General features: G+C 52.1%; 2 protein-coding genes across 5 annotated transcripts; both read left to right on the forward strand.

Annotated features, from left to right (window-relative positions):
- Positions 1-30,250: 30,250 nt before the first annotated feature.
- On the forward strand, positions 30,251-87,599 carry PMEPA1 (prostate transmembrane protein, androgen induced 1). 2 transcript variants are annotated; one of them, XM_043480471.1, is made up of 4 exons: positions 30,251-30,846; positions 79,799-79,953; positions 82,867-82,920; positions 83,413-87,599. In XM_043480471.1, the coding sequence occupies exons 1-4, from the start codon at positions 30,753-30,755 to the stop codon at positions 83,959-83,961; spliced, it is 852 nt and encodes a 283-aa protein (XP_043336406.1). In that variant the 5' UTR covers positions 30,251-30,752; the 3' UTR covers positions 83,962-87,599. The 2 variants fall into 2 exon arrangements, with proteins under 2 accessions (XP_043336406.1, XP_043336405.1); XM_043480470.1 differs by having other exon boundaries at positions 30,252-30,806.
- Positions 87,600-106,074: 18,475 nt separating this feature from the next.
- ZBP1 (Z-DNA binding protein 1) lies at positions 106,075-115,864 on the forward strand. 3 transcript variants are annotated; one of them, XM_043480443.1, is made up of 8 exons: positions 106,075-106,296; positions 108,591-108,800; positions 109,555-109,620; positions 110,024-110,197; positions 111,355-111,513; positions 112,652-112,855; positions 113,875-114,087; positions 115,388-115,864. In XM_043480443.1, exons 1-8 carry the CDS (start codon positions 106,263-106,265, stop codon positions 115,537-115,539), a joined length of 1,212 nt encoding a protein of 403 aa, XP_043336378.1. In that variant the 5' UTR covers positions 106,075-106,262; the 3' UTR covers positions 115,540-115,864. The 3 variants fall into 3 exon arrangements, with proteins under 3 accessions (XP_043336378.1, XP_043336377.1, XP_043336379.1); XM_043480442.1 differs by having other exon boundaries at positions 106,077-106,296; positions 111,352-111,513; XM_043480444.1 differs by lacking the exon at positions 106,075-106,296 and adding an exon at positions 107,908-108,188 and having other exon boundaries at positions 111,352-111,513.
- Positions 115,865-141,691: the final 25,827 nt, after the last annotated feature.

Here is a 141,691-nt window from a genome sequence, read left to right on the forward strand (position 1 = left end):
AATTGAAAATAAAGGAATAAGTTGGACAAGCACTGCTGTGGAAAGATGCCAAGGCATTGTTTTGAAATTCACTTGTTTTGCTTCATATGCATAGTACAATCACATTTATAGACAAAACAAAAGGATACACATATACACACTTACAATCACCCTCATGAAGGTCAGGAAAGCACGTATGAAACTGGAAGGAGAGACATAGGATTAGGTGGGGGTAAGACTGCCTCTTTTTACTCCCTTTGCTTCTGGATTTCTTTTATCTTTTATAATAAGAATGTTTGAAAACTATTTATGAAGATGTTCTAAGTAAAGTTGACAACTTTAGACAAGAGACATCACCATACAGCATGATATATGTGGAGAAGGGAGCCAAGAACAGTAGAAGGATACAGGAGGGCAGCTAAAAGGATCTGGCAGTCAGGGAAGGCTTCCTGGAGAAGGAGGCATCTGAGCTCTCAGAGCCTATTGTCTCTCCCTGAGTCAATGGAGGAACAGTCCCTAGAGAGAGCCCCTCTTCTTGGTCTCAGCTGCTTCTTGGTCTCACCTTCTTCTTGGTTTCTTCTTGGTCTCACCTGCTTAATCCAAGAGGAATAAGTCCTGGTAGGACCTGCCTCACCCTCCTCTGTTCAATGCCATGAGCATGTGCTGGTCCAAGACAGAATAACTACAAGTGTGGGAGCCCCTGCTTCTCTTTTCTCTCTTTTCCCTAAATTTTAAACTCAGATCAATTAATTAATAATCACCACTTTGAGCCAGTTATTGCTGAAACACTTTGTCTTAACTTAGAGAGGAGTACTATTATGATCAGTGTTCCAATTTTACAGATAGGAAAATGGAGGCACAGAGGGGTTAAGTGACTTGCCCAAGGTCACACAGCTGGAAAGTGGCAGAACTGGGATTCTGAACTTTCAAAGTCTGGCTCCTCAGTCCAGACCCTTATCCTCTCACTGGGCTGCCTGGCTTTTCGGGTGCTCTCTCTGCCCCCCAGTAGCCCCCAAGTCCCTCTTCATCCAGTAGGTTTCTCCCTCTCTCCTTTCCTCTGCCCCCATCTCCCCTTCCTCATTTCTGCAGCCAGGGTGGCCTTGAGGAAGGTCAGCTTCCTTCACAGACACAGTGCATTTCAGCCAGCTCAGGTTGCTGAAGACACCTTCTAAACTCTTTAAAATTTATTTATCTAATTAAAAACCTCTCAGCAGCCCAACACACTGGAAGATTTCATATTTAACCAACACACACAGTTAACCCAACCTGTCTGGGCAGGGCAGTCCCATCCCAGGAGCATCACCCTCGCTGGGCCTTGGGAGACCGGGGTGGCCAGAACAGCCATCCCCGCCCACAGAGTCAGCGCCAGCAGCTGCGTTTCCGGCCAGTGAACCTGCCACTCAAAGCCCCCTTTTTAATTAGCTCCATATCTCAGGCGGCCGGAGCACGTGGGCAAACTTCTGTCTGACTTCACTGCGAAGCCCAAGCACATCCCAGTTTGCTTTCTAAGAATAGAAGCGGGGCTGGGGGAGGGAGGAGGCTGGGATCTAAAAATGAATTTGCAACCCAGAGCAAAACAACCCAGCCGAGGAGAGGGGAGAGAAAGCAACACACAAGCCCGCAGCCCGTCCCGGTGGGGGCTGTCTGCTGCCATCCCGGGTGTGAATCGCGGGCCTGGCAGTCTGCCCAACTGTCTGGCAGGGACGGGGGTGGGGGGCGGTGCGGCTCATGCCAGGAGCAGGCAGCTGGGGACACCCATGGGAGTCTGGATGTTTTCTGGGCTGCTTGGTTTTCCCCAGTAGACAGCAGTGACTCACAGGCTTGCAGGCTGGGCTCGGGGGTTCAGGAGAGCCCCAGATGTCGCATGAGGTTTCGGGCACTCAGGAGCCAGATGCCTGGGGGGCAAGGGGTGAGATTCCACCATCAGGGATACCCTCACCCTGGTTGGGCTCAACTTAGGAATTGATGGGGGTGGCAAACTTACCTGCTAAATATAACAAAATCAGTAACAAGAATAATAATAACAGCTCCTGTTTATTGAGATTTCACCCTGCCCATCACTGTTCTAAACACTTAGCCTGAAATATCTGATCTGAGCCTTGTGACAACCTTGTGGGGAGATGAGCTACTCCTGACCCCCTTCTCCTGATGAAGAAACTGAGGCCTGGGAGTTTGTCCCATGTCCAAAGTCGGTCACACACTCAGGAAAAGGTACCCAAGGATTGGAACCCAGGTGAGCCTCAGGCGTGGCCCAGGCCCTTCACGTCTCAGCAGCAGCATCTCACTCCTACCCTGAGTGATGCAGCCCCAGCCCAGAGGGCACTGCTGTAGGCCAAGGACCACCAGAGGCTGACGACTGTCCAGGAGATGCTGCTGCTGAGACGTGAAGGGCCTGGGCCACGCCTGAGCCTCACCTGAGTTCCAATCCTTGCGTACCTTTTCCCAAACGTGTGACCTTGGACATGGGACAAACCCCCAGGCCTCAGTTTCTTCATTAGTAGAAGGGGGTCAAGAGTAGCTCATCCCCAGTGAGGCTGTCAGGGGTCCCCGGACCCAGCATCAAGTAAAAGGCTACACAGACAGAGCTCTTCCCTTTCCATCGTCTCTCATCTTTTCTAGTGAGATCTGTCACGGAACAGGCTCCGTGGAGTGTTAGTTTGTGGCTTGTCCTGAATACCACCCCCACCCAGCCCTTACTAGGCTCCCTCCGGGACCAAGAGAGCAGGCTAGCACCCCCGAGATGTTTATGACACTTTGTTTTCTTTGGGTTTCTTTTTCCATCTTTACAGAGAGAGACCCAAAATTTCCTCTTAAGGTCTTGATACTAAAGTTCGCTTTTAAGATAAACTCAGTTTTGAAAGCAAGTCCAGTGTTTTAGAGACAGATACTGAAATATTTATGGATCAAATGACATGATGTCTGGGATTCGCTTCAAAATAACTGGGCGTGAGGGTAGACTCTGAGTAAAGGTACATAAAGATTGGCCATGAGCTGAAGTTTTGTGACGCTAAGCTAATGGGTAGGATAGTATATTAACTATAATTCTAAATATGTTTTATATATAATTTTAGATAAAATTTATTAAAAAGTTAATATGCTATCTTAGGCTTCCCTGATAGCTCAGTTAGTAAAGAAACTGCCAGCAATGCAGGAGACCCCGGTTGGATTCCTGGGTTGGGAAGATCGCCTGGAGAAGGGATAGACAACTCACTCCAGCATTTATAGTAATATAATATAATATTTATAGTATGCTAATATATTTATTATAACATATAAAATTATGTAATATATACTAATATAGTACATTATAAATTATATATAAAGCATTGAGTTATTTTATTGATTATATAATTAATAATTGTATTATATAACTGTACCAAGTCACTTCAGTTACATCAGACTCTTTGTGATCCCATGGACTACAGCCTGCCAGGCTCCTCTGTTCATGAGATTCTCCAGGCAAGAATACTGGACTGCATAGCCATTTCATTTTCCAGGTATATAACTGTATTCATTCTATATAATATGTTATGTTACATATAGTTTATGTTTTATGCATTATATATTATGGGTATCTTATACAATGTTATTCAGGCTCCTTTTATAAGTATTTAAAATTTTCCACAAATACAAATGATTTTTTAATACTATATAAAAAATGTTTTTAACTAAGTTGTTTTAAAGAAGAAGTTAAATAACAGGTACCCAGAGATGGGACTTCCTAGGTGGCAGTAGTGGTAAAGAACACCCCTGCCAGTTCAGGAGACTTGAGACGTGGGTTCAATCCCTGGGTGGGAAAGACCCCCTGGAGGAGGGCATGGCAACCCACTCCAGTATTGCCTGGAGAATCCCATGGACAGAGGAGCCTGGTGGGCTACAGTCTGTAAGGTTGCAAAGAGTAGGACACAACTGAAGCAATTTGGCATGCACTCAGTACTCCTGCCTGGAAAATCCCATGGATGGATGAGCCTGGTAGGCTACAGTCCATGGGGTCACGAAGCGACACGACTGAGAGACTTCACTTTCACGCACTGGAGAAGGAAATGGCAACCCACTCCAGTATTCTTGCCTGGAGAATCCCAGGGACAGAGGAGCCTGGTGGGCTGCCGTCTGTGGGGTCGCACAGAGTCGGACTTAGCAGCAGCAGCACTAAGAAATGACGAAAACTATGACCAGGAAGAGCAAATGAGCAAGGCGTGCAGAACACTGGCACGTGACTTGTTTCTAATGTGTACAAGTTTATTTTCCTTCCCAGGAAATGGGGACAGGGGGTGTACTCCTCCCCCTCTCCCAGGACTTTCTCCTTCTGGCTGCAGACTCCTGGGCTCCTGGTGAGGCTGGTGGTCTAATGTCATCTGCAGATCTTGAGAGAAAGGGCAGGAAGCAAAGCACTGCCTTTTTTTTATCTTTCCCTTTCAACAATATAAAAGTGCAATATTGCTAAAATGATCCCATCTGGAAATCCAAACGCATTAGAAGCAAACAGGCCTGGCCCAGGGACGGGGCGTGTGGCGGGGCTCTGTGCCGAGGGCATTCACAGGCCACGCTGCAGGCCCCACCCAGAGGACCTCGGCTCAAAGCTCGAGGGGAACAGGCTGTCTGGGCCACCCAGAGCCTTGCCCCGGGGAGGGTACACCCCCTCAGCAGAGCCAGCCAGACCCTGAGCAGCTCTGGGCTCTGCAAGTCAGCCCAGAAGGATCTCACAGAGCAGAGACCATGAGCCCAACAGACAAAAGCAGGAGAGGCCATCCAGCCAACTTGTGGGTCACTCCTTGGAAGTGTGTAAATGGAAAGTGTTTGTCGTGCAGTTGTGTTCAACATTTTGTGACCCTCATGAACTGTAGCCCACCAGGCTCCTCTGTCTGAGGAATTCTCCAGGCAAGAATACTGGAGTGGGCTGTTATTCCGTTTTCCAGGGGATCTTCCCAACCCAGATATTGAACCTGGGTCTCCTGCATTGCAGGTAGATTTTTCACTGTCTGAGCCACCAGGGAAACCTGCTCATTCCTTGGTTAAAGGGAAATGAAGAGGCTTAATTGGGAGCAGTTTATGATAGGCAGGAAGATTATTCAGGCACTTAAGAGGTTATTAACACCTTTTATGAACCTCATTGTTTAAAACCCTGCCATGCTTAATCATTTTAGCACCGTTAAATCAGTATTAACAACAACCCCACGACTTGCTCTCCGAAATATCACCGTTTGATAACACTCCTGAAACACAATGCCGTGGGAAATCTGGGCAGAATAGGTGAGTGCTCGGCTTGCCTGTGAACTGCATCTTCAGCTTGGTAGGCCCCAAGCTAAACGGGGGTGCCCTTGCTACTCAGGCACTTAGAATCGGTCCCCAGCCCATCTGCTTCCCAGTCTTTCCCCCCAGCTCGCGAGCAGGCCTGGGATCCTTCCCAGAGACCTCTCCGGCAGTCATCCGTGAGCCCCACTCAGAAGAACACCCTGGGAGCTATGAGAGAGCCTGAGATGCAGAGGGTACCTGATAGGAATCGTGTGAATTAAGTCACATTTTTTTATCTTTTCCCTGCTTGCAAAAGTGTTTGTCCTTCTCCCCCACACTTGAATCCCAGCTCTGCTACTCAAGTGCCTGATGGCCAGTGGTAAAGGAACCACCTGCAATGCAGGAAACAAGGGTTTAATCCCTGGGTCAGGAAGATCCCCTGGAGGAGGAAATGGCAACCCATTCCAGTATTCCTGCCTGGGAAGTCCCACGGACAGAGGACCCTGGTGGGCTACAGTCCATGGAGTCACAAAGAGTTGGACACGACTGAGCGACTAAGCATGCTACTCGAGAGCTCTGTGACCTTGGGCAAGCAACTTCACCTCTCTGTGCCTTCATTTTCTCACCTGTAAAAAGGGCATCAGGATAGCCCCTACCTCCAAGTCTTGTTGTAAGATTAAGTGAGAGACTCTATGCCTTCAGTATAGTGCTTAGCACCTAGTTAACACTCAATAAAGTACACAACCTCTTAAGTTCCAGAGGTAACATTGTCAGTAGATTGGGATCTCTCCTTTCAGACTTTTGTGCACCTTATGCATGCCCTGCCCTGTGCTCTGCTCAGTCGTCTCCAACTCTCTGCGACCCCAAGGACTGTAGCCCGCCAGGCTCCTCTGTCCATGGGGATTCTCCAGGCAAGAATACTGGAGTGGGTTGCCATGCCCTCCTCCAGGGGATCTTCCCAACCCAGGGATTGAACCCAGGTCTCCCACATTGCAGGTCGATTATTTACCGTCTGAGCCACCAGGGAAGCCCACATATGCATGCATGTTTCTATAAGTTTTGTTGTTTCATTGTTCTTTCACTCTTCTTTACAGAACTAAAATCATTCTATTTATGCTGTGGTGCATCTCAGTTCAGGGCTTCCCAGGTGGTCCTAGTGGCAAAGAACCCACCTGCCAAAGCAGGAGATATAAGAGATGCGGGTTCCATCCTTGGGTCAGGACGATCCCCTGGAGGAGGGCATGGCAATCCACTCCAATATTCTTGCCTGGAGAATCCTATAGACAGAGGAGCCTGGAGGGCTACAGTCCATAGAGTCACAAAGAGTAGGGTATGACTGAAGTGACTTAGCATGCACAAATGCATACATCTCAGTTTAGGTATTTTTCTCACATGATAGTAAGTCCTGGAGAGACTTCCACCCTCTTTTTGTTTTGTTTTGTTTTTTATCTAGCAAAGTTTTTCTGAAAAATGGTCAAATAGTAAATATCGTAGGTTTTGCAGGCCATGTGGTCTCCATGGCAACTACTCAACTCCACTATTACAGCTTGAAAGCTGTCATAGACAATATGTAAATAAATGGTGTGTTCCAATAAAACTTTATTTACAACAACAGGAAGTTCACCACCCTTGACCCTAGGGCTGTAATGAGCAGAGCCTGGCTTCTGCCCCACCCTTGATGATAGCTCCCCACAGTATCCAGGTATCCCAGAGTGGCTGTACTGTTACCTACTCAGTTTCCTTTTATAGGGAATTTAGGTCATTTCCAAGTCTGACGTTTCAAACGATGCTCCAAGTCTCACTCCCAGATCCCTGGGGCACCCTTAGCTGGAGGCTGCCTTCCTCCCACTGGGAATTCTGGGTGATGCAGGAGGCGTTCCTTGAATGTTACCAAGTACAGGTAGCATTTTAAATGCATGAAGCACACCCTTGGACTGCAAGCACAACAAGGGATCAATTGTTCCCATTCTATTGTTTTCTGAACAAAACTAGGGCTATTCTAAAAACATGGCTTCTTCAAGGTCACCAAGCAAGATGATGGGGAGTTAGATGATAGGAACCACCTTTCGTGAGAGGGAATGGCCTGGGCTGCTACACACAGCCCCCTTCTGGAGCTCTCACTCAGATAATTATGACTGACCTCTAAGAATCCTGCAAGGTAGGAACTGGTGTCGTCTGCTAAGAGCATGTGTTTCCTCCCTCCTATTGCTCCAGAGCAGCCCTCTCCAGTTTCTCAAACTCACCAAGGTCTTGTCTTTACATGGGCCCGAGGGTTCCTGGTAACCCCAGCCTCTTTCCAAAGGGAACTCCTTCTTATCTGGTCTTTCTGACCTCAGCACAGAGGTCTCATCCCCAGGGAGGCCCTCCCAGACCTGCAGATCCAAAGCAGGCCCCTGGCTCCTCCTGCTCCCTTCTCATTCCCCCAGGAGCACCGGAATCTGCCATCATTCAGGGTCATTCACTTGTTTGCCCCTTTACTCCCTGTCTCCTCCCATGTCCCCCACCCTTTGGATGAACGCTCATTCAGCCACTCAGCACAGAGTTGGGATTTGAACACAGGTTCTGCCTACCACAGCAGTTCTCCTTTCTAATCCCAAGCACGCCCCTCCAGCATCAGGGTAGTGATGGAGGCTCCAGAACCACGCCACTGTGGAGTCCTAGTTAGTTCATCTTCCCCCGGCTGTCAATGGATGCTGGCACCCAGGTCCTGGGCTCCTCTGGGCATGAGATGAGTTCGTAAGGAGGTTCGAACAGTGAGCTGTGCAGGGAACACCCACAGTGTCAGCTGTCACTATCGCACTATGATTCTCCACTTCTAGGAAGGTGCCAACGTCCCCAGAGCACCTTTCCAAGGGCAAATCCAAGGTGGTCCTGGCTTCCCCGAGGGGCCAGCCAACACAAGTCCTCAGTACTCTCCAACTCATGGACCCCCCAGCAGCTCCAGCAGCTTCAGCTGTTATTCAGTCATGCCTCTTTGCTACTCCATTGCCTGCAGCATGCCAGACTTCCCTGTCTTTCACTATATCCCAGACTTTGCTCAAATTCATGTCCATTGAGTCGGTGATGCCATCCAACAATCTCATCCTCTGTCACTGCCTTCCCCTCCCACTCTCAATCTTTCCCAGCATCAGGGTCTTTTCCTATGAGTCGGCTCTTCACATCAGGTGGCCAAAGTATTGGAGCTTCAGCTTCAGCATCAGTCCTTCCAATGAATATTCAGGGTTGATTTCCTTTAAAATTGACTGGTTTGATTTCCTTGCAGTCCAAGGGACTCTCAAGAGTCTTCTCCAGCATCACAGTTTGAAAGTTATAACATTCAGTTATAATTCCCATTTTAGAGATGAGGAGACAGAGGCACCGAGAGGTTAAGGAACATGATCCAGATAAAATGGTTGGTGAGGGAAAGAGTGCAGATTTACCCATATGCCCTCGATTCCAGGACCCATTGTTATAATCATACATACACAAGGCACTCCCTCTCCTGAATACAAACACCCTCTTTCAACAACACAAGAGAAGACTCTACACATGGACATCACCAGATGGTCAAAACTGAAATCAGACTGATTTTATTTTTTGCAGCCAAAGATGGAGAAGCTCTATATAGTCAGCAAAAACAAGACCAGGAGCTGTCTGTGGCTCAGAACATGAACTCCTTATTGCCAAATTCAGACTTAAATTGAAGAAAGTAGGGAAAACCACTAGACCATTCAGGTAGGACCTAAATCAAATCCTTTATGATTATACAGTGGAAGTGAGAAATAGATTCAAGAGATTAGATCTGATAGACAGAGTACCTGAAGAACTATGGGTGAAGGTTCATGACATTGTACAGGAGGCAGTGATCAAGACCATCCCCAAGAAAAGGAAATGCAAAAAGGCAAAATGGTTGTCTGAGGAGGCCTTACAAATAGCGGAGAAAAGAAGAGAAGCGAAAGGCAAAGGAGAAAAGGAAAGCTACACCCATCTGAATGCAGAGTTCCAGAGAATAGCAAGGAGAGATAAGAAAGACTTCCTCAGTGACCAATGCAAAGAAATAGAGGAAAACAATAGGACGGGAAAGACTAGGGATCTCTTCAAGAAAATTAGAGATACCAAGGGAACATTTCATGCAAAGATGGGCACAATAAAGGACAGAAATGGTATGGACCTAACAGAAGCAGAAGATATTAAGAAGAGGTGGCAAGAATACACAGAAGAACTATACAAAAAAGATCTTCTTGACCCAGATAACCACGATGGTATGATCATTCACCTAGAACCAGACATCCTGGAATGCAAAGTCAAGTAGGCCTTAGGAAGCATCACTATGGACAAAGCTAGTAGAGGTGATGGAATTCTAGTTGAGCTATTTCAAATCCTAAAAGATGATGCTGTGAAAGTGCTGCACTCAATATGCCAGCAATTTTTGGAAAACTCATCAGTGGACACAGGACTAGAAAAGATCAGTTTTCATTCCAATCCCAAAGAAAGACAATGCCAAAGAATGCTCAAACTACCACACAGTGGCACTCATCTCACACGCTAGCAAAGTAATGCTCAAAATTCTCCAAGCCAGACTTCAACAGTATGTGGACCATGAACTTTCAGATGTTCAAGCTCGATTTAGAAAAGGCAGAGGAACCAGAGATCAAATTGTCAACATCTGTTGGATCATCGAAAATGCTAGAGAGTTCCAGAAAAACATCTACTTCTGCTTTATTGACTATGCCAAAGCCTTTGACTGTGTGGATCACAACAAACTGTGGAAAATTCTTAAAGAGATGGGAATACCAGACCACCTGACCTGCCTCCTGAGAAATCTGTATGCAGGTCAAGAAGCAACAGTTAGAACTCAACATGGAAAAACAGACTCGTTCCAAATCAGAAAAGGAGTATGTCAAGGCTGTATATTGTTACCCTACTTATTTAACTTATATGCAGAGTACATCATGAGAAATGCTGGACTGGATGAAACACAAGCTGGAATCAAGATTGCCAGGAGAAATATCAATAACCTCAGATATGCAGATGACACCACACTTATGGCAGAAAGCAAAGAAGAACTAAAGAGCCTCTTGATAAAAGTGAAAGAGGAGTGTGAAAAATTTGCTTAAAACTCAACATTGAGAAAACTAAGATCATGGCATCTGGTCCCATCACTTCATGGCAAATAGATGGGGAAACAATGAAAGCAGTGACAGGCTTTATTTTTAGGGGCTCCAAGATCACTGCAGATGGTGATTGCAGCCATGAAATTAAAAGATGCTTGCTCCTTGGAGGAAAAGTTATGACCAAGCTAGATATCCTCTTAAAAAGCAGAGACATTACTTTGCCAACAAAGGTCCTTCTAGTCAAAGCTATGGTTTTTTCCAGTAGTCATGTATGGATGTGCGAGTTGGACTATAAAGAGGGCTGAGCGCCGAAGAATTGATGCTTTTGAACTGTGGTGTTGGAGAAGACTCTTGAGAGTCCCTTGGACTGCAAGGAGATCCAACCAGTCCATCCTAAAGGAGATCAGTCCTGAATATTCATTGGAAGGACTGATGCAGAAACTGAAACTCCAATACTTTGGCCACCTGATGCGAAGAATTGATTCATTTGAAAAGACCCTGATGCTGGGAAAGATTGAAGGCTGGAGGAGAACAGGATGAAAGAGGATGAGTTGGTCGGATGGCATCACCAACTCAATGGACATGAGTTTGAATAAACTCCAGGAGTTGGTGATGGACAGGGAAGCCTGGCGTACTACAGTCCATGGGGTCACAAAGAGTCGGACACGACTGAGCAGCTGAACTGAACTGAACTGAATTTCTCAATACTCTTTGAGGCAGCAATTTCATGGGTGGGGAGTTATCCTGAGACAAGAATCAGATAACTACACAGAGGACAGTGTTTTCTGCAGCATCAGGTACACAGTAATAAAAAAAAAACAAAAACAAAAAACAGAAGCAACTTAAATGTCCATCCACTGGGGATTGCTCAAATCACATATAATGCACCCAAGCCTGGATGCTCTGCTGCCATGAAAGATGATGAGAAATCTATGTTCATTAGCATGGAAAGCTGTGACAGCTAAGTAGAAAAAAGCAAGCCACTCAAGAGCACTCGTAGTGTGAGTCTATTTTTGCTTCAATATATATTTAAGTATATATTAAATATATATATATATACATATATATCTGTGTGTGCAAATATGCATAGAAATGAGATTGGAAGAAAATGTATCAAAACGTTCAAAGTAGTGTTTCTGGGCAGTAAGATTCTGGACTCTTTCCACTTTCTTTCTCCTTATAATTTTCTGTTTTCTCTATTTTCTGCCATGAGCATGTATTGCTTTTATAATTGGGGGCGGGCGGAGATGTAAAACCTGATTTAGCTCTTTTTCATTTGGAAAAATGTACAACTTGCTTTCTGTACTTCAAGAGAAATCGTGTGGGCACCTCTCTGGACCCACAGATAGAAATGAAAGTCTTCTTTATGATTGCTGCATTTGCTCTGGAGTATGGAGGGACTGCTACTTACTCAACCCTTCCCATAGGGACAGTCAGTGGATGGGGTGTCAGCCCTGTGATGGTACATGGCAAAGCTGAGAGCGTGTTGCTGCCATGCTTACATGGTGCTCTGAGCACAGTCTTGCTATAATACCAGACTCCCTCCTAATGCTTGGTTCCCTCACTGTCTCTGAAGAAGCAAACAGCTCTGGGTACCACAGTCACAAGGGAATCGGTTCCACCAATAGCCTGAAGGAGCCCCGAGGCTGATTCTTTCCCAGTCTCAACCCTTGATTTCAGGTGAGACCACAGCCCCAGTCAATACCTTGATCTCAGTCAGGTGAGATCCTGACAGAGTCCTGCTAAACCATACCCGACTGCTGACCCAGAGAAACTGTGAGATGATGAATGAGGATTGTTTTTTAAAGTATAGCTGATTTACAATAGTTTATTAATTAGTTTCAGGTGTACAACATTGCGCTTCAGTATTTTTACAGATTATACTCCAGTAAACATTCTTGCAAGATGATGGCTGTCATTCCCTGTGCTGGACAGTGTATCCTTGTTATGTGTCTATTTTATACATGGTAGTGTGAATGTGAATTGTTCTGTGCTGCTGTTTATGGCGAAATGTTATGCGGTAAAAGAGAACTAAAACAAACCGGGTAATTCATTCACCCCACTCAGCTCTGCTAGACAGGGTTGTCTGATTTTAGCAAACAAAACATGGGATGCCCAGTCAAATTTGGATTTCAGTTAAACAATGAAGAATTTTGTGCTATGAGTTTCTCTTCTGTCATGCTGGGGGTAGATGTACACTAATAAATTATTCACTGTTGAACTGAAATGCAGATTTGCTGAATGTCCTTTCTTTTATCTGGCGCACCTACCACAGACCCCAGCAGTGGAGAGCTGTGTGTATACTCTTATCTTCTGGAAAGGTCTGCACAGCAAACCCAGAACACTCTGAGAACAGCCCTGAAAGGTCAGACAGGTAAAGACAAGGACCTAACCCCAAGCTCCTCTTTTGTAACCCCAGATGTTCAACATCACATCGCTGTTCCTAAAGTGAAGCACCCCTGTGTGTCTGCATGTCAGTTCGCTCCAGCCAGAACATACCTGGAACATACCTCCAGGGCTCCCAGCCACAACCATGAGGGCTGGTGTTTCACATGCAATGCCCTCCCGGGCAGTGGGGATAGCCCGACCCCCCATGTAACGTGACTGAGGGTTTGTTACAAAGGTAAGTAAGATATAGTCCTACCCCTCAAGGGGGTTGTGGCCTAAGAGGCAGAGAGGAAGAGAGAAAAAAGGAGGCAGGGAAAGAGAGGAGGAAGGGGGCAGGAAGGGAAGGAGGGAGGAAAGGGATTCACATAAGCAAAGCTGGACGCAGATGTATCGTTCATAATGGCTGATTGCTGGAAACAGCCCAGCGTGCTTCACAAGAGATGGGACACACACTGCGGTGTATTCACACGCTGGAGGGCTACTCAGCAACAGAAGGAGCAAACTGCTGACACAAGACAAGGACGGAGGCTTTGATCACAATGTCGACTGAGAAAGCCAGAGACACAGAAAAGAACATCTTGTCGGATCCATTCACATGAAGCTCCAGGAACTTCAGCTTATCTCTGTGTCAGGAACAGGCTGGGACCCCCTGGGTGGGGGGCAGGGGTCTTCCAGGCTGCTGCTCCTCTCCTGCTTCTCCATCTGGGTGTTAGCTGCACAGGCGTGTTCACTGTGAAAATTCACTCATCTGGTCAAGTAGGATGTGTACACTTTTCTGTATGTATTTTGTGCTGTGCTGTGCTGGGTCACTTCAGTGGTGTCTGACTCTTTGCGACCTATGGACCACAGCCTGCTAGGTTCCTCTGTCCATGGGATTCTCCAGGCAAGAATAGTGGAGTGGGTTGCTGTGCCTCCTCCAGGGGATCTTCCCAACCCAGGAATTGAACCCGTATCTCTGGCATCTCCTACATTGCAGGCAGGTTCTTTACCCACTGAAACATCTGAGAAGCCCCATATATATGTTATATGTCCATAAATAATCACATTGTAAGAAAAGACATAGGTTGATCAGCAGGTGAATGGAGCTCAGTCTGTCCACATGATGGAATACATACCCAGAAAGCAAAAGCAGTGAACTATCGCTCCACACAGCGACATGCCTGAATCTCAGGCTAATTCTGTTGAGTGAAAAAAGCCAGACCCAAAAAAGCACATACTGTATGATTCCATTTATATAAAACTCTAGAAAAATGCAAAGTAATCTATGGTGGTAGAAGCAGATCAGTGGCTGCAGAGCAGGAAGGGCGTGAGAGAGATGACCAAGAACTTCTCAGGGGGACAGAGATGTCTGGTCTCATGACTGTGATGATGGTATCACCAGGGGGGGGTCCCTGGGTCAAAATGGGTCACGCTGCACATTTCAAATACTTGGGGTGTATTGTTTGTCAACAACGACTCAGTAAAATTACTTTTTAGAATAGAGGTAAAAACCCAGGATTTCCCATAGTCTGGATATGGGGATAAGGGACGAGAAGGAGGTATCAGAGTGACCCCAGACTCGTGGATCTGGAATGGGGGAGGTGAAGCTCCCCAGGACAAACAGTTTTCTGGCCCCAAATGTCAACAGTGACAGACCCCAGTCTAGAGGTAGACTTCTGTGTGTGTGTGTGTGACTGCTAAGTCACTTCAGTCATGTCTGACTCTTTGCGACCCCATGGACTGTAGCCCGCCAGGCTCCTCTCTCCATGGGATTCTCCAGGCAAGAATACTGGAGTGGGTTTCCATGCCCTCCTCCAGGGGATCTTCCTGACCCTGGGATCAAACCCATGTCTTTTATGTCTCATGCATTGGCAGGCAGGTTCTTTACCACCAGCGCCACCTGGGGAGTCCCCTGGGGGTTGAAATTCTGAATCTGCCCCTTTGGGGTGAGAAGAGACAGCAGAGGGAGACCTGGGTCAGCGCGTGCCTCTCCTGGGAAGCTCACAAGCCAGGAAAAGAGCACACCTGCCCCCTCAACCCCAAAAGAACAGGCACATTGTCACGTGCCCTGAACGTGTGTGTCTGCCGGTCAAGCTTGTCAGGAGGGTGTGTAACATGATACACAGGGGTCTAAAAATAAATAAATAACTGGAGAGGCCAGAATTAGCCATCTGATGGTTTTAGCATGGAGATTTGGTACAGCTTGCTCCAAGCATCCTGGTTTCCTTGGATACGTTGGCCACGCATTAGCTGTCTCAGGCCAAAAATAAAAGATTTGCGAGAAAGAAGCCACGGGACATTGTCACTGCCCCTGCTGCTGTCAGGATCACTCGTCATCTTAAAAGACATGACACCCCAGGCTCCCGGGACAGACAAGTGCCTCATTCTCTCTTTGTTCTGATGGCAGGACAGTGCAGCAGCTAACGAGGCTGGACGGGTCGGAATTCCAATCCTGACCCCAGGACAGTTTTTAAGTGCACTATCTGACCTCCCTGAGCCCCTGAGAAGTTACCTTCTCTGCTCAGCAAAAGGGAAGATGCCTCATAAGGTGGCATGGGGCGTTGGCACAGAGGGAGGCCCCAAATCTAGAAACTGCTTGCATCATCTCCAGGGTATTCAGGCATTGGCGGCCAGCACACAGATTGGGCACCATTAGACATGCTGTTGGCCAGCCAAGGAGACACATCCTGAGCCAGCACACCCCCATGCCCACCCTGGCTGGAGCCAAGGGAGCTGCCCCTTAGATGGGCCTGCCCTCCCCTGCTGCCCCAGGGCCCAGACTCTCCTGGGCAGCTGGTGCTGGTCACAATTATTTGTGCAATAACTCAGGTAGAGACCTGAGAATAGTGCTCAGCACATAGCAGGAACACAGACTGAATTCACAGTTGATATTGTTGTGACTATAAGCCAGCCTGTCCAACTGCAGACCCCACACTCTTTCCACGATGCCATCTGCCCTTCTCTCTCCCTCCCTCCCAAGTCCATGTGACCAAAGGATGTCAGGACCCACAGGCCGGAGCCATAGGCTGTCCTTGGCCATGAACCAAGGAGCACTGACTGGCTCTGTGGGCAGACACAGTACAGCTTCTACACTGACCAACTGAGACCTTCCCCAAAAGGAACCAGACCCTCCAGGAAAAGGAAGCCCCGGCCACCTGCCTGTGCAGAACCAAAGGAAAAAAAAAGCCCCCAGTTGTCAAACCAAGAAGCAGTTTGTCTGCTGGTTGGATTCTAGACTCAGAAGCCTTCCAGGACTAATGGGCAAGGCTGGTTCCTTGCTGACCTCAGACAGGTGTTTCCCATCCCCCTACACAATCCTCCCCGGTCACTTTGAACCCTGAGACCTCACCAAAGTGGCCACAGCAAATGGCATTCCAAACAGGATGACCCATCCCCATGGGAGAAGGCGGCAGGCTTCAGACATCCTCTCCGAGGCCAGTTTGCCTCCTCCCAAGTTCAGCTGACACACAGTCATTTGGCAGCTCTTCTGGGCCTTCTCCGTGCCCGGCAGGAAGTTGGGATCATGCAGCAAACAAGTCTGACAGGTCCCTTACAGTGGGCTAATGGTGTGAGGTAAAGATATGAACAGCAAACAAATACACACACCAACACTCAGGGGTTCTTGCTGGTGGCCCAAGGGAAACAGGGTGATGGGGTAGGACATAACAGGAGGCCGGGGGAAGGCTTCCAAGAGGAGGTGATGTTTGAGCTGAACCCCTGAATGACAGGAAGGGGCTGGCCATGAGAAGGCCATGCTCATCAAAGGGAACACAAGAGCCAACACCTTGGGTTGGGGTGGGCGTTTGGGGGTCATGTCCAAGGTCATGTAGCTTTGGATACTCAGCAAGAAGCAGCAGGAGGAAACCAGACAGGGCAGGTCACGGGCAGCTCAAGTGCCCAGCTCCGGATGCAGACTTTGTAGAAATGCAAGAGGAAGTGTCTAAACACTGCAGCGGCCTCTCCCAGGTGACTCCTCACCTGGTGCTCCTGGAGGCCCCTGGTGGACAGGAGGCTGCATCTGTCTCCAAGATTCAACCTGGGGTGGGAGAAAGGTGATCTTCTCATCCACAGGCAATGCGTTTGGAATCTGATTGCATTGTCAGGCTTTGGGTGAGGAGGAAAGGGTGTAAGATTTGAAATCTGGTCCAGAACAGGCATTTGTGTTTCTGTCTGTTTCCCTGACAACATCTGCTCTTGGAGGCATGAGCAGAGTTGGGGGAACTCAGGAGTCCTTTCTGATCGCTGGACCATAGGTTGCATGAGGTCAGAGACTGCATCTGCTCCATTCAGAACCAAATCAGCAGAGACCTGAACACGGATGAACAAACGAATGGAGGAAGAGTGGATTCTGGTGTCTGCTGTGGCCGTGCGGGTGGTCTTCAAAACAAACTCACAGAGGCTTTCCCAGGGAGCGAGCTACACGCCATGGATCCAAGAACACCTTCTCCAGGAAAGGGAGCCCTGTGTGACAGTGCATAGCCACTGCAACTTGTGTTCCATTCCAGAAACCGAGGGCTGGATCTCTTAAGAGAACTGGGTGGTATTGGGTTGAATGGTGGCCCCAAGTTCATGTCCACCTACAATCTCAGAATGTGACCATATTTGGAAATATGGTCTTTTCAGATCTTATTAGCTAAGATGAAGTCCTACTGGATTAGGAAAGATTATGAGCTGAGTTGTGTCCGACTCTTTGTGACCCCATGTACTGTAGCCCGCCAGGCTTCTCTGCCCACGGGATTCTCCAGGCAAGAATACTGGAGTGGGTTGCCATTACCTCCTCCAGGGGATCTTCCCAACCCAGGTTAGGGTGAGTCCTAAATCAGATGACAGGTGTCCTTATAAGGTCACTTTGGGACTTCCCTTGTGGTCCAGTGGTTAAGGCTCCCCACATCCACTGCAGTGGGCACAGGTTTGATCCCTGACCAGCAAATAAATAAATACTCAGACAACATTTTTTAAAATTCTTAAAAAAAAAAAAAAGAAGAAGGCCACCTAAAGACAGCAGAGATTGGCATGGCAAAACAAACAAAAAAAAAAGGCCACCTGAAGACAGCAGAGATTGGCATATTTTAATCATTCATACCCTGGGTCAGGAAGATCCCCTGGAGGAGGAAATGGCAACTCGCTCCAGTGTTCTTGCCTGGGAAATCCCATGGACAGTGGAGCCTGGCGGGCTACAGTCCAGCGTGTGGCAAAGAGTAGGACACAAGTGAGCAACTGGGCACACACACAATCATTCACACATTTGGCTGCAACCTACAATCACTGTGTCCATTTAACATCTGATCTGAATCCCACCACCCCCTCAAAGATGTTCTTCAATAGTTTGTGTGACTTTAAAAAGATCCAATACCTTCCTGTGCAAGATGTGGAAATGAAGATCATGTTGGGAGAGATCAAGGACTTAAAACCCAGTTGGGGAGAGGAGTGCCCAGGAAGAAGCTGGGGTTTTCCCTGCTCTGAGATCTGTCCTATTCCGAGTCTCAACAGTCACTCAGATGAAGTTCATGCTTGTGAAATCTGCAAGTGATCCCAAGGGGGAGGGGAGCTCTGAGGCAGGTGTGTGAACGTCCAGGGTTCAATGTCAGTGGTCAGAAAGGAACAGCAACTGTGAGCTCTGGCACTCAACTTCCTTAGGTCAGTTCCAAAAGTCAAGGGTGACGTCACTAGGAGAGTGCAATTAAAACAGGGGCAATGTGGAGTGTCGGCAAGACTCACGTGACTGCTGCTGGGAGTACACATTGGTACAACCAGCTCAGGAGACTGTTTGGCAATAAACACAGGCCCACCTCTGACCCACATCCCCAGTCCTGGCAATGACCCCAGGTTAATGAGTGCACGTGTGCAGTGAGCACACCAAGACAGTTCCAGTTCCCCACAGCAGCCCTGCCTGTAATGCCAACAGCTGAAAACAAGCAAAATGAACAGGAGAATCAACGTGAGAACTGTGGTGTGTTAAAACTGCTACAGAGCAATGAAAAGGAACAAACCATGATTACACCAATGAGGATGAGGCTCCCAGACTTAATGGTGAGTGAAAAGGTCAGACACAAAAGAGTGTGTACTGTAGGATCCTGTTTATATGATGTCTGAAAACAACTGAAGCATATCTTCAGAGGAAGAAGGCAGATTGACCGCTACCTCTGCAACCGGGGGTGGTGGCTGGGAACCGGGATGGGACTGAAGGGAACTTTCTGGACTGGTGGATGGTGGTTACATGAGTGTGCATGATCAGCCTCTAAGTCCAGTCCAACTCCTTGTGACCCCTTGGATTGTAGCCCACCAGGCTCTTCCGTCCACGGAATTTCCCAGGCAAAAATACTAGAGTGGGTTGCCATGCATGGGTTGCCATGCCCTCCTCCAAGGGATCATCTCAGATCAGGGGTTGAACTCCAATCTCACAGATTCTTGGCCACTGGGCCACTGGGGAAGCCAACATAAAAGGTCATTCAACTATAGACTTTGGATCTGTGCACTTTGCTCTAGCTATATGTTCTATCATAACATACAAAAAGTCAAGTGTGGAGAGCCAGCAGATAGATGTAGGGCAGGTAGCTGGGTAGGATCTGTGAACCAGGACTTCCAAGGAAATATAGACCATGCCTGTGGGTGCCTTCCTCTGGGCACAGCTGGAAACTCTCCTCACTCTGCCCTGGTCCAGGCAGACCTCCTATTGCAATATGCAGATCTGCAGGACATTACAGGACTGGGGACCACCCATGGGAGCAGGGCCCACTCCATGGGGTGTGAAGGAGTGCAGTGAGAAGGAGTTTTTGAACTCTGTAGTCATCCCTTTGACATTCTTACTAATTTTTGAACCAGGGGCCCTACATTTTTAGTTTTCACTGGGCTCCACAAATTATGTAGCACATCTTGAATGGGAAGCTGTGATGTGTATCTGGGTCCTTGATTTCTGAAAGCCTGTTCCATGGCAAGAGAAGCACACATTTGGTGTCAGGAGCATGAAGTCAAGGAAGTTATAGAGCAACTGAGACTCAGCTTGATGTAAGGAAGAACCTCCTGCCAGTGCCAGTGTCTCCTACAGAAAGATCAGCAGCCTGTTTGATGAGCACCTAGTGAGTGCCAAGCATCTTCCCTGCATCATCTGACTCTTCACAATAACCTGTGACCAGGGACTGTTGTTATCCCCATTTTGCAGAAGAGGAAACAGAAGCAGGTTGTTATGGCCGAGCATCACTCAGCTGGCTGGCAGTGAAGCTGGGATTCAAATCCAGGGTTAACTAAGCCAGCATTGGCATCCACCGCCAGAGTTTTCAGAAATTCCAGCTGAGGGCTGCACAACCTCAGGAGCCAGTGGAGGGCCTTTTAGCTTTGGGAGGTGCAGAACTTCAGGGCTCAAGGTGGAAATTCTCACCTGAGTGCCAGCCCAAGGAGGCTGGTCTTCAGGTGCCAGGCCTCACCTGGGGCCTGCCTTCACGGTTAAACAAGGGGCGAGAGATACTCAGGTGCTGGTAGGGACATGTTAGAAAAGGCAGACATGTGTGACACAATAAAGAGGGGTGGACACCATGGCAATTTAGAAAATTTTAGAAAAATTGTAACAAACATTAGGCAGGCAAAACCTAAAGCACTTCTGCAGGCTGTCCACAGGTCACCAGTGAGTGGTTGCTGGTTTAGACTACCAGCCCCATGAGGGTCTGTCATGTTCATCAATGTACCCCTGGCCCAGCCCAGCACAGGGCCTGACATGCCCCAAAGGCAGCCTCTCTGTTCACCCCTCTCTGACCTCTGCTACACAGCAAAGCTGGGCAATTCTGTGCATGGCAGGATGCCAGCTCACCTGCCTATGCCATGCCCACAGGATTCCTACTTCCTCCCTTTTCTCTGGATTCCCAGGAGCACAGGGATGATTTATGAGAATTTTCTTAGGAAAGAAAGACAAGTACTGGATAAATATTGGGATGGCACAGTGGTTAAGATCAGGGCCTCTTGAATCTAACCCTATCACCTCCTAGCTATAGGATCTTAGAAAATACCTGGCCTCCCACTGCTTTGGTTTTCCATATCTGTAAAATGGGAATAATAATAGTACTTAACCTACTTTTTTGTGACTATTAAGTTACATAAGACATGTCATTTTGTAACCATTAAATGAAGTAATACACAGCTAATGCCCAGAATGCATTTAATAGTCATTTAATCAATGCTAAAATCAATTGTTCTTTATTCCACAAATAGCTACCATTTGTCAAACCTACTATGTGGCAAGCACTGTGCTAAAAACTGGTCTTTGAACTAATTACTCCACAAGTACATATTGAACATGAACGTGGGGCGGACCCTTCACAAGATCTCCTCTTATCACTCACTGTCCCGTGAAGCTCACATCTTAGAGGAGCAGAGTAAACGCTATGGAGAAGAGCAGCATGGAGGTAGCGATAAACCACTTGCTGGAAGTTACACAGAAGCGTGGATTCTCTGGGTGTCTCTCATGGGCCCTGCCTGGCAACACGGTAGATGGTAGCAAACATCAGCCCACTGAACGAACGCCACTGGATACTCACAAGATCCTATAAGGTACCTGCTGATACAAACAGCTGCGGTGAGGCTGAGCACCTGGCCCACTTCGCAGGAGGCGTGGAGGGTGGCACCCATGCACACCCTCCAGGGTAGAGAGCTCTCTCCCCTAAGGCGCAGTCGCCGCCACCGCCCTTCCCTTCTGCCACCACGTGGATTTAAAACCCATGCGGCCACCCGGCTCCTGCCCCTCTTCCGCCATTGGGCAAGGCTGCGCGCACTTGTGTCCAATCGAATAGCTGCTCCCAGAATGCAAACTTGGGATTGGCTCGTCCGCTGTGTCATTTCGGGTTGTTTCTGACGTCAGCGGTGTCTGGCGCCCCCGCCTCTTCCGCGTCTTAACTGGAGTTAAAGGAGCCGCACGGGAGAAGACGTGCAAGTTGCTTCAGAAGCACTTACAAGTAATCTTTAAATGTTTTTTAAAAAATAATGTTCATTGTAAAAAACACAGCAAACCATATAGGAGAAATGTTAATTTCACTTAATCCATTACATAAAACTAGCTGCTGTTAATATTTTGGCATGTATCATGTAGTCTTTTTTTCTAAAAATATAATTTTATTTGTACAAAACTGGGATCAGTTCTGAAGCCCATTTTAAAATTTATTTTATGAAGGACTTCTTTCTATATTGTCAAATAATCTTTGAAAACATGTTTTAAACAGTTGTGTTATATTTGACCTTCCTGAGTCAACCAATCCCGTATATTTTTTTCTTAATTTCATTGAATTTTGCTTTTCCAAATGAAAATAAATAGAATCAAGTTCTCTGATTATTTCCTTAAAATATGTTGTAGAAATCGAACTAGAGGGTGAGGACATTCATCCTTGAAGGCCTGATGCATATTGCAAAATTGTCTTGCATATACATTCAGCAGGTATGTACTGAGCCATTATACCTGCCAGTTCCTGCTGTGGATACAGCAAAGAACAAGACATGTGTAACCCACACCTCTTTCAAAAGTACTGTGCCAGTTTCATCACCTCTGAAGCCAGCACTGTGTTTGTAAACCATGTGTCTGAGCCTAGGGCTCCCTGTGCAGAGGGGAAGAGGTTCTGTCTCCAGCTCCAGCATAGTGTCTGCAAATGGAAGGCTTAGAGCATTTTCTGGGTGCCACATCCTTGGGTGGTGGAGGGCTGTTGGGGTATCATGATGCCCCATTCCTCTGTATTCCAACAGTTCCTATCCTATCAGGTGTTCCGGAGGTCTTAGGGACCTCTGAGCATCCCTTCCTGGGACCAAACCTGGGGGACATGCAGGGACAGTCCAGCGAGAGACACTGAACAAAGCAACTCACAAATTCATTTAAAAATTACAACTTGGGCTAACTTCTCCAAAGGGAAGGAGGGTGTTATAGGGTTCACTGGGGTTTTGTATGGAACAGGGAGTTCCTGCAGCACAGAGCATGAAGTAATAACAACGATTAACTTTGGGGGACTTCCCTGGCAGTCCAGAGGTTGACTTTGCCTTCCAATGCAAGGGGTATGGGTATGATTCCTGGTTGGGGAGCTAAGATCCCACATGCCTCGTGGCCAATCCCCCCCCAAATCATAAAACAGAAGCAGTATTGTAAGAAATTCTCAATAAAGACAAAAAAATGGTCTACATTAAAAAAATAATAATAATTAAATTTTTTCAAGAGCCTCTTCCCAGCCAAGCCTGGGAGTTTTCGTATTTAATCCTCCCGATAGTGCTATAAGTTCCTTGATGGTCTCCGTTTTAAAGGTGAGGAAACTGAGGCCTGGATGCATTAAGTAATGTTCCCAATCAAGGCCTTGCAGTTAGCAGTGGTGGCCTATACTTAATGTGACCCCAGTTTTGGGCATGCAGAGTCCAGTCCTTGGGGAATGAATCACTGAATGATTGAGCCCCCAGAGGGTAAACTCTGCCCAGGCAGAGCCTGGCTTGCCATGGGCACCTTGTGGCATGGTCCCTGTGTGCCAGGTAGGGTGCCCATCATCAGCCCAGCCCAGCCAGGCAGACACAGTCTTCCCGGCACCCTCTGCAACTAGCCTGGCCGATACCCTCATACCTGCTTCCTTCTTCACCAGCCCCCACCCCCCAAACCCAGCAGCAGAGTGCCACCACCCAACCTGGCACAAAGGCCTTTTATGCCACCAGGCATCACAGGTTTACATTATTAATCACTCCTGACAACAGTAAAATGTATCGCTCTTGAGAACAGAGACACAGAACATTTCTGCTCCGGTATTTCTGGCCCATGAAATCAACTTGAATGACAAACAGTTCTTTCTGGAAGTGTTTCAGACATGAGTTGAACATCTGGAATCTTCCAAACCCCTCTCAGGCACAGCCTGCGGCAGGGAAGTCTGTATACTAAGCTATTTAAGGTAACCAAAGGTTCTGCAGGGCCGGGAGCTGGGAGCAGGATGCTGGCTCAACCTGGCCTTGCTCCAATAGCTTGCCCTTAGCCAAGTCATGTCCCTGCCTGGGCCTCAGTTTACCCACCTATCAGAAGACACAACTTAACTCAAATGTTTCCTTCTGTCCTTTCCTTCAAGACCACACCTCATCTCCTTGCCTTGGCCCCAAAGCCCTGCCTTCTCTATGGAAACTAGTTCCCTGTGGGAAATGAGAAACTGGACAGGAGAGAAAGAAGTGACCCCTCTAGTTGCATTGGTGACCAATTTTGCAGGGCTCCTTTGGCTTGTTGTTTGAGAGCTCAATGATGTGACATCTGTCCAGGAGCTGAACTCCTGTATCAGCAGCTAAGCACGTAAACCACAACCAACAAAACATACAACACACACATACGCCTCCTAGCACGAGTATGCACAGGGATGCACCCCTGTGTGACATGTGCAACAAATACAAACACACACACCACACACACCACACAGACACACACACTTGCTCCTCACATCTTTTTTTTTTTTAATCTTTATTTTTTTATTTGACTGTATCAAGTCTTAGTTGTGGCATGCAGGATCTTCGTTGAGACCTGGTGCTTGTCTCTAGTTGTAGTGCAAAGGCTCCAGAGCATGCAGACTCAGTTGTTATGACACTCAGGCTTAGTTACCTTGTGGAGTGTGGGGTCTTAGTTTCCCAACCAGGGATCAAACCCGTGCCCCTTTAACCGCTGGACCACCAAGGAAGTCCCTTCACATCTTTCTGGTTACCACATCTGGCTCTGGTACCAGGCAAGCACTCTTTCTTGGTAGACACAGACCAGGTTTCCGGCTTCCGTATACTAAGTTAGAAGCTTGTCAGTAGGTGGGCAAAAGGAGACTGGGAGTAGAGCATGTGAGCAAGCTGAGGAGACAGCCTGTCAGGAAGGGGGCCTCAAGTGTGACTTATCTGTTTACATACGCAGGTGCATGCATGCGAGCTAAGTCGATTCAGTCATGTCCGACTCTTTGTCACCCTATGGACTGTGGCCCTCCAAGCTCCTCTGTCCCATGGGATTCTCCAGGCAAAAATACCGGAGTGGGATGCCATGCCTTCCTCCGGGGGACCTTCCTGACTCGGGGATCAAACCCGAGTCTAGTCTCCTGCATTGGCAAGTGGATTCTTTACCTAGTGCCACCTGGGAAGCCCCACAGGTGTAGATACTGCTCGTTTACTCTGCAGAGGTTTGCCAGCTGCCCACTGCATGCCAGATCCTGACCGATGGACTCACCGGAGTCACATGGGGGACAAGCCACAGTCCGGCCCGTGTGGCATTGCAGGGAACAGTGAACAGTGGACAGTTGCCAGACAGTGAACATGCAAACACGTGTTCAATGCTGCTGGTCACTGTGCTGAGGCCTTGAAACACTCCCTGGACCCCTATCCTATGAAATCCTGTTCCTTCCCCGCTTAGGGGCAGATGAAATGTGCCTTCAGTGAGGAGATGTGGGCTGCAAAGTTCATCCAAGTGGTATTTCGGCAGCAGGCAAAGGAAGCCTATATGAAGCCCAGGGAACCGTAGTGACCCAGTCCAGTGGGAAAGGCAGGGCAGACCCAAGCAGAGATAATGAGGATGGGGCAGGGGAGCAGAAACACCACCTGCTGAGGTCAGTCCCCAGGCTCTGGGGCCAAAGTCCCTGAATTCACATTTCACTCCACCTTCCTCCTGAGTCCACAAGCCTCAGTGTCCCCACCCGCCCAATGGGAATGCCATTAGCTTATACTTCACGGGACTGCTGTGGGGATCCAGAGAACTGAGCCCTGGCTCCCTGTAGGATCCTGATGCATATTTGTAGAGTGATTAAATGGACAAATATGAAGTGGCCAGAAGAGGTCCTGGCACACAGGCAGTGTCCAATAAATGCTCTTATTAGTGTTTAAAAGCAAAACAAGACCAAAAAAAAAATCATAAAAATACAAAGTCCCAAAATGCTAACTTGGGAACATCAACAGGCCCCTTAAACCACCAGCAGGACTAGGGGGTAGGGAGATAGGGGAAAAAGTGACTCAGCCTGGAAGGGGTTTCCAAAGGTGGTGAGTTGGGAGTAGAAGTGGTTAAACCACTTCAGGCTGTCAGAGACTGCTTCTGAAAAGCAGCTCTGTCCCACAGGCCTGGGGGTGGCAGGAGGTGAGAGGGCAGAGCTGGACCGCAGAGGCTGAGATCTGCCTTGTCCCCTCTGTCCGCTGTCAAAGCAGGCCCCGGCAGGCACAGTCAGGACACAGCCAGCCACCCTCAGCCACAGCCAAAACCCACGCTGGCTTCCTTGGTCCCCGACTGGCTGCCAACCAGGGCCTGGCACCTAAGCAGGACGTCTGCAGGATTTGCCGGGCCCTTTGTTCAAAAATGATCAATTATGAAGAATTTCAAGATGGTGACAATAAAACATCAAACCAAGCACGGGGCCCTTCTGAGCATGAGATGCTGGCACCTGGCTGGGTTGCACACCCGCGAAGCTGTGTGCATGGAGCCCAGCCCTGCAGTGAGAGCGAGGCCTCCTTACTGGCCTGGACCACACAGTTTCTATCTGAAAACCTCCTTGTGGTGGATCCAGCCCCTTCTCAGGGCAGATAGCAGCATGTGCTGTTTGGAGGCCCTGAAACACCTGTGCCCAGCGGCTGTCTGGAGACACACACCCATTTCACAATCCCACCACCTGTAACTCAGTTGGGAAATGTGTTCTAAGTCCCAGATTTCCTTTAGTTCCTCTTCCACTAAGGACTTTGGCCTGGGCACCTGCTGCCCCCAGCCTGGGACTCCTTCCCTGCTATCCCATTCTGCAGAGGGGCCACCTAACCCCATGGGATCCAGCTGCATCCAGGCTGAGTCCCTTTGTTCCTTTCCAACTCTTGTCCCTCTGAAACCATCGCCTGGACTTACATGTTTACAAATCTGTTGTCTGCCTCACCTGCAAGCATCTGAGCCTCAGAAGGCCCCTAGGAAGATGCTCCATAAAGATGAGTTGAATGAAACTCCACCTCCTCTGAGTGGACTACCCTGATTACTAACTCAACCTCTATCTCAATGTTACCATGTCTGATGTAACTTAGTTTAGCTATGGGTTTGCATGCCTGTCTAGTCTGTCTTGCCCACCCCCCAGGATGTCACATGAGGGTGGGGAGTTTGTTTTTCTATTTATTTATTTATGGCTGTACTGGGTCTTTGTTGCTGTGTGGGCTTTTCTCTAGTTGCGGCAAGCGGGTTGCGGTGTGCAGGCTTCTCATTGCGGTGGCTTCTCTTGTTATGGAGCACAGCCTCAAGGGTAAGTGGGCTCAATAGTTTTGGCTCCCAGGCTTTAGAGCACAGGCTCAATAATTGTGGTGCTCGGGCTCAGTTGCTCCATGGCATGTGGAATCTTCCCAGACCAGGGACTGAACCAGAGTCCCTTGCATTGCAAGGTGGAGTCTTTACCCACAAGTCACCTGGGAAGCCCCAGGAGTTTGTTTGGGTTGCTGCCTTATGTCTACTAGACCCAGCACAGTGCCTGGCACTGAAGAGGGGCACAAAGGTAGGAAATTCTTTCCCCAGCTTTCAGTCTCCTTCCCGCGGACTCAGGCTGGTCCCACAGAGGTGGGCCACCTCCTGCTTCCAAGAGGGCGAATTCTCCCACCCCGCCCACATCACCTCATTCCCTGCCTGGTCCGGCAGTGGGCTCTGCCCTTCCTCATCACTGAATTCCCAGCATCACATAGGGCTGTGCCTGGCACACATAGGGTTGCCAGATTTAGCAAATAAAACACAAGCCATCCAGTTAAATTTAAATTTCAGATAAGCAACACATAAATGTTTAGTGTAAGTATGTCCCAAATACTGCACAAGATACACTTATACAACAAGCTGTTCATGGTTTGTCTGACATTCACATTGATCTGGCAGCCCCACGCACTCATGAACTTCCATGAGTCTGGGTAGTCAGGTGCATGCTTCTTCCAGAGCACCTCTGTCTTTTCCTGCTTCTGACTCAGCCAGGGGCCCTGTCATCGTGGGAAGACTTTCCAGTTGTCAATGCCCTCATCTGTAAAAGAGAAAATAATATCATACCAGTTCCTCCGCTCCCAAGACTCTATGAGGATTAACTAGCCTAACTGCTAATATATAGATTGCTGGCGGCTCAGACAGTAAAGAATCTGCCTGCAATGCAGGAGACCTGGGTTCAATTCATGGATTGGAAAGACCCCCTGGAGAAGGAAATGGCTACCCACTCTAGTATTCTTGCCTGTAGAATCCCATGGACAGAGGAGCCTGGTGGGCTACAGTCCATGGGGTTGCAAACAGTCGGACACGACTGAAGTGACTGAGCATGCATGCACGCTAATATATATTCAACCTTCTTCTTACCTACTTCCAAGCCACTTCCTCCTTCACCTCTTTGGATCACCCCAGGCAAAGGCACTATTAGCATTCCCATTTTAAAGAGAAGGAAACTGAGGTCGGAGAGATGAAGGTACTCACTGAAGTCACATGACTGTGTCCCGCTCATCTTTGGAGGTGCAGTTGCCACCACCACACTGACACCCTGCATTAGGCCTCCAGGCAAAACTCACTTTGGAGCCAGGGTGGAAACCAATAACTCATCCCCGGTGACACCATCAAAACAGTGTGATCACAGTGTAGGTGCTCATTAAATGTTCCCGTGCTGTTGCCCCAGACAGATCAACCAGAGGTTGATATTGTGGGTTTGTTTTTTTCATCCACTGAATTAACTGGTTATTTTTGCCGGCCAGTGGTTTAACCTGGATTGTATAAAATGCTGCCCCATTTCCAAGACAATCAACCTGTGTGATTCTTGTGGCCAGACAGGCCAGATCAGCTGCAAGAGACTTCAGGAGGGTAGAGACAGCCGCTCCTGGCCTCAGCCAATTCCTGGCACTCAGGGCTCCCTACAGCTCAGGGAATGTCTGTTGTTTGAATGACTGGAGGAATGGCTGAAAGGAGGGGAAATGCTGGTGATCCCCTGTGGCCTGACACGTGAATGGGGCTCAAGGTCATTCCCAGGCCCCGACACCATTCTCACTCCACCCCCGCACCCCCAGCCCTGTCCTCAAGGAATGCTCAAGACTCTCCTGCTTTTCCTCCAAGCTGCTGAAGTTAAACTGCAGCAAGACCTTCCCCCTCCTTCCGTAGGCATGTTGGTGAGACCTGCCTCTTCTTTAAGGGAGGGGCTGAGACTGCCTTGAGTCTGTGACAGGGGTCCCCTCCATGGTAGGTCCTGAGCAGGCCCTCCCTTCCCAGGCCCTGGGCTTGGCTTCCTCACCAGCAAGTCACCCTGAGCTTGAACCCTCCAGAAAAAGCTTCCGGCTTGTGCTAAGAAAGCAAGAGGCATCACTGTGCCCAGTTGCAGAAGAGACCTCACCACTTCCTGGGCTGGCTTTCTCTGAGTTCTGCCAGATACAGCTATGGTTCCATAACTTTTAAGCCTCCCCCCACCACCGCTGCCCGCCCCCTCCCCACCCGCCCCCGCCCCCCCCCCCATGCAAAAGTTGTCTCTGCCTATTAAGAAAATTCCAGGCAGTTCAGGGATGTGCAGAGGATATTTCAAGAACTAAAAATATTTGGGGCAGGGGGTCTGACCTGGGTTCAGCTTAGAACTCCTCCATTGTGTGACACCCCCACCCCGCCAGTTTCCGTGTCTGTAAAATGGGAATAATAATATACCTGCCCCCCCAGAGTAGGTGTCAGATGGCCTTCTAGTTTGGTAAGTTTCTGGCACAAGGCAGTAAGTACTTGTTAAATAAAGATTCAGGGCAGGGTCTAGGAGAGGACACACCGAATTGTTGAGAGGATGGAGATGTGCCAGGGAGGGGGGCCTCTTACATAATATTTTAATATCTTTTTAATTCCAGGAGAATGTGTTCTTGTAGCACTTGTGTAATTAAAACTTGAAATAAAAGTACACCCCCGCACTTCCTCCCGCGTCTTTAGAACTCCGGAGCCGCTTCTCCCCACCTCGCCCACCGCAGGCCAGTGGCCCTTTGGGCAGCAGACCTAGGGTGTGGATTCGCCCCGAGCCTCGCTGGCCGGGACTGTACAAGTCCCCGACACGTATTTACATGACAAGGGTTCCTGGGCGTTTCTCGGAGCAGTCCGGGGTTGTCTACAGGAGTTCTAGTTTTCCCCAGTCGACCTCCTCTAGGTCGAGACAAATTGCGCGGGGGACGCAGTGGGCTTGGGGCCTCTTGGAGCTGCAGATCTGGAATCGGGGAGTTGACTGCGAAATCAGGTAACGGATGACCTGAAGGACTCTCCGCTTTTCCCTAATTTCCCCTGCCCCGAGTCCGAGGGACCTCGTGCTTCTTTGAAGGGGGACAAGCTTCCCCCCAAAGCCTCGGTCAAGGATCCCGGGTTGGGGGGAACGCACCCACAAAGGCTGGGACCCAATCCCGCTCTCCCGGGCCTGGCCTGTGCGGGGCAGAGCTCCCAAACTGACCGCCGTTTGGGAGGGGACGCTGCACCCTTCTTTCGCCGCGCGGGTCCCGGGTCTACGCGGACCGCTTTGCTCTGGCCCTTTAAGAGCCCGCCCCCTTCCCCGTCACCCCGCCCCGCGGCCCGGGGAGGGGGTGCGGGAGAACCTCGGCGGGGATTGGCGCAGCGCGCGCCCCCTCCCCGGCCCCCGCGCGGTGGGAACCGGCAGCCCCGTCTAGCGCTGACGTCAGACCGTCTGCCTGCCTCCGACCGCGGTCTCGGAGCGAAACCCGATCTCCTTGGACTTGAATGAGGAGGAGGAGGCGGCGGCGGCGGAGGCGCTCGGCTGGGGGAAGCTAGCAGCAGAGGCTCAGCCCCGCCGGCAGCGCGCGCGCCCCGGCTGCCAGCCCATTTCCCGGACGCCACCCGCGGGCACTGCGGACGCCCCCGGGGCTGCGGAGGGGCAGCCGGGGGGGCGCAGAGGAGCGCGGCCCCGAGCACTCAGTCCCGCTGCGCCCCGGTAACTTGGCAGCGCCCGGAGCCCGGCGAGCCGGGGCGCGCCTTCCCCGCCGCGCGCCTCCTGCATGCGGGGCCCGAGCGCCGGGCGCCGGCCGGAGCCCCCCCCGGCCGCCCCCGAGCCCCCTGCGCCCCGCGCCGCGCCGCCGCGCCGTCCATGCACCGCTTGATGGGGGTCAACAGCACCGCCGCCGCCGCCGCCGCCGCCGGGCAGCCCAATGTCTCCTGCACGTGCAACTGCAAACGCTCTTTGTTCCAGAGCATGGAGATCAGTGAGTGACCCCGCGCCCCCCTCCCCGGAGGCCCCGTCAGGTTCGGACCCCGAATCGAGATGCAGATGCGGGCGGGGGCCCGGGCCGTGCGCGCCCCCTCGGGCTGTGCGCCCTGCGCCCCGGCTGCGCCCGCCGCGCCCCGGGCGCGCCCTCCCGGCTCGCGGCAGCTGGCGGCCGGCCCGGCTTTGTCCCGCGGCGCTGAGAGCCTGGCACGGCCCCCGCTGCCCGCGCCCCGCCCGCCGGGACTCGGACCCGGGGCCGAGCGGCGCAGAGGGCGGCAGGGCGCAGTGCGCGGGAGGGCTGGGGCGGGTGGATCCGTGAAGTTTCCATTTTATTTCCCTAAGGGGCAGTCGCAACGGAGCAATTAGGCCGGCTCTTTATCAACTTTGGCTTGGGGGCGGGGGGGGGGAGTCGGGCGTGTGAGACACTGTCTGGCCTGCGCGGTGTCTGGAGCTCCGGGTGTGTGTCTGGAGTGTGCGTGGCGCTGTGGGTCTCGGTCTATGTGAGTGGGTTTCCGTGCCGTCCGTGGAGTGTGCTGTGACTGTGTGTCTCTGTCTGGGTCTCGGCTTCCCTCTCTGTGTCTGGCTGCCCCAGAAGTGTGTGCCCGAGCCTTCTTGGTCTCTGGGTCCCTCGGTGTCCGGGTCTGGGTACCTCTTTTGAGTGTGTGCGTCTCTCTGAGGGTCTGGGGACCATTTGTGTCCAGGTTTCTGAGTCCAGGGCTCAGCGCTGGCGAGACGTGGATCCTGAGTGTGTGTCATTGTGTGAGTGTCTGTGTCCCCGACGCACCTATAAATAGCCTCTGTCTGGACAGCTTGGCTCAGTCTGGCTGGGACGGTGGTTACAAATGAGTCAAAGTTTGGGGCTGTCTGTATTTGGGACTGCCTTGCTCCGAAAGGGGGAGGTAGACTTAGGGTGGGGAGGGGAGTGTTTGAAGCTTGGTGTTGACTCGCCCTGCACTCGGAGAAGTTGAGCGGGGAATAAGCCTGGAGTCCCAACATCCGTAGCCCACCTAGGTGGGCTTTGGTCTAGGTGATGAATTGACTGCCACCCCCCAGGGGACTGCCTTCTAGCCTATGCCCCCTTCGTCCGCCCATCCTTTTGGGGACCTCTTGCCTCTCTGAGCTTCACATTCCCAGTCTTTGCTCCCAGTCACCCCAGGCGGGGGTGGCACACAGCCCTTCCCCGCAAGGGCCAGCCTTCCAGCTGGGACCAGGAGTCCAGAGGCAGCCGCCACCAAGGCGAGGGCAGTCACTGGGTGACTCATAAGCCAGTTTCCGCAGGCGGCTGCCACAGTTTTCGGCCCCTGAGCCTGTACAGTGAAGCGCAAGAGGTAAAAATAACCCGTGACCGGCCAGGCTGGGGCAGGCTGGCTGGCTTTGGTGGTGGGTCCTTCCATCTGCCGGTTCCCCCCCCCCCCCCCCCCCACCTTCCCCGCCCTCCAGTCCAGGAATTGAAAGCCTTGCTCCCCCCCACCCCACCCCTCCCAGCTGCCCCGCGCCAGGCCAGTGAGATGCCAGGAGAACCTGCCCAGAGCCAGCGTTTGCAGAATTGAGTTGCACTATACCAGATTGCTTCCAAAGGCCCTTTGTGAACTCAGGAGGCTAATGAAATGCACGAGGATATTATTAAAATATGTTTGCACACGTTTGGAGAACCTCGTCCCTCAGTGGTGCCTTATTTCTCCCCCTCCTGTAAAGCTGCCTTAGGGAGCTCCCCCTGCCCCACCAGAGGTCGGCATTGGCAGCCAGAACTTATCCATTATGAGGGCTGGGCACAGTCAGACATTCCATTCTTCTTCCTTTGTGTTCAGGACTTTTTAGAAAATTCATTTTTATTTCTGTGCCTTCTTGGGCTAACTAGCCCTGACGGTATCTTGGCTGACATGGAAGGGCTGTTAAGTCTGTTGCCTGTTGTGCCTTCTGCTCGTCGGCATCCGAGAGGGACCCTTGAGGTTAGCGCCTGGAGCCCAGGCCTGCTCCAGCTGGCCCCGAGGTGGCCCATTAGTCACCATGTTCCGTGTATTTTTTACACACGGCCCCTGCTTCCTGGAAGAAAGCCCAGGGCAGGGAGGGAAGCGGTCTGTAAGGCACAGGTATAATATAACAGTTTGTTGCAAGTGCTAATCAGGTTTCCCGGAAATGGTCTGATGAGGAAGCCTTTAAGGCCTGGAGTTTCTTTATACAAAAAGGAGGAAGGAAGGATGAAAGGAAGGAAAGAAATGGACAGTGGCCACTGTGCATTTCCCGTGGTCTCAGTTGGGGGTTCAAGTAGGTCAGAGTTGGATTTGGAGGTGGGCTGAAGGGCAGTGTCCAGGTGGCTCCGCTTCTAGAGAAGAAGAGATGGCCCTTAAGTCCTCTGAGCCTCAGCTCTCTCATCGGAAAAAGGACACCGTGATGGTTGAAAAAAAAAAAAACAAACTCTACCATCTTTCATGATGAGACCTCTCCGCTCCAAAGTCTGGCTTGAATAGTGCTGGGCCCTGGTGTGGACTTCAGTGGCACCAGATTTCACACTCAGGGTTCATACCCTCAATTCAGAGATGCAGGGAAGTGACAATGAGAAAAACTTTGCCCAGGCCCGCAGTCAATGCTTAGACGTAGGTACTCGTGGAATGCACACTCCATCTTGAATATGGAATGGGGGCCCCAGAGTAGCAGCCCACCCACCTTCACCTTGCGGGCTGGAGATCAGCAGCATCTCCTTTGCCTCTGGGAGACTGGGAACTGGGTGGGCTCTGAGGATCATCTTGACTTTGACAAGACACTGCCCAGACTCTCCAGGGGCCCACATCTTTTCTGAGCCTCAAGGAGGGCTGCAGTCTGATGGGAATTCACTGTTCCCAGAACACACCCCTTGAAAAAATACACCCGTTTTGTAAAGGAGCCAGGGGTCTTGGAATCAGACACAGTCAGCTCGAGTGACAGCCCACTAGAGGTGATCGCTGAGGAGTCAGATGCACTGACTTTTGAGGAAAGTATTCCTCCTGGCACACGTTTGCATTTTTCTTGGCATTCTTTGACCTTTTTTTAGTTCTTCTGTGTCTGTTAGAAATCACCCCCTTTCTCCTCCAGCTTCTGCTTGAGACTTTTGGGGGCAGACAGGTGCTCACTCTGCTTTCTGGACAGGCTGAATTGTGGGGCCAGACAATAACCAGCTGTTGGTTCTGGTGGCAGTATTTCAGGAGGATCCTGGGAGGTGCCCCTGCCCTGGCTGTGCCCTACACCTCTGCAGCAGTGTCTAATGTGGGAGCTTTTATTTTTTAAACACTGGCATCATGAGCCTCTGATTCCTCTTCTCTGACCTTTCCTCCGATCCCGAAAATCTTCTTGGGCACTAGAGACTCAGAAACTCATAGGACAACCCAGTTTTCTGGCAGTTTGTGTGGCACGTGTGCTGTGCATGTGTAACACTTGAATCCCGGGGAATGTTAACCCGGGCTCTAGGATGCCTGGGCCAGACAGTTCCTTGCTGGGACGAAAGGGATGGTTGTCTTGGGTGTTGGCGTGTCACCCAGCATCCTAGCCTATACCCTCTAGAGATCAGGAATAGGATTGTCCTCCCCCCACCAAGTTGTAACAACCAAGAATGTCTCCAGACTTTGGCAGGTGCCCTCTGAGAGGCACATTATCCCTGGCTGACGATCACTGTTTTAATCAGTTACTGGCTTTTCCAAGGGGACTGGGTTGGGGAGGAGGGCAGAGATGATCATCAATTTCCTTCCGAAACCAGTCCCCATGAAGCCCAAGTTGGCATTTGCCCCTCATCCACGTAGCCTTTATTGAGGGCTTGTTGTGTGCCACACGGGGAAGATTGGGGCTCCTTCTTGATGAAATTTCCGGTTTTCACCTTGAATTTGCTTTTACCACCAGGAAAGACGCAGGCAGCCGTGAAAACAGATATTTCAGGTTTCAGGTTAAACTATTGATTCAACACCAGCTTTTATACCCATGGGTCCTCTCAGTTGGGACTTTTAACCCACATGTTTTCTGTCTGGGTTTTAGGCTGAGGTGCTGTAAGAGGCTGAATTTTGACTGGATCTCAGGTCAGGCCCTGGGCCGTGGCTTCCCAGGAGGCCTGGGTCAAGCCAGCTACGTTGCCCAGGGTGACCTGAGGTCAGGGGTGAGCTTAGTGTTTGTCAAAACACAGAATAACTAGTGGCTTTTGTGCACACATGCTTACACAGGCACACACGTGCATGTGCACACACACCCCTCGGCATGCAAACACACACACACACATATGGGTTCACATAGTCAGCTGCTACCCCTTTCTGCCTTTCCTGCCAGCTTCTCTTGGGGTTGGGAATGGTTACAGCTTCTTCTGGGCATGTGAGAAAAATAAAAAGGAAAAAAGTGCACACACACTTCCTCCCCGATGAGTTGTGCAAATATATGCACTCTCCCTTCAAAAGAGAAGGGAGACGGAACTGTGGGTGAGGCTGCAGGGGAGAGGAGGCTGGCAGCAGGGAGTGGGGGGGCACTTCTTATGTTTGGGACTGCAAGATGTGAAAGATCCATGTGCACCGCAGTAATCCCAGAGCAACCAGCTCAGGTGTGCCTAGGTACCCGCCTTCATGTACCTGCCCCACCTCATCTAGCCCAGGGCCAGGGTTTTTAAATGCTTATGGCTCCGGCAATTGTCAAATCATAGGAAAATGTTGGAGAGGAGGGTGCTGGTGGTGGACCCCCACCAGGAGGGCCCGCGTGGCATTGTCTCCTCCCGTGTTATCACCCAGAGAGAAGTTGGCAGGCAGCTGGGCACCTGGGATCCTGAACAAAGAGGAGCTCTGACAGGTTGAGTGTTGCAGGCTGTATTCCTGCCGGCCTTGGGCTCTTGTGTGGCGCATGTGCTGAGTAGCAGATCAAGGCTGAGGACCCATTCTGTGCTTTTTAAAAGGTGTTGTATGCACGTGTGCCTGTGTGTGCATGTGAGGCACCCTTGGTTGGGGTAGGGCTGGGTGCTGTGTGTGCTGCATGCCCCTTCGTCTTTGTGTGCCTGTGGAGCAGAAAGGATGTACCTGCTGCTTGGAGGCTTCCCGAGGCCCGAAGAGGACGGCTCAGGGTGACAAACTTGTTCTCGGGGCAGGGGAGGGGGAGCTGCAGAGAACCAAGGACAGAAGTGCCGCCGAAAGGGACATGGACCCCGTGAGGCCAGATCTCCCAGTTTCAGGGGACTGAGCTAGATTTTGTTGTGAAACTCCTGGATTTTAAGTACAAGCAATTCCTTGTTTTCTCACCTGCTCGCAGACCCTTTCCAGCCAGAGGACTGCAGTGGGTTCAGAGCCAGAGGGATGGAAGCTCCGCCCCCGTATCAGCATGCTGGCTATGTCCCTTGTCCCTCGGCCCATCTGTCAGGCTAGGTGACAACAGCTCCCATGTGCTGGGGTGTTGTGAGAATTCTCGAGGAGTCTGGCCTGCTGTTTGCATCCTGTGTTCCTGGGGGTCGGCAGTGACAGTGGTGGACTTGGCCCAATGACCTACTCGTCCTGTCCCCAGCGGTCACACTCTGGCCCTTCACCTGTTGAGAAGACCTTCAGAAGAGGGTTTCCCCACTCTGAGCCTGGGGTGCCAGAATTGGCTGGGAATGTTGGAATGAACAGGCTCTCGCGGGACCATGACCTTGAGAGTGGAGGTGACTGAATATTTGTGTGTGTCATAGTCCCTGGCTGGCAAACCCCCAGCACATCCGCCCTTGGTCTAGAAGCTCCAGACATCTCTTAGGGTCCCCTGCTGGGTTCGTGGAGCCCACAGCCCACTTTGGAGGCAGAAGCTGGCCTCTGGGGCTGTGTGAGGCCCTGAAGTCAGCACCACCCTGACCTCAAATACCCACTGGATCCATTCTTTAAGATGGGAGCTCACAGCCCAGAGACTCAAAATGATGTGAGGCTCTTGTTTTGAAAATTCATTTCCACTTTTAGCAAGTGACTGTACGGGGGCCGGGGGGTGTCCATCATAAAGATACTCCAATCTTCTTTTCGGGGCGGGGGGGCAGATCCTCACGTCTCAGCCTCTGAGCCACCTGTGTCTGAAGTCGCGTCAACTTCTCTTTCTTTTGGGTGACAGCACGAAACCAAACCCTGACACCGTGGGATCTCGCCAGGGCCTCCTCAGGCACCCGTGAGGTGTCTGTCGGCAAGCTGGGAATTGGCCTGGAGTGGCTGGCCAACAGGAGCTGGGGCTTCAGCACCCCGGGAGAGGCTGAGAAAGGTTTGGGGCATCCCCAGACTTTCCCAGAGCCACAGAGCAGCTTCTGTCTTCTGTTTCCAGGGTGACTGATGGATTTTTGTTTCCACTCCCTTTCCTAGCTGGATATGGAGAGCTTATTATGTGCCAGGCACTAGTGACGCATTTTTCTCCATCTTCAAAACAACTCTGTGAGAGCTGTTGCTGTCACCAATTTGCAGATGCAAATAGTGGGGATCAGAGAGGGTAAGACACTTGCTCCAAGTCACACAGCCAGGAACTGATGTTTTGCTGGGATTCACATCTCAGTTCCCTGTCCCTGGAGCCCATGCTCCCGTGATTTCTTCCCCATGACACCACACCAACTCCCATTCATTAGGGAGAAGCACCAACAAATCTCAGGGCACATAGTTGTGTCCTTTTCACTCTTAACAGTGCCCTGGCTGACTGTTCATTGGAAAGGTCTGCATGAAACACGTGTCTTGCATCAAGCTGTCGCTGTCTCCAGCTCCTTCCCCCACCTCCAAACTACCACCATCCGATCTGGTGTCAGGGGCTTGGAAAGTCACCCAGGACTGTCCCTGGAGGGGCCATATCTACTTTTCCAGGATTTCCAGGTCGTCCGGGGTCTGGGCATGCCAGCCTTCTGGCCAGGGTGAAATGATGAGTATCTAGACTTTACAGGGGACCTGCGTGGAGCAGGGCATCCCAGACTAGTCATTCCTGTTTGGGCTCCGTGGATCTCTCCTTCCAGACCTGTCCGTATTGTTGAATGTTGTGTAATGAGTTGTGTCATCTCTCTCTCTTCTGGCTACCAAGTGCCAAGAGGTTGGAGATAGTATCGGTTTTGTTCATTATATCCTGAACAGGTTGGTACTTTGTGTATGAGGGTGGATGGAAGGGAGTGGGGCCGGACAGGCAGACTCCTAAAAGATTCCAGGCAGGACAGGATGTGGTCAGGATGTTGACCTGCAAGACCATCCTCTTGGGGTTCCATCCTGGGCCTCCACTTGCCCCTCTGCAGAACAGAAGGCAGGTTAACACCCACTTCAGAAATTGTCAAGACAGTCGCCCAGCAATCAAAAGTACCTCTGGCACAAAATGCCGTTTTGAATACTAGAGAGATTTCCACTGTTTGGGGCAGGAAGCTGTGCCCCCTCCCATCCTCCTCCCACCATCTCTCCTGAAGACCTCAGAGCCGCACGTGGGGGCAGGTGCAGAAGCCTACGCAGACACGCCCCTGCCCAGGGAGGTTGGGGGTCTCCCGGTGTCACTTTAGTGCTACTAGGCTTCCCAGGTGGTGCAGTGGTAAAGAATCCTCCTGCCAGTGCAGGAGACTCAAGTTCAATCCTTGGGTCAGGAAGATCCCCTGGAGAAGGAAATGGCAACCCACTCCAGTATTCTTGCCTGGGAGAATCCCATGAACAGAGGAGCCTGGCGGGCTACAGTTCATGGGGTCACAAAAGAATTGGACACGACTGAGCACACACGCAAGAGCTTAGAAGTGACAAAGGCACATCACCAGGACCTGCCCCACATCCCCAGAAGGAGGATTTCCAGGGCAACTCTTTTCTGCACACACTTGCTTCAGACTTGGGGTGTTTTTCGGTTGCCCTTTCCGTTTGGCGTTGGCTCCAACGTGACTGTGAGACCCGTAGATTGGAAGGGGGGAGGCAGCTACTGTGAGGTTCCAGGTAGTGACTGGATCTTCCTAATTTTCCCGCAGAGTCTGATAATGTATTTGTTTTTCATTGGGGTAGGGGTGGAAGGAAGAAGGGATAAGTCTCCATCTTATTGTCGGAGCCTCTGCAGTACACTTGCTCCGATGTTGAAAGCATCGGGAAATGTGGAGTCTGATCTTCTCTTCTTTCCCTTCAGATGTATTTATGGAAAGAAAAAGTGAAAGTGTTTGTCACTCGGTTGTGTCTGACTCTTTTGTGACCCCATGCACTGTAGCCCACCATGCTCCTCTGTCCATGGGATTCTCCAGGCAAGAATGCTGAAGTAGGTTACCATTCCCTTCTCCAGGATGTCTTCCTGACCCAGGGATCAAATCTGGGTCTCCTGCACTGCAGGCAGATTTTTTACCATCTAAGCCGCTAGGGAAGCCCTCAGATATATTCATAATACATAGTACATAGTCAATGTACTGTTGTATCAGTGGGCTTGGGAAACGGCTCTCCTGGCAGAAAAGAGAGCTTTACTTATTTGGTAATGAGTGTAAAATCTGAGTGACTCTGACCTCCACAATCCAGCTCTTAATGTCCCACTGTCCACCGTCCTCTAGAAACACCTCCTGGTGCTCCACGCGTGGCAGCAGTGCTCGGCTCCCCAGGGCTGGACAGGTACAACTGAACCATGAAGCAGCCATGTGGATTTGAGGCACCAGCCTCCCTTCGATGTTTGGAGAAGTGGTCCCGTATCTTTTGTCCCTGATACGGACTTTGGTGGTGATGGGGGCTGGCAGCAGTGCCACATTCTACTTGGGATGGATACCACTTCTGCATGATATTGGCACAGAGTAGATGTTCAATAAATAGTGAAACAGTGGGGTGAAAGAGTAGATTATGGTGTTCCTTCATTTGCCCCAGGGCCACTGGGAGCCCACAGTGAGGTTCTGTAAACTCCTGGCCCTTGACCTGCCTGCCAACCTTGACCATACAGATGGGGGAACACGTGCAGGTCACGTCAGGCTTTAGGAACAGGAGAGTCTCTGTTGGTCCTTAAGGTCTACAGGAGCTGGTGTTTCCATTCCTGGCTTTGCAGGTGGGGACCGAAGTGACACATTCAGCCATGAATCTGTTTGGGTGTCTGTGGTTAAGGATACAGAAATACATGCTTTAATATATAAAACCATGTTTATGCATGTTTGCTCAGTTGCTTCAGTTGTTTCCGATGCTTTTTGGCCCTGTGGACAGTAGCCATCCAGGCTCCTCTGTCCGTGGGATTCTCCAGGCAAGAATACTGGAGTTGGTTGCCATGCCCTCCTCCAGGGAATTTTCCTGATCCAGGGATCGAACCCACATCTCCTATGTCTCTCTCATTGTAGGCGGATTCTTTACCAATGAGCCACCAGGGAAGCCCATAAAACCATGTATCATTGGATATAAGAAATACACATACATATATTTATAGGATAAAACATGCAGAAAATTTTAAGATGGGTGCATTCCACCCAAGACTAGGAGACATCTCTGAGGTCCCTCTACTCAAGGCCGTGGGGGGACCTCCCCACCTCTCCCTGCAGGTGTGCTCAGGACTGAACCTGAGGCTTTCCTTGGCTTTGCCCTGGGCTCCCTCGGAGACGAAATCAGGCCTCTCAGGCTCTGTCCTCGGAAGCAATAGAAGTGGTCGCTGAGTCTGTTTTCCTGCACATGTGCGGCAAAGAAACTGTCCTTTCTCTAAAGAGGTTTTCTCAGCCCCACTCATCTTGGGTACCTGGTTGCCAACTGCTCATCCAGAGTGGATTTTGCAGGATGACCCCGCTGCCCCCTTACCTGCATTGCCCGAGATGGTCCAGGCAGCTGCTGGTAAGACGGGCTGCCGCCCAAGAGTATCAGCCAGGGGTGAGCTCAGGTTTATTCTCACTCATGGGACTTTGCCCACCAGAGTCAGGCATTGCTGAGGGGGATGCTTTCTGCTGTGCTCAAGCTGCCCCATAAGGTTCAGGTGCCTGGCCCACAAGCATCAAGTCACGGGTTCAATCCCTGGGTCAGGAAGGTCCCCTGGAGAAGGAAATGGCCACCCACTCCAGTATTCTTGCCTGGAGAATCCCATGGACAGAGGAGCATGGCAGGGAGCCACAGTCCATGGGGTCGAAAAAAAGTCAGACACGACTTAGCAACTAAAGTACAACAATAATAAAAGCTGCCCCATAAGGTTCAGATGCCTGGTCAATAAGCATTAACCCAAGCCCTTGTGGGGTGATCGGTCCCAGAGGCTACACGTCCACTGGGGAAGCTCAGAATTTGCATGTGGCCACCACAAGCTGTTTCTGAATCAACCCAAATTTTATACCAGGTAGAGTAGCTGATATTCCTCCAGTGGATGTCAGTTGAGAAGTGACAGAAGAGTTGGGTGACTGTAGGTCATGTGTTTCAAAACCCTGACCAGGGAAAGGAGAATCTGTATGGTCTGTTGTGGCTGCTACACTTAGATAAATGAAATAAACGTTAATACCAAGACATTTGGTAAGACTCAGTGCATACGTGCTTACTTCCAGACATCGATCATGTGGCTATACATTTTAAGATCTTAAACAACTGTCCAAAAGAAAGTAGAAAGTGAAGCGGGGGCAGGGAGGCTCCTTTCAGCCTGGGGAGCCCTGCAGGAATTTGGTGACTGCCAGGGCCCCCGTTTTGCAGATTCCCAAGTCTGAGAATTCAGGTTGGTCATAGGTCTAATTGCCTTCCTGAAAACAGTTTAGTCGGTAATAATTCTGTAAACCTATGAATCAACTTTGCGCAAACACCCTGAGTAATTTCTTTGTTCTTTTCTTTCTCCTTTGTAATTGGTGTCTGTAAAAGCCAAAGGTTTGGTCCTGGGGAAGGCATGATTCATTTATTGGTGTCTGTGCTGCCCCGTTATCGTGCAGTCATTTCAGAATGCCGTCGCGGTGAGCCCAGGGTGATTCATAAGGGGCTGAACTGAGCAGCCGACGGGGGTCACGGCCATAGGGAAACGATTTTTCCTAATCTGTTTATGGTATGGGAGAGGGAGGTGGCTGTATTGAGGTGATGGGGAGGGTGTCAATTACATTGGTGAGTATAACCGATTAAATAACACCGGCCAGCCCTTTGAGCATCCCTACATTTGCCACTGTTGATGGTCCTTGATGGACCACAGCTAAATGCACTCTTATCTCGGGTATATCTCTCCCACATTTATGGATGCCGATCTCTGAGCAGGCTGACACATAAGGACACCCCCACCAAGCCTTGAGCAGGGTTTCAACCCAAAAGCCGCAAAGGCAGAGAATGTTGCCTTTTTACACTTGATCTTAGCCAAAAGGCAGAGAAGCGATTGAATGTTGCCTTTTTAAAAAGTCTCTGCACTGGGTCCACCATGGAACAGTTTAAATATCCAGGCTTAAGGGGCTTCCTAGGTGGCTCAAGTGGTAAAGAATCTGCCTGCCAACGTAAGAGAGGCAAGCTCGATCCCTGGGTCAGGAAGAGCCCCTGGAGAAGGAAATGGTAACCCACTCCAGTATTCTTGCCTGGAGAATCCCATGGACAGAGGAGCCTGACAGGCTACAGTCCATGGGGTCGCAAAGAGTCAGACACGACTTAGTGACTGAATACACACAATACACATGCAAGGGCCAGGGGCCACTCCTATCCCCCCTCCATTTCTCTAACGAGGATAGTTATTAGATGTTTGCAGTTGTCAAGACTTTGCATTAACCTTTAGTATGTGGAGACTTACACGTGGAGCTGCTATTGTGTCTAGTTTTATTAGTTACTTTTGGCCCTAAATAAAAATGTCACTGTCCTCCCATCCGGAGTGTGATTAGAGTCACCTGCTATGTGGCCTAGAGGTACAATTATGATTCCAACCTCCAATCGTCCACATAAATCTAGGCCCTGCCTGCTAGTGCATAATCCAGAAGTTGGTGTGTTGAGATAAGGAATATTCCTTCCTGCGGCCCTTTCTCCCGATGTCCTCTTGTCCAGTTTATTTTGTCTGTGTGACTTGTTCCATTGTTTCCTGTCCTCTGCATCAGCTCAGGTATCTGTGGATTCCCAGCTCCTCTATGTCTTTAACATAGTTAGAAGAGAATCCAGCTGGTACTTCGTGAGCTGCTTTGTGACTTTCACAGTGTGGATCAAGAATGAGTACATGGCATTTGAGCCAGCACTCCCCTTGTTGCCCGTGACAGACATTGCTAATCTATCCCAGCATGGGGGAGCAGCAAGGGCTGCGGAAATCCTGGAAGAGGTGGAATCACTCCTGCACGCAGCCACCGATACTCCCCGTCTGCTCGGCGTGTTACACGGAGGCCCTTGGGCTGCTGACAAGGGTTGCTGCCTTTGGGTTCCTGACAAGTCAGGAACCGTCCCTACTGTCAGATCTAAGGCTGTGCCGCCACCTCGATGTGACCCAAATCCCAGCTTCAGCTGTCAGGCCTGGGTTCCTCACAGTTCTCTGGACTTGTTCCTGGTGAGATCTGGAATAAGACCCCTACCCATGATACTCTCACCCCCCCAGACAGTACTTCAGTTGTCTTTCTTTACAGTTGGGGTCACCAACTCAAACATCACAGAAACCTCTGTTTTCACCTTGAGTGTGCGTTGTGGAGTTCCTTTACACTCTAGTGAGAATGAGCTCTGGATCCTTCTCTGGAATAGACTCAGGAGATGGGGATGGGATTCAGAAAAAAGAGCAGGAGAGGAGAGAAGCTAGGCAGTCAGTATCTGGGGACTGAGCCCCCAGTGACTTGGTTTGTTTTATTTTCTTGGCGATCGCCTTAGTGGCTTTTCGAACCCCAGCTAGTCCTGCTGATGGTATCGGATGCTCACTGAGCATCGTGCACGCCCTTGTGGCAGCCTTGTTGGCATGGAGGAGGCGGAGCCGGGGCACTTGCCAGGATGTGGAGATCGCCAGCCAGGAGCAGAGCAGGGCTTGATCTTGGGCCGCGGGGCTCCAGAGTGTCTCCCCCCCAGCTTTATAACCACCTGTCACCCGTGTGCTGGTGTGGCCGACTCCAGGCCTCCTGCCTTTGCCCTCCGGCTTTTGCAGCTGGCCTGGCGTCCTGTTCCTCCCTCCTCCACACACTCTCCTTCTTGGAATGGTCATGGGCAGCCATCCCGGGGCTTGGGGCCAGCGGGAGCAGGGCTCTATCCTGGGTCAGATTGCCGCTGACAGGAGAAAGGGGTCATGATGACCTGTGGGGTGCTGGGCCCTTGGCAGAAGGGTGAGAAGAGGGTCCGGAGACCATTCCCACCAAGGACCCTCTCCAGTCCCCTTCTCAACCCTGCTCTTCTCCATTCTGCTGACTGTGGAAGCCACAGCCACAGTGCCTCTGCAACCCTGACCCTCAGACGCACCCCAGGGTGGGAGCAGGGCTTCTTAAAACTCCCCAGGGAATTCCAGGGTGCAGCTAGGGTTAAACCCCACTGGGCTGGCCCCTACTCGGCAGTGCTTACAGATAGAGGAACTGAGATACAGTTGAGGAAGTACCGGAAACCTGGGCATGAAACCCTTCTGTGGCTGATGGGAGCACTGCCACTAATAATGTCATCACCGTGAGGACAGCGGGCTGGCGGGACTCCATGCGAGCCAGGCTGGAGCAACGCTTGCAAGCTGCACCGTGAGTCGGGCAGACGGGCCCATGGGGCCCGGGCCTTGCCTTCCAGCACCCGTCTGGCGTTCCGGGCCAGGTGCTTGAACAGCCAAGCAACACCTGAGGCCTCTGCCCGCCATGTTGCAGGGGGGTGGTCTGGGGCCTGGTGGCAGGAGTGGTAGCCAGGGCCTGTATGTTACTGTCTATTGGGTAACGGTGGGGCGCCTGGTTTTGCCAGGATGAGGACGAGCACCCAGTGTCCTGGCTTCCTCTTCTGCTCCCTGTGGCTGCCAGACACGGCCTGAAACCTGGCCTTTGACTGGATCTGCCCCCTCCTTTTACCTCCTGCATTCTTGGTTTACCTCTGTGTGGCTTTCTGCTTCACTGGGGGTGGCACCTTGCTTCTTGAAGGGGCATCACACAGAGGCGGGAACAGGGCACTGGTGGGCTTGTAGCCGAACGCAGAATATTCCAGACATAAGGTTTTCCCATCACTGAAGCCCCCCCACCCCCGATGAGCCCTGCTCATAACCTCTGTCCCCTACCGTCTCTCCCCATCTCCTCCCTTCTTAATTTTGTTCCTGTAAAACAGGCTTAATTGAAACCCAGGGTTCTTGTGAGAAGGAAGACACTGCAAAGGCCCAGTCAGATCTCACCAGCTGCCCCTTCTCTTCTCTTCAGTTGTTAAACTTCCTCTTGAAATCTGTGTTTTCCGCTGCTGTGATGTGTTTATTGAGGTATAATTTATAGACACAAAGTGCACAGACGTTAAGTGTACACGGTGATGAGTTTGGGCAAGTGTCTATGTCTCTGACAACCATCCAGGTCGAGAGGAAGGTCCTTCCGGCTCCCCACAAGCCCCTCTGCCCCTTGCCCCTCTGCACCTGCCCCCCGAGGCAGTCACTGCAGATTCCATCACCAGAGATTAAATGTTCCGAGTGGAAAGCTTTGCATAAATGGAGTCCCACCGTATGTTCTTTTTGTTTGCTTTCTTTTAGTCAGCCTCCTGACTTTGAGATCCGTCCGTGTTGTGTGTCTCGGTTGTGGTTCCTCTTTATTTCTGAGCAGCTCTCCATTGTATGGATGAACCATGGGCTGCCGTTCACACAGGGGAAAGCCTCGTCAAAGGGGCACATGAACCCAAAGGAATGACTGTTTAACGGTGGAATTCCAGGAGCCTTCATGGGGAAGAGGTTTAATAACCTGAATCTGAGCCCCGTAAACAGGCATCGAGGACCTGGGCGTCTGTCCGGCTCCAGCATGGGGGGCTCAGGATGGTGGCAGGGGCATTGGAAACTTAGCGGGCCATACTTCTGCTGCTGCCTGGCACGACTGCACCAGCCGCAGAGGCCAGTACTCCAGCCTGCCTCACCTGGCCCGCATTCCTCTGCAAGGAATGAGGATGTGGGTGACCCCAGACAGGTGTGAATCATGTCTGGGGAGGTGGTTACTCAGAGGCAGAGAGCACTGAGGCTGAGTTCCTGCTGGCTGACGCCGACAGACAGTTCGGACCTTGGGTTGGAGCTGTGTGTCCTGGGGGTTGGGCATGCCTCATTGGAGAGTGTGGAGCTGGCAGAAGGGGTCCTTGACACTTGGACTCAAGTGTTGCCTGAAGAAGGAAAGGACCCTCGCAGAGTGGCTTTAGAGACAGAATGCCAGTTTAGAATCACAGCTCTGTCACTCCCCAGGCCTCAGTTCTTCATCTGTAAAATGGGGATGCTAGTAAGTGTGCTGACTCTCTGGGCTGCATGGGACAACACACAGCTCACTTGCAGGTATTTACTGAATGCCAGGCACCATGCTACATGCAGCTTTGCAGGAGCTGCTGTTACTAGACGTGTTTTTCAGATGGGCAGACAGACCAAGGCTCAGAGGACAGGAGTCACTTGCCCAAGGGCACACGAGGATAATTGGCTGAGTTAGATCTGGGACCCCTTGACACCACTTGAGTCATAACCTCCTGACCTTGTAAGTTCAGAGAAGTTGACAGACCCCAAACCGACTGGCAGCCCGTGAGAAAACCTTAGATGGCATGTGGACAGGCATTTTAGATTTAATAGTTATGTTCTTAGGTTAAAAGATGTTGAATGTAAATTAGGAAGGATGGGACAAGCAAAGTGCATCATTGATTTCATGAGTGTTGCTTAAAACAAGGCTACGTAGTCAAAGGGATTGAATATTTACTTTTTTTAAGTATCAAGAAATTTAAATTCCTGTAACAGGGTATTTGGAAATGGCAAAGCTCAGGAAGGCTGGTTGAAGTGATGTTTAAGGTGCACTTACCAAGGAGTCCTCGGGGGTCTTTAATAAGCAATTATAGGCTCACAGCACTTTGCTCTTTGCCCCTCTAGGGTCAGCCGGCCGTTTAAAGGTCGGGGTCAACTCAGTTCTAATGAGATCAAGGTCTCAGGGTCATGTCAGAGGTGGGAAGCCAAGGGGATAGTTCATGGGCAGGGAGTTACGGATGCAGGGGGACGCCCCCGTCCTTCCCCTAGACACACAGCTCCAAGCAGCTTCCTGCAGGTGACAGGCTCTGGCTTTATGCTCAGGAAGGTGGGGAGAAGCCAACCCATTGCCCTGGCATCCGTGACCTGCTCCGCACAGCTGTGTATCCTCCAATCTCTGTATGTGTTGGAATCAAGAGTTCTGTGTTCTTTCTTTGTAAAAGAAAAAAAAAATCTCCGTAGTTTAATTGCCCTCCAGTGCTTGGAATGATGTGATATTTTGCAGAATAGACCTGATTTATTGTGTAGGCGCCTAATGCACTTTTTTGGCTTTGGGGAGAGGCAGGCATAAGGGAATTACAGAGTCCCATGGGTCCCAGCTCCATCCTAGGTCTCACAGTGGGGCATGGGCTCCTGACCGGCTATCTGCTGCACTGCCCCCACCATCCCCTGATTATGTCTGGGATACGCCCCTGCATTGGGGGAAGTCCTGCCACCTGTCTGACTTGGGGGTTGGCAGAGCTGTGTTTATTTCGACTATTTTCAAAACAGTCAAAGCATGTGACAGACGGTGGAGGGAGCTGTTTGAAGACCCCTTCTGAGGCTGGCATTGAGCGTCTCGGCGGGTGTCACAGCTCCCTGGTGGGCCCCACTGGAGAGGCTGGTCTGATGGGGATAACTGGGCTTCCTTCCAAAGAGCCTCAGACTCGGACCTTCCTGCCCCTGCACCCCCAGTCTCAGATCCCAGGCCTGGGGCCAGCCCGAAAGATCTGAGAGGAAAGGGCAAAGAGGCCGCTCTTTCAACCCACTGGCCTTACTTGTGGGAGCACACAGCCTCGGCTCCCCTGCCCTCTGCTCATCCGGGCCTGCCGCCTCCCTGACTACCTGTCTAGGAATTTTTATTGCAGCCCACAGAGGCATTGCAGCTCAGCTGGAATGTGGAAGATCCTGGGCGTGTGGCAGGAGTCAGACCCATGGGTCCTGGCCCCTGGGTGGGAATGCAGGCTCAGCAGCCCCTGGCCTGCTCACCGGTGAGCTGGGCCAACGCAGTTCCACTGCCCGGGGGCCCATCTGGCCTTTGCACCCCTGGTCCCACCTCCTTGATTCTGGGTAGATTTTGGTCTGACCACTTCTCCCGAGACCTTAACCCAAGCCAGGGGCTGAATCAGGAGCTGATTGTGATCAGGTGTGAAAGCCAGGAAACTAGTCCTAAGAGTAAGAGCTCTTAGGCAGCCGCACTGTGTCTCAGAGAACAAGGGCCAGGACTCTGCCTGTAATGTGGAGTCTTCCCGGCGCCCCCGGCAGGACTGTGATCACTAGGTCCCTTGTATAGACACGCACACGCTGAGGCTGGGAGGGCGCTGCCTGAGGGCTCATGGCTGGTGAGCGGTGGGCCGGGCCCTGCACCCCAGCAGTCTGGCTCCCACACTTATCTGTGTGGGCTACAGGCTTGGCCAGGGAGTGGTTATGGTCCTTGTGGATCTGATCAGCCTTGCCATTCAGCGCCAGGAGGGACCAGCCTGGCCAGCCCAGGGTGGCCTGGGGTCGCAGAGCTCTGCCCTTTCTCTCGACTCTGAAGAGTGTCCAGGTGAGGTGGCAGTGGACAGAGGGGCCCCAAACTCCAGGCTGACTGGTTGCAGCTTCCATGGGTCACCCCATCAGTGGGTTTCAAGCCAGCAGTGCCAGCCGGCGTGGGAGAGCCGTCCTGCCTCTTCTCCATCTGGCAACCTCGGCCCTCGAGGAATTCTTCTGCGACTAGGAGTGGCCGTGTCCATCCCTTGCCGGCCTCAGGCCACATGGACACCCAGCTTCCCTGAAGGAGCAGAAGAGGGGGGGCTTCTGGGGGAGGGGCCAGGCCCTTGCTCCTGGCTGCCCTGTGGGTATCAGCCCCGCCCTGTGGTTCCAGGGGCACATCTGATGTGCATTGAAGGGGAGCAGCCTTCAGAGTCCTTGTTGAGGCCAGGCCTGGCGTGTGGGGACTGAGCAGGCAGCGGACCCAGATCCAAGGAGAAGAAATCCAGGCTCCGACCTCTGAAGCTTAGGAGACTGTCCTTGGGGCAGCTGCCTCTGCTCTCTGAGCTTCTGTTTCCTCCTCTGCAAAATGGGGGTGGTGAGAGCCACCCACGTTATGGGGTCATAGTGAGGACTGCGGGAGAGACGACTACTCAACTGAGTGGCGGGTGCCTCGTAGATGCTCCACCAGTGCAGCCTCTCCTATGGTTAAGACGTGGCCAGTATTGAGGGAGAACTGGCTTTGGGAATCCTAGGACCTGCCCATGAGAAGGGAGGAAAGAGTGGCGTGGGAGCCCTTGGCTCCAGTGGGGAAAGTTAGACAAGGCTTTGAGGCATGCGTAGGAGTTCTACCCAGGGAAAGTTTTCTCCTGTGAGGTTAAAGGTACCAGCCCCTCCCAGGCACATTCAGGGTTCTCTTCACCCCGTTGTCCACAGGAAGTAGAGGCACAGTGGGGGTAGCATTAGAACTGAGGTTGTGGGTACCAGCGAGGTGGTCTGAGCCACCTGTTGTAGGTGTATCATGGACGAGACCTAGACCGGGAGTTGTGGACCTAGCCTCAGCCTGCTTTCTAGCCTCAGGCCAGTGTCTTCCCTGCTCAGGGAGGATGAGGGTGCTGGCATCTACCAGTCTCCACTCTGACCCGTTTCATTTTCCACCGCAGAGGAGTGCTTTCTTTGGGGGAAAGTTCCCTTTTCCCTCCCCCCAGGGGCCAGGAGAAGAGTTCTGAGGAATGGGAGCTGCTGCCTAACAGGGGGCCCCCCTGCAGACCCTGCCCGTGGGCCTGCTTCCTTGGGCTCCCCGGGCACCTCCTTCACCCTTGTCTCATCCTTCCCAAGAGACCCTGGTGACCCAGCCCTGCAGCACGGCAGGGGACCTTGACTCCCGTGAATCTGCCCCTCCCCCTTCAGAGCCTGCCCCAGGCCCGTGCCCACCCCCCCACTCAAAGCCCTTCTGTGGATGCAGGAAAGGAGCCCTCAGCCCATCCTAACTAACGGGTGTGCTGGAAGGCTGGGGTGGATGTGTCATCTATTATTTTGTGCTCATGTAGGAACCTCACTAATGGGTAGTTTGCCTCAGTATTTCATTTGTGAATTCAACACATTTACTGATTACATTTACTTCCCACGTGGCTCAGCTGGTAAGGAAACTGCCTGCTAAGGCAGGAGACCTGGGTTCGATCTCTGGTTCCGGAAGATCCCCTGGAGAGGGGAACAGCTACCCACTCCAGTATGCTTGCCTGAAAAATCCCATGGACAGAGGAGCCTGGCGGGCTACGGTCTGTGGAGTCGCAAAGAGTCGGATGTGACTGAGCACGCACAGGGGACCACACTGAGCACCTACTGTGTGTTGGGCCTAATGCTCTGGAAGGTCACAGCCACGAGAAAGGCAGCCCCACTTGAGTGGAGCAGACAAGAAGTAAGGAAACCAGTGAACATGAAACAGCTTTCCCCAAGTCCCACAGGAAGAGATGGGAGAGGCGGGCCTGGAGGCCAGGGCTGGCTTTCTCTGTTTCCTCTGCTTGTAAAGGTTCCATCAACCTTGTAAACGGGGATGTCCCGTGGGACCAGTGCAACCCGTTTTATCAGATGCATGGGTTCTTAACTCAGACGTGGAACTGAAAAAGAGAAACTTCTAGACTTGCCCACTGGGGTGCTGATCTGGAAACTGGGGGTGTGCCAGGAGTCAGCATTTTTATGTTTTCTTGTAGGAGATACAGGTTCGAGACCCCACAGTCCTGGATTCTGATGAGCAGGATCCCCAGCAATGCCGGCGTCCAGGGCCCCCTCCCACCCAGGGGTTGTGGTGGGTCAGAACTGGCCTTGAAGCCCTTGTGCCCTCACCAAGCGTTTCCTAGGACAGAGGCCCAGCAGAGGAGTCACCGGCTAGCCCGTGTGCTTGCTTTTCAGGCTTCTGCCTTTTCCATGAAGACCTCTTGGAATGCCCATAGCAATGTGTACCCACCCTAAAGAGATAATGATAATTTCACAGTGAACATAGCCTGATTGTTCTGATAGAAAAAAGTGATACATGCTCCTTATTTAAGAAAAATTCAAAGAATTTGATAAATGACAGAGACAAACGTCTGAACGCTCACAGCCCCATCACATGGAGATTAGTTCGTTCCACAGGCCTGTCTCCAGGCACCTGCAATGCAGGCTGATAAAGGGGGGATAGCAGTGGTTGGAGAGATGGGTGCAGGGCTCCCACCACGCCCCAGCAGTTTTGGGGAGGGGGAGGGAGACATCCCCTCCGGGTGGCCTGTGCCCTGTCTCCTCCGTGAGACGTGGGGTCTGAGGCTGGCCTGGGGACTTCCTGCTCATCCTGGCTGCTTGGGTAGCAGCCTGTGCCTTTACGTCTCAAACGAGCTGATGCCCATTGGAGAGGCCGGGCCAGTGCCCAGAACGAAGCAGGTGTCTGCTGGACCTCGGCTGCTGTGGGGGGTGGTTGTGCAGTCTCTCACCTCCAGCCCTCCCTCACATTGGCCAAGCAGTGCTGCTTCTGTATCCATTTGATAGATCAATGCTCCTGAGTCAGACTTCCATTAAATCAAAGGTCTTCCTGGTAAAACATAGTCTGAGAAACCACAGATCTTACTCTAGCCTCTTTTTACAAAGGTGTCCTAGAGGCCCAGAGAGGGTGAGTAGGAAGGTGGAGTCACACAGCCAGCGTTTGCTGCCCAGATGTCCAAGAACACATCCCCTCTGCTACTCGAAGCAAGGTCTTCCAGATGCATGAAGACACTCCTCACCTCCAGGGTCCCTGCCCGGGACTCCCCAGCCTGGCCACCTCAGCCCAGAACACACTTGAAGCTTCTAAGCTGGTCATGATAAACAGCTGACTTATTTTATCTGCGTGCGTGTACATGTTCAGTCACTTTGGTCATGTCTGACTCTGCAACCCTATAGGCAGTAGCCCACCGGGCTCCTCTGTCCATGGGATTTTCCAGGTGAGAATACTGCAGTGGGTGCCATGCCTTCCTCCAGAGGATCTTCCTGACCCAGGGATTGAACTTGTGCCTGCTTGTGTCTCCTGCATTGGCAGGCGGATTCTTTACCCACTGAACCACCTGGGAAGCCTCTGACATTTCTGTACACGCCTGCATTCAGGCGCTGCTCCTAGGGCTTCCTGTGAGTGAATTAGTTTTTAGCGACGGGCCGAGGGATTCCCTGCATTTCATTTGGAGATGGCACGTCCAACTTGGCAGCCACCCAAGCCGGATCCTTGAGGCTGGGCTCTGGTCACATCCCTGTCCCCCAGGAGGGCAGGCAGTGCCTGGGACCCCAGAGATGTTGGGCCCTCACACACCCCTCCCGGCCACTGCTGTGCCCCGACCTTTCCACCGGGGAGGCCAGGGCTCCATCCTGGTTATACAATGCCCTCTTCTCACGTTCAGACTGGCGGTCTAGACGCTCACGCTCCCTTTTGTTCTGGAGGGTCAGGGGTTGGAGAGAGGCCCCAGAGAGAGGGACTTGGGCCGAGGCAGGAAGAGATCTTCCCCCAGAGAAGAAAGGAGAGGGGAAGGGTGAAGGGACACCCGTTTCAAAGGAGGCAGCCCATTGTCTCCCCTCCTCGGCCAGTGACCAGCCTCCCAGCAAAACACGCACTGATTTGTAATGCTGGAGGCCGCTCCCAGCGGAGACGCGCCGTGAAACCCAATGGAGCTACGCCCACTTGGGCCTGTGTGCCCGGAGCTGCCCAGTAGACACCATCTAAATAAAACCCCACAGCCCGTGCCAGGAGATCTGGGCCAGGCTGCCAGCCGGATCCCAAGGGTAGCGCTTGGCCCGGCCCGAGCCCAAGAAACCCCGTGGGAAGAGACACGGCTGTACCACATCCCCCAGCCTCCAGCCTCTGTCCACCCCGTATTTTCCCCATGTCTGGGTGCTTCATCCGGGGTGGGGTAGACCAAAATGTCCCTAAGATGCCTTGTCTGTGACCGTTGGTGACAGGAAGCTCAGGGCGCCTCTGCCTGGGAGCTGGCGCTAACCAAGGCGAGAGACAGTTGGAAGCTCTAATTCTAGGCCTGGTTCTTAACTAGTGAGGTCTGTAGGCACTAAGAGCCTCAGCTGCCTCATCTGTAAATTGGGACAGACATGAGCTAACCCACACTCCCTGAGTGGCATCCCTCTTGACGTTGGTAATTGTGACATTGTTCGTCTTGGGATAGAGCCCCCCACCCCCCCTGGTGAATTCAAGACCAGGAGACAACCTGAGCAGAGGCCATGGCACTCAGGAAGAGAAGCATCTTAGGCTGCAGGATGGCATCGGGAGGTGGGGGCAGCTGGGGAAGCGGGGCTGGGTTGGGGCTGATGTGCCCAGGATGAGAATCAGCCCAGTGGGGCTGGGCCCTGCCAAGGACTTGTGATGCAGCCAGTCGCTTGCTCTGAATGACCCCTCCCAGCTCTGCTGTGCTGGGGAGAAGCTACTAGAATTGGGGTGCCTTATGGTACCCATCACCCATTAAGGCCACAGTACCTGTTGGTGCAGCCTTGGGGAAGTAGAAGCAAGATTTCATCCCAGGGATGAAGAGTTCCCGCAGAGGTCAGAGAAACTGTGCGTTGCCTTTGGGACCTTCAAAGCCATCAGGATGGCTGGAGCTGAGGGGTGAAGCGGGGGCTCTTAGAGCTCAGAGGATGGGGCCTGATCTCACCAGGTTTCAGGGGAGTTTAGAGTTGATGCTGGGGTACTGGGGAGCCCTGCAAGGGTTTAGAGCTGGAGGGGGAGGGGTAACAGGGTCCAGGGGACACCCATCTCCAGCTGCAGCATGGAGAATGGGCTTGAGACAGGGCAGAGGTGGTCCTGCCATGTTCCAGAGTACCAGGGATGGCAGTTGGACCTGGTGTAAGGGGAGGGAGGGCAGGGTCAAGGTTATGGTGAAGGCCCTGGACCACCAGCTTGACCTCAAGGTGGTCACAGCTGAGAGCAAGACAGGGACAGAGGACCTGGGATGGTCAGGGTCAGAGGCCGTGGTGAGGGGAACTGGGCTTTCGTCCCTTGGACACTTTCCTCCACTCATGGGAAGACCTGCTCCCACTTCTCAGGAGGCATCTGGGAGGCCCTGAGGGTCTGAGATGTATCTGGGAAAGCGGAACAGGATGGAGAGGCAGGCAGAACAGGAGCCTGTGTGGGCGAAGGTGCAGAGAGATGTGTCTGGGTGTTTGTGATAATCTCTGGGGTCAGTCCATCAGTGGTCCTCCCAGCTTCCCTAGACCTTGTCCTTCAGGACTTCTCCTAGTTACTCCCCATATTTTATCGTTTCCTTTCAAAGACTCCCCACGTCTATGTTTGGAGAAAAGTTTGCAGAAAAAATGCTTCACTTAACTTCCTGGGACTCTGGGGACAGGAATCTCCCCGAGGCCTGAGCTGGGCTGGTGGGGGGCGGTGGCCGGGGTGGGGGGGGGGGTAGTGCAGTCATTGATTAGTAATGTCTGCTGTGGTTGCTGGATGAGACTGGCAGCAGGTGTGTGTAGGAGGAACTCACAAGTGCAGGAAGCATCTGGGTTCTCTCTAGTCCTGGATAGGTCACCAGGCCAAGTCGCATCGCCAGTAGCCTTGGAGTCCAGCTGTTAGCAGTGCTGACCAAGCGCTGGCCCTGCCCCAGGCACAGGAGACCATGGGCTCCCATTTCCCATTGCTCCAGTTGAACCCTTGACCAGAGAGAGCACTGTTCTAAACCCCAGCGTTGTATCCCCCACAGCAGTGGGTGTCTTCCAGAACCTTCACATCCGTGTGTCTGGGTGAAACCAGGGGTTCTGCCCACAGACGGCGGAGCCCGTGGGCTGTTCGCTGTGGGAGGAGCAGAGATTAGAAGCAGCCTCTTAAAAGCAGTTATTAAAGATGAGTCTGGAAACCAAAAACAGAACAGGGGGAAGTTCTTGTCATGAGTCCTCTGACATGTAGCCCACAGTCAACCCCCCCTTTATTTGAGTGGATTAGGATCCCTGTAAGGGCCAGCAGGGGAGGCCACTGAGGCTTTTTGTCATCCATACACTGTCCTCCCCAGTGGATGGTGTAGACTCTGGGACCCCAAATCCTGGTGGTATTCTGATTGTTCCCACTTCCTCCCCCTCTCTGCCTATGAGCAAGGCTGTACCCACTTCCCAGGTGAGGGCAGCAAGACCCAGACCGGGGAGTGGGCCTGCAGGGTGTGGGGCTGGTAGCAGGGGCATTTAGTACTCAGAATGACCCTTTGGGTCAGGTGGCCAGGACCCCCTTTCAGAGGTGGGGAGACTGAGGCTCAGAGAGACCAGAACCCCAGCACCCTGGCAGAGAAGGCAGTGAAGGTTGATGGAAAGAATGACTCTTTGTTGGGCACCCAGCGGGTGCCAGGCCTTCCTCTAGAAGTTGGCAAATCTGAATGGAAGAGACGAGAGACCCCATGTCAGGGACCCCCCCACCCCCCACCCCACATCTGGCCCCCCAGGTCCTGCCCACACCCTGGGCAGGGGCCCAAGACCTCAGGTGCGGTGTCTCCTCCCTCTGACGCGGCCTGGCCGAGTAGACACGTCTCCTGGTTTCTGGTCGTGTTTGGAGTACCCTCTGTGCCAGGCACGCGCCCCTGTGGCTAGCCTACTCCCATCCCGTCTCAGCATGGGAAGGGAGGACGTTTTGCCTTTGCCTGTTTCCTGCCGACTCTGCGGCGGGGCAGGGGCGCACCTGCACAGCGCAGTCAGAAGTACTCCAGCTCCCCCCTCCCCCTTCTCAGTGCCCCCCAGAGGCGGGTGGAGACAGGTTCTCATCCCACCGCCCCGGCCCCCCAGCCCCGCCCCCGGCATTTCCCCCGTTACCCTTTCTGCCACCCCTTCAAGCGCACAGAATCTGCCCAGCCTGGGTGTTAGACACATTTCAGCAGACGGCTCCTTCAAACAAGAAGATCGAGAATCGTTTGCCAGTGGGCCGCGGACAGTCAAACAGTCCTCTTTTCTGCGCAACCTGGAGGACGGCCCAATCAGACAGGATGCGTTTTCTATTTCTCCTGGGGCAGCCTGACCCCGCTCCCCGCCCCGTCCACCCGCAGACCCCGAACCAGACCGTTAACTTAGCATTTCCATTGAAGTCCATCTGACAAATGGTTTCGACGGAGAAAGCAACACTGCATCTTTAAATGGCGACTTTGTCAGCGCGTCTCTGGGCGCCGTAAAAAGTCCTTTGTTATCTGTGTCTAGACAGCACGCCAGCGGGATATTTGGTCTGCGTGAGGGAGAGAGATCTGACAAGGTTGAATTCATTTACCGGCTTATTTAAAGCAGAATTTCAAAACACTTGCTCATAAACTGTTTTCGACCCAGACTCCCCCCCCCCCCCCACTCGCCCTGGCCTCCCCCTCGCCCACGCTGGCTTTTCTTGTTTTTATAATTTTTCGCCTGTTTGGGCAGTGAGCGGGCTGCAGTCGGGTGCCCTGGAGAGGAGGAGGCGAGGGGTGACTGGGGCTTGCAGCTTTTTTCTTTCTTTAATTGTCCTCTTTATGACCGTCTAGACGCCCTGCAGATGTGCACTCCCGGGGGGAATGGCTTTTCCCTCTGGTTACGGGACGCTGAGTAGGAAGGTTGTAGACGCCACCCCCTCCCACCATCTGACCGCCCTTCTCCCCCCTACCCCCTCCACCCCCCCTGCCCAGAACCTTCTTCTTCCGCCATCTTCCCTCTCTTAAATTAAGGCACTTCGCCTTCTGGCAGCGTCTTTGTGTTTATAACACATTTACTTGACTGTGCTAATTTTATACCATCACCGAAAAAAGAGAGAAAGTGACATCCAGGTTTTCTCCTCTCTGAAGAGTGAGCGGAGACCCCTCCCACCCCCTCCCTACAACTTCCCCCACTTCTTATCACTCTTTTGCATTCTTTTTTTTTTTTTTGGTGGCACATATAGATTAATGAAACACCAGAGGTTAGCTTTTTGAGGATGAAAACATTAATATCAGGGCAACTTAATGGGGTACCGGGTTTTAGTTATTCGAAATAGATGCATGTATTAACCTCGTTGCCATAGTGACTAGGTGATTGTTGCCTCGGTGAAGTGTGAGGCTGGAGGGTCTTTGGCCCCCAGACGCCAATCGCCAGCCCTGTAGGACCTGAACCTACAAATAGACATTGTCCTGCCAGTGATTTGCAAGTGGCCGCTCTGGTTTCCTAACCCTGTAGTGCGAGTTGGGGTGTGTTTGGGGGACTCTTCTCAAACTCTCCTCTCCTTTGGGGCAGCCACAAGGTCCAGGAGTTGAGTGGAACTGCCATCCAGCTGGAAGGCTGGGAGGGAGGCAGACTCCAGAGCTCCCCTCTAGAGTGGGAGCTGCAGGAAGGAGGGCCCGCTGCCCTGCCTCCCGCTCCTCCCCCATCCAAACCCAACTGCCCCCACCTCCAGAACCATTGTCATCACTGTTGACCTGGCTGCCAAGCTGTAAATTTTCACCCTCCACCCCGCACTCATCAATCTGCCCTTTGGGTTTTACATGTAGGGGGCACAAAAGGAGGGGGTTGGGGGCGGCCAGCCGACCAGATGTCTCCTGGGATCCCTAAACTGCATCTCATTTTTGCCAGGCCAAGCAGATCCAGCACATCAATCTACTTCTTTGGGCGGGTTGGGGAGGGGGCGGTGGGTGGGCTTGGACATTTCATCTGCAAGAGATGGGAGATCTGGCTTCTTGGCCCAATCCTTTTATTTCTTCCCCCATACAGACAAAACCCACAGGCAGGAGTGGCCCGTGACACGGTATCTCCCATTGTGCCTGGCACTGGTTTATTACCGGCTTTGTGGGGGCAGGTGAACACAGTGCCGAAGGAGAACAAGAGGGCGGTCTGTCCTCTTTGTCACCTCAGCCTGAAAGTCTCTGAGTCCTGATCTGTAAGTTCTGATTTGCGACTGAATTGTAATATTTAGAGTTATACAGTCACTGGGGTCTCTACGTGCCTCCACATTACTATAACATCCATCTTGAAGGAGAAGGACCCAAAAGGAAGGTCAGGGGCCTCTTTTAAAAATAAGAGGGAGAGCCCAGAACAGCATCACCAAGTGTGTACTGCGCCCGAGCACACTGCTGGCCCCACTCCCCTTACCAAGCTCCTGAGCAGGGATGGTCCTTAAAGAAGGATGGGCTATTAAATATCGGATCCTTGGGCTGGCAGACATGCACTTAATTGGGTCTGTCTTGGAGTAATTAAAGCAAAATGATGATATTAACCCAGTCACCAAGCCAGCGTGGTACAGAGAAACGAGTGCCACTGCTATTGATGTGCGCTCCAAAAATTGGCCTTTTTCAGCACATCAAAAATGCACTCTTGGCTTGAGTTTGGGGGGACTTTTTTTGTTGCATTTTTATACTTGATCATATGTCTCCTGGTCTTCTTTTTCTTTTTAAAGAACAGCAGGAACCCCATTCCCTCTAATATAAGCAGCTTCTGTTCACACTGGGAGATGTGAGCTTTGAAAGCCGAGTTTAAGGATGTGCGCGTGGCTCAGGCGCCCCAAGAGCCTGCAGCTTGAGAGACGAGATTGAAAAGAGTCTCGTGTCGGAGTCTCAAATCTGGGAGGCCTGGCCTTTTTTTTTTTTTTTCCTTTTCTTAGGGAAGCTGGAGTTTCAAGACTGCCTTGGTGTGCGACTTTATTTAGGAGGCGAATCGCTGCTCATTTGTCAGGCAAAACAGATGTGGCTGGGAGACAACATCTATTTTCATAATTTGAAACAAATCTGGTGGGCCGCCTTCCTTTTCAGTGGGGCCTGCTCAGCCAGAGAGCCCAGCTCCCCGGCAGAATTGAACAGAAATATTTATAGCTCGTCAATTGAACTTTTCTTCCTCCAGAAGTTGGTTTCTCCTGGCGACTGGCAACACTGACTCTTGCAGGCAGTGGGTACTTGGTAGGGATTTTTTTTTTTTAATGCAGGATGGGGGGTGCCAGCGTGGCAGAGCAGCCGTGCTTCACCCCATCATCGGGTCTTCTCAGAGTGGGCTGTTTGCTAAGGAGCCCCACTTTGCTGTTGCTGTTTGCACCTCTGTCAGAAAGGGCAGTTGGAGGCTGGTCTTGGGGGATCCCTCTGGGCAAGCAACTGGCATTAATATGAAGACCTAGGACCTGGACCGCATACCAGTGGGGAGTTCATGCTTAGGTTTGCAAGGGAACATGGGTGTTCACTCCCCATTTTATGGATGAGAACACTGAGGCTCAGAGAGATGCAGCCTGCCCAAGGTCAGGTGGTAAATTGATGGTGGAGCTGGTCCCCTGGCTCTGGGGCTGGTTCCAGAAATGACCCAGATTGTTCAGACTCTACTCAAGCATTCATTCCCAACTTCAGCCTTCCACATACCAATACTCCCAGCTAAACATAGCCTGGTGCCTGTGTCCATGTGGCTTGTGGAGGGAAGTGGGGGGCAACCCCAGTGTCTGGGGAACTGAACACTGTGTGTGCATCCATCAGATGGTCGAGCTCCTACTGTGTGTGCCCCTGAGGCAGCTGTAGATGGACAGTGGTGGCTGAAAAGCATCTGTGCCGATCCTCAGCGGAGCTCAGGCTCTAGTGGGAGAGCAGAAAGTAGTCATTTCAGACAGTGGTAATGCCAGGGAGGAACTAAAACAGGGTCACATGGCCATGCCAGAGGTTGTGCTGGATGGGAGCTGAGAGGCCTCTCAGAGGGGCTGACATGCATGCTGGGACTTGAAGGGTGGGACCCAGCCAGCAGTGGAAAGACGTGGAGCAAAGAATCTCAGGGAAGGGGTGATGGTGAGGGCGTGGGTGATCTTCTGGCTGTGAAACCTGGATCGGGGAGGAATCAGATTTTAGCCCTTGGTCTGTAAAGCAAGGATTGACTAAAAGTTAGGGAAGTTTCTGATTCACCTGGGAAAGCCACAAATGATGCAGTTTTATAGGATGCTACTAAAAGGCAAAACGATACGGCACTGGAAGATGAACCATTCCCCCCGCCCAGGTCGGAAGGTGTCCAATATGTTACTGGGAAGAGCGGAGGGCAATTACTAATAGCTCCAGAAAGAATGAAGCGGCTGAGCCAAAGCAGAAATGACGCTGTGTTGTGGATATGTCTGGTGGTAAAAGTAAAGTCTGATGCTGTAAAGAACGATATTGCATAGGAACCTGGAAAACTGGGAGATAGTGGAGGACAGAAGAGCCTTGGGTGCTGCAGTCCATGGGGTTGCAAAGAGTTGGACATGACTTAGCAACAGAACAACAACGACCATTGAGGACACCTGGACTAAGGGTGTAGGGAGATCTCGTTATAGGATGTAAATCTGCGGTTATCCTCAGAATAAAAATTTTGTCCTAAAAAGAAAGGCCTGGGAGGACCCCTTCCCTTCTCATTGCTGGGACCACCCTGCTGCAGGTCCCTGAGTGTCCTTATCACTGTGGCTCAAGAAGAAAAAAAAAACAAAAAAAACTTAAGTTCACCTGCAAATTGTAGAGTTTAGAATTAGAGGCTCAGGGCAGCTTGCCCACTGCCCCTTACTGCCCTGGCAGGAAGGAGACCCACGCCAGGGTCAGGGTGCCCTTTGGGTCTCAGGGAGGCAGCCGGTTTGGAGGGCATAGTAGATCCCAATGAGGCAGGGTTTCTTGTAACCACCAGAAGTTGGAACCACACGTGTCTCTTGTGTGTCCTGCTGGCACCTGGGGCAGACATCACTAATTGATCACAGCACACTTTGTTGTAGGCCTGGACACAGCCTCACCCTATCAGTGGTAGAACCTGGGGTGAGTAGGAGCTCAAGACTCAGGAGAACTGGCCAGGAAGATGGCCATGCCGAGTTCCCCAGCCATCAGAGGGCCCTGCTTTACATCTGAAGGCTATACCCCGGGCCACCCGGGGCATTGCAACTCTCTGTCAAGGCTGAATGAAGACACTGGGTTTCTTAGAGGCACCAGGGCTTACAGTCTCTCTGTGTTTGGGTTAAAGGGCTCTCAGATAGTGACTGCTGTTTGCGTAAAAGGAGGAAGCCGGACATTGTCAGAAACCCTGGTTTTCCTACGGTTAACGTCTCATCTAAAGATCTTCTTTATCACTTATATGGGCCCCACACATGGTCGGTTCATTCTCCATCCTCCAGAGAAGAGCCTGGAAACAACACAGGCTGCTTGCTCTCATTCTCACTCATGTACCCTTTCACAGGGCTTCCCAGGTGGCTCAGTGGTAAAGAATCTGCCTGCCAATGCCGGTGATGTGGGTTCAATCCCTGGAGGAGGACATGGCAAGCCTCTCCAGTATTCTTGCCTGGAGAACCCCATGGGATCACAAAGAGTCGGACGCGACTGAACACAGGTGCATCTTTCACAAGCATTTATGAAGCACCTACTGTGTGTGCCTAGGACAAGAGGGAGTTGCTCCATCTCTAACCCTCAGAAACGTATAATCCGGGTGTTCATTGAGCAAGGGCTTTTCCCGTCATTTGTCTATTTTCACATCAGATTTACAGACTGAGCTGTTGTTAGTCCTTAAACCAGCCACGTGTAACTCACGTCCTTGCCACTGTCTCCGTGTTGAGCCTAAACGAGGACTTGCGTGCTGCCTGACTGCTATTTACGGAGCAGGTTTTATGTACCAGGCACTGTGACTCCAGAGTCTCTGGACCTCGGCACTAACAGCATTGGGCAAGATAATGCCTCTCTGAGGGGCTGTCCTGTGTGCTGTGGGGTACTCAGCAGCATCCCCGGCCCCTTTCCCCCCGTGATGCTAGCAGTACCCCTTCCAGATGGGATGATCAGAATGTCTGCAGGCATCGCCAGAGGTCCCTCAGCGGCAGAATCGTCCCCAGTGAGAACCGCTGCCTTTACCCTCAGAGCCTGTCCTCAAGGTAGTGCGTGAGTGTGGGCAGGCTGGCGGTCTCTGCATCTGTCCAGGTAGGCGATGACAGAGAACATGTGGCTGGTTGGGAGCCTTGATTGGCAGATAGTCAGATGGATGATAGATGAATGATAGATATATAGACATGATAGATAGATGAATGATAGATACAGATAGATGATCGATGAACAATAGATACATATAGGTAATTGACAGGTAAGTAGATAGATGAAGATAGGTAGCTCGCACTTAAAGCTTAAGCACAGCCCAGCCAAGTCATAGAAGCTACAACGCTCCCCACTGGTGTGTCTGTTGGGCAGAAGTCATGCCTGCCATTAAGTCATCACACCAGGCTTCCTTGGGGCTTTCAGTGACTATGAGGCAGGCTCGTGAAAGGACAGGCAGGGTCATGTCCCTTATTCTCTGAAGTGGTGCATTGTGCTAACCCCGGCCATGTATGCCAGTGTGGGCAGCTGGTATCTAAGGGACTGGGAGGCCTGTGCTGGCCCCACCCCCAGCCTTGCCCAGGTAGCTGTGTGACTCTGAGCAACCCTCCTCCCTCTGCGGTCCGTTGTTTCTGTGTCTGACCATATTGGGGATTTCCAAGCTGCTGCCTCCCCCAGAGGCCCAGCATCTCATAGGCTTGTTTTCAGCCAGCCTCATTCATGACCCCCTTCGCTGCAAGGTTCTCTGAACCACCTAGGTGTCCACCCCTTCCTGTCCCTGTCATCATAATTAGTTTAAATATTGTGTACTCAGACCCATGGACTATAACCCGCCAGAATCCTCTGTCCATGGAAATTTCCAGATGAGACTACTGGAGGGTTCTAGCTTCTCCAGAACTACCACAGGGCTGGGCTGAACCCCAGGTGAAGAGGGACCAGCTCTCATGACAGGTCAACTCCAGATCCAGTCAAGGTTCTGGAGAAGACAGGTAAACAGTATTTGAGAGGACACTCAGGTGTCTCCCAAGATGCCCATGTTGCTCACAGACCCCTGCAGTTCCTGACTCTTCTGTGCCTGAGGTGGTGACTGGCAGCAGAGCTTGCAGGCACTTCGTCATTGGCGACACATTGACACTTAGCAGTGATGCTTTACTTTGGGGACACGTGACACTTTGACCTGCAGAACTGGGGTCCTGGGTTGTAGTGGAGATGTGGTGACACTTTGGGGAACTCCAGCTGCTCTCCCTCCCTTTGGGAAGGAAGTAGGAGATGCTTTTCTCTTCGCTGGCGGGAAGACAGGGCTTAGAGGTTACTTAAAATCTTCTTTCTTCGTTTCTAAATTTTAAATGGCATGTTTAGAATTTAATCTTCAAACCTGGGAGCCAGACCTGCAAGTTGAAAGATGACAGCCGAGAGATGGTTTCGTTTGGCTGGCTGCAACAGCCAGATGGCAGATGCTGTGAGCGGGAGACGGAGGGAGGCTGGCGGGGTGGGGGGAGCGGCTTCTGTTTCAGCTCCTACCCCCCACCCACGAGTAAACCACTCACCCAGCACCAGTCCTGGGCTGTGCACACCCCGAGGGTCACTTGAAGTAGCTAGTATTGCCCTCTACCAGACGGGGCCCCCATACTCCTCACTTTTCTTTTTAAACTTTTTATTTTGAGATAATTGTAGATTCACATGCAGTTGTGAGTAATGATACAGGGAGAACTCTTATATGTATCCTCCGGCTTTTCCCGGTGCTGACGTCTTCCATAGTAATAGTTCAGTATCCCAACCAGAAATTGACATGCACTGACCTTGTTCCAGTTTCCCCTGTTGACATGCATTCATCTGAGTGAGTGAGCATGTGTGTGCGTGCATTTGTGTGTGCCTGTGTGCATGCTTAGTTCTATGCAATTTTATCAGATGAACCACTGGCAACCAGTAATCTGTTCATCTCTATAATTTTGTCATTTTGAGACTGTTATATAAATGGAATCATACCGTATGTAACCTTTTGAGATGGGGTTTTTTTTCTACTTGGCATGACTCTATAAAGATCCACCCAGGTCATTTGATGTATCAATAGTTCATTCCTTTCTGTTGTTTATATGCCACGGAGACACCCACGGTAAGTTTGACCACTCACCTGCCCTAGAGCATCTGGGCTGCTTCCAGTTTGGGGCTGAGACAAATAAAGACCCTGTGAACATTCACGCACAGGTTTTTGTGTGAACATAAGTTTTCGTTTCTCTGGGCTACAAGCCCGGAAGCGTAATTGCTGGGTCGTATGGTAGTTGCAGATTTCGTTTTGTGAAAAGACCCTCCACGTTTCATCAACACCCATCTATCCCCTGGCCTCTGGGGGAGAGATGTGAGTCCTGGAGAGTGGACCTTGGATGTGAATTCCTTCCTCCTTCAATTATTAATTGACGGTAGCATATTGTGCCAAGCATGGTGTTGCCCTCCAGGGATTCAGTGAGAATGAGATAAACAAGGGTCTTTGCGTGGAGCTTTCCTGCTGCTGAGGTGAGATCAGCAGTCAGCAGGCAGGCACGTCAATAAAGACAGTTACTCGTATCAGGCGCTGTCCTTCACACCGGGCACTCTTCAGGTACATTACTGTCCTCGAGCAGACCACGGAGGGACTGCCCTTTGCCCCTAGAGCCATGGTGCATGCGTGTGTAACCAGTCATATCCGACTCTGCAATCCCATGGACAGGGGAGTGTGGCGGGCTACAGTCCATGGGGTTGCAGTCAGATGGACTGTAGCCCGCCATACTCCCCTGTCCATGGGATTCTCCAGGCAAGAATACTGGGGTGGGTTTCCATTCCCTTCTTCAGGGGATCCTCCTGACCCAGGGATCGAACCCGTGTCTCCTGCATTGGCAGGCAGATTTTTTTTACCACTGAGCCACCTGGGAGAGCCCTGTGGGAAAGAGCAGACAATCCAGGCTCCTAACTTAACACTGCGTTGCCCCTCGTGGCCAAGGCTGGCCGTCGGGAGATGCAGAGTGAGGTAAGGCGTGGGTATGTTTGGGATGGGCCACTAGGAGGCCTCTCTGAGGTGGCAGAGGTGTTGTTCAGTCGCTAAGTTGTGTCTAACCCTTTGAGACCCCATGGACTGCAGCACAGGAGATTTCCCTGTCCTTCACCATCTCCTGGAGTTTGCTCAAAATGTCAGGATTTGCTGACAAAACATGGTCCACTGGAGAAGGGAATGGCAGACTGCTTCAGTATGCTTGCCTTGAGAACCCCGTGAACACTGGCTGAGGTAATCCTCAGTCATCCTGGCAGGTGATGCTGTTACTGATCATGCTTTTTACGTTACGGAAGCAGAGCAGGGGGCCAAGGTCACACATACAGGAAGTGGGACGTCTGGACTCAAGTCTGAAACCAGGCCTCTTGTCTCCCACGGCCCTGCTGGTCCACATCTCAGTCCTACCATGAGCCTCTGCGTCCCTCAGAGAACCTTGTTCTTGTTCCATTGTTTGGGATTTCTCTGCTCCTGGAAGATGTTCAAGAGGAAATGATACAAGGGCTGGAGTAGCCTCACCCACGGGGTGGAGACCGTGGAGCGGCAAACCGCTTTCGGGGAGGCATCTGGCGTCTGGGAGGCTTGTCACTTGCCCTCTGGGATTTGTTTCGTTCATCATCCGAAAAGGAAAGAGGAAGGGATTCATGAGCACCACAGGGAAAGATTGGACAGATTTAGACACCAGACAGTCTCAAACACACACACAAACACATGTGCATACGTGCACCCACAGGAGACCCTCAGAAAGACAGACAGCCCAAAGAGAAGGACATACAGACACAGGAAGTCAACAGTGGGAGACAGATGCACAGACACCCTCAGACAGACCCTGACCTGCGGATCCTTGGAGAGAGGCAGAGACGGACGCTGATGCTCCCACCTGCTGGGGTGTGGGGGGCGGGGTTCTGCAGGGGTGAGGTCACCCCCCCACCTGAGCTCCTCCCAGCCAGGGGTCCATGCAGTGGCCTCCTGTCAGTGTATCCCTCCTTGGTTCCTAGAGCCCCCACCCAACCCCCCAAGCCTGTAAATAAACTCTCCGTCAGGAATTCCTCCTCCTGGGTCCGGACTCTCCTTGGACCTGCATCCCACATCCAGGTGATGAGCCATCCTACCTCCCTGGCCAGCAGGGATGTGTCACCTTGCAGTCTGGCCCCTGGTGGATCGGCCTTTGCCAGCTGCTGCTCTTGCTACGAGACAAGAGGAAGTGAGCCAGAGTGAGGGACCTCTTCAGCTGGGGCTGCCGGGAGGCGGTGGTTTGTGTTGTGGCTTTGTGTTGAGTTTCTGGTCCAGAGGACAGCAGTTAGGATACCAGGCCCCACGTAGAGGTCTGTGTGAGTTCCAAATCTCAGGTTCCCTGTCCGTGTAACAAGGGTGCCATAAGACTAAGCCCCCCAACCCTGGAGCTGCTGGGAAAGGTCCGTGAGGTGACAGCTCAGACCTGGGAAGTCCTAGGAGCTGGGGCCATGCCTGATGTAGGTGTGTTGTTAGAATGAATGGCCTTGGGAGAGTCCAGACCATCAGTCGTCTGTCCCAGAAATAAATTTAGCCAGGTTTCTGGCAGCACAGACCTGAACCCTTTTGCTGTGGAGAGTAGGGTTTATTTATCACCCTGAGAAACCTCAGTTCCCAGAGTCTGGGCCCAACACATAGCAGATGCTTGGTGAATGCGCTGCTGGAATGATCGTGTGGGATAGCAGGGTCCTGAGGTTGGAAGTGGACCACAGAAAAGAACATCCCTCATGGAAAATAAGATCACACAGGCCCTGGGCGTTGTGCATGGGGTTGTGAGCAGACTGCTGCTGTCCCCACAGGTGCACTTGTGTCTCCATAGACCCATCCCCCCTCCCCTGCCATCTGCACCCCCGCCCAGGGCAGGTCCCCTCCTTCCACAGCTTGCAGCCAGCCAGTCTCCCTGCATCAGCTCCTACTATTCAAGATGTGCTAGTGAGCTCATGTCTAAGTTCAGGGTGCGCGTTGAGGGCTCTTCCTCAGGCATACATGGCCACCTTCTTGCTGTGTCCTCAGATGGGCTTTCCTTGGCATGTGTGCAGAGGAAGTGAGTTCTGTGATCTCTCTTCCTTTTTGTTTTTTCTGTTGGCCGCACTGTGCAACTTGTAGGATCTTAGTTCCCGGGTGCAGTTCACAGTTCAGTCGCTCAGTCGTGTCTGACCCTTTGCAACCCCACGGACTGCAGCACACCAGGCTTCCTTGTTCATCACTAATTCCCGGAGCTTGCTCAAACTCAGGGATTAAACCCAGGCCCCAGCAGTGAAAGCTCTGAGTCCTAACCACTGAACCACCAGTGAATTCCCTTTGATGTCCCTTTTCATAAGGACACTAATCCTATAAGACCAGGACTCCACCCTTGTGACCCCAGTTATTCTTCATCACTTGGAGGCCCCATCTCCAAATACAGCCACACTTGGGAGTTATGGCTTCAATGTATTATTTTGGGGGGGACACAGATTCAGTTCATAATACAAAGTACCCTTCTGCTCCAAGCAGAGGATTTGGGAAGGCAGGTAAGAACTGCCACTCCTTGTTGGTTGATCTTAGCACCCCCCTCCCCCCCACTGTAGGTCTACATCTCGAGCCCCTGCACTGCTCTGGAGGTTCCAGGCTCCTGGCTGCTTGCCTGACTGTGTGTTGACCAATGCAAGTTTCTTTGCTGCCTGAGCCCCAGGATAGGCGAGATACCAGGGAGAGACCAGTAAAGGGGATGCCTTCTTCCTTGGAGCTGGGAGTCCCACATGGCGATGGCCAGGGTTTGGCGCTGTAATAGGATGTAAAAGTTGCTCTGGAGCAACCATAGCTGGACTTTGAGGGTTGAAGAGGAATCCTTCAAAGACTGGGCAGAAAGGCTCTTGCTTGCCAGTCTCATGCTGGCTCTGGGGAAGCTGCAGGACAAGGAGACCTCATGCTGATGGGCAGACGGACAGTGACAGTAAGACACAGACCAAGTCATGACACATGCATTTTCTTGGAAGTCATAGCAGATAACCTGGGTGTTATGTGAGAGAGCTTACAACTGCCAGAGAAAGCCAGAGAAGGAAGTGGCCGCAGGGGCAGTTGGAGCTGGGGTCAGGAGCTGAATTAGGAGGAAGAGGAGGCGAGAGGGCGTCCCAGGCAGGTGGATCAGCCTGGGCAAAGGCCCCGCCAGAGGGAAGCTGAGGTTCTGCTCAGAGGGCACCTGAGATGCTGCCGGGCCGAGAGGACCAGGAGGCGTGAAAAGTGGGAGGCCAGGGTCCCAGGAGAGGGTCACGCTAGTCCTTGTGAATAACAGCTGATGCTTATGGGCTACTTGACATGTACTGGGCGCTTGATAAGGAATTTAGCCATGTCCTTAGGTCACACATCTGGCCATGGGTAGATCTGGGGTTTGGGTCCAGGCAGCCAGCTCCAGGGCTTCTGCTCACCCTGCTCCTGGTGTTTGCTGAATCCGATTCAGTTCCAGAGAGCCCAGGGGTTCAGGAGAACCCATTCTGCTCTCACAGTTTCTCCGGCCTCTCCTGCCATGTGACCTTGACCATCACTGCATCTCCTGCCTCTGCCCTGGGTGAGACCTAGAATAGCTGGGCCCCTCGTGGTCCTAACGGAAAGGGGCACCCCCGGCTGGCGCTGAGACCCCTCCTGACCAAACCGATCCCACCGACCCCGAAGGCCCCCAGCATGTGGCCGCCGTTTTGATGGAGGAGCTATTGAGCAGTGGCTCAATCCCGGCTGCATTGTGGGCCGATTCAGAGCTGAGCTCTTTGTCAGAGAGGCTTGGAGACTGAGCCCCCTTCACTTCCCCTCTTCTGGTGCTGCCCCCAAGCCCCTCCGAGCTCATGTTGGGAAACACCAGGCTCTTGAAAAGCAGTAATTGAGAGAAACACTGCTGGTTTCCAAGGAGCACACGGTGACTCCCGAGTGGCGAGGGCAAACCAGAGTCACCTTGTCACCACGTTTGGAAACTCACACACACACACACAAGCGCACGCGCCCCAGTCTCTTTGGTATGTAAATTAGGATTGGTGAAACTAAAGCTGTCCATATTTGTTATAAAAAATGCAAACAATGTAGAAATACAAAAAGTATAAAGGGTAGATGACTTCTGTCAGTAGTCATCATCATGAACAATTTGATTTTTATCCTTGTTTTTGCTATAAAAATGGGTGCATATTATAGATACTGTTCCAGTTTCATTATTTCTGCTTGGCAATAATTGCAAAAATAGCCATCCCTCCTCAAACCTATATAGGTCAGCTGTTCTCAGCCATGCATGGTTCTTTGTTCCCCAGGAGACACTGGGCAATGTCGGCAGACACCTCTGGTTGTCACAACTTGACCGTGATGGTGCTACTGGTTTCTAGTGGGCAGAGGCCAGGGATGTTGCTAAACATTCTACAGTGCACAGGCCCCACCGCAAAGAATTATCCAGCCCCAAAATCTCAGTAGCACCAAGGCTGGGAAACCCCACTGTCAGATTTACCTGTCTTTTTGTGTGTGTGTAATTTTCATTGGAGTTTAGTTGCTTTACAATGTTGTTAGTTTCTATTATACAGTAAAGGGAATCAGTTATACCGATACATATATCCACTCTTTTTTAGATTTCCTTCCCATGGAGGTCACCACAGATCATTGAGTAGAGTTCCCTGTGCTAAACAGTAGGTTCTCCTTAGTTATCTGTTTTATACATAGTGTATATATGTCCATCCCAGTCTCCCAATTCATCCCACTCTTCTTCCCACCTTGGTACACATAGGTTTGTTCTCTACGGCTGTGACTGTGTTTCTGCTTTGCCAGTACGTTCATCTGTATCATTTTTCTATATTTGACATGAAAGTGATATGGGCTTCCCAGGCGGCACGGGGGCAAAGAATCCACCTGCCAATGCAGGAGACGCAAGAAACACGGATTTGATCCTGGGCTTGGGAAGATCCCCTGGAGGAGGAAATCGCAATCCACTCCAGTCTTCTTGCCGGGAAAATTCCTTGGACAGAGGAGCCTGGCAGGCTACAGTCCATGGGTTCGCAAAGAGTCAGACATGATTGAGCATGCATAAGTGATATTTCTTTTTCTCTTTCTGACTTAATCTCACTTTGTATGACAGTCTCTAGGTTCATCTAAGTCTCTGCAAATGGCACTATATTGTTCCTTTTTATGGCTGAGTGGTATTCCATTGTATGTAGGTATCATGTCTTTTTTATCTATTTCTCTGTCAGTGGACATGCCTCTATGTCGTGGCTGTTGTAAACAGTGCTGCAGTGAACATTGGGGTGCATGCATCTTTTTGAACTATGGTTTTCTCTGGATACATGCCCAAGAATGGGATTTTTGGGTCACATAATGGCAAGACAGTGAGATACGTATATACGACGGTTAGTTGAGTGGAATTTAGATGGTCTCTGGTTGTTCACAGTCACAAAAAACCCTGCAGAAGTGTCCTCATACGTGTATGCTCTCAGGTCCTTCTGCGGATTTTTCTGTTGGATACAATCTTGGAAGTTAAAATTGCAAGCTGGAAAGGTAGCGTGCCTTTTAGATTTTGATAGGTCCTGCCACGCCGCCCTCCAAGCTGATTACGGTCATTGACGCTGCCACCGCAGACAGCTCACTCACCCACGCCTCCTCTCCTCAATTAACAAAGCGCATTTGATTTATTTTAAATAACTTTCCGTTGCACCTCCGTGTCCATTGACAGACACCGCTCTCTCTCACCGCAAATTCACTCCATTCCGCCAATAACTCTCGAACGGTGATTGATATTTTGCTGACAGTGGGTGTTTAAAGATGTTCGATGTCGGTGACAATAGGAAAAAAAATCCCATTAGTTCTTTCCATTTGGGTAATAGCAAGAAAGATAAAAGGCACGGCTTTGTCTTTCCTTATTGAAGGAGCGTTTAATCACGAGGCTCTAAAATGATTACACAGGCCCTCTGCTCGCCCTGGAGTTGATTTTACCTCCCCATTCCCACACACACTTTGAGACTCAGGGCTCACCCATCACCCAGCTGCAGCCCTCTCTCAGGTGACCTCCTGCAAGGTGACCTCGGGATGTGTGGGCTGAAGCCCAAAAATGAGTGAAGTGCTGCACACTTTGCCACTTGGGTTCAAGAAGGCAGTTTGCCTACATGCAGGACTAGGCATCTTACTAGTTAAAGGAGATGCACAGCACAGAAGGGTATGTGGGATTGATGACTTATCGTTCACATCCTTTAAACCTGGCCCTGTATTTGTTGGCTAATTAGTGCACCTTGACTGTCTGGTCCCCTGGGCTTCCGAATGCTTCCACCGACACTGGGACAGACCAGTGTGGAGCCTTCTCTGTTAGGCTCTGCTGGACAGGCTACAGAGCTGAGATCTGGTGCTCCCATCCTGAGATGCTCTTGAGCAGAGTTGGGTAGACAAGAGTTGAGAGGGTGATGCCTGCATGCTGGGGAGCTCAGGGAGGGATCAGGGGGAAGCCCAGCAGGAAAGTGTGTGTGTGTTCATGCATACTCTTGTATGCAGGTGCAGTCCAGCGGGGGAAGAGGGAAGGGAGGGAAGCAGTCAGCCAGGCAAGGAAAAGCTGGAGGTGGCTCAGGTGGACGGAAGGAGTGGTGTGACTGTGGCCCATCTTCTGTCGTCCCGTTTGCTCTACCATACAACACTTTGATCCCCAGAGTGGCCGTCAGTTCAGCCTGTGCTGGAGAGAGACAGGAGACAGTCTCACAGGGCAGCTTTGTGTTCAGCCACACTTGTGTCCCCTTTCCAGGCGAGGGGACTGGATGACCACCTGGCACCTGGGTATCACCTTGGGCTCCTCAGCCAGGGCACCATGGAGGGGCGGTCAGGCCCTCGCCTGCCCCACAAAGAGCAACCCTAGCTCAGCACCTAAACTCCCAGGGCCCATCAGAGGCACCCGAGGCCAGGGTTCTACTGCCCTCAATCCCAGGCTGAGGGGCTTGACCCAGCCTCCCCTCATCCCCTGAGAAGTGCTGCCAGACCCAAGATGACAGCATCTTTGCCAGGACCTCTGGGAAGCCCCATTCCAGGGATCAGCCGCCTGGTTTGGAGACCGACAGACGCTTTGTCTCTTACTGTCAATGTAATCGCACGTGCTTGAAGGTGAGTGTGCAGGAGTGTGTATTACAAGGAAGGAGCCGTCCCCTCTCCGGCACTCCCAGGGTAACCATGCCTGGCCCTTGGGCCATGTAGGTGCATGTAGTCACTCACAGAAGTATGTATGCATCACCCGAATCACTTTTATTTTAAAATATACACGTCTGTGCTTTTAAACAAGGATGGTCCTGTCTCATTGGATAGCTTCTCTTGCTCAGGGAGAAGCACAGATCTGTGTACAATTTGTCGTTGCACACAAATCTGCTGGCAGTGCCTTCCTTGGTTGTGTCAGCCCCTTGGAGGGGGGACGTTTAAGTGGTTTCCAGGGATTTTGCCTTTTCACCTGCAGTGGGCCTTCCTGCATGCCTCTTTATACTTGAGAACGCTGTGATCCTTTATGCCATGCATTTCTTGTGTGCCTGCTCTGGGGAAGGTGCTGGGGATACAGAGAATGAGCGATGGACCACTGGCGTTCTGGGAGGGAGAGGTGCAAGCCCCTAATGAGAGCTACAGAGAACCGTGAAGCAGGCTTGGGGCATGGGTCCCAGGGACCAGGGCAGACACTGATGCAGACAGGATGCTTCCTGTGAGCATGCTTCCTGAGTAAGTGACACTGGAATGGAGACCAGGAAGGAGCAAGCACAGGCTTGTGGGTAAGACCATTCCAGACAGAAGGAGGGGCTCATGCAAAGGCCCTGGGGTAGGCTGTGTTTGGGCCCCTTACAGAGCACAGGGGCTTCCCTCCCTGCCTGGTAGCTCAGACAGTGCAGAATCTGCCTGCAACGCAGGAGATGCTCGTTCCATCCCCGGTGGGGAAGGTCCTCTGAGGAAGGGAATGGCAACCCACTCCAGTACTCTTGCCTGGAGAATCCCATGGACAGAGGAGCCTGGTGGGCAACAGTCCTTGGGGTCGCAAAGAGTCGGACACAACTGAGCGACTCACACTTTCACTTTTTTTCAGAGAGCACAGAACAAAATTCTCATTAGAGCAGAGAGAGCTAACGGCAGAGAATCCCAGGAAACCTGCATGTGGAGATAAATACCCAGGAGGTGGTTTGTCTGGTCAGGGGTTCTCACTTCAAAGTTTTGAGAGATTGTTACTTTGCTTTTCGGAGATGCTCCCAGCTTGCACTGTCTATCAGCTATGGTGCTGGCAGAGGGACCCACCTTGCTGGGTCTTCTCCAGCCACTGTGATTCCACCGCCCAGCTCAGGACAGGTGTGGCCCAGGGCCTGGGGTTCTGGGTTCCACATAATGAGGCTTCCCGGGTGTTCTCCTTGCAGAGGTTCTGTCAGCCTGAGTCTGTGGCTACAAACTGACCCACACAGTTCTCACCACAGCCACATGGGACGGGGAATGGGTCAGCCCTCCTTGTTCTCGCCCCGAAATGAGGACACTAAGTGATGTGCCTGAGGTCACAGTTAAAGTGGCAAAGTTGGGATTCGAACCCAGGAATCTTGGGGGCACACTTCGTGTTCTGAATCAGTGCCCTGAATTCTGCCATGGGCAGCAATGCGTGGAGCCCCGGTCCCCAGTGCAAGGCTTGCCCCGGCCCCCCCACACACAACACTGGACAGCGTCATGGACAGTATCTCATGGTTATGTGCTCCGCTATCAGGCGCCTGGCGCCCAGCTGCATGCTTGGCACAGAGTAGGGGCTGGGTAAGCGTACAGTCTGTCTTTAAAAATGAGAAAACTGGCCTAGATTTCTGCCCACCTCCCGAACCTTAAGAGAAAGATCCGTTCTTTTACTTACAAACGGTCTTACCCTAAGAAAATCAATGTGCCGTCAGGGGTGTTTGAAATGGCACCAGGAGTGATCAGAAAGTTATTCCTTTGACGTCTGGTTCAATTTTATTTGAAATTCCAGGTGGGGGGGAAGGAGCTGGGTTCTTATTCAAATGCAGTGGGGGTGGGGGAGGGGCAGTAAATGAAGTGGCAGGAACCCCAGGCTGGCTGGGGCTCCTCAGAATGACAATGAGGCCTGCCCCGGCCAGTCTCATCCAGGCAGGCCTAACGAGATTAGATTTTCATAAATTTCAGACAGTGCCAATTCCTAATTCCTCAGTGTGCGGCCAGGAGGCCAGACAGGGCCGCCTGCACGGACTGCTTGTTAACCAGGGAGCGCGCCGGCTGCTCCTCCGCCCGGAGCAGACACAGGGCGGGGGGGGGGGGGGGGTCGTCTGGTCTGGAAACCTCCTGTGGGCTGGCAGGAGCTGGGTGGACTCTGGCCCAGCTCTCCAGCCAGGGAAAGAGAAAAGATCTCCCGCATCCGGCTGCTTCTCTGACGATTAACTGAAAACACAGTGACGGTTGTGCCCACACGGTGCATGGCAAATTCTGCACCAGCCCTCTCCCCATTTACAGCCGAGAAGCAGCCAGCCAGGGGTTTGAACTGAGGCTCCTGCGTTTGGTTTAAGTCTGGCTCCATCACTCAGAACAGGGGGCCATAAACTTGGTTGCAAAAGAATTGCCTCTTTACCTTAACCACCCCTAACAGGAACATAGGTACCAAACCACAGGGCATCAGCAGCTACTTGCAGTCTGGTCGCCGGTAGAAACCACAGACTTCCTATTCATGGAAACCTGCCGGGTCGCATTTAATGTGATAGTATCCCAGGTCACTTGTGTGATCCTGTTATGTTCTTCCTATATCGAAAGTCTGGTTCAGAGTTTGAGAACTATATTTTGATAGAATTGGGTTCCTTTTAAAGCCTCATATGAATTTTTATTCAGTTTAATTTTATTTTAAAATGTGCATTCTGAGAGCTCATCCTGGCTCCCCCAGCTGCTGGGGAAGGAAGCCATGGGGTCAGGACTGCACTCTGACTCCTGGCCTGACAGAGCCGAAACTGCCCCTCGGGAGTTTGTGGGGACTAAGTGGGGAGGGATGTCCTGTCCTGGGCAGGTGCTTATCACTCAGATAGAGACAGAGGAGAAGGCAGCTGTGTCTTTATGCAGTTTCGTGGGAGGTGCCCAGAGCTCCCCCAAATGCATGGCACGAGGCCTATCTAACAACCATCCTGTGACTTTCCTCTGTGCTGGTGGGGAGGTGGGGACCACTGGCCAAGATACTGGCTTCATGGACCACATGGCAAGTGATACTCTAGGCAGTGTTGATCTACCCTGGCAACCAGTCCCATTCCACACGAGCGCCTGACTTGAACCAACACTGTTCCTGACATTCTGGGACTATGGTACCCAGGACCATTGGGTGTGGGGCTGTCGCCCTAACCCATCCCTGAAAGCACAGGCTTGGGGGTCTGGGGTCTTGAACTGTGTGGCCTTTGGCCAGTTATCTCCCTGCTCGCAGCCTCAGTTTCCTCATCTGTAAAGTTGGCGGCAGGGGTCATATTGGTGTCTATCTCACAGAATGCCGCTGAGGGTTCAATACGATGATACCCAAAGAGATTCGGGCCACACCTGGCCCTGAGGGGGCTCCCAGACGCTACCCCTCACTGGCGTCAGGCGAGCTGGGAAAGGACCAGAGACACCCGTATGCACACCTCAAAGTGACTGCATCCGTCTCTGGAGGAGGAGACACAAAAGCGGAGTCTGGCTGCTCCAATGAGGCGGACGAATCTGTTAATTTGAAGTTATTCACGAGGAAAGAAGACGCTCAATTAAATTAGAGTGACCTTACTTTGCATGTGGAAGATGGGCTTGGCCACCCCCAGAGAACTTGCCGCATCCATCACCGACCCCAAGGGGGAAATTAGCAAGAAAAAGGACAGGACCGCTCCCCCACGGTAAGCAGGCCTGACGCCCTGAACAGAATGAGGGAAGTGTGATGTTTCCTCCCCAAAGGCTCCTGTTCTCTGCGCAGGTCCTCGAAGCAGGGACCGGTGCCCGTAAGTCCAGCCACCACCCTGGGTGACCTTTTCTGCCTGACCCTGGGACAGAGGCCCGTGAAAGCATGCTCAGTGTTTCCAGGGCATCAGCCTGGATGAGGGGTGCCTGCTGTCCCAGAGGCATGTAGAGGGTTGTGACGAGGCTAATAGTGGATCACCCACTGACTCCTGCCCTGTTCTGAGCCCTTGACACGCACTTTTTCATCTTTCCTGGAGCTCTCGGGGGTGCATATGCCCAGGGTCACACGGCCAGCAGCTGGCAGATGCAGGCATCTTCTGAGGTGTTCCCCCATAGGAGGGGGAACTGACAGATACTTCGGGAAAGCTGGGAGCATTTAGCAGGAGATAAAGGCCTTTTCCCCTCTCGTTCCCTCAAGGAGGCTCTGGATTTGGGATCGGCCCTGCCGTTTGATCTGGAGGGACTTCTGTCTGTGCCTTGGTTGGCTCGTCTGCACAGTAGCATGGTGATGTGTGAGAGGTGGGCTCAGCGCAGGGCGGTGCACGTGTTGTACATGTTAGCATCCTGACTGTAGTCCCAGTGAGTGGTTGCTATGACAACAGGGAGTTTGGGCTGGGAACCAGCCCGCCACCCCCTCCTGCTCTGATTCCCCTTTATTTGTGACCAGGCTTTGCTGTGAGCCCCGTGGTCACAGGAGACTTGAACTGAGTGGGGGGCAGCGGTTGGACCTATCTCTTCCGCCAGTGTGCTGGGCACTTGGCCCCATGTCCAGGTAAAGGGAAGCCTGTGAGATCGAGGACGCTGAGGCAGGGTCTGTGTGGCTCTGTGTCTTGGGGGCTCCTCTCTTGGCTGGAAGTCTAGAAGCCACCCATCCTGCAGACTTTGGCTGCTTGTTGCTTTTAAAACTCTTTGAATATGCTGCCAGCGTTAAAGGCCAGGCGGCTTCACCAACAGTTTCTAGGTTCTGGAGAGACTGGCAGTTTTGGCTGCACTGGCCCAGCCTGCCTGGGACTGTCTGGTCTGCTGGGGTTTCAGCTAGCAGTGCATGTCTGGGGCACTCTGTGGACCTGATGAGGAGGAGCTCTTGCTCGATTAATGATGCCTGCAGTGGAGCAGGAGTGAGGAACTGGGCATAAAGATCCACAGGGGCCAGGCAGGTGAGGTCAAGCAGAACTATGGCCCAGGTGGAGCTTGGGGCAAGTGGACAGCACAGCCCGTGTTAAGAGGGCCACCCACAGCTCTGTTTGTTACTTTGGATGGGACGGGACTATGGATGCAAATGCCCTTAGGCCCCCCATTTGCCCCGTATTCCAGCAGATAACTTTCTGATGCATGTCCCAGAGAGGTGGGTTCATGTCCCCTGAAGGCAGAGTCTCCAGGAAGGAGACTCAGACTTTCACACTCAGGGTATGAAAGTTCACTGTGCTATCCAGGGGACCAGAGCCCCCTCACCCTATGGCCAAGGTCAAGACACCCAGCCTAGGCTTATTTTTGCCTTATGGGTTGGATGAATCACCTGCTGGCTGGGGGGCCTCTCCTGACCCCCTCAATCCCCCCGTCCCCGTGCTTCCGTGTCTTTGTGCATGCTCAGTGGCTCACCTGTGTCCAACTCTGTGTGACCCCAGGGACTGTAGCCTGCCAGGCTCTCTGTCCATGGGATTCTTAAGGCAAGAATACTGGAGTGGGTTGCCATGCCTTCCTCCAGAGGATCTTCCTGATCCAGGGGTCGAACCCATCACTTATGGCTCCTGCATGGGCAGGTGGAGTCTTTACCACTAACACCACCTAGGAAGACCCTGTGTCTTTGCACACCCTGGAATATCCAGCTGGGTCCTGCTTGACCCTCTCTCTTCAGACATGTGGGTTTGGACTGCCCTTGTTTGCTTTGGCTGGTGTGCTAGGGAGCCCCTACTAACCACGGTCACCTTGGTTCAACTCATGGTTCCCTGAGTGCTGGCCATGTGGGCCCCCACACAGCCTCCCCCTTCCACGTGGGGAAACCGGTATGGACTCAGAGTGAGTGAGGGTCACAGAGCCAGCCTGGGCATCCCCATGGAGTGCTGTGCCGGCCCCGGACCCGCCTCAGGGACTCTGCAACCCTTAGGAGTCTCCCCTCCCTTCTGGCCACGACTCCAGGCCTCTGGCTTCCAGAATAGAGCCTGGAAGCGCTTCGTGGTCTCCTGAGAATTTCGCCCCATCGTCCCCCATGTGGATTTGTGTGCGGCTGTGGCCCAGGAACCAGTGTGGTCGCATTAGTGCCTTCAGCACCCTGGACTCCTTTCTGGGGGTGATTCTCTGACACTGCACCCCAAAAATCAGGTCCTCCCGCTCTTTGGGGGTCGGGAGAGCTGTGGGCTGTATTCACGCCCACTCAGCCCGTGGGGCCTCATCTGTTGCCCCATTTGGGCGCCTCCAGCCCTGTTTCCTTCACCACCGGATGTCACCTGGAGGAGGGCAGCGGCCTGGCTGGGAGCCTTCAGGCCACAAGGCCTGGGACGCAGACACAGACACCTCCCTTGCTTCAAGTCAGGCGTGGGCAGGGCCCCTGGAGATGGGCGGAGGAGGGCAAGGGTGCCTACCCCCAGGCCCGGGCCGGGGTGAAGAGTGCACGCTGTTGGGGGAGGGGTTGCAGGCCCCTCTGAGGAGGGGGCGTGGGTGTTGCACAAAGCCAGCCTGTGTGTCCCCTGAATGGGCAGCTTTATCCCAGGCCCTAGCGCACAGGCCCCGGACCAGCCTGTCTGGGGAGGCAGGAGGTGTGGCCACAGCCACTGGGCTCAGGCCAACGTCCTGGCCTTTGCCAGCTCAGGCCCCGCACCCTCCTGGCGGGAAAGGGAACGAGTCCTTCTGAGGGTTTGAGGCTTGTCCGATTTCCCGCCAGGCGGGGCCCAGCCTTCTCAGGCATCAGGAAGGACTCACCAAAGTCCCTGGCTACTTCATTGTCCCTCCTGGTCCCTCCCAGGGCAAGATAAGGATGTGGCTCCCACCCCCACCCCCCAGGTTGGAGCCAGGGCCCAGGCTCCAGATGGAATTCTGGGTGCAGCGGTGGACATCCAGTGAGGGAGTCAGCAGCGAGGAGCCTGTCACATGACCTGAACCTGGGTCCCCTCACCTGTGAGACGGGATGATGAAAAAGCACCCGTATATACGCTCAGCCCTGCACAGAGATGCTCAGCTCTGGCACATTCTTTGTCCCTATAGTCCTATGGACTGTAGGATATTAAGCAGCACCTTGACTCTCACCCTCTAGATTTTGGGAGCACCCTTGGTTGTCACTAGTATCACCAGTCTGAGCCACTAGTGTCCTCAGACATTGCCACGTGTCCCCTAGGGGGCAGACCCACTCAACTAACAGCATCAGGCAGACTTTGGCACGTCTGGGCAAAAAGGTTTAACATGGTGGGAGAAGGTGGGTGTCCTGCAGAGCCTGGGTAGGAAGAAGGGGTGCCCAGGGCTCCAGAGAGGGCTGTGGGCGGGCTGCGTGCGGAGGGGTTCTACTGAACCAGCAGGAATGTCCACCCGGGACGCGTCGATCTCCCACTGGAAGCGGAGGCTGGTGACAGAAGGGGCTGCCCTCGCAGGCTCTGGCCGGGCCCCCGGGTGAGTGGCACATGGCACATGGTGACACAGCGCACCTCACTGCCTGCTTTCCAGGCCCCACCTTCGCCCGCCCCCACTCCTCCAACTTCCGTGTGTCTGTCTAAGAGGAAGCGCTGAGTCAGTGGCCCCGAACTTGAACCTGTACCCCTGGGGAGACCTCGGCTAATTGCCTGTCAGTGCTGGGGCAGGGGGAGGGTCTTCCTGCCTGCCCTCTGGGATCTGGGGAGGCACATTTCCTGGCTCGTCCACGGGCAGCCTTGGACCAGGGGAGGCTGGCTGTGCCCCCGGCCCCCCCCCCCTGCAGCCAGGTCACTGCCCAGGCCCCCAGCCTCTCACCCACCACTGCTGGGGGCTCTGCTGGCATGGCGCATGGCCAGCTGCCAATCGGCCCCGACACAGACCCGCTCGAGTCAGCAGAAACCGGCCCGACTCTGGCAGGATCAAAATAACCTCTTTCCTTTTCCAGCACTTGAGGGTTTTTCCGCTTTCTGGGGGGAAAAAAACAAAACAACCCGAAAAAAAAGAAATGAGAGTTGCAGTGTTTGCAACCTCCCAGAATGTGGTTTTTCTGAGGCCTCTTCCTGGAGGTGGGGGTGGCCCTCATACCCTCCGGTCCTGGTCGAGGGTGGTGTCTCTGTGCGTCTTGTGTGTATGATAAATATGTCTATGCGTGGGTGTGTTATCTGTGTTTGTGTGTATGGGTGTGTCGGAGTGTCGGGGTGTACAGGGATGTTGGGGTGTGTGTGTGTTGGGGTGGGTGGGTGCTCAGGAAAACTGCCCCGAGCCCCTGCCTGCTCTGGGGTCCCCAGGGTCTCACGTGTGCCCTTGGTCTTGCAGCGGAGCTGGAGTTCGTTGAGATCACCATCATCGTGGTGGTGGTCATGGTGATGGTGGTGGTGATCACGTGTCTGCTGAGCCACTACAAGCTGTCCGCTCGCTCCTTCATTGGCCGGCACAGCCAGGGCAGGAGGAGGGAAGATGCCCTGTCCTCGGTGAGTGCCTGAGCTTCCAGGGGCCTGGACGCCCCCATCAAGTGTGCGTGGCGTTGGGGTTGACTGCTCACAACTGGGGCAGACGCAGCGGCTCCCAGCAGGGTGGGACCTCGCCTTCCCCCAGATCTCAGCACCCACGGCCCCCGTCATTCGCCTGCGCCTTTGGGCCGCCCCTGCCCGCTGGTGGGTGTTCCTCAGCAGCTGCACCAGGAGGCGGTGCAGAGTCCATTACTAAACAGTTTCCATCTCCACACCTGTGAGGCGGAGTGTAACAACCTGGACAGGAGCAGCTGTGACCGGCAGGCTGCGGATCACAGAGAGGGCAGCCCAGGGGCTCTGCGGGGAGCACGTCACTGAGCCTGTGTTGGCCGGGCGCTGGGGGAAAGTGAGAGAATCAGGCCTGGGCGGCCAGTGTGGCCTCTCAGCTCTGAGGGACACCTCTGGTGCCCAGAGTCTGTGGGACTGAGCCGCGTCGGGCTGGCAGGCCTGTTCCTGGCAGGTTCGGGCATCTCCGCCTGTGTCAGGCTTCCGTGCGTCACCAGGCTGCCAGGGCGAGGAGCGTGTTTGCTCAGGTCCCTCGAGCGGGAACACGGGGTGCACCGACCCCGAGGCCCCGTGTGCCCGGAGGGCGCTCTGCTACTGCTTGGAAGCATCTAAGGCTCACCTGTGGGTTTATTTGCTGTTGCCCAAGTGATGGTGCCAGCAGCTGCACTGCCACATCTTACAGAGGAGAAATTGGGGCTCAGAGAGGTGGGAACACTTGCCTGAGGCCATACAGCTTCTAAGCGACAGCTTGAGGCCTCTTTTACCCCTGCCAGATCCTGGTGCAAAAGAGGGCACTTTGGACAAACGGGAAGACCGCAGCCCGAGCTGTGCTCCAGGGCAGCATCTCACCGCTTCCGAGCCTCAATGTGCACATCTGTAAAATGGGAGGGGCTCGCCTCTCTCCTGCACCCCGCCCCCCACACGGTCATAGGAAGGGTGATGTTAGTGGTGAGAGCTGGGGAGATGGCAGAGGTTCCCGTGTGAGGGATCCTGGTCACCATGGAAAGGGGACAGTTGTGTGGGCAGCACTGGGACTTCGTGCCCAGATGGAGGCCAGGATCCAGGTTCTGTCTGGTTCCTGAACATCTGAGGCTAAAAGAAAGTACCCCTCGACATCTACCAGCCACCTGCATGGGCCCCTGGGGATGCCCGGCTGGGTAAACACAACGGCTTGTTAGACCTGAAGTAGGTGTGGCGGCTCCCCTGGGGCCCCTGCTAGACAGGGCACATCTGCAGAGTCTTGGGGCCCCATGACCTCCCAGAGGAACCCAGAGACAGCCGTTGTCTGCTTGGCGCAGGGCCCACCCCTGACATGGCCGTCCTGCTGTGGCCTCTTTTCAGGGTGACCCCTGGGAGTTCATTTCCTCATCTGTCAGAGGGTGGGGTTCATGTTCAGGTAAGCCCTGTGCCCTGAGACTGCATGTCCCAGCTGGCGCTGCACCAGAGAAGCTAGAAAATACCGCATGATGATGACAACGGAGATGCCAGCCACTGCAGTGACAGACTGCAGCTTGAAGTCTGCAGTTGAGGGCAGGTCGGGGGTCACCTGGGTATAGATAGACCTGGGCCGGCTGCCCGCTCTATCAGGTTCTCTTGGCTCATCCCCATGGACTCTTACTGTGGCTGCGTTCACCCAGCAGCAGGCTTGTTAGTGGCGTGACAGACCCCCTGGCCCTTGATGGAGTCGGCTTTCGGACCCCTGATCTAGATGGGGAAGCCATGGGCAGGCTGGACAGGCTTTCCAGGGATGCTTTTAGGAAGAGAAGGAAGTGTTGGGGAGTGGAGGGGGCGAAAGAAGGAGCTGCCAGAAGCAGCATGTGGGTCTGGCACTGGTACCTGGAAAGGTGTCAGGGCCATTCACTGAGTCAGGGAACAGGGTAAGTTAAGACTCAGCCGGTGGGCAGGTGCAGGGCAGCAAGCTGATGCTGGGTTACTCACAGCGGGGCCGGGCTGGCACAGGAGCAGAGATGCTGTGGGAGCCTGGGGAGGGGCCTCTGGTGGGTGGGTGGTCCTTGGAGGCCTCCCTGGAGGAGGAGGTGACCTCCAAGTGCACAAGTTGGGGTTAGTCAGGTGACAAGGATGGCGGTGATTCTGGGGTTTGCAGTGGGGCCTCCCAGCATTGACTGGTGTATTCCTAAGCTCCCTGGTGGAGACTCCCTGGGCTAGTGGGTGGGCAGAGATGGTTTGAACCTGGGATGGAGGGCCTCACAGAGGGGTTTTAGGCGAGTTCACATTGATCCAAGCTGACCTTGGCTGCTTGCACGGCTCTCCAGGGCTCCCAACTTGAATGGGGAGCAGGTGGGTGTGCTTCCTCTGTTTTCTTGATGCCCCTGGGCTGTGCCAGGGGTCCACCCGGGGCCACAGAGCCTGCTAGGGCCGGCTTGAGTCTGAATGAGTCTGGAGGCAGCAGAAAAAGTTTGGATCCCCACCCTGCCTCTTACCAGCTGGGCTGATGGCGTTCAGCTACACCGTGTTTTGTCGCGAGAGTTGAGTTAGTGCGTTAAAGAGCTGAGCACAGTGTCTGGCACCAAGGCATCCCTAACATCAGTACCGAAACGGCCTGGGTGACCATATTAACAGTAATGGTATGTGTCTGCCCTCTGTATCCACACACCGGGAATAAACTACACCCCAGAGAGTCTGTGTCGGCTAACTGCTTTCCTGATGGGACGGTTTTGAGACTCACAGAGCCGCCTAGCGGCCACATAAGAAATTGCACTCTTCCAGGCAGCTTCCCCCGCTCCCCATCCCCCAAGACTGCAGGTGATAACCGACTGACCTGGGGACCCTCAAGAAAACAGGTCCCCAAGGAAACTTTGGGGTGATGGATATGTTCATTATCTTGATTGTGGCCTTCTACCCATACAGGAAGGATGCCTCTGGCCCTCAGAGAGCACGGTGTCAGGCAATGGAATTCCAGAGGTGAGTCCTAGCGCTGCCTACCCTCCATCACTCCCGCAAGTGATGGAAGGGGACTCCCTTCGTCCCCTGCCCCCAAGGCTGCTGTCGTGGACGCCCCTCTGCCCGGTAGCTCCCCTTCCCCAGGCCGGAGGCACCTCCCCTGTTAGTAGAGTGGCTGCTCGAGGCCCACTCCTACTCTTCTCTGAAGAATCCTCCTGGGCAGCTGGGATGGTCCCCGCTGGGACATTGTGCGCTCCCCACCCCCAGCAAGCAGCCCTCAGTATCTGCTACACCGAAGGACTTGGGCTGCCCGTCTCGCCACTGTGTGACACTTCAGGGCTCTCCAGGCATCAGGCGCTGGACTCCGGGCTCCGCTCCCTACCCCCATCCTCACTCCTCAGAGAGCAGAGTCATAGGCAGCACCCCCACCAACACCACAACACCCCCACCCCACCCCCGGCTGGGCCCTGCTGCGCTTGGGGGAGGGACCCTCACTTGGCTCTTGCCCTCCAGCCGCAGGTGTATGCCCCGCCCCGGGCCACCGACCGCCTGGCTGTGCCCGCCTTCGCCCAGCGGGACCGTTTCCACCGCTTCCAGCCCACCTACCCGTACCTGCAGCACGAGATCGATCTGCCGCCCACCATCTCGCTGTCGGACGGGGAGGAGCCCCCGCCCTACCAGGGCCCCTGCACGCTCCAGCTGCGGGACCCCGAGCAGCAGCTGGAGCTGAACCGGGAGTCGGTGCGCGCACCCCCGAACAGAACCATCTTCGACAGCGACCTGATGGAAAGTGCCATGCTGGGCGGCCCCTGCCCCCCCAGCAGTAACTCGGGCATCAGCGCCACGTGCTACGGGGGCGGTGGGCGCATGGAGGGACCGCCCCCCACCTACAGCGAGGTCATCGGCCACTACCCCGGCGCCTCCACCTTCCAGCACCAGCAGAGCAGCGGGCCGGCCTCCTTGCTGGAGGGCACCCGGCTGCACCCCGCACACATCGCCCCCCTGGAGAGCACAGCGGCCTGGAGCAAAGAGAAGGATAAACAGAAGGGACACCCCCTCTAGGAGTCCCGAGGGCGGGCCGGGGCCGCAGTAGGTAAAACCGCAAATCACTCCGCACTTCTTGAAAGAAAAGAGAGAGGAGGCCGGGGCGACACACAGAAAATGCGACGCGTAACCATCCTCCTCCCCCCTCCCCCACCTCTCTGTGTATAAATATTTACGTGTTCTGTCTGGTCTGAATGCACAAGCTAAGAAAGCTTGCAAAAAAAAAAAAAGCAAAAAAAAAAAAAACACACCCCACGTTTCTTTGTTGAGCTGTGTCTTGAAGGCAAAAGAAAAAAAAATATTCTACACTAGTCTTTTCTGTTTCTAGTTGAGCTGCGTGCGTGAATGCTTACTTTCTTTTGTTTGTTTATGATGATTTCACTTAACTTTAAAGACATATTTGCACAAAACCTTTGTTTAAAGATCTGCAATATTATATATATAAATATATATAAAATAAGAGAAACTGTATGTGCGAGGGCAGGAGTATTTTTGTATTAGAAGAGGCCTATTACAAAAAAAAAGTTGTTTTCTGAACTAGGAGAGAAAAAAAAATGGCAATTTTTGAGTGCCAACTGAGAAAGTGTGTATTACCTTGTAAAGAAAAAAAAAACTACAAAGCAGGGGTTTAGAGTTATTTATATAAATGTTGAGCTTTTGCACTATTTTTTAATATAAATATGTCAGTGCTTGTTCGATGGAAACTTCTATCCACGTGTGTCAAGACTTTTAAGGGAGAAATGTCGGGATTTCCCAGTCGACTTCAGGCAGAGCGTGGGCTCCACGCTGGGCTGGAGAGAGGCTTCCCAGGGCTGACCTCCTGCACAGTGGAAGCTTTCATCTAGTGATAGGTTATTACCTCGGTCTACATTCCCTCCTGAAGGAGACGTGTTTAGCCCTCCTCTGGGCCACGACAGCCTTTGGATCGCAAATGAAATAGGAAAAGTTAACTTCAGGCCCCAAGTTCCAGGAAGGTGGGCTTTGCTCTTCCCGAAATGAAGATTAACTGTTACTGAAGGAATCTTAGTTTGTTTGTTTTTTTTCTCTCTTCTTTTTTGAACCATGAAGGTCCCCATAGGAAGGGGCTCGCCAAGGTGCTCCCTGCCTGCATCGCCAGGGCCCTGCCAGAGGCAGTTAGGTGGCTCAGGCATGCCGGATACTTTGGCAGTTCAGTGGCCCCACACTGCGCCAGCTGAGGTGGGTGCAGCCTGCTGGCATGTAGGAAAGGCCCAAAGGACTAGCCGCGTGACCTCACCCCTGTCTTTATATCGGTTCTCACGTAACAGGCCCATAACCAGAAGACCAGAGACGAAAGAGCGGTATGCCCAGGTTTCTCCCAGGACACTGCGAAAGGGTGAAAACGAGAATAACCGTCAAACCAACACAGACTCAAGCTTTAGGATGTAGAAGCAGAATTCTTCCCCTTCTCCTCTCTTTTCGCATTTCATTCCCTTCCCCGTGGAAACCATCGTTTTTGGTGTCTTTGTGTGTCTGTGTTTTCACAAGCGTCTTTGTCAGACACAACTCTTGTTTACCAGGATTTTACCGCTTAGATATTGGTGGGACCCCTCGCTGGTGGCGTGCGTGTGTGCAGATGGAGATGATGGGGAGAGAGTTGAGCAAATGAGAGTCCTTCCTGCCACCAAGGACGGGCTCATATTCCATGGGGTGACGCCCCCGGCAAGAGAGTAGCCCCCCACCCCGCCCGCCCGTCCTGCAGAGGTGTCTCTTCATTTTCAACAGAATCCCAACTAGCCGGTTGACAGAAAAGGATAAGAGGCAATAACTATTGTTTTAAACAACCTTTTTTATTACTTGAAAAACTTGAGAACAGTTTTGAAGTTCTGACCATTTGAACTATTTCTATCATGTACCTTTTAAGAACATGGTGACCAATAGGTGACCGAGGTGTCTGAGTGCCTGCTCACCAGCCTGTCAGAAAGTTCTGGTCCCTTGAAAATAAAACCTGCCTCTCTGTGGGGTCTTCAGCCTAACCTCTGCCTCTCTCTCTCAAAGATTCTTTGTAAAGGTCATTCATGCAGAGACATCCCTAGAGTTTGTCCTGAAAGGTACAGGGACACATTTATAAAGTTTTTAAAAAAAACGTATCTTTCCTTTATGTGAAGCATCTCCCTAGTGCCTTACTGAGGAAGCGGTTGACCCTCCTGTCCTCAGGCAGCAGCGTTCCTGGACAGTGCCCCTACTCACCTGGGCCTGCCTTCCCACTCGTGGGCGACAGAGGTGACTGCTTTAAAAACACACCCATCACCCTCGTGCGTGTCCCACCCGCCCTCCCTCCACCCTGGCTGTGCCTCCCTTGGGCAGGCCACCCCTCCAGCCTCCTGTCTGTACTTAACTCCCATCTGGGTCAAAAAACCTAGATGCGGACCTTGTTATTAGCGTTAGATGAAGGCCAGACCGAGGTGTCCCCAAGGTCCCCCTGAGGTCCTTCCTCTTGAGCCAAAACTTGCATCTTGTTGCTGGGGTTGGGGGCGGGGGAGGTGTGGTCTGCATTTGCCAGATGGTCGACGAATTAGAAAAGGAAGCAGGGGAGGGGGTTACTGACTTCAGCTGGCTTGAGGGCAGAGCATCCCCCTCCTTGTGCCCCAGTATTGCAGTCCAGTCCTCAATGCCACAGCATCATGCCTGGGCTCCGTGCCCAGCAGACGACAGTTGCAGAAGTTCACGGTGGAGCAACTTGTCGGGGCCAGGGCACCTCCCAAGAAGACTACGGGTGTGTTTCTGCAGAGCTCTTGGTTTCCCTGCCGAACCCGGAGCCCTGAGGATACATCCTTCCTCTTGGTGTTGGCAGTCATGCTCTTATTCTTGAAAAGCCTTTGAGCATCCCTTGGGAGGGCCCCCTTTTCCAGGAGAAGGTGGAAGGGGAGGGGTGCTCGGCAGTGGCTGGTTGGAGGGGGACCAGGCTGGGCTCAGAGAAGGTGGCGGAGCTCAGCTTTTTCTACTCGCGTTATTTCCCTGTTTGTCCATCATCACGTTTCCTCTGGAGGAAAACTTTCCCCCGCAAAGCCCAGGTCTACACAGACGGCCTTAGCAGAGTGCACTCAGAGCCGTCCGCGTCCTCACGTTTTTGCCAGGAGCTGAAAGTGACTCCCCTCCACGTCTAGCGAACACCGGGGCAGGCTGAGGACCGAACCCATTCCCCTCCTTGTCTGTCTGCTCTGTGAGTTGTACGTTTCAGAGAATTTTTTTTTTCCCTACATGCAACACCAAGCTTCCAGATCCATAAAACATCCCGGTGATAAAGGAGAGAAAAATATTTTGTTCAGTTTGGTTTTCCGGAAACTGCACTTCAAATTTTGCTGTACTATAGAGCTCAGAAGGACCCGCTGCGCCCTCATTTGCCTGCCTGATTCCACGGTGGTTGTGCTGATGGCGACGCTTTTACGTTGCTCCCTTGGTGTTGGAACCGCTCTCTTTTACAGCCCCGTTTCCCGAGTTCTGTTCAAGTTACATGTGTGTAAACTCCGTGGCACGCTGGGTGCAGTGCCCACGTTGCTGCTGCGTAAGACTCTGTATTTGGATGCCAATCCACAGGCCTGATGAAATCGCTTGTTGTGTATCAGTAATCATTAGTGGCAATGATGACATTCTGAAAAGCTGCAATACTTATACAATAAATTTTACAATTCTTTGGAGCCAGGCTCTTCTGCTTTCTTGAACTGCGATGCTTTCCCCTGTCCCCTCTGCTGCCCTCAGCACCAAATCCTGGGTGCCTTTCGAGGGCAGGAAGCACATTCCTCGGAGCTGTTGTGTGGCCTTGAGCAATTCCATCAACCTCTCTGTTTTAGTTCAGGCAGCATTCAGGGCGCTCAGTGAAAGCACTTGCACAGGCAGGCATTGGGTCTCATGGGGGTAAAGAGTTTGCAAAACATTGTATATTTCCTCTTGGGGTATCATCTGCCAGGAAGTGATGAAAACTGATAAGGGATGCAAGAAACTGTCTCAGGTGGGGCTCTTCCCAGAGGTGTGTACTTGTGTGAAGATACGTATCAAGGTTGTGCTCCCAAGGGAGACAATGAAGGGAGTCAGGAAAAGGGCAGAGGGAGAAGTTGTGCAAGGAGGACTGTTTTAGGCAAAGCCCCAGCCTCAGGCTGATCTCCAGGGAATCTGTGGGAAGCTCTGAGATGCGTATCCATGCCCCCTCCCCCCAGGAGAGGCAGTCTCTCAGATGCCCTGGTTCTTCCTGCCTAAGAGAGGGGGCAGAAAGGGGTCCCCCAGGTCCCAGGGTGGCCCCCTGAAGACGTTTCCAGGTGCAGACCCTTAGCAGCCACTCGTGGAAGCAGGGATGACATGCCAGAGGGTCTGGGTGAGGCAGTGCCCACTACACTTACTGTTCTTATACTTCCCTGGTGGTGCAGATGGTAAAGAATCTGCCCACAATGTGGGTGGACCCAGGTTCGATTCCCTGGAGAAGGGAATGGCAACATGCTCCAGTATTCTTGCCTGGAAAATTCCATGGACAGAGGAGCCTGGCGCGCTATAGTCCATGGGGTTGCAAAGAGTCAGACACAACTGAGCAACTAACACTTTTCATGTCTGGTCAAAGTTGTTTTTCTTTTTTTCTAATCTGCCAAAACTGAGTTGATCTCCAGGGATGAACACTTTGGCCTCATTCCAGGGTTTTGTAATCTTCTGGGCCATAGAGCCCTATGATCAGAACACACCTCTGCCTTACCTGTTCCCCTTATCTAGTGAAGATAAGCCTCAGATTATAAAGAACTGGGGAGACACCAAGAGAGCTCATTACTCTCGGCTGGTGAGAGTGGGGACCACGGTGCTGTGCCCAGCCCAGCTCTGGAACCCAAGTGCCTCTCACTGGTGGCCACTCCCCTTGCTGACCCTCGGTCACCTGGTCTGCAGAATGGGTTAACAGCAGTGCTTGTGAGGCGGGGTCTGATTGGATAATGCCAAAGGGTGCCTGGCAGACGTTAAGTATTAGCCACTTATTAATAACAGGCTCTCTGGGACAGTTTTCATAATACTTAATATCCCTTGAAGTTTCTGGATTAGTTTTCAGGTCCCAAGCACACAGACAACACCACCTCCCCAAGCCGTAGTGTCAGAGGAGAGCTTGTCCCCCGCCTGAGAGGGGAGTCATGAGTTCTAACCAAAAAGATGACACCTCTCCCCACTTTGAGTTTAGCTAAAGCAGACATTGTTGTATTGGCCCAATAATGGCTGAAACCACTATAACTGTTCCTTACCGAAAGGCTTCCCAGGTGGCTCAGTGGTAAAGAATCTGCCTGCCACGCAGGAGACCTGGATTCGATCCCTGGGTCAGGAAGATCCCCTGGAGAAAGAAATGGCAACCCACTCCAATATTCTTGCCTGGAGAGACCCATGGACAAAAGAATAGGTCTACAGCCTATGGTGTCACAAAAGAATCGGACACAACAATACTTACTGAGCATCTACAAGCTGCCAAGCATGATGCTAGGATCTGAGTGAAGGGGGCAGCTCCACCTTGCACTCATTGCCCTTCGGCCCCTGCAAAAAGAAAAAGAAAAAAAAAAAAAAAGCATTTTCTGAGCCCTGCTGGGGCCTGCCAGTGCATCAGACCCAACCCTGAACTCAGTGAGACAGAGTCACAGCCTGGGATGGCTCAGTACAGTGAGGACAAGAAGACTGGGCTGTCTGGAGCCAGGAGAGGTTTATGAAGGCTGGATTTGGAGTTTAGGGACATGAGAAAGGAAGCCCAGGATGGTAGGGACCAAACCAGGTGACGGCATGAACAGAGGCAGCAAGGGGATTCACCAGGCAACGTGACGCCTTGGAAGGGGGGAGGCTGAGCAGGGGCAGGGTGGAAGTGGGGGCACAGAGAAATCCGGCAGGGTTAGCAACACCAGGTGGACCACGTGACCAAGAGAGGCGTGAAAGTTTCATTCAGAGACAATCTGATTAGCAGATATTTCACACCTTCCGTGAGCCAGGGACACTGGGTGACAAGACACATCCTGCCCTCTGCAGCCCCAAGGCTGGTGTGTGCTGCAAGAAACAGGAGGAGCCCCTCCCTGGCCTCCAGCAGGTCTCACATTGACTTGGGATGGGGCGGGGGCAGGCAATGGGCCCTCCTGGAGACTGGAGCCTTAGCAGTTACCTAAAAATCAAGTCAACTGGTCACCTCATCACCCACCATCCTCATGACCCAAAAAGCAAAGTCGCTCAGTCGTGTCTGACTCTTTGCGACCCCATGGACTGTAGCTCACCAGGCTCCTCTGTCCATGGGATGGTCCAGGCAAGAATACTGGAGTGGGTTGCCGTTTCCTTCTCCAGGGGATCTTCCTGACCCAGGGATCAAACCCAGATCTCCCGCATTGCAGGCAGACACTTTACCCTCTGAGCCACCAGGGAAGCCGCATAACCCAAAGCCAGTGCCTTCTACCCTACTATGATCCATGGATCAAATCCCCATCTGCCTGGTTTTGTAATAACATTTTATTGGCACACAGTCATATCAGTCTAGTTATGTATCATCTATGGCTGCTTTTGTGCAATAATGAAAAAATTGACGAGTTGCTACAGAGACTAAATGGTCCACAGTGCCTAAAATATTTACTATTTGGCCCATTACAGGAAAGTTTTCAGTCTCTGCTTTAGAACATCACATGGCTGCAGCTCCAGGCATCACACTCAAAGGTAAAAAAGAATCCCATTCTTCTTTGCATCTTATTAAAAAACATAAAGCTAAACATAAGCCTTATTTTTATAACACTTTTATGTTGATGGAAAAACTGATAAAATAGTAGAGTTTCCATACATCCAGCTTCACCTATTATTAACATCTTGTACCAACGTGGTGTATTTGCTACAGTTATTAATGAATGTTGATATACTATCATTAACTAAAGTCTAAACTTCATTCAGATTTCCTTAGCTTTTCCATACCATGCTTTTCCTGGTCCAGGATTCCACCCGGGGCACCGCATGACTTTTACTCATCATGTCTCCTCAGGCTCCTCGTGGCTGTGACAGTGCCTCAGACTGTCCTTGTTTTTGAGGACCTTGTCAGTTTGGAGTGCTAGTCAGGTATTTTGTAGGATGTCTGATGTATCAGAATTTGACTGATGTTTTTCTCATGGTTTAGACTGGGGTGATGGTTTTTTGGGGGGAGGAAGACTCCAGAGGTAAAGTGCCCTTCTCATCACATCCTATCAAGGGTCACACATTTTCAAAGAAATGGTACTTAGGTCAGCACCATTTCCCCCAACCCCTTGGTCACACATTTCCAAAGATACTCAGGTCAGCACCATTTCCCCAAACCCATTTCCCTGAAGCTGTGACACACATTTTCAGATAGTTACATTGTCTTGCTGCATTCTTCCATCCTGAGATCCTCTGACCTCCTAAATGCTTTTTTAATTCACGTACCTCAAGATTCATTCTTTCTATTATTGTCAAGTTTTGATACATGCATGGTGTCATGTATCCACCAGTACAGTATCATACACAAGAGATTCACTGTATTGAAAAATTCCCCTAGGCTTCTTTGACCTGTTCCACCACCCACCCCCCAAGGTCCTGCAGACATGGGTTGTTTTATGAACCTGAATCCTAGTTTCCTCTGGGAAACAGGCCTGGGCAGTGAGTCAGTGAGTCCTGTCCCCTCACTGAGAACCCCCCTTATCATCTGTAACAGGTGAAGTTATAGTTCTTTTAAATTGTGTATATTTTACATTTTTAATCAAAGGAAAGCAACAAGTCCAAAGCGATGGCCCATGCTCCATCTTTCCCAAACTCACAGCCCAGTTCTTGGAGGTGATGACAGTCCTTAGACCTCTTCCTTCTGAGAATGACCACTTCATCATCAAAACAATAATCTTCTACCTCTAAGTCTGTGATTTTCCAAAGTCTAGACATTGCCTCCTGGCTTCTTGCTTTGACAGACGAGGATCTAACACATGGACACATCTCCCCATTTCGCAATAAAGAAATGTTCTCATTTTGGGTTCCTTTTATGATTGTCTTTGTGACTTGAACTACTGTTATCTACACTATTTTGTGCTCCCTCTAAGGGGACAGGGTCTCTGGACGCCCCACCTGGCAAGTTGAGACTGTGCTGCCGCTGGCCTGGTCTTTAGCTCACCCCCTCTTCCCAATCTTCTTTCACCTCCTTTCTCCCTGACTTCTCTCCATTTTTACCTCCAACTTATCAAGACAAGTGACATTTCTATTCTGCCCTCTATCATAATTCAGTCCTCTGTGCTTTATCTGTGAGCTGATCCTAAAACTGAAACTCAGTAAATGCTCTTTACATTGTTGTGACTACGTGTATATTGCTCATTGTGTTGCAAAGTCTCATTCAGTAAAAAGAACTGTTTTGTTATTTTTTATTACAAAGAGCTATGGACTAAATTTTGTCCCTCACCTCCAAATTCAAATATTGAGCCCCTAGTAGGACTGATTTTGAAGCTGAAACTCCAATACTTTGGCCACCTGATGCGAAGAGCTGACTCATTGGAAAAGACCCTGATGCTGGGAAAGATTGAGGGCAGGAGGAGAAGGGGACAACAGAAGATGAGAAGGTTGGATGGTGTCACCGACTCAATGGACATCAACTTGAACAAACTCCAGGAGATGGTGAGGGACAGGGAAGCCTGGTGTGCTGCAGTCCATGGGGTCACAACTGAGCAACTGAACAAAACCAACCCCGAGATGAGGCCTTTGAGATGCAGTTAGGTTTAGGTGAGATGGTGACTGTGGATCTCCCAGGATGAGATTAGTGTCCTTGTGAGAAGAGCCATTTCCTTCTCCAGGGGATCTTCCCGACCCAGGGATCAAACCCCGGTCTCCCACATTGCAAGCAGATGCTTTACCCTCTGAGCCACCAGGGAAGCCCAAGAAGAGACACCAGAGAACTCCCTCAAGCTCCCACCTCCTGTTCTCTCTACTTCTTTCTCTCTCATTCAATCTTCCAAGGACAGAGTTGGAAAGCAGTCATGTGTCAGCCAAGCAGAGAGTTCTCACCAGAACACAACCAGGTCGGCACACTAATCTCAGACTTCCAGCCTCCAGCACTGTGAGAAAACAAATTTCAGTTCTTTAAGCACCTCCTCTCCACCATTCCTTTGTATATTTTGTTATGGCAGCCCCAGAGGACAAGACATACAAGCAATCCACATTTATTGTAGAAAAAAATTAGAAAATATGGAATACAAATCACCTATGTTTTGCTAAAAGATAATCCATACTCTCTCTAGGCACTTTTCTGTGTTATACGCAATCACATGTATTTAAAAATGGAATCACACTCTAGTTTTATAAACATCTTTCTTTAATATAATATGAACACTTTTCTCCATAAATCAGTTCTATATATCACATTTTTTCATACGTCCAGAACATCTATTGTACAGATTTCCAAATTAACTGGTCCCCTTTGGTTGGACATCTAGGTTTATAATTCCTTCATATATATATATATATATATGACTGCAAGGAGATCAAACCAGTCAATCCTAAAGGAAATCAACCCTGAATATTCTTTGGAATGACTGAAGCTGAAGCTCCAATACTTTGGCCGCCTGATGCAAAGAGCCGACTCATTGGAAAAGACCCTGATGCTGGGAAAGGCTGAGGGCAGGAAGAGAAGGGGGCGACAGAGGATGAGATGGTTGGATGGCATCACTAACTCAATGGACATGAGTTTGAGCAAGCTCTGGGAGATAGTGAAGGACAGGGAAGCCTGGGGTGCTGCAGTCCATGGGGTCACAAAGAGTCAGACACAACTGAGCAACTGAACAGCAACAGCTTTGTAAACTAAATTGTGATGAATAGTTCATGCATACAATAGGTAATATTATCTCATCAGGATAAAAGAAAGAAGCACCTAATATTAATGTTATTACAGAACAGAGTGTTCCAAACTGAGGGTGAAAAAGCTGAGGCCATATACCAAGCATGTGGCAAAAGGGTTCTTGTCCTGTCTATCCTCCTTCAAAAATGGTGGACATCTAGGGATGTCCACCAAGTGGCCTTGAATCAGGTCCTCCAGTAGTTTAGTTTTCTGTCTGATAATAATGTATGTTCTCATTAATTCTTTATATAATAAGTGACCCAGGGAAGTCCCTGGGTCAGAGGTTAAAACTCTGCCCTTCCACACAGGGTAGATAGATTCAGTCCCTGGTCTGGGAACTAAGATCCTGCATGCCATGCAGGTGGCCAGAAACAAGTGGCCCAAACCAACTGCCACTGTGTTCAGCAGAAGACGGAATTGGTGACTCTTGTAACTGGCTGGGAGCAGGGCTAGACCAGGTCCAGATGTACTCACCATGATGTTAGGAAAGTGTTTGGCTCCATCAAACTGGTCATCCTCTCTCTCGATTTCTCTTTCAGGCAGATTATCCTCTCACTGACTTTTCTCCAAATTCATTTCCTGACAGCTCTAAGTCAAGTGAGAAGAAATTTGCTCCCAGTCTTCCATCATAAGTCCCAGAATAGAATCCTATTGGCTGGCTCAGGTCATGTCCGCATCTCTCAGCCAATCACTGCAGTCACAAGAAGAGAGTGCTCTGATTGGCCTGGTTTGTATGCCCTGCTCTGGACCTGGAGCTGAGGTCAACTTACTCCCATCTATTGTGGATGAGATGGGAGTGAGGGAGTTCACCAAAGGAAACCTGGAGTGATTGTGTCAGAAGAAGAGGGTTGGGTGCTGGGCAGTCAAAACCAGCAGGTGCCATTACACTGGATGGACAAGTATATGCATTAATAATGAAAAAAGAAAGCTTTTTATGAACACGGCAACATTCTTGCCTTGTGTGGTCCATGCCGTCTCCTTTGCACCAAGCTGGGGAAGGCAGCAGTGCCTGAACCAGCCCTGCCATTTTGACTGCTTGAAGTTGGTTTAGAGTTGATATTTGTTGAAATTATTTCAGCATGTGTGTCTGGCTTCCTGTCTTAGTCGCAGGCATAGACGGAACGTTCAGAGTGAGGAAGAATGTGTGAGCCAACGGGGGAGACAGAACACACAAGAAGTCTGTGCCAAACCAGCATCGCATTTTCTTTAACACTTTGTTCAGTTGTCCCGAAGTAAAAGAACTTTTTCTAAAAATAAAACAAAATATTATAAAAGCTATACAATCAAATGATTTAGAACAAATTATGGGTTTACATGTGCAAATAAAATTTTAAAATAAATATCCCTCCGTGTGTGTATGTGTGAATGGTGTGTGTGTGTGCTCATGCCCACGTGTGTGATTTGCCCCTCTCCCTCTCCACATCCCTCCACCACCTCTCTCCCCCTCTTCGTGCCCTCTCCTTGCCGTGACTGATAACCCTGAAAGCAGAAGGCTGAAACTATGATGTTCAGCTTATTAAAAGGCTTTTATTGAGCTCAAAATAATTAAATTTGTCTTTAAAAGCATCTAACTTGATCGAGTGAGCAAATGCAAAAATGAATTTTTAAAATTCATGGAGTTAGACTGCTGCCTGCTCTTTTTGGGCGTGAGCAAAGACAGGGGAAGCTGCAAAGGATGGGGTCAGGGTCTGGCTCTGTAATCATCTGATCTGCCCTTGTCCCTGTCCAGCTGGTTAACCCCTTGGGGCCTCAGTCCCAAGAAAAGTGACTTGTCCAGAGAACTGTAGCAAATGCCACTGGTTTCCCCATTGTATGGAAAACTGCTTCACCAGTTCCATGTCTGTCCACGTGGGTCCAGCTTCCAGCCAACACACCTCTGCCCTGGTGCCTGAGGCTTTCTCTGGTCCAAAAGCTTCTCTGCCTACCATGCTGCAGTCCAGATAGCCTGGGGGACTGACACGGTTGTGAGCAGCCTCCTCCAGGGATGGGAGTGGAGGGTGAGCACACCAGCTTCCCCACCCTCTGTGGGGAACCCCAAGAAGATGCACCCCATGTCTCCAGCATTCCCAACACCCCCAAGAGTACCCAGGCGGCTTGCTTGTTGGTGATTGGTCCATTGTTCCCTGGCGCCAGGTTCCCACTGCCCTCCCAGGTTTCTTGGCATCACCTCCCAAACAATCACTTGCATTCAACTCTGTGCCTCAGGGTGTGCTTCTGGGGCTCCCAGGCTCAGACAACAAACTGTAAAGTGCTGGCAAAGACACCAAACTATAACGTGAGGTCAGAGCACCTTGAAGAGAAGGGTCCCCTGTGAGGAAGGCATGGACGGACCTGTGTGTGTGTATGTGTGTGTGTGTGTCTGTGTTCAGGGCTGTGTGTGTCTGCTCAGGTGTGGACATACAGTCACCAAGTTTTGTTTTCAACCAGATATCTCCAAAATACCATTTCAACACAGAAAGAATGTAAAAATTGTTAATGAGAACAACAGTCTTAAATATCAGACTCTTTCCTACTAACGTGTCAGGATTCTGCCCCTGAGGACTTAGGACAGTGCTCTGCTCATATGGACACTACTGGGAACTGAAATATTTGGGTCCCCTCAATAAATTCATTTGTGGAACCCTACCCCACAACGTGATGGTGTTAAGCGGTGGGGCCTTTTGGAGGTAATTAGGATTAAATGAGGTCATGAGGGGGGAGCCCCCATGATAGGATAAATGTCTTTAAAAAAAAAAAGCTATTTCATTTTATTTATTTTTTTGACCTCTCTGTGTGGCATGCAGGATCTTAGCTCCCCACAAGGGATTGAACTCATGCCCTGACCCCTGCCATGGAAGGCAGCATCTTAACTACTGGACCACCAGGGAAATCCTGAGACTAGTGTCTTTGTAACAGAATCACAGGAGAGCTTGCTCCACCTCACCCCCACCTGCTGAGGGCACATTGAGAAGACAGCATCTAAGAACCAGGCTTCCCTGGTGGCTCAGATGGTAAAGAATCTGCCTGAACTGCAGGAGACCCAGGTTCAATACCTGGTTCAGGAAGATCCCCTGGAGGAGGAAATGACAACCCACTCCAGTATTCTTGTCTGGAGAATCCCATGGACAGAGGCCTGGTGGGCTACAGTCCATCGGCTTGCAAAGAGTCAGACATGACTGAGTGACTAACACTTCACTTTTTCATGGAATGCTGGAAAAGATTAAAGGTAGGAGGAGAAGGAGGCGACAGAAGATGAGATGGTTGGATGGCATCACTGATTTAATGACCATGAGTTTAGGCAAACTCAGGGAGACAGCGAAGGACAGGGAAGCCTGGCATGCTACAGACCATGGGGTCATAGAGTTGGACACGACTTAGTGCCTGAACAAATACAACAATAGGATTGCTAGAAGAATTGAAAAAAATAATGTAAAACACTGGAAGTAAGGTCCATGATAAGCACTAAATAAATCAGTTGCTATCCAGTTGCTAAGTCTTTTAAGAAACATCTTTGGGTCAAAATTGTAGGGTGTGGTTTAGTTACTAAGTCGTGTTGACTCATGACCCCATGGACTATAGTCTGTTAAGAATTCTTTGTCTATGGGATTTTCCAGGCAAGAATACTGGAGTAGGTTGCCATTTCCTCCTCCAGGGGATCTTCCCAACCCAAGGATGGAACGTGCCACTCCTGCATTGGCAGGTGGATTCTTTACCGCAGGGTGGATTCTTGAGCCACCTGGGAATTTCAACTAAGCCCTACTTTAAAACAGCACATTTTAAATTAGTCATTCTTTAAAAAACAAAATTCTACCTGCATAAATTTCCCACATACTCCTCCCATTTTTTTTTCAATGAAAAGAAGTCACAAATTAACATGTAAAAGGATTCTGCTGTTGCCCCATCTTCTATCTCATACTTGACAACACCCCAGGGCACAACTCACCTGGGGCCATGATCCCCCAAAGACCAGGAACCCTGGCCCTCACGGTCTATCTCTGAATTTCCTCATTTTATTTTATTTTTCAAAGGTGAAGCCCTTTTTTAAAAAATGTATTCATTTATTTGGCTGTGCCAGGTCTTACCGTGGCATGTGGGACCTTAGCTGCCCCCAACAAGGACTGAATCCAGGTCCATCTACATTGGTAGCATGGAATCTTAGCCACCCGGGCCACCAGGGAAGTCCCCACACTTCCACATTTTATCTTGTGGGTGTAGAAGTCTTAGCACCTCAGGCCTATGGATGCTTCAAGAGCCCATGAAAATGTTTGAGCTCCAGAATAAGGGGGGAAAACCTTGCAAAATCAGAATCAGTAAATGTTTAATTAAACATCTAGAAGACATAACATTGTGTCAGGTTCATTAATTGCTCCATTTAGTCACCATAAAAATTTCAGGATACTTCATTATGTCTGAAACAAATTTATCGGTGAGATCTCTTCATTGTGCCAGAATGCCCAAGAATACCGAACCCTTGGTGGAGGAGTTGTGGCCAATTATAATTAAATGAATTTCTTGTAGGCAAAGCGTTTTAGAAGCATTATCAAAAAATCTTTTGATTATAAACAAGTTAGATGATTATATATGAGTTAGATGTGAATTCATTTCAATCTATTTTGGGGGAGATGTGGGGAAGGACTTTCTAAAAAGAGTCATGGGCACAGGGAGGAAGGGTTTGAGAACATCCTGATGCTGGCTAAGCCCCCTCACCTGGACTCACACAGCCTCAATCAAGGTGGCAGCCCCCTCCCCTGCTGACCTCCTGCCAACACTCTCCGGCATCCCAGCAACCTCTCCAAATCCCCAGCTCACCTTGGATGAACACCTTTCAGTGGGGCTTCTTCTGCCTTCAGGGAAAGTTGCAAATCACAGCCTTCAATGCCCTGATCCCTGCCCATCGCGTGACTTGTGTCCTCCTGCTCAAGAGTCCGAAATGCAGTACTTGAATGCAATCTGAAAAATGACAGAATGATCTCTGTTCAGTTCCAAGGCAAACCATTCAATATCACAGTAATCTAAGTCTATGCCCCGGCCAATAATGCTGAAGAAGCTGAAGTTGAATGGTTCTATGAAGACCTACAAGACTTTCTAGAACTAACGCCCAAAAAAGATATCTTTTTCATTATAGGGGACTGGAATGCAAAAGTAGGAAGTCAAGAAATATTTGGAGTAACGAGCAAATTTGGCCTTGGAGTACAGAATGAAGAGGGCAAAGGTTAACAGAGTTTTGACAAGAGAATGCACTGGTCATAGCAAACACCCTCTTCCAACAACACAAGAGAAGACTCTACACATGGACATCACCAGATGGTCAATACTGAAATCAGATTGATTATACGCTTTGCAGCCAAAGATGGAAAAGCTCTATGCAGTCAGCAAAAACAAGACTGGGAGCTGACTGTGGCTCAGATCATGAACTCCTTATTGCCAAATTCAGACTTAAATTGAAGAAAGTACGGAAAACCACTAGACCGTTCAGGTAGGACCTAAATCAAATCCCTTACGATTATACAATAGAAGTGAGAAATAGATTCAAGGGACTAGATCTGATAGACAGAGTGCCTGAAGAACTATGGGTGAAGGTTTATGACATCGTACAGGAGGCAGTGATCAAGACCATCCCTAAGAAAAAGAAATGCAAAAAGGCAAAATGGTTGTCTGAGGAGGCCTTACAAATAGCGGAGAAAAGAAGGGAAGGGAAAGGCAAAGGAGAAAAGGAAAGATATACCTATCTGAATGCAGAGTTCCAAAGAATAGCAAGGAGAGATAAGAAAGACTTCCTCAGTGATCAATGCAAAGAAATAAAGGAAAACAACAGAATGGGAAAGACTAGAGATCTCTTCAAGAAAATTAGAGATACTAAGGCAACATTTCATGCAAAGATGGGCACAATAAAGGACAGAAATGGTATGGACCTAACAGAAGCAGAAGATATTAAGAAGAGATGGCAAGAATACACAGAAGAACTATACAAAAAAGTTCTACATGACCCAGATAATCATGATGGTGTGATCACTCACCTAGAGCCAGACATTCTGGAACGCAAAGTCAAGTGGGCCTTAAGAAGCATCACTATAAACAAAGCTAGTGGATGTGATGGAATTCCAGTTGAGCTATTTCACATCCTGAAAGATGATGCTGTGAAAGTGCTACACTCAATATGCCAGCAAATTTGGAAAACTCTGCAGTGGCCACAGGACTGGAAAGGGTCAGTTTTCATTCCAATCCCAAAGAAAGACAATGCCAAAGAATGCTCAAACTACTGCACAATTGCACTCACCTCCCATGCTAGCAAAGTAATGCTCAAAATTCTCCAAGTCAGGCTTCAACAGTACGTGAACCGTGAAATTCCAGATGCTCAAGCTGGATTTAGAAAAGGCAGAGGAACCAGAGACAAAATTGCCAACATCCATTGCATCATTGAAAAAGCTAGAGAGTTCCAGAAAAAAATCTACTTCTGCTTCATTGACTATGCCAAAGCCTTTGTGTGGATCACAACAAACTGTGGAAAATTCTTAAAGAGATGGGAATACCAGACCACCTGACCTGCTTCCTGAGAAATCTGTATGCAGGTCAAGAAGCAACATTTAGAACTGGACGTGGAACAGCAGACTCGTTCCAAATCGGAAAAGGAGTACATCAAGGCTGTATATTGTCACCCTGCTTATTTAACTTATATACAGAATACATCATGCGAAATAGTGGACTGGATGAAGCACAAGCTGGAATCAAGATTGCCGGGAGAAGTATCAATAACCTCAGATATGCAGATGACACCACCTTTATGGCAGAGAGCGAAGAAGAACTAAAGAACCTCTTGATGAAAGTGAAAGAGGAGAGTGAAAAAGTTGGCTTAAAACTCAACATTCAGAAAACTAAGATCATGACATCTGGTCCCATCACTTCGTGGCAAATAGATGGGGAAACAGTGGAAACAGTGACAGACTTTATATTTTGGGCTCCAAAATCACTGCAGATGGTGATTGCAGCCATGAAATTAAAAGATGCTTGCTCCTTGGAAGAAAGTAAGTAAATGTTAGTCGCTCAGCCATGCCCAACTCTTTGCGACCCCATGGACTGCAGCCCACCAGGATCCTCTGTCCATGAGATTTTCCAGGGAAGGATACTGGAATGGGTTGCCATTTCCTTCTCCAGGGGATCTTCTCAACCCAGGGATCGAACCCAGGTCTCCTACACTGCAGGTAGATTTTTTACCGACTGAGCTGCAAGGAAAGCCCTTGGAAGAAAAGTTATGACCAACCTAGACAACTTCTTAAAAAGCAGAGACATTACTTTGCCAACAAAGATCCGTCTAGTCAAAGCTATGGTTTTTCCAGTAGTCATGAATGGATGTGAGAATTGGACTATAAAGAAAGCTGAGTGCCGAAGAATTGATACTTTTGAACTGTGGTGTTAGAGAAGGCTCTTGAGAGTTCCCTGGACAGCAAGGAGATCCAACCAGTCCATCCTAAAGGAAATCAGTCCTGAATATTCATTGGAAGGACTGCTGCTGAAGCTGAAACTCCAATACTTTGACCACCTGACGCGAAGAACTTTCTCATTTGAAAAGCCCCTGATGCTGGGAAAGATTGAAGGCCGGAGGAGAAGAGGACGACAGAGGATGAGATGGTTGGATGACATCACCGACTCAATGGACATGGGTTTGAGTAAACTCTGGGACAGGAGCGGACAGGGAGGCCTGGCGTGCTGCATCCCATGAGGTCACAAAGAGTCGGGCACAACTGAGCGACTGAACTGAACTGAACTGCGCTGCTCAACTCCTCTTACCAGCCAACACTTCCAGGAGTGGTGGGGGATTCAGGACTTGGCCTGGGTCACCCATCAGTGCCTCAACTGAGCAGATTGGCTTTTTCTGCAGTCGAAATGGGAAGTGGAACCAGGAACCAGCAAGGGGAGGACTCACTTTCACCCCCGACTCCCCACCGCCTCCAGCACCCAGCACGCAGTCTGGGATAAAGGAGGCCCAAGGAATTGCTTGGTGCAAAACCAGATGAGTGAATGGGACTGCTTTGTCACTCAGAGAGGAACAGATGGAGGTCACATTATGAAGACACAACAGTGCCTGCTCATGGAGCACACACTTTGCTCCCAGGGCTCTGCTGGGACCTTCCAGAGCACCATCTCAGGGAAGCTTGCAAAGACCCCTGGCACAGCTGCTACGATCCCCTTTCTCCAAGGGAGAAATCGAGGCTCAGAAAAGTAGTAAGGGGTTCAAGGCACAGAGCCACGAGCTCAGGACCCCAGATCAGAATCCCAAGTCTGTCCAACTCCAGGAGACAGTGATGGCCCAAGGAGCCTCCCTGACCTGTTCCTTGAAGGGCAGTGAATGGAGCCTGAGGAAGATGCCTTTAGGGGCAGAACCTTTGGAAGCTGCACAGAGAACCTGCTGCCTCCCATAGTCCCTGGTCTGATCTTTGTTTCTTGCCATAGTTTTCACCTTTTTTTTTTTTACCATAGCTCTTGAGATCTTGTGTAATCTCTGTCTACCTCTGGCCACCTCTGTTTCTCTGACCTTTGCCCCTGGACAAAGGCAATAATTATTGTCCCCCCTTGGTGCCTTCAGACCTTTCCACTCCCACCCCCTGAGGTGGATTCACAGAGGAACCATGATCATAACATTCAGGCTGCCTGGTAGAAAGGAGACTGGGTTTTGCCAACACAATGTGCAGCAAAAATATCTCTCTTTTAAAAGGGAGAAAGAGAGAGAAATTTAAAGACTCAAGATCAGTAACATGTAATTATCATCTGGTTGGGGCGGAGAGTTCTAATAGTTTCCAGAAAAACACAAGCAATGAAAAAGGCGTGTGCTTTTCAAGGCAAAAAAAGACCTGGGCTCCAGCAGGCAGTGGCGCCATTTTGAAACTCCTGTGGCCTTTGAGTTCCTTCCCAGGGAGAGTAGGGAGCCCCGAGCATCCTCTCCCCTTTTGTCTTCCACACTGGAGGGGAGTCTCTGAGAATGTGGGAACTACCTGTGAACTCGGCCTCAGACCTGCTCTGCTGAAGCTCTGCTGAAGCTCTGCTGAACAGATATACTTCAAAGCATAGAGGAGGTTTCACTGCTCCTTTCTTGGGGGTGAAAACAACTTCAAAATGGCAGGGGCAGCTAAGTATCTTCCAATATCTTATCCCCTATTTGGAAGTTAATCAATCCCCCAATTTTAGCTAGGTAGCATGGTGACCCAGAATAAAGACCTTCTTTCCCAGCCTCCCTTCTGGGCTCTGAGACTGAGGGATGTCAGGGGAATGTCTGTGCAACTCTTGAGTGTTCTTAAAGGAGAGATACTTATTCTTCTTCTCTTGCTTCCTTCCTCCTGTAAGGAATGGAGTTGCAATGGCTGGAGCTTGAGCAGCTATCTTAGAACATAAAGCCCACAAATGGCAGAGCAACAAAATAGAAGGGGCCTGGGTCCCAACACTATGGTGTTGGGCTACCTACCAGACTGTTATAGGAGAAAGAAAGAAGTTTCTGTATAGTGTAAGTCACTGATATTTCAGTGAAAGACTATCCTTATAGTCAAAATAACCTTGAAAGTCTCTTAAGTAGAGGAGAGGAAATGTAAGCTAATTAAAACTTTAAAAGTAAGAATCCCATTCAATGTGGTAAGATGTTCACAGCAGGTTCATGGTTCCCATGAATTCCAGGTGTACCACAGAATGCTAAGGAAGGTGGAACCCACTCACATTAAATTGTTTTTTTCCTCCCTCTTTCTCACTTGCTTTTTTTTTTTTTCTGCCTAGTGTCTAAACTTGGGCTTTCCTGGCATCTCAGCTCACAAAGAATCTGCCTACAATGCAGGAGAGCCCGGTTCAATTCCTGGGCCAGAAAGTTCCCTGGGAGAAGGGATAGGCCAACCACTCTAGTATCCTTGGGCTTCCCTGGCGGCTCAGACAGTAAAGAATCCGCCTGCAGTGCAGGAGACCTGGGTTCGATCCCTGGGTTGGGAAGATCCCCTGGAGGACGGCGTGGCAACTCACGCCAGTATTCTTTCCTGGAGAATTCCATGGACAGAGGAACCTGGCAGCCTACAGTCTACTGGGTTACAAAGAGTCAAACACGACTGAGCAATTAAGCACAGCAGTGTCTAAAGTTATGTTATGGAGCTCTATGAATCACATGGCATTTTCTAAATAATGCAAATTTTGTAAACACCTACTAAGTGTCAGAAAAACATGCTTGTTCTTATCTGTTATTTCTGTTTTATAGAGAGGAAGTGACTCACTGTTAGGGAGAAGAAGGGTTGCAGCTCAGAGGTGGGTAATGGGGACACATGTGCATACAGACACGGACCAGAAGCAGTTGACCCTCAGATCAGACTCTAGTGTGACCTGCAAACCCACCAAGCACCCAGGTCTAGGCCCAAGTCGGAGTGTCCACACTAAGATCAACATGGCTGAGAAGCCAGAATATGGTCAGATGGAGTTGGGGTTATCCTAGAATGGGGGACGGGTGAGAGCCACCCCCGCTAAATCAGAGGAACTGGGCAAGGGGAGCCAGGACTCAGGTTGGTGAGCGGGCGCCACCTAGTGGCCAGTCACGGCATGGCGCCTCCCAGCCGCCCACAGTCACTCAGCCTGAGCCTGAGCCCAGAAGACACCTGGCAATCTCTCCCAATACACCCAATTAACCCTCATTTAAAATTAACGTTGTCAACGCACATAGAGACACACGATTCTTCTTTTTACATTAAAAAGGAGCAGAAGCATCATTGCGGCTTCCTGTTTTTATTGAGTTGTCCAACACTTCACCTCTGGTTCAAGTGAAGTCCTCTAGGACTCTCAGCTCTGCCTCCCACGATGGGGACTTAATTGGTCTGAGAGTGGACAGGGCATCGGGATTTTTCCTGCTTGCTCTGCAAATGTTGCAGGGATAAACTAATTCTGGCTCCATGTTGGAACTGTTTCTTTAATTTCCTCTCTGTTGCTTTTGTTATTATAATCACACATAATGGCCTGCCTCAGAGAATCCTGCCCCCAGTCTGACTGTTAAACTCAAGTGCCTTTGTTCAGAACCCTGTCCACCTGTAGATGGCAGGAAGGAAGAAATGAACACATCCCCTGCCTGAGGCTTGCCATTCTAGGAGATGTTTGCAAGACTAATGGCCTTTTTACTTTGTTTCCTCATCTCCCTCCACCTCTGATCTGTGAAAGAATCTGGCATCCAGACCCCATAAGATGGTTATTTTAAGACAATAGTATGTCATCTTCTCGGTCAGCTGGCTCTCCAAATAAAGTTGTATTTCTTGCCTCAACACCTCGTCTCTGATTCATTGGCATCACTGTTGTGCAGTGAGCCAGTAGAACTTGGACTCGGGAACACAAAGACAACTTTGAGATAAGCCTTCGGGGCCCTTCCATGGTTGTACTTGTTCCCAAGTGCCTCCCTTTGTAGAGATGCTGGGGATAGTGTCCCCCTGGGAGCCCGGGACTGGCACCCACTCCTTGACCTCAGCTGAGACCCGAGCCCTTGACCCTCTGGGCTGCCTCACACAAAGCCCTTCACCTCTGTTGGCCTCAGTTTCCCCTTCTGTCACCTGGACTGAGCAGTGTCTCTGAACTGTTTGGGGAGGTCAATGGCCCCTGTAAGAATTTTCAGAAGCGATGGGTCCTTTTCCCAGAACCAGGTCAGTGGGTGCCCAACTGTGTTCATAGCTGTAGAGGTGCCTGAATTAACCCTTTTAGTCCTCACCACCACCTCTTGAGGTCACTCCTTTTATTAGCCCATCTCATAGATGAGAAAACTAAGACATAAATAGGTAAAATAACCTGCCCAAGATCCCGCAGCCAGTAAATGGTGGGGCTGAGTTAGAACCTGAGCATCTCTGTGACCTTGGACAAGTGGCCTCATTGATCCAAGCCCCAGTTTCCTGAGAAAAGAGACCCTAAATAGACCCTAACCTGTAGATGAGTCAGAGGCATATGAGATTGGAAAGCACATGGTAGGTACTCATTAAAGAGAGTCCTCTTTTTTTTTTTTTTTTAATTGGAGGATAATTGCTTTTCAATGTCGTGGTCTCTGCCATACATCAACACTGTCATCGGTTTGATATGCACACACATATGTGGTTTTGATGATCACAGGCATTCAGCCACCCACCCACCCGGATATCTTGGCCTGTGGCTGGGGGAGTCAAGGTAGACAGCAGTGGGAAACCCCCCAGCCCCAGAAGGACTTCTGGTCTCCTCCATCTCAGCAGCTCCCTACCAATATCTAGTGGAAGGCCTGTGTCTTGCTCAATTCAGCTTTCGATTTTGTTTCTCTCAAAAACCACACAAGGAAGTTTCATTTTCGTTTTCTCCAGAGACTGCCTAGGGCCCCATTTCCGGAGTGTGAACAGCTGACAGCTGACAGTTGTCCGGATGAAGCTAGAGTGTCTTCACAGCTGCTAGAAGCACCAGCCTGGCCCACAAGAGTACACCCAGCCTTGACCAGACCCACCTTCTGCAGGCCCCAGGGTCAGAGCCTGCTGCTGACTCCAAGTCTCCCAGGCTTCCTGCAGCTGCTGTCAGCATGGCTGAGCTCCCTGACGACCCGGGAGACACAGGTACTTATTTCCTTCTAAGGACCCATGGGAGTGCCTGGGTGGGACTTAGCTTTTCTTCTAGTTCCTTTTCTTGGTTCAGATGACAACCACGATAGGCTAATATCTGAAGGCACCACCGTAACAAGAAAGAAACTTAACTGATACTGAACAGAGCTGTTTTCTAGGGTCCCCACTGAAAGCATGTGGGCTGGGGGCTGAGGCATTTTTTGTCTGTCTTTGTTCTGTGATCTGTAACTATCTGAACCTCACCACGATCTGAAGTAATCATGAATATCACCATTTCAAAGATGGGGAAATGGAGACCCAGAGAGGTCACACAGCTGGTAGGTGGCAGAGCTTTGGCTCAAACCCAGGAAAGTACGCTGTGTCGGGAGGGAGGGGGGTGGTGTGGTTAACTGGGGGAGGCCCAGGATCCCAGGCTGGTTGGTTCCCAGGTTCCTGTTGTACTTTCCCAAGCAGACACGTCAGGAGCGTTGGGTAACTGAATTTAACTTGTTCCCCAGCGGGTTTTCCTTTTACCTGACGTATCATTTACACCTCATCCCATTTTGCAATTTCTGGTTCACCAGCCAGAAGACTCAGTGGGTGTGGCCAGCCCAGCTTTCACTGCACGGACCCCATTTCCTCTTTGGGGTCAGGGGACTGCAGGAGAAGGAAGAGAGAGAGGCTCACCCAAGAGCAGGTTTTTCGGGAATCAAAAAACTTTTCAAGGCTAGGCAAAGCATCAGTGGGTTGAATGGGTATGACAGTTTCAGGGATAGTGTTTAGTGAGTGAAGGGTTGGGTGACCCCAGGGGTTATAATGCATATCACCTGCCCCCAGCAGGATGCAAACATTCCACCCACAAGAGCAGGCCACAGTGCCCAGCGCAGAGCTGGTAAACAGGTCATTCCCTAGTGCTGCCCACTCGGAATCCAGGAAGAACCCAGAAGTCAAAGGGTTGGGCTGCTACCCTGGAAGGGTCACCTGGTCTTCCCAAGAAAGGCCCTGCTTTGCATTCCCACGGGGTCCTCGGGGACAGACACTTTCCCTCCCAGCTCCAGGCACTGCTGACTCTGCATCTACCAGGTCTGTCACTCCCCGCAGGGCAGCTGGCTTGGGTTTATGGGAGCCTGCCTGGGAGGAGTAGGGGCCACTTGGAAAGTTCCTCCTTGAGCCTCGAGACATCCTGCTTAGGACCATTAACTCTGGCAGAGGGGAGGTGGAAACAGAGGCCTTGGAGGAGTGCCCATCCCCTGCCCAGGTCATCTGAGCAGACACCTACCCAGTAGCGGACACTCATTCTTTCATCCAGTCCCTCCTCCATTCAAATGCTGTTAATATTTCCTGAGACCCTACTGTGTGCCTGGCCCACGGCTAGACACAGAACCACTACAGTGAACCTGTCAATCACAGCAGGGGATCCCTGGGGACACTCTGCAGGGGACCCACACAGGACCAGCTGCCCACCTGCTCAGGACACTCAGGACAGCCCCCCAGCATTGGCGTCTGAGTGAGAACTGACACTGGACAGGTGGAACGGGGGAAGACCCTGCCTGACAAAGGGAACGGCATGTGCAAAGGCCCGGGGGTGAGCGCGGCTGAAAGGAATTCAAACAGGTTGGCACCTGAAGGGCAGTTGAGGTTGGGTAAAAGTGAGGCTGGCAGAACCCGTTCCGCTGGCGAAGGGGAAGGTGGACTGGAAGGAACCTGGAACTGGTGGAACTGCTGTCATCGAGGGGATGCTGACAAGGAGTGGGGAGTGGAGGCAGAGAAAAGGAGAAGAAGGGGTTGAGAGAGTCTGGAGCGGTACCATCAGGACTCTGTGTTTGGGCATCCGGGTGACACCTCCGTTTCTGAAGGCCTGCTGGGTTTCTGGCGGGGATGAACAGTGACATTGCCCCCTGTGGATGGTGAGCCCCAGGAGCAGATTCCACAGGGAGGGGTGGATGGGGGATGGAGAGCACCAGGGACAGGCCTCACTCCCCCACTCCTCTGCTCTGCCCTTACCCTCCTGCATCCTGCCGCCTCCTCTGCTCTGAGGACACCTGAGAGCTGACTGTTCCCACCTGTCCTCCAGTGCTCACACAGGCGGGAGACACTCGGAAGGCCTGGCAGCTCCTCTGGCCACCAGGCTGTCCGGCCCGGGTCATTTCTGAGCAGCCCATGCGCCCCTCCCTGAACAGACACTGATGGATGTCTGCTTTGACCTCTCTTCCTCCCTCTGCCCTGGACCCCTCTCTGGGGGAGCCCGCTGGCCCAGGCTGGGTCGTGGGTACCTCAGTTCTGCCTCTGCCCCTGTCTCCCTCTCCCAGACCTTGAGCAGAGGATTCTGGAGGTGCTGAGGGATGCTGGCTCCCCTGTGAAGACCGCCCAGCTGTTAAAGAAATGCCAAGTGCCCAAGAAGAAGCTCAACCAGGTTCTCCACAAGATGAAAGAGGAGTCTAAAGGAGTCACGCTCGCAGGCCCTGCGACGTGGTGCTTGGGCGACAGCAGGACCAAAGAAGTGGTTCTCGCAGAGCGGGGTAACCTGTCACCCCGGGTCGGGGAGGTGGGGGTGCGGGACCCAGCATGAGCGGTCCTGGCAGCGGCCAAGCCCAGGTTTGGACCTGGGTTCAAGTGCAGGCTCTGCCCTTGAGGGTGCATGCCGTCTTCTCACTGCATCCTGATTTCTTTCTCTGGCCAGTGGAGGTGAGAGGATTTGATGCAAAGGGCTAAGCCCATGCCAGCACATAGTAGATGCTCAGCAAAACTTTAATGATGATTATGACAGTACCAATGATACGGTAATAATCGAACAGCCTTAGCATCACACGAGATCCACTTCTCTGGTTCTGCAGCCCGTGGACCTAAATAGCTGACATGTGTCAAGTACTTACAAAAAGCCATTGCAGGACCAGGGTTGGGGGAGGGGGGCTGAAAGTGAAAGTGTTAGTCACTCAGTCGTGTCCAACTCTGCCACACCATGGACTGTAGCCCACCAGGCTCCCCTGTCCATGGAATTCTCCAGGCAAAAATACTGGAGCGGGTAGCTGTTCCCTTCTCGAGGGGATCTTCCCAACCTAGGGACTGAACCCAGGTCTCCCAAATTTACAGTCTGAGCCACCAGGGAAGCCCAGAAGCGGGTGGAGCAGGATTTGAAGCTAAGTTCCTTTAACTCTAGAATCCGAATCTGGAGATCCGTGTGCTGGGGCCTCTACAAAGCAGCCCGCCTTTGTCTGGTAGAATCCGCGTCCCCTCTCCTGTCCCTTCAGCCCCTGACCATCTTTCTTTCTCCAGCGGAGAGGCCCCAGCAAGACGCAGTTGCAGTTCCGAAGAAGCCTGGCTCCGAGCTCAGTGGACAGCGTAAGCATCCTGGTTTTGTTCAGCACCGGTTCCCTCTGTCTCCAGACTCTCATGGTCACTCAGGAAGCTATACGTGGCCAGGGACAACCACCCCACCCACTGAAAGGTCCCCACACTGAACACACAGTGTTCAGAGGCAAGGCTTTGTCTCTTGGGGAAAGAGACTAAGGGACTGAGAAATCATTTGTCTGATTAATGGTTAGCATTTGTTGTGCACCTAGCATGGGCAGGCACTGTTCGGAGCCCCTGATGAGAATTCCCAACTCCCAGAACAACCTCTGTGGTGCAGTATTATTAATGTGTCCATTTCACAGATGAGGAAGATGGGCACAGGGGCTGGTAAGCAGGGGAGCAGATCCAGCCCTCCAGGGTCCTGTTTAACCACTGGCCTCTCGCCTCCCAGAGGAAGAGATCTATCAGTTTTTGGAAGCCCACGGGCCCCATAAAGCCCTGATGATCGCCAAGGCCCTGGGGATGAAGACAGCAAAGGAAGTCAACCCAGACTTGTATGCGATGAGGGACAAGCACCTCTTGGACTTTGACCAGAAATCAAACTCTTGGACAATTTATCGATCAGGTAGGCCCTTACTCTGAACAGGGCAGAGGGCAGAGCTGTGAAGAGAAATTGTAACACTCAAGCCCTGGTCCTTGCTGGGCTCCTACTAAGTACTCTGGATGCCAAACCTTGTCAGAAGCTGGAGTCTTGCTGACCTGTCTCTGACACGGGATTCCAGGAGGGAGGGGAATGTTGGTGGGAGTAACCAGGGAGGGCTTCCTGGAGGTGGGGTCCATCCCTGACTGTATCAGCCCTGGGACACAGGTCTCAATCTGAGTTTGCTAACAGTTTTCTGTAAGCACTTTGCCCAACTTGGAGTTGTAAAGTTGCTGAAGGAGTCAGCTTGGCTGGGCTTACATACCCACAGGTGGAGTCCCAGAACTGACTCAGGCATTATAAACAGCAGGCCCAAGGCCTAGAGCCTCCACTACTTTTAGGGGGTCACCAAATGCTCCAATTTCTCTTTAAATTGGAAGAAAAAAATGGATATCATAGTAAGAATGAATATCTAATAATGATTTCAGCTGAGATTATATTTGTCTTTATCCCAACACAGTCATAAAATGCCATTTTAAATAGTTTTTATGGAGTTGGGGGCTCACAAAGACACAAGAGCCAAGGGCCCACGAAGTTGGGAATGTGGCCCTTTGTGTGGAGCCCATGTGGAGCTGATACCCCTGCTTATGGCACCAAAGGAGGGCCTCAGCATCTTAAATGCTGGACGTTAAACAGTGGTCACTACTCCAAATTCTTTAAAATGCCTTGTGAACCAAACAAAGCTTTCCCCATGGTTAGAAGCAGCCCGTGGACAGCTCCCTAAAAGGAGAGAGGAAAGGTCCCTAAAGGAAAGCAGGGGTTAGGACTGTGGTTTTCTCGCAGTGGGAGGGGGCAGAGGGTGCAAGCAGCGAGGCACCTGCCGCCCTCCCTCGGAGGCAGAGGACACACGGGTAGGGTGGCCTGCAGGGCAAAGTGCAAGTTTACCTGCAGCATTTGGTAAACACTCTGGCTCCTGGGGCCCACCTGGGCCTACTGACTCAGAACCCCAGGGTGGGCCCCCAGGAATTCGTGTTTTAACCAGCCCCCCCCGCCAGGAGATTCTGGTGCTGTGGACTAGTATTTGGAACTTCCAACCCCTTGAGAGGCACAAAGGGATTGAGTAGAATATTATTTTGCAGAAGGTTCTAGAAATCAGTCCACCCCAGTTATTTACCAGCACAATCCAGTCAACATGATCTGTCAGAAGGGACCAAACAGCCACATTTCCATCCAGCACTGTGAAGATATCCAGATTGGACACGGGAATCTCCTAGTGAGACAAATGGGCTCTGGGGAAAACGGTGAGTCCTCTGAGATGCCTAGGAGAGGGGACCTGTCCATCTGGGTGGGGTAAAGAGTGGGGGCGGGGGGACGTTTCTCCAGGGAGAAAGGGCAGCTATCAGATTTCCAAGGTACTTTCTGGCTTTCCCAAAAATGAGGCTGTCTCTCCTTGTGCCTGGATCAAACCCCTCCTGCATTCCTTTTACCCTGCCATCTTTTGCTACATTTTCTACAAGAAATAACTTCATTCATTCTCTCTCACTAAGATGTCACAAGGTGTCATTGTAACATTGTGTTTGTTCCAAGACACTATTTCTTCACTCATGTTAACATTTCATAAACTGGGATCCCTCTTACTGGGTGCATCTTAGCTTTGATGAAATAACAGGAAGCAAATGAGTGCCTCCTCCACGCCAGGCACTGTGGGGAGAGGGGACAGGGCCACCTCTCAGTCCAGCTATGAGACATGAGTGAACGCATTGACCCCAAATTTGGGACACCCCCTGTGACCCTCGAGAGAGCCCTACCCCGCTCTGGGCCACAGTTTCCCTAATTGTGAAAGGAAGAACTTTGTTCTAGAATCTAAATCAACCTTTCCCCACCTTCAGCCCTCTGAGCTCCACCTCCATAATTTTGGCCGAGTCCCTGGCTGACTGTTTACTCAGTGTTGCTAAATGGTTTACCTTTTACTCTACTCAAATTCATTTTAAAGTAAACTTTTACAGCATTACCTTGAAAACCACAAAGGTCACCATGAAAAGAAATGCTGAGAAAATAAAACAATGCCAGAGTCTCAGAGGGCTCTGGGTCAACACCAAGTTAACCCCCAAGGAGACTATTTCCCAATGGGCCCAGAGGGGTGAGAATGGCTGGGAAACAGAGGGCATGCTCAGTATTTGGGTCTGCAATGCCCCATTGACACCCCAGGCATTCCAGTTATAAAACCCTGGAAACCCACGCTAATTGTTCTGCCGATCCTCCTGCTCTTCAATCCAGAGCCTAAAGTAGTCACTCCTAGTCTGCTGGTGTCCAGAAAGAATTCAGAGTCCTGTCTCCTCTGTCTGGCTAGGATTTATCTGTGTGCGTGGTGAGGAGGGGGTGGGAAGAGCAGTATCAGAGGGTGGGGGTTAAGGGTCATGTTTCCATGTCCTCTACCAGGCTCCACGGCTCCCTGCTGCCTCTCTCCAATGGCTCCTGCTGATCCCTCAACTCTGGATTCCCTGGCTGGATCCTGGGGGCCCCAGGACATCCGGATGGAGAAGTCTGTGCTCAGACGAGTTCAGATGGGACACGGCAATGAGATGAGACTTCACAGCAACCCAGCCAAGGGCTCTGCCCACGGCACCTGTGACAGTCCCCCAGGTAATGGGACAGTAGGCTGCCATCCTGCCCCCACCCCACCCCATCTGGCCTCCTCAATACATGGGACTTGAGCCAGTCCTTGTGGGGAGAGAGGCATGATGGGAAATTCTTTCCATCCCACCAGGAGGCTGTCCACAGAGTAGAGCAAGGGGGTCTGGCAAAGTCAGCATGAGGGTTCCCATTCCTACTACCCACCTAGGAAACCTCGATGTCCTCATCTCTACAATGGGCAGGGATCATTTCCTGGGCCAAATGAGGCAGAGACAAAGGAGATGGCTGGACTGGAAAGGCATCTAAGGAGCCACCTAGGTGCGGTTGACCAGAGGGCTGAGGCGATGTCCTCCCTGGCACTGGGCATCCAGAGACAGGCTGGAGGAGAGGCAGCAGAGAGGCCTGGGAGAGGAGGAGCCCTGGGGATGCCAGGGTACAAGTGTCCAGAAGAGAAGAGGCTGTGAGATCAAGGGAGGGTCACGGGGTCTGGTAGCAAGGGATCTGCGGTGACCTGAGGGGACAGAAGGGGCAAGGCAGTGGAAGGAGGTGAGACAGAGTGTGGACAGCTCTCTTCTGAAGTTTGGCAGGGGAGGCAGCAGCAAGATGGCAGGAGCTGGGGACTGGACCGGGGCCACGTGAAGATTCTAAGTGAAGATGGAGATGGTGTTCCAGAGCTGCCAGAGGCAGCCACAGAGAGACAGGGAGCAGGGGTCCGCGGGGGCAGTGGGTGAGTCCCCGGGGAGGCACAGAGGACCAGGTCAGCGGGGATGGGCAGCAGGAGGAGGGGAACTCAAGCTGGCAGACCCAGGGGCCGAGACAGCTGGCAGCCCAGGCACGTGAAAGGAACATGCAGAGGTACCATGTGAGGCCATGTGTCTGCCAACGATAGAGCAGGGCATGGACCACTGCAGGGAGGTTCCAGGAGGATGGTCAGTCATGGAGGACCTGGGAGCCAGGTTGGAGGTCAGGCCTGCTGTCCAGCTGCTCACACCCCTCTCCCCAAATCCCTTTCTATGACCTACCTGCAGCCTCTGTCCTGGGTACCAGCCCAGAAGCTTCCATCGAAATTCAAATCCCTGAACCAGGACCTCAGTCCGAAGGGGTCACGTCCCAGAAAGTCCACATTCGCTCCTGCTTCCTCGAGGACACCACCGTCGGCAACAGCAACAGGATGATGGTCCACCCAGGGGCAGCTGATGTCAAGGGAGTCAAAAAGCCTAGGGAGCCCGGAGGGGACGTAGGTGAGCCTGGGGCGGGGTGGGGGGCAGGGCGGGGCCCCCGTGCTCTCTCTCTCATTCACTCAAGAGTCATGAATCTCCCGTTTCCTGGAGTCTGGGAAGCAGGAGAGTCATGGCAGAAGTAGAGTCCACCTAACCCATACGCAGCTGGGAGCCTCTGCTTCTCCATCTATAAGTTGAGGGTTAGAGGAGCCCATGGCCCCCAGGCTGTGGGGAGGATTGGCTACACCCCGTTCACTGCTGCGACACCTGGACCAGACCAGTGACATGTCTGTGGGGCCCAGTGAGACAAGAAAAAGCAAGGCTCCCTGTTCAAAACTTAGGAAGAATTTCAAGACAAAGACAAGAGAGCAGTAAGCTAAACACAGACCCATCTGCAGGGCCTGTGTGACCACCCAAGCCACATACCATGAGGCTGGGCTGCCTTGGAACCTTCTGGAACACGATCCCTCCTCTATTCTTAGAAACCCAGCTCACTAATTCTTCCCCACCAATAATGCTGTAGCCACCTTATGCTTCTTCCACGTCTTTAATTGTTAGGAAGAAGTCGTTCGTTCATTCATTCTCCCACTTTGGCCCCACTCCTGCACTCAAACCCTCCCATCCCTGGAGATACAGCTAAGAGCACAAAGAGACAAATACACCCCATTCATGAGATCAGAGTCCAGTAGTGACTAGAGACTAGCCTTTTGAGACTAGCACTAAAAAGAACTATAAAAGGGGAGGCGGCAGGTAGGCAGCGGTGTGACCTAGTAGACACGCCTTAGCCAGGCCGACAGAGAAGCTCAGGATGAGGTGGCATCTGAGCCCAGGCCTGCAGGAAGGGAGGAACCGGACAAGCACAGATGTGGGAAGAGCGCTGCAGGTAGAGGGAACAGCAAGTGCGAAGGCCCTGAGATGGGAACAAGGTCCAGAACCACACACATGAGCCCAGGGAGCAGAGGGATGTGATCCAATGGGCAAGGCTGGGTCTCTCCCTGCTGGGAAGCCCAGGAAAAAGGTCTGGGTCATATCTGAAGTGAGCTGGGAAGGCCTTGGGGGCTGGAGCAGGGGGCAACATGAAGTGGGGCACAATTTAAAAATCTGACCAAAGATAATCTGGAATCAAAGGGGGCGGAGGAAGTGGGAGCACTGGTCTGGGGGAGAAAGGATAGGGCTTCGCAGATGGCGACATGGGGTCACCCACCTGTGAAGCCTGCACTCCAGGCAGCGGCTTCAGCACCCATGGACCAAGTCACCTCGGTAGTTTAGTTGTTCATGGGGAGGTGGCTGACATGTTCCTGGGGTCCCCTCTCTTCCCCAGAGCCTCCCCACCGAGACGCACCATCCAGAAGCGAGGTCCCTCCTGTTGGCAGTCAGGCCGACCCTGTCAGCGCTGAGACGCTCATCTCAGAAGAACTGGCAGCTATGACCCTTGAGAAGCATGACTCCGAAAGCGCAGAAGACACCTGCTGAGTGATGGAACCGCAGAGCCCGTGTCCCCGGGGGGTGGGACTCAGAGCAAACAGCCTGCAGGCAGACTCACACAGAAAGAGTCTGGGGGCGGGTGAGCTCTCTGCCGCCATAAATGTCACTTCTTACCTTCTCGCCTCCGGACACATGACCAGTGTGGATCAGCATTTGGGCTGGCCCCAACGTGGGGTGAAGGCGGCGTCGCGGCAGTCCAAGTGCAGCTTGGAATAGAATTTCCAGACACAGAGTACTGCAGAAAGTACTGTCTGTTAAGAACAGAGAGCAGAAATAAAGTGGGCACTGTGATCACAGTGGGCCGTCAAGTCCCGACAGGCCTGGGCAGCTGCTGTCCCAGTGCCGTCCCCTCCCTGTGTTGTGGCCGGGTTTGTCCTGCCCTGGCTGGGGCTGCTGGCTCGATGGCTGCTCTGCTTCCTGTCACCAGGCCCAGTTCCTCCAGCCACCCCTGCCCCTACCATCCATCCCCGCTGTGTGACCCCTCAGTCTGATGAGCAGAGACTGCTCTGCTTGGGGCCATGAGGTGGGGGGCAGAGGATACGACTGGCACCCACAGCGTGTGGACAGGAAGAGAAGCCAGGGGGCAGACACTAGGGTCTGGAAGCTGGACTTGGCCTGGACAGTGCTGGCTCCGCACCCCACAGGGCCCCCTCTGGCTGCTGAGATGTCTGCGAGCCGTGCTGAAGGGGGCATCTGGGCAGGACAAAGCTGGATGTCCAGCCGAGGAGGGCAGGGACAGGGTCCGATCATGCCTGAGGACCAGCGGTGGGGCGTGGGCTGGGCTGGGCTGGAGGCGCCCTGTGACACATAGTGCTTTTCCCGTGTACTCTGTGTGTGTCTGGGCTGTGCCTAGGGTTTCACAGATAAAGTCGTGTGGCAGCAGTAGGGAAAAAAAAAAATGGACTTGCCTGGACGGTGCTGGCTTCCCACCCCGTGGGGCCTCCTTCGGCTGCTGAGAAGGGTAGCCGTTCCCTTCTCTGGGGTATCTTCCTGGAGATCCCTGGATTCCCAGGGATCGAATCCAGGTCTCCCACATTGCAGGCAGATTCTTTACCAGCTAAGCCACAATGGAAGCCAAAGAATATTGCAGTGGGTAGCGTATCCTCTCTCCAGAGGATCTTCCTGACCCAGGAATTGAACCGGGGTCTCCTGCATTGCCGGCGGATTCTTTACCAGCTGAGCCCTATTGAGAACAAAGAGTAGAGATAAAGTGGCCGCTGGCAGCGGGCCGACAACTCCCGACAGGCCAGGGAGAGCTGACAGTTTTTGTGGGTTAATAGCAGATTTTTATAGCCTCAAGACAAAGAAAATTCCTGCTGGATGGTTTTCACCAGGTGATTGCTTGGGATACTATAGGGTATTTATTGCAGTGGGCATCTTTGCCTAGCTGGTAGTCAGGAAACTTGTTAATGATGATCGGGGACTTTCCGCAAAGTTACAAAGGGACTCAGTCAGCTTCTGAGGTGACCTTGGTTCTGGGCTCCGCTTCTGTGGCCTTGGGGACAGGACTCAACAGACAGGGCCTCTGGTGGCCAGGAGCAGCCTGCCAGGGGGCGCCTTCCTGGGTCCACTGAACATCAGAACCACCCACTCTGCTCTTCGTGTAAGACTTGACTTCCTCAAGGCCTATCGTGGCCCCCTGATGGTTTTACCAACTCACCTTTCTAGAACCTTCCCACCTTGACCTTGAAAGCTAGGGATGGGTCAGTCCCTAATGTTACCAGAAAAGGGTAAACTCCCAGATCATCGACTCAATGGGCATGAATTTGGGTAAACTCCAGGAGAGAGTGAAGGACAGGGAAATCTGATGTGCTGCAGTCCATGGGGTTGCAAAGAGTCAGACACGACTGAGTGACTGAACAAGACAGATGAGAACCTCAGAAGCCAGTTGCATCTTCCCCAGCAGCAGCCGGTGAACTCACTAGGCACAGAGGCCCTGTCTTTTCGCTCTTGAACCTCCAATAGATGCTAGACAGGCCCCCGCCTCCCACCACACTGACCATTTCCTGCGTACCACACCCTTGGGCTGCAGAGACAGGAAGACCAAGCCCCTGCTCTCAGGGAGCAGTTCGCAGTCAGCAGGAGAGGCAGCCCAGGCCTGGGCAGTGAGTCCTGAGCAGGAATGACCATGTAGAATAAAGGGGTGCAGAAGAGGGTCCCAGACACCATCTGCAGGGCTAGGAGGCTTTGAAGGAGATAGCTCTGGAACTCATTCTTCAGCACCTGGCAGAAGGAGGGGGTTGGGAAGGGAATTATGTTCTAGGCAAGGGCTCAGCCTGAGCAAAGACACGATGCTCAGAACAAGACAACTTAGAGCAGCACAGCAGTGTGGGTGTTGCTGAAAAACCCAATGCGAAGAAAACACAACTGGAAGATCAGCTGGAGAGGAATCTGGACTTGATGCTGAGCTCTGGACAAGCACTGCTCCACCTGCGCAAACATTCAGAGAGAACAAGGAAGTTGGCTTCATTACAAGGAAGGCAGGGTTTTGTCTGGTGATCTGGGGCCCCCAAATCATTCCTGCCTGGGATAACCAGTTTGCAAACATGCCACCAGGATGTCAGGGGCATGAAATCAGGTTTGGCGCCTTGCTTCTGGCATTGTCTTCCCTCTGCAGTGAGCTAAAAACTAAGCGCTTGCCTCAAAGTTTGCCCGGCGTCTGTGGTTAACCAGGCCTGTATCGGTGGGTGATCAAAATCATCTCAGAGCTCAACCTCAGCTCCCACCTGCAGCCCAAGTCAGAGCACTCAATTTTCCTGCAAGATTTCACCTCTCTGTGTGATTAATTTGTCGTAAACACGCTGACAAAGCATTGTTGGCAGTTAATTGGGGCTGGAGGTGAAGGTCAAAGCTGGTCTCTTCAGGAATGAAATTAACTAGCTACCATTAATGCAAAGAATGATTAAGTCCATCTATCCCCCAGCCTTTTGCTCTCACTAGCTCATCCACCGCCCCAGCTTCTGCAATGATTCGAGTGCACACAGAACTTGAAGCCTCTGGAGTGGGATAGGGTGGGGGTGGGATGGGGAAGGAAGAATTTCCTACTTGAGTTAAAAGTGATTTTCCAAAATCACCATGACCTGCTCACACACAATTCTATTTTCCTTCTTTGTAAAAAAATGTTATTAGTGTTGATTTACAATGTCGTTTTAGTTTCTGTTGTACAGCAAAGTGAATCAGTTACACATAAACACATATCCACTCTTTTTTAGATTATTTTCCAATATAGGCCATTAAAATATATTGAGCAGAGTTCCCTGTGCTATACAGTGGGTCCTTTTTAGTTATCTATTTTATGTATAGTGACATGTATATGTAAATCTCAGCCTCCCAATTCATTTCTCCCCCACCCTCCTTACTCCCTGGTAACCATTAGCTTGTTTTCTACATTTGTAACTCTATTTCTGTTCTGTGGATAAGTTCATTTGTTCCCTTCTTTTAGATCACAAGTGTAAGTGATGTTACATATTTGTCTTTTTCTCTTTCTTATTTCACTCAGTATGAGAAACTCTAGGTCCATCCATGTTACTGCAAGTGGCATTATTTTGCTGAGTAATATCCCATTGCATACATGGCTAAGTAATATTCCATCGTGCATATGTACCACATCTTCTGTATCCATTCCCGTGTCAGTGGACATTTGCGCTGCACCAAGGTCTTGGCTACTGTACATAGTGCTGCAATGAACGTTAGGGTGCATGTATCCTTTCTGATCTTGTTTCTCTCCAGATATATGCCCAGGAGTGGGATCGTGGGGTCAAAAGGTAGCTCTAGTTTTAGTTTTGAAAGGAAATGGCAGTATGTGTTGTGGTCGGCGCAGGGGTGGCTACCCACCTGGACACTTGGTTATCTCGGGCAGGGGGAGCAGGATCCCGTTGCTGCTGTAACAAACGGCCGCATGTGAGGGATTTAAAACAACACAAACTCAGCATCAGGTCCTGGAGGCAGACTGGGTGAAAGTCACTGTGTGAGCAAAGCCGGTTCCTCCGGAGATTCAGCAGAGACCCGTTCTCTTGCCTCTCCCAGCTTCCAGGGCCATCTGCTCTCCTGGCTCACGGCCCCTCCCTCTATCCCCAAATTGAGCAGCGTCATGTCTTCCATTCGCTGCCCTCTCTCCTCTTTCCACCTCTTCTAAGAACCTTGTGATTACTCTGCCCATCCATGATAATCTGCCCTCAAGGTCCTTTATCTCCTCCACACCCCGTGAGGATGAAAGGGTATCATGCACAGTGATTCTCAGCTCTCAGAGCATCTAACAAATGCTGAGTCCCAGTCCACCCAAATCGACTGATGACAGTTTCCGGGAGAGAGGCCTGGGCTGGGGTGTGTTTTTTAAAGCTCCTCTGTGATCCCAAGGAGCCCCTTGGGGGCTGAGATATCTCTGCCTGGCTCCAGTTGGATCAAACCCAGGATGCCAACAGACCACAGCTGTTAGGACCCCAGAAACCCCTCACCCAGCACCACCTTCTGGCTAGTGGCAGAAGAGCATCTACAGAGAAAGGAACCCCAAGCCACGTCCCAGCCAGGTTCAGGGTCCCAGGTCCCAGGTCCCAGGTGGCCCTCAGCCTGAGAGCCGACTGTGGAGGATTCAGGTTCAGCCTTTCACTGCTTTGGTTTGAGCGCCACCTGCTGGCCATAGACAACTTGGCCACTGGCCGGCTGCAGCCCCCACCAGGCTGGGTTTGTGAACTTCGAGGGTCCTAGTCTGGGGTGAGGTGCGCTGGGACCATTCCCTCCCTTTAAAGTAGCCAGACCTACATCCAGGGCTCTGCCTCACACTGTAAACTTGTCCACAGACCCCATATTAAGTCCCTGCACTGCCCTCCCTTCCCCCAGATGCCAGCACCCCAAAAATCAACAACCCAGTGCCCACAAAAGCTGATTCTCTTTCCTCAAGAGGAATACCCCTATAAGTTTGGGGACCCACCTCCCCCTCCACCCCGGAAGGCCCCAGCCCAACTTCTGCAGGAATTCCAGGGACCTGGTCTGTAGCATCACAACCCTGAGTCCTGATATCGGTAGAACTCCTACTTGTACTAACTCACTTCATCCTTCCATCCAGCCTGTGAAGAAAGGGATTCTCATCCCATTTCACATGGTGGGAATACTGAGTCACAGAGAGGTTAAGCTACTTGCCCATGGTCACACAGCCAGCATCCAATCCAGGGGACAAAGTGGGTAAAAACTGCCCCTTGGGTGTGAAATAAAACCTCTGTACGTGGAAGGCCCACATGCTTGGGCAATGCCTTGGTCTGGGAGGTGAGGGTGGCTCCCACCTTCCCCCCACCTGAGTGCAGTCAGGCCACCTGTCCTCAGACAGGCCCACACAGGTGAATGCCCCCATGTCTCTGCAACAGTATAGGGCTGAAGAGAACAAGCTCAGGGCCACCCCGTTTCTAAGTTCAGCCACTCCCTCTCCTGCTGTGTGATCTTGGGCAGATGTCTAGTCTGTCTGTGCCTTAGATTCCATATGTGTGAAATGGGCTAATCATAGCTCTTCCTTCACAAGATGGTTTGCGGGATGAAATCAGTGTCTGGTTCTTAGGAACCAGGAGCCCCTGTGGCAGTGCTGTTGATAAGTGTGGCCCTCCCACACAGTCCCCTAAACGACCCACATCTCAGAGGCCACCCCTTTCCACATTGCCCCACACCGGCAACATGTGTCCCAGTTGCCCCACAGGCCTCCATCCTCCTCTGAATGCTGGTATAGCCCCTGGTTTTATTCCGACATCAGTGTGGATAGGATGGTCAGAAGCCTCACCACCCCTAGTGAGCCCCGTCAGGCCCAGCAGTCAGAAGCTTCACCCTCTGGGCTGTGACTCACCCTGAGTGGTCTGCTACCTTGGGTCTCAGCACCTCAACTCCCCATTGCACACACAGCTCAGTGCCCAGGACAGAAGGGGTGCCCCTCCCGACAGGGAAGCCCACTCCCACCAGCACGCACACATGTACACACACACGCACACACACACACACGCACGCACACACACACATTACACCTTGGTGTCCCTGGGCAACATCACTTCCTCCTGCCTACCCAGGGGCAACCAGGCCTGGGACCATCAGGGCTCATAGTCTTAGCAGAGGCTTGGCCCTGGAAACGCAATGTAGTCTATCTGAGCTTCGGGTTCCCCATCTGCAAAGCAGAGGGTTAGCACACACTCCGTGGCAGCGTCCAGTGTGCAGTGAGCATTCCGTGGACATTTGTGGATGTGGCTGCTGTGATCCTGTGCCCACAGCTTCCCCCACAGCCGTGGCCACAGTGACAGCAAGCAGTGAGCCTAAGCCGCTCTGACTTAATGCCATCTGCTGCTCAGGCCCCTCCTAGGAGGTATCCTGACCCCGTCTGCAGAGGACGAGGGCAGGCCAGGCCTCATCCCATAGCCTGTGAATCTGCGTTTGACCGCTGAGCTGTCCCTCCACACAGACGTCACCTATTCAGCCCTCACACCAGCCCTAAGAAATGCACAAAGAAATTTTGCCCATTTCACAGATACGGAAACTGAAACCCAGGAAAGCAAGGTCAAATCCCGGTCTGACCAGCCCCCATGGTGGGTCAGGACCCTCCAACTATAGGCAGAGCAGGGGCAGGTCATGGGGTGACTCGTAGCTGACCCTGGGAGGCTGGGTGGACCTGATCCCCAGAGCCATGAGGTGTGTGTCCAAATGTGGATTTGTCAAAACTCCCTTCTCATCACAGAGCTGAGGGCTTTGAAGTTTCAATCTTCCTCCAGGGACAAGAAACTCTGAAAAACTCACTTTGCTGTAATAAATCCAACCTACAGTGCTCAGCCAGCCCGAATCACCCCCTGGCCACACCCAGAGGGCATGTGCAGCTGCTCAGATTAGGTTGTGAAAGAACCTTCAGTGACACAGAAGGAGACCCAGTATCTCACAGTGTGTGGGGACAATCCCAGCAGGTCCCAGAGCTCCGTGTCAGGGGTGATGCACTTTTTGGATAAAAAGTTTCTGGATGCGTGGGAAAGAGATAGAAGAAAGTCAGTGTACATGCGTACATGAAGAAAGGCTCTCCTTGGCTGAAACTCCAGGTGCCTGGTTTATTTCTGCTTTACCTGGGTCTTCAGATTTACCTGCAGGGCGAGTGCATTAATTGGGTAAATATAAACATGGGCTTCCCAAGTGGCACTAGTGGTAAAGAATCTGCCTACAATGCAGGAGACACACGAAATGCGGGTTCAATCCCTCAGTTGGAAAGATCCCCTGGAGGAGGGCATGGCAACCCACTCCATTATTCTTGCCTGGAGAATCCCATGGAGAAAGGAGCCTGGCCAGCTACAGTCCATAGGGTTGCAAAGAGTTGGACACGACCGAGGGTCTTACAGGATAGGAAACACCTGTCATAGGGCCTCCTGGGCCCCCGACCCTGTGGGCCCCGAGGTGGGCCATGGCCAGGGCTCTGACCACGAGGTGGCGCCCCTGATCTTCTTTTGCAAATCGAGCCCAAGGTTGGAATTAATGGGGCAGTGGGGCAAGTGCTCATGGGATCCAATTTTCTGCCTCTAGTGAGCCCAGGACACTGAGGGTCGGGATTGGGTCCTGAGATTCGGAGCTTCAGACTCCAAGACGTGGGTAGGGGGGCCTCTATGGACTCGCCACACCCAAGTCAGCAGTTCTTCCGTAGAGCAAGGCGACCACCCTGCACATCTCTTCCCTCTGCCCAGAGGTGTGTGTGTCCTCAAAGTGACCTTCAGGTGACCTTGTGTTCAGTCCCTGTAGGGACCCCACCTGTCCCAGCCCCTTCCCAGCCCTCACTGACCCCCTCATTCTAGTCAGTGTCACACCCCGTACACGCCTGAAGTCCCACCAGCTCTTGTCTTCGGCTGCCTGTCTCTCTGCATCTCTGTCTGATTTCCTCTCACTGTCTCTCTCTCAGCATCCAGTCCTACCACATGAAATCTTACTGTCCAACAAAGTCCAGTGTCTGCATAGGCAGACTACCAGACCTCACCCTGAGAAATCAGGCGAGCAGGTCTGGGTGGACCCTGGAATCAGCATTTCATGCCAATCCCATCAGCTGAGAACCTTTATGGTGAGCTCACTGCTCAAGATCCCTTCCAGCCTGGGATGCGGGTCTGACCTGGCCCTGCCAGCCCCTCGCCCTCCTCTCCTCCTCTGTCTCCTTCCCTGGCCCCAAATCGCACAGCCTTGAATTTACCCCAGACCTCCTGCCCCAGGGCCTTTGCACAAACACTCCCTCCAGCTTCCTGTCTGTGTCTTCCGACTGGCTCTCCTTCCGGGTCTCAGTTTGTCTGTGATCCTCTCAGCATCAAGAACTATATCTGACTTTCAAATAGGGACGTAATATGTTTGCAATTCATGAATGAATGAGTGAACACCCCCAGGTGACTGATGCCCAGTGAGGGCTGGGACCTGGTCAATTAGCCCGCCTTTCAGGGCCTTTGAAGGGCTTCACTCCCTGCATTTTCCCCCAGGTGCTCCCCAGACCTGATCACTCCACTCCAGGGTCACCCTTTGCAGCCCCCAAGCCTTGGCTTGGGCAGCGCCCCCCACCTGGGTGCTCTCTCAACTCTGCCCATAGAACTCACTGTTAAGGCCCCACCCAACCTCCGACTCCACCAAGAAGCCTTCCTGGACTGTTCCTTTAGTCAATATTTATCTTTCTGTCCCATAAACTCCACCCTGTGCTTTATGGGTTTCTCAGGGCATTTGCTGTTTTCTCCAGGAGCAGCACCCCCCACCCCCCGCCAGGCACCTGGCCTATATTGACCATCCTCAGACCCCTGTGTTGGTTCCATAGAAATGCTGGCTCCAGGGCCCCTGAAGAAGAGGGACAGGATGAGTGTGGCCTGGGAATCAGCATCAGCAGCCTGCTTCCCGGGACCTGGTGTGGGCTGCGGTTGGCTAACCTCAGTGACTCATGTCTTCTCAAGCCAGGAGCCCGAACCCAGAAGGAGCAGCTCTTGCCCTCTGCTCTCTGCCCTTTGCCCTCTGCAGGACCCAGGGCAGCAGGGGAAATCGAGGCCTCCTTGCCCACCTTGTCCCATGGTCAGGCGCTCTGTCCCGGAGCCGCCTCGGCAGTGCAAACGCTCTCCCAGGCTGTGCAGCCCTGGGCAAATGCACGCCCTCTCTGTGCCGGTCTTCCGCCTGCACCGAGCTCACAGGCGGCTGCAGTGGTTCAGGGAGCCCAGACACCGACGCTCTTGAACCAGCCTGACACAGAGAAGCGAGAGCGTTTACTGAAGAAGAAACAGTCCGTCCGAAGAGTGGGCAACTCTTCCGGTCCCCGTATGACACACAAGGCAGAGAGGCGGGTGTGCTGGCGACCCTCCGAGGTCGTAACAGGGACCCTCATCCATCCACCTCCCCCCTGGACGGCAGGGAGGGACTTAGCTCAGCGCCTGTTCCCTCCACTGGACAGTGAGATCCTGAGGACAGCCGCTGTGCCGTCATTTGGGGCCCTGTCCCCACGCACAGTCCCAAACGATCCTGTCCCCTCCCCCTATGAGGGGAGTCCGTCCCAGCAGGACTGCATCTCAGATTCCCCAGGGGACCACGGTCAGGCTGCAGGAAGGTTGGGTGCCCCAGGAACCCCATAGTCTCTGCACCTGCTACTCTTTGGGCCCTGGCTGCTAAGCACCTCCACTGGTGTCGAGCAGGTGGACTTGAACCCCACTGGTGGGCCAGGACTTTGGGCTGGGACTTCGCTCTGGGCTGGGGTGTTTACAGAGACCCCAGGCCTGGTCCAAGTGCTGACACCGGGGCCGATGTCCCCATTGGGTTAAGCATTGATGGTCCTGGCTGATTCCGGCTTTGGACAGGGTACACCGAAGGGAACTGCTGGGGCCAGACATGACCGAAACAGTTCAGAGGTTTTCCACCCGAGGTGGGGGCTGCCCTCCCACCCCAGACCCAGCTTCTCCTTTTCTGGCTTTCAAAGCCCAGACCAAACCTCCTCTCTGCCCTTGGCGCCAAGCTGCCCTCCCTCTTGCCCCCACTCCTCTGACCCTGTCGCCCTCCTCCAGGCTGACCCCCCACCCCCTCTTCCAGCCTGCCCTTTCCCTGTGAAGGATGGGGGGGGGGCGCTGAGCCAGGCCTCCCTGCCCCTCCCACTGCTCTGAGGTGGTCCTGGCTCCTCCTGGGTGAGACAGAAGTCCCTGGAGGGTGAGGACTGGCACTCTGGATCTCCACCTCCCAGTTCGCTGGGAGTAGGGGAGGGCCTGGCCAGGCGGCTCTGGGCATCCCCAACCCCTGCTCATCAGAGCCTTCCCAGGACCCCACAGATCTCTCTTGAGCAGTCTCACCAAGGGAGGGTCCTGACAACATTCACCCAGTAGAGCCTTCAAACCCACCAGACCCCCCTGCTTCCAAAGCCATCTGAGCCAGATGCCACCATCTTTCTACAGACACTCCAGAAGTCTCCTCACTGACCTCCCCTCTCTCACCTCTCTGCCCCTTCTCCACCCTGCATCCAGGAGACTTGGAAAATGCCACTCCAGTTCTGCTCCTCCTCCGCTGCAGCCCTCAGTGGCTCTCGATTGCCCCCTCGAACTTGGCCCTCAGGCCAGCCAGAACCAGTCGTCCAACCCCTCTGCCTCTTCTTCCCACTGCTTAACCCCCAGCTTTGCAAGTCACCCCCAGCTACCGCTTCTCTTCCCCATACGCCTCAGCCTCACCCTGGCCTCCAAGACTCTGCACAAGGCTATTCCCTCTCATGGGACGCCCTTCCCACTTCATGTGGCTCAGCTCAGATGTCTCTTTACAGACAGGAGGCTCCTGTCACTCTCCCTGCAGAGGTGCCGTCTTGGCGCGGCATGCGGCCCTGGGACTGGCACTAGGCCTCCAGTCTCCACTGGAGGCAGCTGTGTTTCGCTGAGTGGGCCTGGGGTGACCAGAGGCTGTGGGTGTCCCCAGGACAGAGCAGAGTGGGTGGATCCAGTTCCTGCCAGGGGCTCATGGGGACATATTCCGTCTGCTGCTCAGGTCCCCTCCCAGCGAAGTCCCCCCTTCCAGTGAAGCCTGCCCGCTCAGCTCTTCACTCCAGCTGATGGTAGTGGGTCTCAGCCCTGCCCCGGGTGACCCCTCTGGGTCTGCGAGTCAGCGAGTCCCCAGCCACCCCCACACCACCTCCTTGGGAGCTGGCCGTCGGCCAAGGGAACATGTCCATGTCCATATCCATCCCAGGCCTGCCCACAACTGGCTCACAGGTGATGAGGGGCTCAGAGCTTACCTGCTCTGCCATTTCCCGGCAGGGGGCTGACCCCTCTGAGCCTCAGGCTGCCCTGGAGTGGAGCTGATGGTGATCCCCCCACCCAGGGGCCCAGTGTGAGCTGGGCAGTTGTTGAGAGCCCGGAAATAACCCTGATGTGTAGTAAAAGCTCAATAAATGTGAGCATTTCCTTGTTAATTTCATCATCCTTTTACCAAGATTTTATTTTCATATTTATGTCTGCACCTGGTGTCTCATACCACCCGGTGTTCTGCAGGTGTTTAGTGAATAAACAATGGTCCCCAGGGCTCCAAGGAGACCCTGGCCCTCTTTACAGGCTGTGACAGGAAGTGGGGGGGGCGGTCTCTGGGGCTGCCCAGCTCCTGTGCCCCAGCCCCTGTTTCTCATCTAATCTCATCCTACCGCCTGTTGGCTCTGGAAGGAGTGTGAAGCGGTGTGACCCCAGCCACAGGAACTCAGGCCTTCCCCACGGACCCCAAAGATCCACCTTCCTCGGGCAGGTCACAAAACACCCCACGGCACTGATCACAACCAGGCATGATGCTGGAGCCTGGGCCACCTGGGGCCTGGAAAGTTCTTCAGGCAGGACTCCAATGGACAGGGAATGATTAATGGAGCCGGCTGGGGCTGGATCTCTGGCTGGAAACATCCGAGCTCTTGGAGACAGTGGTTTGGATTAGCTGTGGCAGCCCGCACCCACCCCGGCAGGTCTGCCCCCCACTGCCCAGGACTTTGGTAAAGCAAAATCAGGCGTGCAAAGCCCTGTCTTAGCAGGGCAGAGGGCAGTGCAGGGGACACCGGAGGGGGGGACCTCCCCCCACCTGCCAGGAAAGCAGAACTCCTCAGAACTGGTGGCATCCAAGGGGCAGCAGGGCAGGGAGACTGTGTCCTCAAATCCTTTGTCCTGACTGTGCTCCTTGACTAGCTTTGAACCTGGAGCCATTCCTGGGGAGGGGTAGCTCGTTTGCAGGCTGGGACCCCTGGCTCCCCCAACTCAGCCCTCTGCACTGGAAAGCCCACCTCTGAGCTCTCCCCTGGGGCCACAGTCCTGATTCAGAGTGCCAGGTTGGGCCAGGCCTGCTGTGTGCCCAGCTGGGATCTACCCCAGTTCCTCCTCCCCACAGCCCTAGGGGTAGAGCAGGGTGGTAGGGAGGAGCCAAAGCAGACTGGGAGCCTCTCCCGGCTGGGTCCAGCCCCAGCTGTGCCATGATGGTCTCTAAAAAATGGGCAATAATCCAACTCAGGGAGCTGCACTCAGAACAGGGAGACCACTGGTCACGGATCACGCAGCTGGGGAACAGCCCTGCAGGAATGCTGTCCACATATCTGTCCATGAACCTCCGCCCCGCCCCGGCCATCACCAGAAGCTCTGCCCTCCTGCAGATGCTGTCTGCATTACAGCCACCTCTAGGCATGCCCTGGGTGTCAGTGTAAAGGATGCTGGCTTAGGGTGGAGCCTGCTTTTTCTGTCCATGAGGAGGAAGTAGTAAGGATAGCACTGTGTGGTTGTTAATTACAGGAACTCTGCTCTTTGGAAGTGCATGCTTGTGCTAAGCCACTTCAGTCCTGTCTGATTCTTTGAGGCCCTGTGGACTGTAGCCCACCAGGCTCCCCTGTAAATGGGATTCTCTAGGCAAGAGTACTGGAGTGGCTTGCCGTGTCCTCCTCCAAGGGATCTTCCCAACCCAGGGATTGAAGTCTCCTCTCTTTTTTTTTTTTTTCTTTTTTTTTTGCTTGCATAAGGAGTTTATTTATTTATTTTTTTATTTTTTATTTTTTCAGTGGGTTTTGTCATACATTGACATGAATCAGCAATAGATTTACACGTATCTCTTATGTCTCCTGCATTGGCAGGCGGGATCTTTATCACTAGCACCTCCTGGGACCTGAGTTCAAATCCTGCCTCCCTATATGGCCTCAAGCAGGTCTAGTCTCCCCTGTCATGGTGTCCCCGTTTGCAATGAGGACAATGACAGCTCCTCTTATGGGGGTTGCTCTGAAAGCAACTCTGGGGCCAGTCCCCAGAAGCATCCTCATTTTCACCATTCATGTGCTTGCGATTCCTTGGAAGGTCTGGGTTAGTGTCCAGGGTTAATATCTAGGGTTCAGCCCAGGGCTCAGAAATATTGATCATAAACCACTTGTGCTTTCTGGCCTTGGTTTCCTCTTCTGTTAGACAGAAATAGTAATAGTCAGCACTCCTCAAGTGCTTAGAAGTTACCAGGCCCTGTTCTAAGCTGTTCACATATATTTGTTGCTGTTCAGTCACTCAGTCATGTCCAACTCCTTTCCATATCATGGACTGTAGCACGCCAGGCCCCCCTGTCTCTCACTATCTCCCAGAGTTTGCCCAAGTTCATGTCCATTGAGTCAGTGATGCCATCCAACCATCTCTTTCTCTGTCATCCCCTTCTTCTGCCCTGAATCTTTCCCAGCATCAGGGTCTTTTCCAATGAGTCGGTTCTTGGCATCAGGTGGTCAAAGTATTGGGGCTTCAGCATCAGTCCTTCCAATGAATATTCAGGGTTGATTTCCTTTAGGATTGACTGGTTTGATCTCCTTGCAGTCCGAGGGACTCTCAAGAGTGTATTATCTCATTTAATTCTCACCACAATCTAGTGAGTGCAGGTGTGGGGAGGGAGGGCCACACCTCCCCAGGCATGGGAGAAGAGCATGTGGCTTAGTCCTTCTAAGAGGCTAAAACACTCCTGGCAACAGAGAGTGCCTTGCATGGGCGCCTGGGTCACTATTCCCAAGGTGGGACCATAGATTTTACTTATCTCCTCCACCCACCCCAGGACATACCAGTGTCCTCAGCCTGAGGGTCCAAGCCCACTGAGGTAGGTGCCCTTCTCCCCCTCTTGCCTCTTCCTACTCCCTGACTGATGTGAAGCGACCCAGTGATGCTGCAGGCTAAACCCCAGAAGCCGCCTTGGAAGACTGCGTCTGTTTCAGGCACTGTGTTAGGTAAACAAGGGCGGGGCCACCCACACCAGGATCTAAGGAGCGACCGCAGGGCTCATTAATGGTTGTTTTACCACCGGAGTGTTTTCTGGGACGTAGACACAAAGCCCTTGAGGATGCAGAGAAGCTTCTGGCTGTTGACCCCACTGGATATAGCCATTCTGCAGCTACTTGGGAAAGAGAGAGGGAGCTTCCCATCCTGGGAGGAAATCAAGCAAGGAATGTACACACCATTGTCTATGGTCCTGCAGTGGCTTGCCTGGGTAAGAAGGTGAACTGATGGTTCCCTCAGGCAGCAGTTTGACAGTGGGAGTGGGTGGGTACATGAGTTAGTCCAGGTCAAGCATCTACCATAGCATCAAGCTTACAGCACCCTGCATGTGCTGGTTGTTCCTTAGAGGTCCCTTCCTGGCCTAAATTGCACAAGTCTATGACTTTGTATTTATATTGCTATGTTTTAAGTAGCCTCAGTTATGTCAGACTCATTGCAACCATGTGAACTGTAGTCCACCAGGCTCCTCTGTCCATGGGGATTCTCCAAGCAAGAATGGGAGTGGGTTGCCATGCCCTCCTCCAAGGGATCTTCCCAACCCAGGGATCCAACCTGTGTCTCTTCTGTCTCCTGCATTGGCAGGTGGGTTCTTTACTACTGAGCCACCTGGGAAGCCCTTTGTATTGATACATATGACCAAGTGCATAGCGTGGTGAAGAGACATCAGGGGAGAAAATGCTGAAGGATTTAGGTTTAAGTTAGAAACCAATTAAGGAATGAGTTGAGACACATCTCTGAGCCCCAACTCCCCAGCTGCTAGAACTTCTGTGGGAATGTGACAAATTGGAGAAATTCATATTTATTAGGGCTCCTCTCAGGAAGAATATGTTTGTGATTGCAAGAAATCTCAAGACAGACTGACTGATCTGAAGATGAGACTCTTTTCCAAAGATGCGTTTGGATGATAAAAGCGCCCCCTACAGCTGCTTCTAAAGAGGTGCAGCCGTGGCTCCAAAGGACTGGTTTAACAGAGCAGGGCTTCCATGGTGGCTCAGAAGGTAAAGAATCTGCCTGCAGTGCAGGAGACCCAGGTTCGATCCCTGGGTCGGAAAGATCTCCTGGAGAAGGGAATGGCAACCCACTCCAGTATTCTTGCCTAGAGAATTCCATGGACTGAGGAGCCTGGCGGGCTACAGTCCTATGTATACAATCCTATGTACCAGCTATGGGGTCACAAAGAGTCAGACAAGACTGAGTGGCTAACACTTTCACTTGCACTTTGGAGCTGAAGCGGAATTGCTCCAACCAAAAAGGAAGGTTAAATCCTGTCCATCACCTTCTCACTCTTAACATAGGAAACAGGCACAAGGACACCCAAGGAGGAGTTCTGTGGGCCTGCTGTCCTCTGTCTCTCCAAGAGTCAGTCCCAAATTGAGAAGCCTCCTCCTGGATGGAGAAAGAGGCAGGGAGGCAAACATGTCCCTTATGGCAGCAAGAATGTGTCTTTTGGAAGAATCCACAAGGTGTACCGTTCAGTCCTCTTTGCTTGAGATGCCTCCCAGCTGTCCCAGCGGACATTGGAGGCCCCTGGGGTGCCCTCAACCTGCTCCCAGGGAGTCATTTCTCAAGGATGACCTCGTATGATGACCCTAGCTAGGCCACCCCACTGGACCTTGTGCTCTATGGGGACAGGGCTGTGTCTGTCTGCTCCCCCATTGTATCTACACATGGATAAAGTTTGTGGGTGCTCAGTTAATATGTGTTGGATCAGGTTATGTACAATCAAAGCCTTGTCCAGAGATGAGCATCTGTTTTCATCCTCTGCCTGACATTTCTGAGCTTCTATGTTCAGGGAACCTGAACTTCCCTATGCAGCCCATCCCCAGGCATCTTCTGAGCTCAGGGTGCCACCAGGCCAGTCGGTCCCCAAATGTGGTCCTCCCCACCTTGCTTCCTCCTGCCCATCTGCCTTTTGTCACTGCTCTCCACTTAATTCCAGATTTCTGCAAGTCCCAAATATACTCATTTCTTCCTTCCTCTCTATTCTGGATGAACACCCTTAGGCCACATCAGACATTGTTTTCCTGAGCATGAAGATAATGGAATTATTTTTCAGCACTTAATAAAAGTAATCATCTGGTTTTTACATTGGCTCTGGCATCAGGATAACTCTGTTCTCTGACGTGGACACTCACGGTGAGCCCATCGGTGTCCCAGACAAAGCCCTCTTCGTACCTTGGGACTGCCAGGATGTGGTCCTCCTTGGAGGGCTCCACGTTTAGGTGGACAATCATCACTTTAAAGCTTGGAATGCAACTGTGCGACATAGCTGTTGAGTTTTTTTCCTGAGCAGGGGTACAGCCAGCCTCACCTGCAGCGTTCTCCACTCTAGAACTTATACCACAGCCTGGCTGAAGCCAAAACTCTTGGGAGTATCCTTGGTCCTTCTTGGTGTCCCACCACCAGCCTATCCATCTCCAGGCTGGTGGCCCAACCCTAGATGTCGCCTGAATCTGACACGTTCTTTCTACCCTCCTCTCTCTGCTGAAGCCCCTCCTTCACAGGATGGAGACCCTTGCTGTCCCCCTCACCCACCTCCCACATGACAGCCAGAAGGAACATTTTAAAACCGTCTACACTACTGTCTGCACTGTGTGTGCTAAGTCGCTTCAGTCGTGTCTGACTCTTTACGACCCTATAGGCTGTAGCCCACCAAGCTCCTCTGGCCATGGGATTCTCCAAGAATACTGCCATAGGTTGCCCAGTATTCCCTTCTCCAGGCATCTTCCTGACCGAAGGATCAAGCCCGGGTCTCCTGCGTTGCACACAGATTCTTTACCTTCTGAGCCACCAGGGAAGCCTGTTCTATTAAACCAGAGTCCTTTGGGTTGGCATTGGCAGGAGGGTTCTTTACCACTAGCACCACCTGGGAGTGGGTCTCAGACTTGAGTGTGGGCCAGAGTCTGAATGGGGGGAGTGGTCCTGGGCCCCACCCCTAGTCTCTGATTCAGCATGTCCAGAGTGGGTCTCCCAAGGCTGCCTTGGTAACGAGTTCCCAAGTGCTCTGTGCTGACCTCAAACCAAAATCAGAATCACACGTCCAGTACCCCCCCGGGCAGTGGGTAGCACACAGACTCGGGAACCAGACTGTCTGGATTCAAGTCCTGGCTCAGCCACTTTCTGTGTGTCGATCAAATGATTTAACATCTCTGTGTTTCAGCTCAGTTTTCTTCTCTGCAAAATGGGGGCAACAATAGCATCTCTTTCCCAGGGCTTTGTGAGGATTGAATGAGCTAGCATGGTGTCTGGGTTGGGTTCTCCCACGAGCAGATTAGAGACAAGGATGGGCGTGACCCTGGAAGCCCCGGGGGAGGAATAGGGAAGGGAGACTGGAAGCAGGAGGTAGGCAGTGCAGGGGCTTGGACGGGGTAGGTCATCCTCACGGGCAGCTTGGACTTGGCCTTATGGTGGGGGGTGGGGCTCCAGGAGCCCGGGCAAGACACACTGTTGGTAACTGTGAGATGGAGTTTATTCCCAGCAGGAGGTGAGGGAGACTCAGGATTTACCCAACAACAGGAGGAGCTGTGGGTTGATGGCTGCCCCCAGCAGGATGTGGGGCAGAGTAACCAGCCTGCCCCACAGTGGGAAGAGCAGCCCCAGTGGCCCCAGAGAGCCCCCAGCACACAGAGTCACAGCTGCTGCTGGGAGAGAGCTGGGGGCACATGAGGACATCCTGAAAATACCAGCCTCGGGAGACAGGGCATGGGGAAGAGCTCATGGAGTTCCAGCTCCCCTTGTAACCACCCCCTGAACTGAGCCCTAATTGAATCACCTTCCAAGCTTGCTGCCTGCATGCCAGCCCCCCACTGGCCTGCTTCCTGCTCCCCCGACATGCCCAGCCTGAGAGCCCTTGCCCTGGCTGCACCCTCTGCCCAGAGCATCATTCCCAGCTCCCACGGCCCCTCTCCCCTCCTCCCTGCAGCTCAACACCATCCCCTGCTCAGGGAGTGCCTCCCTACTTCTCCTGTAAAGCCCACCACCACCAACACATCCCTCTCAATTCCCATTCCCCTTTCACTCCCAGCCTAGCCCACCTACTCCAGAACCTCCACATCCATTTCCTTGTTTATTGGTTCATCGTCTGTCTCCCACTGGAGACAACTGTCTACCTCACCCTGAATTCCAGAAACAGTCATGTTTACCATTCTGTCCCCAGACTCTAGCAAGCACAGAATGGCCTTTACTAGATGAATAAGTGACTAGAAGTACTTGCCTCAGAGGCAGAGAATCAGCAGTGTCATCTAAGGAAACTGGCTTCCTGAGCTGGCACCGAAAGGCTTGAATCTTAGCCCATTCCTCACCCCTGTGTCCTCCCTTTGACCCTCAGTGTGTTGCTTGTCTCATGGGATCACTAATACCCCTCTCACTGTGGGACCCGGGAGCATTGACCATGTCTGTGTAGGGGGGACTCCTCCTGCAAGGGTGAGACCCATAGATCTGAGGACAACCTGGACAGGGCCAAAAACATGTGCTTCCTCCTCTGTCCTGGGCACTCCCAAAAGCCTAGTAGAGTATGAGTTAGAATTCAGAGCAGAGAAACCAAGGTAAATGCAACTTAAAGAGTAGCAACAGATTATTTACCCTCCTGTAGGAGAAGCTCAGAGGAAGGATGTCTGGGGTGAGTAAGGCACCTTGCAAAAGTCAACAAAGCCTGGTCCTTCCTGCCTTGTTACCCCTCTATCCTCAGCACAGAACTTCTACTTCATAGTCCAAGATAGTGGCTTGTGCTCCAGCCATCATGTCTGCATTCCAACCATCAGTTAAAAGAAAGAGATGAAGAAAAGCTTGCTCTCTCCCAATATGGACACCTCCCAGAATGCCACACATAAGACTTCTGCTTGTAACTCATTGGCCAGCATGTGATTGCACATTTATCAGGCACTGATAAAACAGCAGGGGGCAAGATGAAGAAAGCCCTGCTTACTGACTGATGGGACCCACACTCCAGAGAATGGGACAGACAAGAATCAGGTCAGCACACACACGAGCTGGTGGCAGTGAAGCCCTGTGAAGAGAACAACAGTGATGAGAAGGAGCAGCAAATTTTGGGGAGTGAGGGGGTGGAAACCTACTCAAGCCAAGGAACACAGAATGGGTCTTTCTGAAAAGGAGACATTTGAATGGAGCTACTGACCATTCAAAGAAGCAGGAGATGCCTTACATGCCTCCACTGGGCCATGTGGCTGCTGTGCACCCTTGGGCAAGTCCCAATAGCTCTCTGAGCCTATCCTTTCTCCTCTGTGAAGTGAAGAGTAGCCACTCTCTCACTGGGTTGTGGGGTGGAATCTTGCTCACAGAACTGGATCTCCATGAAGAAATGAAGCTTACAGAGACCAAAGAACCTGGTTCTAGACCAGTAGTTCTCAACTGGAGGGGGGTTGTACCCTAGGGAACATGTCTGGAGCCATTCCTGGTGCTTAGAGCTGAGCGGGGCGGGGGCTGCTGCTGTGAATGGCATCCAGTGAATGGAGACCAGAAACATCCTGCAATGCTCAGAACAGCCCTCTACAAGAGAGAATCATGAACCCCAAATATCAGCAGTGCTGAGTCTGAGAAACCCCGCTCTCTGCAGTCACCTGGCCAGAAGGAACAGAGTCAGGGTCTAAATGCAGAGACACTTCGTCCAAAGTCCACTCTGTCTTCTCCTGATGGGTTTCAGAGTCCCCACCCCAGACCCCTTCTGTGTCCTCCAGACAATGGGGTTTAGGTGTCTGCTTTCTCAACAAACACCCACTTCAGTGACGACTCAGACATTCACCGTAGTTTAGGGAGAAATAAACTTTGTGCTTATAAAGTGCCAGGCACGTATTTGCCACTTCCCCCATCACCCTCCCTGCCCCCACATATCAAAATCCATTACGAGTTTAAAGTATAGCTATTATTTTTACAGCATTGCTTAGAAATGGCTTGCAATCTCTAATTTGCTAAATTGATGTGTATATTGACTAAATAAATATTTGGCACGAAGCCCGAGTCCCCCTTCCACACTTATTAATCCTCAGGAAATGGAAACACAAGACATGAAATGAGCTTTTGCTCAGAGCTACAGACAGGAATACATTATGTTGTTTTTCAAGTGCTCGGGGACTTGACGTGCTGCGGCAGAAGTGGGCCAATCAGCTGCCTCTAAGTTTTCCATGACGGACGTGTCTGCCAACAGACGTGACTGTGTTGCTAAGGCTCTTCCTCTGACTTTGAGAGTATAAGACAGAAGACTCATCTCAGTGGGGGGACATCTGGAGTGACTGCCTTTTGGGGAGTTGATTTGAGGGGCTGATGTCTGGCACCAATATTCATTAATAGAAATCAAAACTGCTATAGGACCCCCAAGAGATAATCTGGGGACAGTTTTCTTTCTTTAAGGACTGGGGTGATTTTAGTTCTCTCAGCTGTGGGGAGATAAGAGAGCTACCTGGGGCAGAGCCTCCCCCTGCAGCATGGAATAAGGAGACAGAGGGGTGCAGTTCCCAGGGGCAAAGTTTGTTCTGAGTTTCTGGAGGCTCTGACCTGGCATGCTGATGAGTCCTGGGGCTGACATTATACCAGGATAGCCAAGGGGAGCACTAGACAGGTAGGGGTGACCCTGGGGCAGAGAAGGTCTTGCAGGTACTACTGTCTAAAGGTTCCTAATCCACAGAACATTCACCTACCATGCTGGCTGGCAGCAGCAAAGATAGAGCCCAGAGTTAGCAAACAAGTTCGTCTCATGAGAATCAGGAGATGCGAAATGCTCTCTGGAGAGAAAAGGCGAGAACTTTGCTTTTGCCCTACTGGGAGGAAGTGAATCCCAAGAGGAGGGCATTTCATCAATGTGGGTAGTCTCTGCCCACAGCCAGCCCAGACTGCTCAGGGTCTCCTCCCTGAGGGAAGCCAGATTCCACGGGCTAGAGACAGAGGGGGTTGTGGACATGGTGGAGACTTCAGTGTCCTGGTCTGTCTGATGGGCTTGTTCACATTGGGACCACTAGCAGTGACCTTGCCTGGCACCTAATCCTGCAAGCAAGCCCCTCGCTGCAGAAAACAGTGGTGACTCCCCCCGGACATGCGTTCACTGACAGATGGAGCTGGCAGATGGGAAGGTGGCAGGGGCTTCTCTGCAGACTGTGCTTAACCCCCAGTGAGCCTGTGGGACCCCAGGATGAAGCAGCTACAGAGGATACAGGGGTGAGAGAGGAGAAAACAGACATCTCCAAGGGAGGCCCCTCACTCTTGGGGCAGAAGGAGCAGCCAGTGCAAAGGCCCTGGCGTAGGACCAGATCTGGTTAAGGACTGGGGTGGTTAACAGGTGGGACGGTGGCCCAAGATGTGGGGAGAGGGAGCCCAGAAAGCCAACCCTCCTGCAGACCAATGGAGACTTTGTGGATTAAATAAAGGGGAGCCCTACGGCAGATGCCACCATCACACATCTGCTAGGGGAGGGGACGGACATAGCAGACCACTCTGAGTGCTGGCCAGGGTGCCAACCTCTTGTCCACTTGGAAGTGTGCCTGACAGTTCCTTAAAAAGTTAAAGCTGTGTGTGCCTACCCAAGAGAAAATGCCCTGAAGGAAGGACCAGGACAGGCATTCATAGCAGCCTTATCCTAAACAGGCAGCACTGGAAACAGACAAGGCAGCCATGGAGAGGGGAATGTCTCAGCCAACTGTGCTCATTGCTCCCAGTGGAGAACCACACAGCCAGCTACCAGCAGTCTCTGCAATGAGGTTGCCTCTCCTGGGACCGAGCACCAGGGTGGGCTTCTGGAAGTGCAGTCCGGTGAGGACTCAAGGCAAAACAGGCAGAAAACAAAACTGCACACGGAGGGTGAACCCAGGTCGACCCGGGACTTTGTCTGCCATGGATAAGGAGAACCTTGTTTCTAGTGACAGAAGGATCAGTGGTTCCCTGGGGCTTGGGGGGGTGGAGGTTAATAGAGAAGGGCACTAGGGAACTTTCAGGGGTGAAGATCGAATGTTCTGGATCTTGATCCGGGTGGTGGGTACACACAGGGGTCCAAGCTGCTCCCACTTCCGACTTAAGACCTGTGAGTGTTGCTGCAGGTAAAATATGCTTGAGTAAACAGCAGACCCGGTCTGCAGGTTTGCAGGTGGATTTGAGATCCACACCTGCCCCTCCTCTCTCTCTTCCAAGCTGCCCAAGTTTCCCAGACAGAAGGCGGAAGTTCTGAGCAGGTGGAAAGTGCCTCACTCCAGGGCCGAGGGCTCCTGAGGCCACCGCGCCTGCCTGCCTGCGCCACATCCATCCTGTTATTGCCGGAGCCTGAGAACTGCTCCCCAGGCGGAATCTTGAATATTCATCTGATTTACGGCCCGCTGCCGACAGCTTTATGAATCCGCCCACCAGTACCTGCAGCCGGTCATCAATCTTCCCCCGAGACTGTGCTGCTGCCAGTAACTCATGAATTAAAGAGGCCCCTGGCGGCCCCCACACCTCCCTCCCCCAAGCGTCGCGTCGTGATGGAGAAGGACCTGACCAGAAGTCAAAACACTGCTGCCGCCTCGCCTGGCAGCTCGGGCGACCTTGGATGACTCCCTCAGCCTGTCTGCAGTCAGGAAGAGAAACTCGGGGGCCCTCAGAGAAGCCCCTTCCCAGCTCCCAACCCCAGTTTTCCTGCCTGCAGAGATGCAGAGGGGGCTCAGCATCACCTCTGTCTGCTCACCTGGGCAGGGGGCTGAGGCAGGCAGCTGGGTGGGCAAACCCAGGCGAACGCAAGATGCTTGCTATGATTTGACTTGAAGATTCTCACCGAAGGAGAGAGGTGGTGGTCCTCGCAGCAAGCTCCCCTAGGTGTTCTTATCAACAGAGTGGGAACCAAGGGAGCATCTCCCTCCAGGACTTCGGAGGCCTCCAGGTGGGCCCCCCCGCCCCTGTCCATAGGGAGTAAAGGTGATGATGTTTGTCCAGGAAGGAACAAATCTCACAGACTTAGCTCTGGGCTCCAGAAGCAACCCCAAGGGTTTGCAGAGCTGACTCCTAGGCAGGAACTCCTGGCCCTGAATTATGCTACCCATGCCTTAGACAGTCTGGCTCACCCAGGACCCCCAGCACTTGCCATGGGGACAAGACTTGGCAAGTGGTCCCAGGGCTGAGCAAACCTTCGCCAACAAGCAAGACGTTGGTGACATGTGCAGAAGCATTGGGATCAGCCCCTGCCTGGCTCCATCCTGGTCCGCAGGTAGCTGGGAGGCAGAATGGTGGATGAACCCCTCTGAACCCAGACGCCAGGGTTCAAAGCTGCTCTGCCCCTCAGCATCCAGCAACCCTCAAGAGTTGTCTGGCACTGCCTGACCCCCATCCCAGCCTCGAAAGCCAGACACTGGGGTCACAGTTTCCTCAGAGGGTTGTTGGGGGGCTCGGAGAGGCAGCCTGTTGTCAGTGCCCCCACCGCCCCACGAGCCCTTGGGAATATCTGCTCACTGTCTTCCTGACACCAGGCTGTACTGGGTGCCGAGTTGGGTTTCTATTCCTCTGCGGGTCACTCAACAAATATTCACGCATCCCTCTGGATCACAAAATATTCATAATACCTGTGCCCGAGGACAGGCTGAGGGGGGCCCCCCTCCCCAAGTGCCGGCTCCCAGTGGTCTCTGCAATGAGGCTGCCTCTCCTGGGACAGTGACCTGTCGCCCGACTGAGGATCACCAGCCCTTCCAGTGCCCTGCCAAGGCCTCTCGGAGGTGTGGGCTTTCTGGGCCGCTTCAGGCCAGCCCCATGTCAGGGTGTTGGCAGTTTAACCAAGAGGCAGTGGGAGCCCCCAGGACAATCCTGGGTTGTGGGGGCCATTTGACCAACATGACCTCCCCCTCCCCCTTCCTCTGCTGTGGACCAGAATCCCCTTCCCCATGCGTCAGGTGTCAGGGGGTCGAGGAGTCCACCAACCACCAGACTGATTCTGAGGATGGGGTACCATTCAAGGAGGGGAGGAAGAGGCAGAGGCCAGAGCCAAGGGCACCAGTTTGTCTACTGGGCATCCTCCAAAACAGGGCAGAGCTCACGGGGAGAAAGGTCTCCGCTTCTGGGAACACTTCCCGGGGGGCTTGGCCTCAGCCTCTAAGGTTTCTGACCCGTGGACTTTTCACCTTGGCACCAGCTCCCTGACCACGCTGGCAGTGTTTACCTTGTGGGAAAGGCCAGATATGGGGGGCGAGTGTGTGTGTGTGTGTGTGTGTGTGTGTGCACACACGCACACACACACCCACTGGGGCAAGAGATCGGAGCCAGGGCAGCCAGTCTCGGGCCCCTGCCTGAGAGCCTCTGGACCCTGGAACTTTGGCTGTGGTTTTTCTCCTGATGCTTCACCTTCTCTGGTCCCCTTATCCTTCACATCTTGCACTTAGGGCTGAAATGCTGGTGAATGGATGATGCCAAACCCACCACCCTCCTCTCTGGGGATTTGCCCCCAGGGAGGAGAGAAGAGTTAAAATCCAAGTCCCATCCTGGCTAGCCATTCTAGTGCCTCATCTATGTAATGGGGACAACATTAACTTCCCAGCCTCAGCACTGAGCAAAGGAACCAAAGACGCAGTGCTTGGCAAGTGCTCGGCACGCTGTAAGCACTCCATAGAAGCTACTGTTGTTGGACCATGAATGCTCAGTAAATGTTTACTAAGTAGATGGGTGGGTGGATGACAGGGTGGGCTGAGGATAGATGGATGAATGTATAAGCAAGTAGACCCCTAGATAAGTAATTGGAGGTAGATGGTTGGGAGGGTGAATATGCACTTATTCGCTACCCATCCCTGCATCCATCCATCGATGTGTTCTTCCATCCAGCTCTCGGTTGTGGGGGCAGAAAGTGGATGGACAGGTAGACAGATGGATGCGTAGATGAATAAATGCATGGGTGGATATCTGGTTTGGTGGGTGGATAGAGGAAGGGTGGATGGACATTCCGATGGACAATTAGATGAATGAACAGATGGAGAGAGAGATGAATGGGCAGATAACTTGCTGGATGACTGGGACCACAAGCGAACACTTAAATTGCCTCCCCCTGGAAGGTGGAGATAACAATTGCTTCAGCTAATGCCTGGCACCACAGCCATGAACAAGGCCGCAGGGGCTGGAACACCTCAGCCTGCACAATCTGCTCATTAACTGGCTCACAAAGCTTTTCGCCTATTCCAAGCCAACGGGGTAGCAGCGTGACATTTAAGGTTTCCTTTCAGCAATCACTTGTGCGCCTTTCACAGAACACGGTGTGCAGCTGTTTGCTGGCTTGCGTTCTCCTCCAAAGGTGCCTTCAAGCCCCCAGGGCACTAATAGGTCCAAGTTCCCCAGGGCCAAGGTGGGGGTCCCCTGAAATGTTGGGGGCCCCCTTGCCATCTCTTCTGTCTGCAGCTGTGCCACCAATCACCTGAATTATCCTTCAGTTAGGGGGATTAATTTATAACGTGGTGGCAAGGAAGTATCAGAGAAAAGGGTTTCCTTGACAACCAAGTTTTTAAACCCAAGATCCTCTGGGTTTTAAAAGCCGCTTGGCATCTAATTTCCCCCCTCAAAATTAGCTTTAAACTTTTCAGATGCTGAGATTTTTAGCATAACAGCAGGCTAGCACTTATGTCAGAAACCATAAAAGATGGATTTCTCCCCTGCCAGAGGCAAGACCCTGGCAAGTTGTTCGGGTTCCTCCGCCACTTTGTTCTTGGTGAAAAACCAGGCCATTATGAAATGACCATAGAGACATCGTCTTCTGAACTGCAGGCAGCCAAGCTCCTGACAGCAACTTGTTTTCTGGCTCAAGTTGCTTCACGTCCTGTGAGAGCTGAATGGAGAGACCCTCACCCCCGGCCCCTATTCAGCCTTGGCTGGATGGTCTAGGACTGTACTCCTTGACAACCTGGGCCCATCTTCCCAGGTTGAGAAGGCTAATGCCACCGGTACACCCACCCCACCAAAGGGGATAGTGCACAATT

The sequence above is a fragment of the Cervus canadensis genome, chromosome 10 (assembly GCF_019320065.1).
Source record: "Cervus canadensis isolate Bull #8, Minnesota chromosome 10, ASM1932006v1, whole genome shotgun sequence".
In the NCBI taxonomy this organism is placed as follows: Eukaryota; Metazoa; Chordata; class Mammalia; order Artiodactyla; family Cervidae; genus Cervus; species Cervus canadensis.

What these genes read in the sequence shown, in the direction of transcription:
- PMEPA1 (XM_043480470.1), top strand. Translation starts at nt 30,692, where the DNA reads ATGCACCGCTTGATGGGGGTCAACAGCACCGCCGCCGCCGCCGCCGCC. An exon ending in GTTCCAGAGCATGGAGATCA is followed by an intron (nt 30,807 to 79,798) that starts GTGAGTGACCCC and finishes TTGGTCTTGCAG; the next exon opens with CGGAGCTGGAGTTCGTTGAG. An exon ending in GGGAAGATGCCCTGTCCTCG is followed by an intron (nt 79,954 to 82,866) that starts GTGAGTGCCTGA and finishes CTACCCATACAG; the next exon opens with GAAGGATGCCTCTGGCCCTC.
- ZBP1 (XM_043480442.1), top strand. Translation starts at nt 106,263, where the DNA reads ATGGCTGAGCTCCCTGACGACCCGGGAGACACAG. An exon ending in TGACGACCCGGGAGACACAG is followed by an intron (nt 106,297 to 108,590) that starts GTACTTATTTCC and finishes TCCCTCTCCCAG; the next exon opens with ACCTTGAGCAGAGGATTCTG. An exon ending in AATGGGCTCTGGGGAAAACG is followed by an intron (nt 111,514 to 112,651) that starts GTGAGTCCTCTG and finishes GTCCTCTACCAG; the next exon opens with GCTCCACGGCTCCCTGCTGC.